Below are 111,582 nucleotides of genomic sequence, written 5' to 3'. Positions count from 1 at the left end.
CTTTTTTTTTTTCAAAATTAATTAAAAATAGCTCCTAAATGTTTTTTCACTCCATTTTTTTTTCTAAAATTTCAACAAAATATTTTATACCACATATATTTTTTTTTGGAATTTTAAAATTACTTTTAATATTTTTTCATTATTTTTCCTATATTTTTTAGTTCATTTTAAACAATTTATTTCTTCATCGTTTTCAAATATTTTGAGATCCAACTTTTGAGATCTTGTTTCTCATAGTTTTTCTGATTTTTATAATTTTCTTGATCATTTGATGTATGTTTTGAATTTTCCCTTTAATTTCATTTTTAATTCATTAAAAATATTTTAAAAATATTTTTAATCTTTTTCTTTTAATTTTAATTGATTATTTGGTTATTTCCTTTTGGTTGAATTGGTTAATTTTAGTTGATTGAAGTTTCATCTTGTTCAATTGGCTTGGGATTGATGCTTGATGAACTTTCATCATTTCAAATCTACCATTAAATGATCATTTGATCATTTAATCATTTTTAGTACTTTTAATTGATGATAAGTTTGTCTCAAGGTATCATGAAGAAAGTTGATTGAAGTAATGATCTCATCCCCTTTTCCTTAGTGTTTGATCAATTCTCCATCATATTCTCTTCTTCATCTCCTTCTTTTTTCTTTTGTTTTGACTTGTGCTACTTTATTGTAGCAGAATGATTTCTATTATTTCTCTAATAAGTATGGTACATAAATTGCTATTGACCGACCTCATATAGACGTTACTTCTACATAAGCACACTTACGATTGCTTAACTTGGCGTTAAATTATCCAGACAAGTTTGATTTAATATTAATGCTCATTATGACCTAATAATTGTACTAACTCCTAACATTTACTTTTATGAACTTTTACCGTGATGCCATTTACCTTCATGTAATTTTACATTTTTTGCCCTTTATTTCTTGCTCTTTACTTTTATGCCTTTCTCCTTTTTCCCCTTGGGATTTTGTTTTTCTTTTCATCAAAAGACCAAAAACATTAATAAAGGCAAAACCCTAGTACTATTGATTGCTATCCTATGCTTGTGGAGTTTGGAATTTGGATTTAGACTTAGGAGGCTTTCTTTTTGGTTGGAGTTTTCATCTGAGATCCTTTAATTCATCTGATACTTGGTTCATCTAATGCTTTGAACTTCACCTGACACTTGAGACTTCATATGATACTTAGTTCATCTGAGGCTTTGGGATTCATCTGATCACTTTTCTTCGCTTGCTTGCTTGTTGCTTCTTGTGGCTTAATCCAAAGGGAAAGGAATGCTTATTTTGATAAATGTCAAATGCTTGCTCCATCTTGTGGTTAGTTCACTTGCATACACAAAGGCTTTTTCTTGGGCTACCTTACAATGAGACCTTTTATTTTATGTCAATTTTTTTTGAATAAATTCAAAATTTGATTAATTCAAAAAATAGTTCAAATACAATGTGACCTCAACGGTCCATCACTCAAACTCAACTTGTGTTACTCATCAAGAGCCTCTACATTATCATCAATTATCCTATATGCTCTTTGAGTTTTTTACTATTCCACCCCCTGTACACTATTTTGTCTATAATTTATTTTCCTATGTTCTTTCTATCAACAATATTCTCAATAATCTTGTCATTTCTGTATTTCCACAGGCCATACACAACTTATATAGCTGCCAACATCAACAGTGCTGATCTCCACATTTTCCCCTACTACCTTGAACTATACAACTTAGTTCTTCGTGCCACTCCTTAGGTTGATGCTCGATTTGTATCCAATCCAGAACTGAGCACCATATACTCCTAATCTCTGCACACTCAAAGAAAAGGCGATTCAAGCTTTCCTCTTTACCATAAAACAACAACAATTGTCACCAATCATCCCAAATTTGTGGAGTCTCTCTTTCGTAGCCAATTTTCCATGGCAAGCAAGTCACATTGTAATGATCGTCCGAGGTCTCGCAACATTGCCATACATCAAACTCCGCCGGCTAACCTTTGGTACTTCTTTAGTTAGTTCTTCATACAACACATGGATACGAATGTTTTTCTCTTTTTTCATCTTGTCCCACATGCCCTATATTTGCCCAACAGTTTCTCTTTGCTGCATTATATTTATCATCATTTAAGAGATACTCTTCTTGATTTGTACCTCCATTATATATGCTTTTTTGAAATAGAAAGATTGAATCCACTTAATCCAAAGACTATCTGTCTTTTGGCTTAAGTTCCACAACAACTTCAGCATAGCCGCCTTATTCCATGTAAGCAAGTCTACTATGTGTAATCCTCCCTGCTTTCTTGGTTTGCATACATTTCTCCATGAGACAGGGCTTTTCCTGATTATTACTTCCCCTCTAGTCCATAAAAAGGAACAACAAATAGCTTCAATTTTTTTGATAACAGATTTAGGCATTGGGAAACACATCAGCCAATAGTTAGACATAACAAATGATATACTTTTAACCAGTAGAAGCCTCCATGCATATCTTAACAGCTTTGTGCTCCAATGATTTACTTTCCCTGCAATGATCTCTACTAGATTCATATAATGGAAAGCTATAAGTTTCCTACTTGTAAGAGGAACCTCAAGTATCTAAAAGGTAAAGTCCCTTCCTAGAAGGATGTCAACCTCTGGATGTCACTCCTGGTTTCCTCATCTACCCCTCCAAAATACATTCTGCATTTTGAGGGGTTAATATTTAAACCTATAGAGTGGGTAAACTTGTCAAAAGCTTGAATCATAATTTCAACTGATCTAGAATCTCATATTGCAAAGAGGAGTAGATCATATGCAAATGTCAAATGAGTAATCTTCATCTGCTCACACTTGGCATGGTGATTAAAATATGGAGTTTTCTGCATCTTCTTCATAAGCATGGTCAGATACTCCATAACTATGACAAACAAGTCAGGGGATATGGGATCACCATGTCTAATCCCCCTTTCCGTTGGAATCAGTCTAGTATGGCTTCCATTGGTACAAAATCTATATGACACAGAGGTAATAGTTGCCATGATCCACTTGGAAAACTGATATGGTATACCAATTTCCACTAGAATGGTGTGCAATGCAAACCAACCCACCATATCATAGGCCTTTTGTATGTCAATCTACATCATACACCTTGGTGTGCCAGTTTTCCTGTTATAACCTTTGATCAGTTCATAGACCAATAAAATATGGTTGTGTATTTGCTGTCCTGGCACAAAGGCAGACTGTCAATTGTCTATAATGCAACTAAGTACCTTACTTAATCTGGCAGTTAATAGAGATAATCTTATAGGCTGTAGTGCAAACTGAAGTTGGTTTTATTTTATGTCATTTATCCTTATGTTTTAGGATAGTCACTTCATCTCCTTCCCACTCTTCAATTTTCAAAACTTCTCCCTTTTGCAAAACCTCACTGCTTTTAAACTTCAACCTTTCATAATAAACCTTGACTTTGTCAAGTGACGTCAAATATTTTTATAAATGATAAGATACTTAAGCATATTCAAAATACTTTCAAAAAACCTAAAAAAAAGGACAAATATCATCAAACTTTCTTTTTGTGCCTTTGTGCACTTTTTCTTTTAAAACCCTTTTTCAGAAAGGAAGAACATTAGTCTAATTCTCTCAGTGATGCAAACCCTAAGCCCCTAAGAGTTGAGGTTTTAGTTGTTTATATTTTCTACTTGAATGTAAGACATGCTTGTTGATTAAATCCAAGTAAAGCTCTTTGATGGTTCTGTGTTAGCAGCAATTTTGGTAAAACATTTTGTTCAGAATATGTTGTGAAGAATGCTTTGACATGTTAGAAAAACATTCTAGCATATTTTTTAAATAACGTCAAAGCAGATGTCTTAACATTATGTGCTAAATCTGAACTGGATGTTAGTTTTTGTTTTAGGGTTAATTTTATATCAGGTGTCTATTTGTATGTTATTTCTGCGTAAACTCAGGAGGAGTTTTCACGTTGCTATTCCAATAACTTTGGAGTAATCCCATCTTGATTTCATGGAGATTGTAACACCCCAAATCTACCCCGCAATCAACAGGAATATCAGAGTACAAAATTTCAAGCAAATAGAACATAACGATTCAGAGCGTTACATTTTAAACAACAAAATCACATACGTATATCATGCTCAATTACTTAGATACATAACACACATGTGGGAGAATAATATCGAATTCATTAATCATTGTCAGCTGTAACACCCGTATAATTTTAATATTAATTTAATTGGAATATTGAATTAATAGTTAGAATTATTAAGGATTTTGTGAAAATAATGGATAAATAATGGTTTATGGCATTTGGGCCATGTGAGGAAATAATAAAAGAAGGGGGGTGATTTAATAAACCTTTTACTAATTTTATTATTATTTTCATAAAACAATTGGGACTTGGGAAACAAAGAAAGAACGTGAAAGAACAGAAGTTTTGGGAACGAGGAACGTGAAGGAGAACTGTAGAGGGAGAGACCAAGGATCAAGAACTCTTGTCTAAGGTAAGGGGGGACTCTCCATTTAATCTCTATTATCGTGTTATGGATAATGATGTTGATTAGGAGTATTGTTTGGATCAATGGATTCTATATTCTGAATTTTTCTGTTTGTGTTCATCAATTGGATTGAAAATTGTGACTGTTAATCCCTAATAACTGAGTAGATTTAGGTTGTGATGAGTAAATCGATTGTAGATTCATATACTATTGATGTTGGGTGAATTCTATGCTGTTTAGAATGTGAAATTTCTGGTTTTGAGACCCAAATCGCAGGCTGTACAGATGAATTCGCGAGGAAGACGAATGGGTAAGTTGCAGATTTTGGGAAGACGCTGTTGATACGCGTATGATACGTGTATGATACGTGCGATACGTGTATGATACGTGCGATACGTGTATGATACGTGCGATACGTGTATGATACGCGTATGAGGGGGGTGATACGTGTATGATACGCGTATGATGTTGTTTTGTGTGGAAATATGGTTCTGTCCATACGCGTATGATACGCGTATGGTGTGTGTTTTGTGAATTTTTGGGCCTGTTGGTACGCGTATGGCCAGCGTGACCTGCAAATTTTGCTGTTTTGTGAAGTTTGAAAGTCTGATGACGTGTGACTTTAAACTGATGAATCTGTATGAAATATTGTTGTCTGATTTATTGAATGATGCAATTATATGTATATTGAACATACTTGTTAATGATGACGATGATGATGAATGATGATGAATGAGTATAAGATGATGCTACTCATAGTATGATGATGATGATGATAGTATGTTGTATATATGTTGCATGCATTCATAATCATTTGATGAGGGTTGTATCCTAACGATGAGAGGATACAGTGAAGGGCAAGATTCCCATTGTGTGGAATCTGTGCTGGCAGGTCCGTATCTTGATGATGATAGATCGGTCGGTGGATTCTCCCACTGGTGATGTTTGGTACCACATGCATAGTGTCAGTTTCATACATATGCATGATTTTTCTTATAACATGATTAATATATGTTATGGGATGACTTGATTGTTGTAGATGTGTGACAATGATGTGTCTGAATATGAAACGATTGGGTGAATGATATAACTATGATATATTGTTATTTATGATGCAATAACATTGGTTAACTGTGATGAGACTCACCCTTACTTGTTGTCATTTTCAGATTGAGGATAGCTGCGTGACTTGGTGAGGATTAGCTCATAAGTCGGTTTTTAGTTATAGTGTCGGTGTCATGCTCTGGTAGATGTAACACTGGGAACGCGTTATTTTGGAGTTTTGATTATAACTCTATTGGTTTATGTTGTTTGAAGTCTGATACATTAATGATGAATGTTGGCTTGATAATTCAATTCCGCTGTGTAAACATGATTTTAATTAATGAGTTATAATTTCAGATGTTTCACTGAATGCATGACATGTGCCGAACGTGTGTATTCTTTATTTTATGCATTGTGACACCTCTTGCATGTTTACTCTGATTAATATTTGTTTAATTGCCGCGGGTTATTATAGGGGTGTTACATCAGCCAATCAAGTACTTGCATCGCAGCGGAAAATCATATGTCAACAATAATACAACTCATAATATCATGGCCAAACACGGCACGATACATCTAACAAGTCTCAGCATAACATAAGGATAAAGTTTGACAAGGATAAACACAAGAAACAAAACGTAAACAAGTAATCCAACGTTCCCCGAGTGCTACGTATCAGAGCATCGACACACGCCGACTCGAGCTATAGGTACACGACTACTCCGCGTCATTACCTGCACGTTACCAACGGAGAGTAACATTTAAACAGAAGGGGTGATATATCATTCATTAAAAAGAAATGTATGATAATATTCAAAGCGGAAAAATAATCATACATTGGTCACCACTTCTCAACGTATATCACTTACTACTATTCGCATCATTCAACAACTTACCAACAATAATATCAATCTCAATTAAGGCATACATAGTCAATTATCACATATGATCAACGAAACAACCATCAACTCGACACAAGATAACATTCATGTTACGCACACTCAAATATTCAATTATGACTCATCATACGACTTTACTTATTCAACTCGAACAATGCAAATGCATGTGGTACCATTGGAGTAAAACTCCCGTCTCAAACAATTGCCATTGGGCCGTCTCAAACATTTGCCACAAGGGCCGTCTCAAACAATGCAATGAATGTGACTCAATAATGCACATTCACAATCACACTTAACGACATAACCGACTTGAACAACATATTCCACGTAAACGACATGATCAACTTAAACGAAATAGTCAATTTCGAATTCCAATGTCAACAAAATCCAATTCAAGAAACTGTCTTTTGGCTTAAGTTCCACAACAACTTCAGCATAGCCGCCTTATTCCATGTAAGCAAGTCTACTATGTGTAATCCTCCCTGCTTTCTTGGTTTGCATACATTTCTCCATGAGACAGGGCTTTTCCTGATTATTACTTCCCCTCTAGTCCATAAAAAGGAACAACAAATAGCTTCAATTTTTTTGATAACAGATTTAGGCATTGGGAAACACATCAGCCAATAGTTAGACATAACAAATGATATACTTTTAACCAGTAGAAGCCTCCATGCATATCTTAACAGCTTTGTGCTCCAATGATTTACTTTCCCTGCAATGATCTCTACTAGATTCATATAATGGAAAGCTATAAGTTTCCTACTTGTAAGAGGAACCTCAAGTATCTAAAAGGTAAAGTCCCTTCCTAGAAGGATGTCAACCTCTGGATGTCACTCCTGGTTTCCTCATCTACCCCTCCAAAATACATTCTGCATTTTGAGGGGTTAATATTTAAACCTATAGAGTAGGTAAACTTGTCAAAAGCTTGAATCATAATTTCAACTGATCTAGAATCTCATATTGCAAAGAGGAGTAGATCATATGCAAATGTCAAATGAGTAATCTTCATCTGCTCACACTTGGCATGGTGATTAAAATATGGAGTTTTCTGCATCTTCTTCATAAGCATGGTCAGATACTCCATAACTATGACAAACAAGTCAGGGGATATGGGATCACCATGTCTAATCCCCCTTTCCGTTGGAATCAGTCTAGTATGGCTTCCATTGGTACAAAATCTATATGACACAGAGGTAATAGTTGCCATGATCCACTTGGAAAACTGATATGGTATACCAATTTCCACTAGAATGGTGTGCAATACAAACCAACCCACCATATCATAGGCCTTTTGTATGTCAATCTACATCATACACCTTGGTGTGCCAGTTTTCCTGTTATAACCTTTGATCAGTTCATAGACCAATAAAATATGGTTGTGTATTTGCTGTCCTGGCACAAAGGCAGACTGTCAATTGTCTATAATGCAACTAAGTACCTTACTTAATCTGGCAGTTAATAGAGATAATCTTATAGGCTGTAGTGCAAACTGAAGTTGGTTTTATTTTATGTCATTTATCCTTATGTTTTAGGATAGTCACTTCATCTCCTTCCCACTCTTCAATTTTCAAAACTTCTCCCTTTTGCAAAACCTCACTGCTTTTAAACTTCAACCTTTCATAATAAACCTTGACTTTGTCAAGTGACGTCAAATATTTTTATAAATGATAAGATACTTAAGCATATTCAAAATACTTTCAAAAAACCTAAAAAAAAGGACAAATATCATCAAACTTTCTTTTTGTGCCTTTGTGCACTTTTTCTTTTAAAACCCTTTTTCAGAAAGGAAGAACATTAGTCTAATTCTCTCAGTGATGCAAACCCTAAGCCCCTAAGAGTTGAGGTTTTAGTTGTTTATATTTTCTACTTGAATGTAAGACATGCTTGTTGATTAAATCCAAGTAAAGCTCTTTGATGGTTCTGTGTTAGCAGCAATTTTGGTAAAACATTTTGTTCAGAATATGTTGTGAAGAATGCTTTGACATGTTAGAAAAACATTCTAGCATATTTTTTAAATAACGTCAAAGCAGATGTCTTAACATTATGTGCTAAATCTGAACTGGATGTTAGTTTTTGTTTTAGGGTTAATTTTATATCAGGTGTCTATTTGTATGTTATTTCTGCGTAAACTCAGGAGGAGTTTTCACGTTGCTATTCCAATAACTTTGGAGTAATCCCATCTTGATTTCATGGAGATTGTAACACCCCAAATCTACCCCGCAATCAACAGGAATATCAGAGTACAAAATTTCAAGCAAATAGAACATAACGATTCAGAGCGTTACATTTTAAACAACAAAATCACATACGTATATCATGCTCAATTACTTAGATACATAACACACATGTGGGAGAATAATATCGAATTCATTAATCATTGTCAGCTGTAACACCCGTATAATTTTAATATTAATTTAATTGGAATATTGAATTAATAGTTAGAATTATTAAGGATTTTGTGAAAATAATGGATAAATAATGGTTTATGGCATTTGGGCCATGTGAGGAAATAATAAAAGAAGGGGGGTGATTTAATAAACCTTTTACTAATTTTATTATTATTTTCATAAAACAATTGGGACTTGGGAAACAAAGAAAGAACGTGAAAGAACAGAAGTTTTGGGAACGAGGAACGTGAAGGAGAACTGTAGAGGGAGAGACCAAGGATCAAGAACTCTTGTCTAAGGTAAGAGGGGACTCTCCATTTAATCTCTATTATCGTGTTATGGATAATGATGTTGATTAGGAGTATTGTTTGGATCAATGGATTCTATATTCTGAATTTTTCTGTTTGTGTTCATCAATTGGATTGAAAATTGTGACTGTTAATCCCTAATAACTGAGTAGATTTAGGTTGTGATGAGTAAATCGATTGTAGATTCATATACTATTGATGTTGGGTGAATTCTATGCTGTTTAGAATGTGAAATTTCTGGTTTTGAGACCCAAATCGCAGGCTGTACAGATGAATTCGCGAGGAAGACGAATGGGTAAGTTGCAGATTTTGGGAAGACGCTGTTGATACGCGTATGATACGTGTATGATACGTGCGATACGTGTATGATACGTGCGATACGTGTATGATACGCGTATGAGGGGGGTGATACGTGTATGATACGCGTATGATGTTGTTTTGTGTGGAAATATGGTTCTGTCCATACGCGTATGATACGCGTATGGTGTGTGTTTTGTGAATTTTTGGGCCTGTTGGTACGTGTATGGCCAGCGTGACCTGCAAATTTTGCTGTTTTGTGAAGTTTGAAAGTCTGATGACGTGTGACTTTAAACTGATGAATCTGTATGAAATATTGTTGTCTGATTTATTGAATGATGCAATTATATGTATATTGAACATACTTGTTAATGATGACGATGATGATGAATGATGATGAATGAGTATAAGATGATGCTACTCATAGTATGATGATGATGATGATAGTATGTTGTATATATGTTGCATGCATTCATAATCATTTGATGAGGGCTGTATCCTAACGATGAGAGGATACAGTGAAGGGCAAGATTCCCATTGTGTGGAATCTGTGCTGGCAGGTCCGTATCTGGATGATGATAGATCGGTCGGTGGATTCTCCCACTGGTGATGTTTGGTACCACATGCATAGTGTCAGTTTCATACATATGCATGTTTTTTCTTATAACATGATTAATATATGTTATGGGATGACTTGATTGTTGTAGATGTGTGACAATGATGTGTCTGAATATGAAACGATTGGGTGAATGATATAACTATGATATATTGTTATTTATGATGCAATAACATTGGTTAACTGTGATGAGACTCACCCTTACTTGTTGTCATTTTCAGATTGAGGATAGCGGCGTGACTTGGTGAGGATTAACTCATAAGTCGGTTTTTAGTTATAGTGTCGGTGTCATGCTCTGGTAGATGTAACACTGGGAACGCGTTATTTTGGAGTTTTGATTATAACTCTATTGGTTTATGTTGTTTGAAGTCTGATACATTAATGATGAATGTTGGCTTGATAATTCAATTCCGCTGTGTAAACATGATTTTAATTAATGAGTTATAATTTCAGATGTTTCACTGAATGCATGACATGTGCCGAACGTGTGTATTCTTTATTTTATGCATTGTGACACCTCTTGCATGTTTACTCTGATTAATATTTGTTTAATTGCCGCGGGTTATTATAGGGGTGTTACATCAGCCAATCAAGTACTTGCATCGCAGCGGAAAATCATATGTCAACAATAATACAACTCATAATATCATGGCCAAACACGGCACGATACATCTAACAAGTCTCAGCATAACATAAGGATAAAGTTTGACAAGGATAAACACAAGAAACAAAACGTAAACAAGTAATCCAACGTTCCCCGAGTGCTACGTATCAGAGCATCGACACACGCCGACTCGAGCTATAGGTACACGACTACTCCGCGTCATTACCTGCACGTTACCAACGGAGGGTAACATTTAAACAGAAGGGGTGATATATCATTCATTAAAAAGAAATGTATGATAATATTCAAAGCGGAAAAATAATCATACATTGGTCACCACTTCTCAACGTATATCACTTACTACTATTCGCATCATTCAACAACTTACCAACAATAATATCAATCTCAATTAAGGCATACATAGTCAATTATCACATATGATCAACGAAACAACCATCAACTCGACACAAGATAACATTCATGTTACGCACACTCAAATATTCAATTATGACTCATCATACGACTTTACTTATTCAACTCGAACAATGCAAATGCATGTGGTACCATTGGAGTAAAACTCCCGTCTCAAACAATTGCCATTGGGCCGTCTCAAACATTTGCCACAAGGGCCGTCTCAAACAATGCAATGAATGTGACTCAGTAATGCACATTCACAATCACACTTAACGACATAACCGACTTGAACAACATATTCCACGTAAACGACATGATCAACTTAAACGAAATAGTCAATTTCGAATTCCAATGTCAACAAAATCCAATTCAAGAAAGATTCCAAGAGTATTCAAAGTTATACTAAGCATATTCAATGGAAAAACATCAATTAAGGCTTCACATAGGTCCAAACGGCACTGGAAAAGGAGTTACGGTTCAAAAGTTACATCATTTCAAAGTTGGAACCATTTTTATAAAACAGGGTCCGCTTAGCGAAGGGGTCCAGAAGCGAAATACACAAAAGGTCCGCTTAGCGGAGTACTAGCGACTCGCAATAGAAGCGAAGAGCAAAACAAGGTCCGCTTAGCGGACTAGCTCCGCTTAGCGGAGGCGCGATTTTGCAGAAATTCAGTAACAATATCAGACTTGCATAATCCCCCTCCCTTCACCCATAACTCATTCCAAACATCAATTAACCAGGCATAAGCACGAAATTTATCATTAGTCATCACTACATATCAAATAAACACATTCCAAATCATAGATTCATGCATTTTGTTCATAAACCCTAACATCTCTGCCCACAACTTCCATGGATACAACATACAATCAAATCCCACCCAAAACATCATCATACATCCCTTTAGCATGAAAGAATCCCACCCTTACCTTAGGTTTGGATTGAAGACAACTCTAGCTTCAATATTGAGATTCCCCTTTTTCTCTTCACTCTTCTCTTCTCTTCTTTCACAACTTTGTCAAAATGAGCTTCTAAGTCTAAAACTCCTAAAACCCTTGTTTTGTTTAACTTACTATCTTTCTCATTACTAATGGGCCTTAAATCACACCCCACACTTACTAATGCTACCTTAAGCCCAATAACTCTCCTAATTTATTAACTTATATTATTTACGATAAAACCCCATAAATAACGCCAATATCGCATAAGCACTCAATTAACACATAATTAGTAAAACAAAACACATATCATAACACGACATAATTAAATAAAACACGCAAACTAAAAACGGGCGTTATAGAGATAATTGTTGGAAGCCCTAAAATGTTTTTGCACTTGGCCCAAGCCCATGGAGGATGCGCTGTTGTTGTTGCCTTATAAAGACTAGTTAATCCTACTTGTGTTGAGCATGGAATACGGAATTTGTGTGCTTATCGTACAACTGTGTTTAGGGTTTCTGAGTCCTTTGTTATTTGTAATCCGCTCTTATGTTGTTTTGATATTAGAGTTGGAGTATTTTTAGTTGAGTTTTAATTTGTCAATCATCCATAAGTTTCTAAGCAAGAAATTGTGGTGTGTTTTTGAAGAGTGCCTTCTACATTAGATTAAGTCTGTTGTTTATCACTGGTTGTGATTGGAGGGATTTGAGGAGGGCCTCATACCTAGGTGAGTCTTAGGTAGAAGTATAGCACGGATAGTGATTAAGTGAGTAGATCATAAACTGGCTGTTTGCTGAGGGTCTATGAATTGATACTACCTAGTGGACTTATTCTTGGCTTGGTAGCCCCCAGAGTAGGAGAGTTTCTCCGATTTGGGTTAACACTTTCTTGTGTCTCTTACTTTCTGCTATTGTTTATTTATGATGATTATCTTATTCCATAGTTTTTAGTTCTCAGATATTTGTGTCTTGACATCTCCTTCGACATCACATATCTGATACCAGAATTTCAATCTTCATATCAAGATGATGCAAATACACACTCTCTCATACTTGTGGATGGCAAATGTTTTTTTTCATTTAAAATGGACATAATGTCTTTTCCATTAAAAATAGACAAACAAACCTTCGTGTTTTCTTTTTTATACGAACTACAAATTCTCTAACTTCCCTATTGCGTAGAAGAGGTATGCAGGCACAAGATGCGATGTCTTGCCGAGCACAGAAAAAATAAAAACAATTCTCTTATCATCTCATCAATCTTTTGCAAACTGTAACCCTTTAGCCAAAAAGTACATATTTTCAAAAGGTTTATGTGGAGTACCACATATGTGAGGGGTGCTAATACCTTCCCATTGCATAACCAACCCCCGTATGCAGATCTTTTCTTAGGTTGATTTTTATTGATATTTTCTCTTTTATTTGGAAACAATAAAGTTCGATGGAGACTCTTGCTTTACGAGTTAAGTTAATCATTAAATTAATCTAAATTTTTCTGCCGCGATAGATAGTATCTTCATCTCCTACCCACTTCTTCAATTTTCAAAACTTATCCCTATTTTCAAAAACTTCTTTCTTCAAATTCTTTTCTTAATAAACCTTGACTTTGTTAAGTGATTCCAAAAACGTTTTTCTTAATAAATGCTAAGACACTTAAGCATATTCAAACTCTTTTCAAAAACCTTTAAAAAAAAAACTCATCAAATTTCTTTTGTGCCTTTGTGGACTTTTCTTTTAAAACCTCTTTCAAAGGAAGGATATTAGTCTATTCTAGTAGTGATGCAAATCACTATTCTTCTACAATATGTTGTGAAGTGATTAACATTTTCCACTTGAATGTTAAGATGTACTTGTGAGAAAGTCCAAGTAAAGGTTCTCCATATCAAGATAGTGTAAATGCTCTCTTTCTCATACTGGTGGATAGTAAGTTGTGTTTTCCACTCGAACACGACAAAATGTCTTTCAATTTAAAATCAATTAACAAACTTTCGTGGTTATTTTTACCATGAACTATGAGGCTTTGACTTCTTCATTGCTCATGAAGGATACGTAGGCACGAGACTCTTGATGTCTTGGCGAGCACAAAAATAATAAAATATTTTGTTTCTAATCACCCCAATCTTTTTTGCAAACAATCTAGTTTTATTAGAACACGTATTTTCAGGAGGTTCCTTTGGAGTACCTTAGATGTGATGAGTGCTAATACCTCCTCCTTGCATAACCGATCCCCGTATCCAAATCTCTCTTTTGTTTTATTTTTTCGTTGGATTATATCAATAAAATTCAGTGGTGACTCTTGTTTTTTAGTTAAGTTAATCAATAGCTTAATCTCAATTTTTTTTCGCCGCGATAATCACTGACTCCTCATAAAATTTGGTTAAAAATTGATAAATAGTCCTAAAGTTACTTTTGATCTTAAAAAAATTTCACAAGCCATAATATTTCTTGGGCATAGAAATCAAGTCTCAAGAAAATGGTTTCATTTTTCTTACTCATTCCAAATACATAAAAACTTAATGTCTAGAGAAAATATATGTAATACAAATGATGTACCTACTCTTATGTTAAGTCACTACAAGCTAAGCATATATGGCTCTAGTTCATCCTTAGGCCCTTAGTTGTACATATTCATGGTAGGTGTTCTCCAATATGTCACTTTGATTAGGTCAAACATATCATTAAGTGTTAACAATGTGTGCTAGTTCATGTCTGCTCTCTTGGACTCTCATTGATCTATTGTGAAAAAAAATATTGATTGTTATCTCCATCTCGCTCATCCCACAAGTTTTCTCTAAGAGTTTATAGTGACTCCAACTGAGTTAGTGATCATGATGATTGAAGATCCACTTTTTGCTCATGCATATATTTTGGAACAAACCATGTATCATGGAGCTATCTAAAGAACACTCTTGTTACTAGGTCCAGTACAGAGGTCGAATATTAAATCTTAGCTCCTCTGAGTTATTATGGCTAGAATCTTTGTTGATTAAGTTGTGTTTTTTTTTCACCTACATTTCTATATGACAACTTAAGCGGAATAATCCTTTCTCACATACGATCTTCAATGTCGCATCATACACATTGGATTTAGGGTTAAATATACAATACCCTTCCTGTAATATAGGCGAGATTCAGTTTATCCCTTGTAATTTTTTTTTTTGGATCACCCCTTGAAACGATAAAATTCTATGTCCTTTGTCCCCCTAAATGTACAATTTACCCCTGTAATATATATTTTTCTTTGTAGCCCCTCAAATTCAATGTTCAAATTGTACGTTTAGCGGAAGAATTAAAAAAAAATTACAGAAGAAAATTAAAAAAAAAATTATAGAGTAAACTGAAACTCACCTCGCCTATATTGCAGGAGATATCGTATATTTAACCCTAAAATTTAATATTCACTTCATAAGACAAAAATTTATTTCAAAAAATTGTTCATTCAAGATATCTCTTAACACTACTCAAATTGCTCTTGCTCATACTCTAACTAAACCACTTGCCAGTGATGTATTTTAAGAACTTAGAACCAAATTCAAGATCATGACTTGATAGCAGCCTGTAACATCAGTAGAAAAGCTAGCACACTATATATTTGTTGTAAGTGATCAATCATAATAAAATTTAAAGAGAAATGCTATTCTTACACTCAAAATTTACACCAATACCTACACCAAACACTGTTCACCGTATAAATACGGTGAACAGTGTTTTTTAAAATAAAATAATAATATTTATAAAAAATATTTTATATTTTTAAAATTACGGACGACACTGTTCATGTACGGAAGTGCATTAACCAACTTCATTACTGCATTAACCAAGTTTTTACACTGTATTAACCAAGTTTGATGACTCCTAAAAATTAATTTTAATATATGGATGTTGCATTAACCAACTTCATTACTACATTAACCAAGTTTTTACACTGCATTAACCAAGTTTGGTGACTACTAAAAATTATTTTTAATACCTGGATGTTGCATTAACTAACTTCATTACTATATTAACCAAGTTTTTACACAACATTAACCAAGTTTGGGTAATGCTATTCTTACACCCATGAACAATACTTTGCAGTAGTCATCAAACTTGGTTAATGTAGTGTAAAAACTTGGTTAATGCAGTAATGAAGTTGGTTAATGCAACATCCAGGTATTAAAAATAATTTTTAGCAGTCATCAAACTTGGTTAATGCAGTGTAAAAACTTGGTTAATGCAGTAATGAAGTTGGTTAATTCACTTCCGTACATGAACAGTGTCGTCCGTAATTTTAAAAATAAAAAATATTTTTTATAAATATTATTATTTTATTTTAAAAAACACTGTTCACCGTATTTATACGGTAAACAGTATTTGGTGTAAGTATTGGTGTAAGTTTTAGGTGTAAGAATAGCATTACTCAAATTTAAAGTGAAGCAGAGATGATTATATATTTAGATACAAAAGTAGTAATTATTTTTAAAACAAAATCGTTTTACAAATGCAACTATTATTATAGGATAAAAAGGAGCATATGTTAACTTGCTAGTATATTAATTTCTCTAATCGTGTGCGAAGGTATAATTAATTTACCAATAAATTAAGAAAAAAATTGAATTAAATTCAGAATAGAAATTTAATGAAATGAAGAGCATAAATGTGTTGCATGTGGGTAAGTAAATTAGGAGTGATAGGGATCTAACCCTAAATAATCAGAACAGAATTTCTCTATACATCCATGTACTTACTTAAGAATTTTTGTTAATATTTTTTTTTGTCTTCAGAATTCGAAGATGTATTTTCGAAAACACTAATTACATAATTTTTTTGTGATTTCGAAAATACATTTTCGAAATAACTTAACATTTATAAAAAAATTAAAATCAAGATGAATCAATTATATTAATAATACAATTAATTTATTAATTAAAATATATAATTAAATATATACCATTATAATTAAAACATAACAATAATGGTGAATTCTTATCTAACCAACTCAAAAAGTTGGGTAAAGTTACCTCCAATGTAAAATGTCTTGGAAACATCAAATAATTGTATTACTTTATAATTAATTAAATATGTTAAAATTAAATGGGATCTTTTGATTAGTTGAAGGTACACTACCCAACTTTTTGAGATGGGTAGAGAAGTTGTCCCCAACAATAATATAAATCTATTAAATATTTAAGTCAACACATCATATAAAATTAATTAAAGTAAAAAACTAATATAAATTAAAAATTATAATGCTAATAAGAGGATTTTTTTTAACATTACATGATAATTTCATTAATTATAATGTATAATGTTGTAGTCATTTAAAAAATAATTACTTTTATAATTTAACAAAAATCTGTGACAAATAAATTATTACAAAATTAAAATTTTATTTAATCTCTTTATATTTTATTTATAACAATATTTATTTAAGTTATTCTTTATTAATAATAACTCATTTTAATTATATTATAAATATAATTATAAATAAATATTTTTTTAAAATAAAATAAAAAAATTGAGATTCTAAATTTCTTTTGGGTGCAATCGAACATACATATATGAAAGACATTTTGAGATTTTCAGAAATGTTTTTCACCTTATATGGATGTACTGAAAAAATTCTCTAATTTGAATGCGACGGCATGGTGTAAACTAGAGCTTTTAAAATGGGCTAGCCCATATGGGCCGGCCCGCTGGGCCTGAAAAATCATAGGACTTGAGCCTTAACCATATTTTTCAGGGCCTTTTTAGCCCAACCCTAAAAAGTCTGCTACCCATTAGGGCTAGCCCATATGGGCCGTGGGTAGCCCATCAGGCCCGCATAATTATACATTTAAAAAAAATATTAATATTTATATTATCTTACTCCAAAATAGCATATTGATTTTCTCACTTCACTAAATTTTATGTCTATTTTATTCAGTCTTTCTATTTTAAATATAATACATTAATATAATCAATATTTTTTCATCGTATTATATTAGTTTTTCTTTTATAATAAATATTCAAGTATTATTTTATACAATTTAGACATATATTGTATTTAGAAACACATTATAGTATTAGTATCTAGAAGAGATAATATAGTACTTAAAAATATATTATGATTAAAATAACATAATTTTAATTTTATTTATAATAAATATCATGGAGTTTTTATTTTAATTTTTTAAAATAAAAAACCCATTTAGGGTCGAGTAGCCCGAAGCCCATCTAAGGTCGGGCTCGGGTAGTAAATCTCGAACCTATATTATACATGACCTTTTTGGCCCAACCCTAAAAATTCCAAGGTCTGTTAGGACCGACCCGTTTAAGTCCGGGTAGTCCATATTGACATCTCTAGTGTCAACATCAATGAGTATAAAGTCTATTGTCTATTATAGAATAGAAGCCCAACCCCACTCAAAAAATAGGTCATCCATCTTCACCTAACACACAGCACAAAGAAAATGAACAATGTGTTTGGCGGACACATGCAAAGTTTGCAAGGAATTGAATAAAATGGTCCAATGGAGCTGATCCCAACATTTGCGCCAATAACTCGAAGTGCAAAGGAACTTATTATTATGACATCGTTTACTTGTTGAACGAGACTAGCACACATTTGCGCCAAGTTTAGGTAGTTGTATAACTATACATACTAGTAGTTATATAAATGTTTAATCAAAGCTTATGTAAATATATATTTTAGGTATAACTTATAAGGCTCTTGGTTGGGGCTGACCCTAGAACTGCTTCTTACATTTATACTTCCACAGCTCTACAATATGACTAGGGCCATTATGTCCCCCCTTCCCTCCCGGAATATGTCCCCCACCCACGGGAAAGGATTAGTTTCAACCCTATTAATATAGTATTTGATTTTGTAAACTATTGCTCTGTCCCTTTGCTTGAATGCTACATATTGATAGTCTTTCGTATTAGAAGTAGTAGTGTACTGTTTACTCTATCCATTTCACATTGTTTTTCAAGTATTGAAATTAGAGTTTTGACACATGGGTGCCTTTGATTTACTAGTAAACAGATGCCTTGGTAACACAATTTTAGTCGTAGTTAATGGCGAAATTTGAGGGAAAGTTTTGGGATTAAAAATATATATTTTAATGAAAAAAATTAGACACATGAAACCAATGAAAATATTATATTTCATTTGCAAAAAAACTAAAATAATGGTCACAATAATTTAAGGAAAATTAAACAGTAAGATTATAATTAAAAAACAATTCATATTGATCTTTTTCTTTACACAATGATTAAAATTCATTATAAAATTAATTATTAACTTAGATATAACTCGGTTAAGAAATAATTTTATCAAACTCAAAAAAGTGAGGGGAGTTTCATCAAATTATTGTGACCTTTATTTTAGTTTTTCTTTTTCTTTTATTTTCTCATATAACCAAAAAATAATTATGACTTGATTTTTTATTAAATTAAAACATAAATTAATATTATTAACCATGCTAAAGTTTATGTTTTTATCCCCATAATCACATTTATTTAAGTAGCATTTTATGTAAATATATTTATTAAAATATATAATAGTTTAATAATAATATAAATATTGTTTAAATTGATATGTACGGATATATGGGGCAAGTTATTATACCAGCATTCATATTCATATACATTTATGTTTGTAGATAAGAAAATTTCTTTACCCACCTCCCTATGGGGGTCACCCACAGCGAAAATCCAAAACTACCCCTGCTTCGGAGATGAATCTCCGAAGTTATTTTTTTTTTGATTTTTTTTTACTTCGGAAATGCATCTCCGAAAACACCCAAAAATTGGATTTTTCGGAGTTACATTTCCGAAGTCAAAAAAATTCAAAATCCGTGCATATTTTCGGAAGTTCATTTCCGAAACTGTTGCTGCATATACAAATTTCCCTCCTTCACTATTTCATCATTTTTCTCCAAAACTTCTCAAAACCCTCTCTAAAACCCAATCAATCTCCATCAATTTTTCGCCCTAAAATCAAGTTTCAAACCGTTGATCACGTTAAAGGGAGCATAGAAAGCTACAATTTCAGGTAAACATCTCTCATTTCATCCCCTATTTCACTACATTGATTCAACAAATTTATGCTGAAAACTGATATGGCTCGGAAGTTCATTTCCGAAATATATTACCTAAAAAATTTCGGAAATGAACTTCCGAAATATGCCCTGGCAGTTAAAAAAAACAGTTTTGGCCAATTTTGCTAATTTATTCATTTGTTAGGTATGGTGCATCCGGACAACATTGTGCAAGACGATGGAGTATTAGTTCCGGAAATTGTCAACGTTAATAACGATCCAATTATTGACGTTACTCCTATGATCAATGCGGTCGATGTTCGGCAACATTTTACAAATGATCGGAGCTTCGGTAGTCGCGAACAATTGATTGATTGGGTTCGGAAGGAAGCTAACAAACATGGATTTAGAATTGTTATTTTAAGGTCGGACAACGGAAATAGTAGGCGGAAAGCTTTCGTTGTTTTGAATTGCGAACGGGGTGGTAGTTATGTACAATCAAACCGGGTGCTAAAACACGAGGACACGGGATCGAGAAAGTGCGGTTGTCCGTTTAAGTTGCGTGCTACTCGGAGGGTTGATGATTTGTGGCGGTTAACCGTAATTTGTGGAATTCATAATCATGCCTTGGATGTCAAGTTACACGGACATCCAATGGCGTGTCGTTTGTCCCGCGAAGAGAGGAAAGTGATATCGGACCTAACGATAGTCAAAGTGGCGCCTCGCAACATACTTGCCGATTTAAAGCGTAAGAATCCGGATAGCGTTTCAAATATCAAGCAAGTTTACAATGAACGGCACAATCTCAAGGTTTTGAATATGGGCCCTCGGTCGAAAATGAAACAACTTTTGAAACTACTAGGCGATAACAATTATGTTTCAAGCTTCCGAACCTCCGAGGACAAAGTTACGGTGCATGATATTTTTTGGACTCATCCCGAAAGTATCAAATTGTTCAACACATTTCCAACGGTTCTAGTCATGGATTCGACATACAAGACAAACAAGTATAGGCTTCCTCTTCTAGAGATCGTCGGTGTGACCTCGACGGACAAGACTTATTCGGTGGGGTTTTCTTTTTTGGAGTGTGTAAAAGAAGACAACTTTACGTGGGCCTTGGGAATTTGCAAGTCTTTGTTAGTTGATCAAGAGGTTATGCCAAACGTCATTGTCACCGATCGGGACAATGCTTTGATGAATGCGGTCGATACCGTCTTCCCGACATCTACCGCTTTACTTTGCCGGTATCACATAACTTGCAACGTGAGAAGCAAGTTGAAACCCGCGGTTGGGACAAAAGATAGGCCGGATGAAAATGGTAAAGTTGTCAAAGCCGGTGTTGTGGTTGATAGGATAATGGCGGCATGGAGGGAAATTTTGGATGCATACTTCGAAGAGGTGTATACCGAGAAATTGGTACACTTTAGGTCTTTGTGTGGTTCCATTAGGACTTTTTGTCATTACGTCGAATCCACCATTCTTGACAAAGTTAGAGAAAAAGTCGTGTGCGCTTGGACAAATCGGGTTAGACATCTTGGTTGCACCACGACTAACCGAGTTGAATCCGCACATGCGGTCTTCAAGAGGTGGTTGGGTGATAGCAAGGGAGATTTGTGTCGGGGATGGGACACCGTGAACCAAATGCTTGAAAATCAACACAATGAAATTCAAACATCGTTCGGTCGGAGCAAGACGGTTATGGAACATCGGTATAAGGGCCAAATTCTATTCTCCCAATTGATTTACAACATATCTCGAACGGGTTTGAATTTTTTGTTTCTTGAAGCTAAGCGGTCGGAGACCACGGGGACGGATAGTTCTTTATGTGGGTGCACCATTAGAACTACATACGACACAAGAGGTAGTGTGGTAAATTCACCAGGGGTGGGCAAGAAGGTTAGGAGGTGGGTGAAGAAATTTTCGTAGATAATTGTTCATTACCATTACCATTACCCATATCCTTTTATATTTGTAGATAATTGTTCATTACCATTACCATTATCCATATGCTTTTATATTTGTAGATAATTGTTCATTACTATACCCTTACCAATGATGCATGTATTTATTCTATATATTGGGAGTACTTTCTATAGGTACATGATGAGATCTCATAAGTTAATATATTTTACATTATCTTTTATTAATTTTAGTTAGTTGAATGGTAATACATTACTTTGTATTATTTTTCACTTATTAAGTCAATTCTTACCTTGTTTACAAAGAAGCAAAACTAGCAAGTAAATATCATAAAAAACCCAAAAATCAATATGACATAATTGCCAAATGAAGTTGGCACCCCAATGAGGTCATGCATTTTGATGTTACAAATTGCTATTTGTATCAACTTTCCTTTTCACTACAAGAGAATTTGCCACAATTATAGAGATGTAGATTTGATTAAGCATAATTTTGAAGTCTTTGATTTTTAAAAGTAAAATTAATTAAATTTTTTACTTGAAATTAAAATTTATAGTTTTTGTTTTTAAAATTGATTTTAAGTGATTTTACACTTAAATTTATTATTCAACTTATTTTTATATAAATATAAATCAATTCTATTAAACTCAATTATATTAAAATCAGATATGCCAAACTTAATTATGTTAGAATCTATTAGAGTTTGACCTAAAACCTAATACACCCTCTCACACCCAGCACTCCTCATGCCCATCACTCTTTTTTGGGCTTGGTACGTGGATATTAACGGTGGGCGGTTCATGGTCCGATTGATAGACACTAATACCATATTAGAGTTTGATCTAACTCATTATTACAAAACTGGTTGGTAAGGTGAGGAGTGTCCCTCTATATATACTCTTTCAATGCTCTATCTCCAACCAATATAAAACATTAGAATCTTCCTAATAGAATCAATTATGTCTGCATCAATCTAAATACATCTTTAGTTTTTTTTGAACAATAATACATCTTTAGTTTAATTAAGTTGGTTCAAATGTAAAAGTTTTATAGTTTAACTTGGTTCAAATGTAAAATTTTTATATACAAACGCATAAGTATGAATTAAACATTATTTCACTTATTTAATACTCCCTCCGTTTCACAATAGATGTCCTCTTTTCAATTTTTATTTATTTCAAATTATTTGTCCATTTAGAATATTAATGTAATATTTATTATTTCTTTCCACTAACTTATCCTTATTTATTGCATTTTAATTCATTTAAGTATTCCACTACCTGTTATTAATAAAGTTATTTTAGTAAAGGGAAATGCTAACGAGTGCCCCAGGGGCACTTGTTAAGAGTTTAAAAAGCTAATCAATATTTGTATTTAATGTGTTAGAAATGGAAATAAATGACTTTTTTAAAGAATAACATAGTTTGTTTTATTGAAATTACTTGTATTCAATGCATTAGAAATTGAAATAAATAATTTATTTAAGGAATATATTCTTTATATGGAATGCTTAAAGAGTGCCCCTGGGGCACTCGTTAGCATGACCCTTTAGTAAATGAGACTCAATTTATCATTGAAATCAATATAATTAATTATTTTTTTAAAAAGTGTGAAAATCTTAAAAAAAACACCTATTGTGACACAAAGGGGTATGTCTAAGAAACTTCATAAATAAAATGTGCAAAAAAAAAAAAAAAAGAGAGTTTAAATTTCCATAAAAAATAATGTAAAAGTTAATAAATACAACTTTTCAATAAAATAGATGTTTTTTTTTTTGTTTTTGTGTCTATAAAAAGATGTTTTAAAACCCACATAAATCAGTTACAACTATTTTCCATTAAAAAAAGCCACATTTTAAATTTTAACATAATTAAGTTAAAAAAATCTGATTCTAATGTTTATAAAGTATAGAATACGATATATACAATTATCGGCAATATAACGTAATTTAAAATTATACATTGACCATAAATAAATGAATCCCACCAAAATTAACTTTTGCCATAAAGCCAAAAGTGTCGCTTACGGTATGAGTCTACTAGTCTGCATTTTAAATAACAAAATAATAATAATAATAAAATAATAACAGTAATAATAATAATAACAAAAATATAATAATATTATAATTAACTATTATTCTGATTTAAATAGTTGTTTTGTATCCTTATAAGTCGCAAAATTTTTATTTTTCAGTTATCACTCTCTGACTCTTTCTTCTTCTTCTTCATCTGCATCTTCTTCATCATCTTCTTCTTCGTTGTTCAACAATGGGGAAAGGTGGATCTGTTAGCGATGGCGTAATGAAAAAGATCCTGTTATCCTACACCTACGTAGCGATATGGATCTTCTTATCCTTCACCGTCATCGTCTACAACAAATACATCCTCGACAAAAAGATGTACAACTGGCCCTTCCCCATCTCCCTAACCATGATCCACATGTCCTTCTGCGCAACCCTAGCTATCCTCCTCGTTCGCGTCTTCAAATTCGTCGAACCCGTTTCAATGTCGCGCGAAGTTTACCTCTCCTCCGTCGTCCCAATCGGAGCGCTGTATTCTTTGTCCCTATGGCTCTCCAATTCGGCGTATATCTATCTCTCTGTCTCGTTTATACAGATGCTGAAAGCGCTCATGCCGGTCGCTGTTTACTCGATTGGTGTTTGTTTGAAGAAAGAGAATTATAAGAATGATACCATGTTTAACATGCTTTCGATTTCTTTAGGTGTTGGTGTGGCGGCTTATGGTGAAGCGAGATTTGATACATGGGGTGTGATTCTTCAGCTTGGTGCGGTGGCTTTCGAGGCGACGAGATTGGTTATGATTCAAATCTTGTTGAATTCGAAAGGGATTTCGTTGAATCCGATAACGTCTTTGTACTATGTTGCTCCTTGTTGTTTAGTTTTCTTGTCTGTTCCTTGGATTCTCGTTGAGTTTCCTGTTTTGAGAGATACTTCGAGTTTTCATTTCGATTTTATAATTTTCGGGACTAATTCTCTTTGTGCATTTGCTTTGAATCTGGCTGTTTTTCTGTTGGTTGGGAAGACGTCTGCTTTGACGATGAATGTGGCTGGCGTGGTGAAGGACTGGCTTTTGATTGCGTTTTCGTGGAGTGTGATTAAGGATACTGTTACGCCGATTAATTTGTTTGGGTATGGGCTTGCTTTTCTTGGTGTGGCTTATTATAATCATTCGAAGCTGCAGGCGCTTAAGGCTAAGGAGACGCAGAAGAAAACTGCGCAGGCTGATGAGGAGAGTGGAAGGTTGCTTGAGGATAGGGAAGGTGATGGGTCTGGGAGGAGGAATGATCAGCAGAATTGATTTTGATTAGCTTAATTGAAGAATTGGAAAATAAGTAACCATGAGGAAGAGGATTTGATGGTAACAAACAAGGCACTTGCATTGCATCCTCTCAGCAAATGGGCAAGAGTTAGTAATTTTTTGAGTTTTTCATTTTGATGCTTTTAGAGCTAATAATGTGTTACTAGAGTGAAGTCTCTCAAATCCTTTGTGATTTTGTTATGCTTTTCATGTTATGTTGTTGTAGGGAATCTCAGTATTTTGAGTTTAAATGGTTATTTATTCACAGTACTATATATGCTTCTTTTAACCATGATTGAACAAATTGGCATTGATATCAAACCAGTTTTTGGTGTTATGAACATTATGAAATTGCATCTGGCCTGGTCTGCATTTGCTTATTCTATTTACTCCTAGTATGAAATAGTTGCCACATCACAAATAAAATCCATAGAGATATGACACGTCTACTAAACATTTTGTTCTGAAGCAACAACTGTAAGCTTTTTGGCTGCAAAGCAAATCTACTCAAAAGATTTTTCCCACAAACTGAAAAAAATAACTTTTCTTTGCTAACTGTTACATAGTAGTAAGAGTGTCTGTATTTATGCTGTGTGATCTAGCAGAGTTTGTTCTGTTTATTACTGTCAGTAAAATCTACTTCAGTTTGGAAAACAAACAATATCAATATTAGTAATTTGAAATGACACATGTTCTGTATGAATCAACAACCGGCAACGTTTAAAGATAGGGGTACCACTTGTTTTAGCCCGTTGATCAACACGTGTAATTCTAAATATTCATTATTTTTGTCCATATTGATTTGAGTTACAGCTGGTAGCAGGCATAGTTTCGTTTCTTTCGACTGGCGTGGACAAAATGATGGATAGGTTAAGTGAATGCTTTGTTGTGTTTTAACCTTTTACTGCTCTTTTCTCGTGTATCATTGTACTTTAACGTGGAAATAACAAAGCTAAAAATTGCCAGATTTTTTACCACAATATCAAAATTTCTCAACTCAATGGACAAATTATTCCTTTTTTCAAGATAAATCTTATATTATCATGGCATCGCAAATGCTATTAGTGCTCCCTTGCTTTAAGAGGAGATGCTCGTAGACCAAGACCTTCCTCCTTATTTTACTTTTATTTGTTTTTATTTAATTATTTATTTGTTAATTTATTTTTAAATTATTGTTTAATATAATATTCTTGTTTAATTATTGTCAATTATTATAATTATTTTATTTTTTATAACAAATTCTTAGATAAAAATAATTCGTAAAATAATTTAATTAGGAAAATTTATAAAGTATTACTTAAATATAATAAAAATTATATTACAATTTTTTTATATTAATGATACATTCTATCAAAGTGACCTTTATTTTAACATTGACGATGTGCTAATTGTCGTTGAGGTCTTAATTGAATATGCTGAGGTGGGTTAGAAAAAGTTCTCGCACCTTCATCAAGAAAAAAAAAAGTCTTTGAGTTTGTCTAAGAGGTTCAAATTGGTTGTCACGTTGTTGTAATTTAATTCATTACCCACGTATTGAAAGTCTGGTTGAGTTGTCGTTTGGGTTGATGTGGTAATGATTGGGCGATAGTATTTTTTATGGAGCGGTGAATTTGGTGTGAATGTTTGTGTGGGGTGAAAAAGAATTTGTTGTGGCGGTGTTTGGAAATTTATGTGCATGTCTGAGATGTTGTTTATGGTATTGGTATGAGTATGATGGGTTGGTGACTGATGTTTGTTGCCGGAAAGATTGATTAAAATCTTGGGGTTGCTGTTGGTAGAAAATGTTATACTTTTGGCTTTTTGATTGAATGTTTGACATGTATTGCTTTTGCGTTTTAATGAAAGGTTGTTGTGTGATTTGGTAATTTTGCTATGTTAAGATATGGATGCATGGCATGTATTAGTTTTTTGGTGTTAATGAAAAGTTATGGTTTGGTTTGGTAATTTTTTGTGAGTTGGGATATGGGTATATGTTTGTTGTTGGTTATGTTGGACGTTTGAAGATGGTGTTTGTTCATGTGTGTCAACTAACAATCTAGTTTAAGATAGATAGCCAATTGTAATCGATCTATATTATGCCATGAATTGAGGAATTGGTTTACATTCAGTTGGCATGACATAGTCATCCATGACAAAGTTACGGTGGTTCCTTCATTGATGATACTCTGCCTTGTTGAAGTTTTTCTAGTTTTCAAATTCCTATTAGTCTGACATTTTACTTTTATGTTTATCTTTGAAGCACCTCAGTAATAATATGATGTTCTGATGCATGTCATATTGTAGGTTAACTATATCACTATGGTCCATTTCTATAATAGTGAATTTAATAATTGGTGTTGTTGAAGTCCAGATGACTGCAACGTCTCCACCCCTTAGATAAACATCTTGTATGGTCATATATGGCCTTATGATAACCTGATGCATAAAATGTATTTGTTAGTTTACTAAAAATTAATATTAAAATTGATTAACTAATGCATTTGTCTTCATCCCTAGGAAGACTTCTTAGCATGCATAATGCTTTGTGGTCCTCAGGCTCAGGCGAGCAAGAAGCATGTGGAATGCTTTGTGGTCGTCAAACGAGCTAGGAGAGAATCAGAGTTGAGACAAGTCAATAGCTTTCCAGTGGCAAATAGAGGCTTGGCCGCCGGGCAATCTTAAAGCATGGAATTCGACGAGCGAGATTTTTGATCGTCGGGCGAAATTAGATATTTTTCCCAGGGGGTTTGATCATTTTGCGCTAGATGAGTGAGGCAAAAAGGACATTTTTTCGGGCGCAACTTTTTGGCGCAGAGCGAATTTGGCTTAGCAGAAAATGTGTAAATAAGGTAGAAAAATAATTTTGGGGGTTTCATTATTATTTTAGGGTTTAGAACCATTTTTGGAGGGAGAGAGGCTGAGAAAACAACAAGAGAGGGTGCAGCTTGAAGAATTGGAGTTGGGGTTTGCATCAATCGTCGGGAAATCACGGTGGATGCTTGTTCTTCTTCATTCTTCTCTTTGTATTTAGTTATCATGGGTAACTAAATCTCTTTCTTGTTGGGATTGGATGTATGTTTACTGTTTTAGTATGTATTTATTATAGACTGAAATTAATTATGTTTATAATGTAGGATATGCTTTAAACCAATCATCATTCAAACACTACTGCAATGAAACATGATTTCAAATGAACAACCTTTAAGGTGGATGGATAACATTCTTATGGAGAAATGGACAAGGGAATTTGCCGAGGGTTAGTGATGGAGTCACATGACAACAAATCTTGTTGAATTAATGAACTTTGTCTATATAGGCACTCTGAACCTACCCATAACAACATTGGTGAGAGCAACCTTCTATAGGCTGGGAGCACTACTTTCTAGTAAAGGTTCAAAATGAAGTTCAATGTTAGAATCAGGACAATTATTTACTAAAAATTGCATGAAGGTGATGAAGGAGGAAATTGGAAAATTAAACAAACACATCGTAACAAGATTTGACCCTCAAAACTTGTGTTTCAGTGTCGAAGAGACAATGAACCACAATGAGGGATGACCATTTGCGACATTATTATGTTAAAGGTTGGTGCGACTGCGGAAGGTTTTGAGCATTCCACGTGCCATGCTCACATGTTATTGTGGCATGTTCTAGTGGTCACTATAACATTTTCTTGCACATGTCTGATGTTTACAAGGTTGTTAACTTATTTGATGTTAACAATGAAAGCTTCCCACTGGTATCCAATAAAGAAACTTGCCATACATATCAAGGGGATATAATTTTCCACAGTGAAAATATGTGAAGGAAGAAAAAAGGTCATCTAAAAAACATACATATTAGAACTGAAACGGTCACCACTTATAAGTTGCAAACAAAATACAAATTGTATCATCTTATTGATCATACACAAAAGCGTTGTCCCACTGTTGAAACCATTTCTAATTAAAATTTCATTTTGTGATACATTACTTATAAATTTCATATTATATAAATAATAACTTCATGTTATAAAAAAGAAGAACAACACTAACATCATATTAAAATCATGACAATGCTTACATGACCTATTACAATGCAACAATCAAAACAATTTCATATCCATCATTTACAACGTTGTAAATCATAGCTTCCACATCTAAATCAAGTTTAACTGTTAGCCTGTAATATTGGATATAGTCATTATCATCCACAATTGATATGAGTGAAGTAAGTTTGTATAGTCTTCTAACATTTCTTTCCCCTCCATTCTGATGTTCCCTTAATCAATAGTTCATGCATTCTTCAAACCGCTGAAATTTCAATAAACCCTAAACTCGATCTTAAATGGAGGCTTGTTCCTTGTTAAAAAAAACATTTTCAATAACACCCATGTTGGAACAAATAAACAAAAAAGTTGAGAAGAAAATGACGGAATGTGTGCAAAAATGATTCACAAATTTATATAAAATTCGTCACACGTAGGCTCAAATATAATTGACGGCCCCTACTAAAATATATTATAAAATATATAATAATTAAGTATTATATAAATAAAATTAAAAAATAGAAAAATATATGTGATAAAGGCCTATTGGTGCGTCTTATTAAAATAAGGAAGGGGCACCAATATGCAATAGTATTGGAGTCTCCTTTGAACTTTATAAATGAGCGTCAATAGTAGTAAAGTGACATTTTAAAATAAAGAAGGTGTGTAAATAGCAATGGAAACTCCGTACAAGGTTTTTTTTTTTTATATATATATTTGAAATTGAGTTAGTTATGATTAATGAGAAAAAGTGGAGTAATTTGGGTATTGAGCTGAGAAATTGGGGTATTGTGATAAAAAAAAAAATCAAAAACTGCACTCTAACATACACATGCTTTGGAAAATAAGAAACTAGAAAATAGAGCATCACGAAAACATATGCTTTTTTATGCTTGTAAATTCATAAACAAACTTACACTTAAGTTTTTATACCTTACCTAACTATTTTTAACGTGAGTTTTAGAATTCTTTTCAATATGCACTAATTTTGACAACCATGCAATGTGTTTTGGGCTTGTAAACATAGTTTTACATTATTTAAAAATCGAATCTAAAATTAATTTATATAAACATTCGTATATTTCAATTTTCACATTGTTTAGAAGTTAAGTTTAAAATTAATTTATATATAACACACATTTCAATTCAATAAGACACATTTTTTAAAGGGTAAAATTGTGAGGATTCTCACATCCAAAATAGACAATATCTCGTAATCGTAGTGGCGCTGACTTGAAGTCAACCGAAACATTGATGTCATCCTATAATGCATGGTGAATTCTTATCTACCCAACACAAAAAGTTGGGTAGAATTACCTTTAATGTAAAATGCTTTGGAAACAATCAAAAAGTATATTATTTAGTAATTAATTAAATAAGACAAAATTAAATGATGCAATGTGATTGGTAGAATGTACACTACCCAACTTTTTATGATGGGTAGAGAAGATGTCCCCATAATGCATAGGTACGTATACGGTATCCCGTGCAGGTACTAATACTAGTATGTGATATAACATTTAGAAAAAAACTAAGGTATGAATACGTTAGTAAAATAATAAGAGTTTTTTATAAAATGTATGAATAGAGAACTAAATCGTTAAGTTTACGACAAAACATTACTAATAAAAGTTTAAAAAATAAAAAATGATGTTAAGATACAATGCCAAAGAAATTAAAATACATAAATATATTATATTGATATTTGAGAAAATTACAAATTTCATTTTAAATTGAATAATAAAAATAAAAAAGTACCACGAGTACAGTATGTGTACCAAGTATGGATGCGTATTTCGTACCGATATTTCACAATTTTAAAAAATTTCATGTTTCATAGATGCCATTTTTAAGAACTCAAAGTTAACAACGTGTCTGTTAAGAAGTGTGGTTGGGCGTAACTCAATCCTACAAAACCGGCTTATAGGGTGAGGATTGCCCCCACTTATAAGTAAGTGTTTAGGCCATATATTGTCTGATGTGGGACTTGTAGCACACCCCCTCACGCCCAGGACTAGACAATTGGAGCGTGGAAATAAATGGTGGATGACCCGATAGCGAAAACCATAGAAGGTGGTCCACTGGATTTTAAACCAGTCTCTAATACTATGTTAAGAAGTGTGGTTGAGCCTAACTCAACCCTACAAAACCGGCTTGTAAGGTGAAGATTGCCCCCACTTATAAGTACATGTTTAGGCCATATATTGTCTGATGTGAGACTCTTAACAGTATCTCTTAACCTTGATTAGTGAACAAATGTTTCAAACTAATTAAAATAATCTTACATTATTTAAAAATCAAAGTTAATTTTAATTTATATATTTCAACTTAACACTCAACAAGACATTTTTTCTTAAAAGACAATCTTAGCACGGACAATGCAACACGCTTGATTACTGTGAAATGTAACAAAGCTGGGTTTGGTAGCAGTTGAGTATTAACTATGTTGCCGAACAGGGAAGTACCTTGTAATGAAGAAAAACACAATTCTCACTGTAAATATGTCTATGAAGAGAAAGGCTCATCAATGAATTTGTTTCAGCCGTACCCATATATGATTGTCCTCATTCATCTTGCATGTTATGCTGTACACTCTGTTTGTAGCATGGTGTTGATTTTCTCAAAGTGTGAATAATGAATCGTGACCATGAGTAGAGGTGGTAGCTTTGCTAGGTACTAATATGATTACTTCATCAACTTAATCATTATGTAAATGCATATAGATGTTTACGTAAGCTGATGATGATGATGATGTTTAAGTTAATTTAACCCTATTAAATAATTTTTGTTTGTCAGCTAATCATAGTATCCAATATTTTTTATTTATCAACGTGCCTACAATGTGTGGAAGTGAGGTTATACACAAAATAATAATTTGGAGTCAATATCACAAAAAAAAAAATTTAAGCAAGAAATATATTAACTAGAATATTAGGAATACTCAACCTTGGTTATAGAAGGAGGAGAAATTACAAACCAATTGAAACTTAGGATAAAATTCAACCTTAACTATTTTTAGTAAAAATTATTTTAATAATAAAAATATAGAGAATAAATATAATATTTTATTAAAAATAGTAAGATATACCATTAAACAGGACCAAACTAAATTTTCTTTAATAAAAATATGCTTTGAGAGATTCTCAATACATCTAGTATATTTTTTAAGGATCCCATAAAAATCTAATTTTCCCCCTTTTTGAAAAGATCCCATAAAAAAATATTGTTCTATGTGATTGAACTCTTAAACTTTGACCAATAATCTACGCCTCAGTTTAATCTAATTAGTACATATCAACTACCTCATTCCTTAGCTAATCCTTACATATTTTGCCGTTGTTTGGTTACTTTTTAATAGTAAGAATGGCACATCTTGGCCCTTTGAAGAGTCAAATTCTGAATTTTTATATGGTATGAGGTTTATCCATTGTGCTTAAAATTGTGCACCTCTTGATAACTACCAACATACCACTATCTACATAATAAAGTTATTCTCAGTTGAGTTAAAATTAGATATAGATGAGTATGTAAACTAAGGTCGAAATTTTAGTTGAAAAATATATCCAATTTTTTAATATTTTTCACATTTTGAGTTAGATTATCTATGGCAGCCCTTCCAACTTGATTGCTTATGTAAAACAAACAAGTTGTTATAATAATTTGGCAGTCCTTCCAACTTGATTGCTTATATATGGCAGTTCTTCCAACTTGATGAGTTTCCAACCACTAATTCTCTTCGTGATATATATATATATATATATATATATATATATATATATATATATATATATATATATATATATATATATATATATATATATATATATATATATATATATATATATATATATATAAAAGGAGGGTTATATTTATTCCACGAGTAAGTTATTATAACTTACTCCAAATCTAGACCATTGATTCTTCTCAATCTAATGGTTAAAAATAATAAGTAATAATTTTCTCTGTCCAAATTTAATTACTTATTATTTTTAACCATTATATTGAAAAGAATCAATGGTCTAGATTTGGAGTAAGTAATAATAACTTACTCCTGGAGTAAATATAACCATCCTCATATATATATACATATATATATATATATATATATATATATATATATATATATATATATATATATATATATATATATATATATAATATTTTTAATCCAAGAATAAGTTATGAAGACTTACTCTACATCTTGACCATTAATTCTACCCAATCAAATTGTTTAAAATAATAATAATCTATCATATAAGAAAAGTCTACCATTTGGGACTTTCTTAGGCTATCCACATCAGCAACTCTTCTCTCAATTTTCCACGTCACTTTTCTCAATTTTATGCTCATGCTACGACTGTTACACTTCTCAAATTGCAGTTACTTAAGTATCCTCTTTCTCCTATTCATTTCACGTTACAAACTTTCTCCAAATTCTCTTCATCAATTCATTTCACGTTACAAACTTCCAGCGGTTACTACTCTCCACATTCATCTTCCCCAAATGCTAACCCTAATTCAAATACTCAGTACTTCACACAACCTTTCATCAACCCTTATCACAACCATTACCACAAATTCATCATTGGACCGCAACAGATTCACAACGTGCGGAGCACCGTCATCGGTAACAAATCTTCTTCTTCTACAGCGGTTTCGCAAAAACCGTTTCTCTTTCAAATGCTATTCTCTCCCTTTTCCCATTATCAATCGCATCGCTTCATAAACCCTAATCCATAATTTGTTTCTGTTTCTGTTTCTCACTCGATTCTTTTCTCTCCATATTCCATTCAATTGCATAAGGTGAAAAACAAACCATGGAGCACGGTTGCGACATCAGATTCACGAACAACAATTTGCGGATCCGTCAACAAGCTTCCATTCGCACACTGATTGAAAAACAAACCATGGAGCACGGTTGCGACATCAGATTCACGAACAACAATTTGCGGATCCGTCAACAAGCTTCCATTCGCACACTGATTGAAGCAATTATTGGGTTTTGTCTGAATTTTCAGATAAGGTTTGTTTTTTGATGCAGATTAGATAGATTCCTTTCATGTGCATTTTCTGATCGGTTTTGCTTGAATGGGAAAATAGAGGGAAACAATGTTGGAATTTTGAAGGTGAGATTAATTTAGGTATGAATTGGTTCGTTGATTTATTGTTTTTCTTATTTGATTGTGTTTGTGTTTTTGTTAATTATAGGACGGGAACGTGGAAATTGGAGATGAAACGGAGAAATTGAGAACATATAATGGTCCTGTGAAGGATAAGAAAGTGAAACAGCCAAGTGGTAAAGGTGTGAATGCAGGTTTGGTGAGAAAGAACAAAGTCGGGAAAGATGAAGAGGTGGCAGCAACAGTGGCTGTTTCGAATGGTACTTTGAGTTTAGACTCGAATCTGAGGCAGGCGGTTAAGAGCAGACTGTTGAATGACAAGCACACTCGATTGAACAAGGTAATGGTTTCCTTTGATTGTGATTTCTCGGTTTGTTCTTTAGCTTTTTCGATTTGTGCGGTGAAATTGTAGTGTTGGCGTTTACTGATATATTTTTTGCACTTTCTCTCAGCAAGCGGGAAAGTCTGATGCAGTGTCTTCTGAAGCACCAATGTATGAAATGCTTTTTATATTCGTTTTGAATTGTTTGTAATATTTTTTCTGAGAAAAGAATATGGTATGCATATTCTATCATCTTAATTATTTGATGTGTGGATTGTAATTTATTGGATACAGATTTAGCCATAGCATTGAATGCTACAAGCAACGGGTGAGTTGTTCCATCTAAAAGCATGTTTAAGATCTTATTGGCAGTTATAGATTGTTATTTGATGTTTGATGTTTGATGTTTGATGTTTGGTGAGTTATTGGCAGTTATAGCACTGAATGCTACAAGCAATGGGTGAGTTGTTCTATCTACTCCAGTTTTGATATTTGATGTTTTGTTAAACAATTTGTTACTTTATATTGTTCATAATTCAAAATGCATTCATCATAGAGGTCGCAAAGGTCGCAACTTTTAACCATTCATGAATTCTACTTTTCTATATTTCGAATTCTATCTTATTGTCTACTAATCTAAACTCAATTGACAGCAGATTGGGATATCTAAATAGTGGTCTTCCACACAGACAGCGGTAAGCGGGTTGCATATGATTGGAGTGTCGTGTTCACATCTAAGGGTAAATTTCTTTATTTGCTGTTAAATTTGATATGATATGATCTATGCTTTGACTTCGCGATATCAGAATAGCAATCTGTTGGATTTGATTGAAAACTTTCTCGAAGTTTTACATTGCTGTTTGGTTTAGATATCAATTATTGTCTGGAAAATGTATTTTATCTTGCTCTTTTCTTTCATTACTTTTCAGGTGCATGGGATACTCTCTCAAATGGATCCAACAGTGGTTGATTTTGTGATAAGATTGCAAGCCAGGGTGGCCCAGTTCAGATATTGGTTATGCTTTATATGACTGGTCATGCTTATGAGACTAATGGGGTTGTAATTTATGATGAGTAATTTATGATGATTTTGATTTTGTCTAGGTTTTACTGATTCATAGATCTGATTTTTTAAAATATGATTTTGTTTAGTTATGTGTGAATTTGCTGCTATTGACTGGTATTAAAAGAAGGCTTTAGTGTTATCGATTATTAGCAGTCTGCGATTGTCGACAGGAATAAGAGGTATGTTATCAAATAATGCATATTTGCTTGATTACTAATTAGTATATGATGTATTATTTCTGCTGTATTTCAATTCAAATGTACTCTTTTATTTCATGGTTTTGGAAACAAATTATGTAGATGGATCTGAATAGAGAGGATGAGAGAGCCAGAATAGAAGTTGCAGGAAGAAGAGTCATTCATCGATTCTCCTCCAATATAATTATCATTATTGTGAGTAAAAATGATTTTTTATGAATATTTTTTCATTTACTATTAGCAATTGTTATTTGAAATTGTGAAATTGTTCTGTTGTCTCGGATCTGCCTCTTTCAATTTGGGATTTTTTTGGATTAATTTACTTCAGCTAGGTTGCAATTTGAATCAATAATTTTTGCGGCCTTGATTTCTGAAAAAATCTGGTTTAGTTTGCGGTGATTTAATGTCGAACCTGTTGTTTTTTTGCTCTGATGCATATTGTTTGAGTTATTAGGCTGTTTGTTTTTCTTTGTTGCTGAGAGTTTAATGAGTTTAATGGCTGATTTCAGGTCAAGGAAGGTGTTCAGTCATTTACATTTTAGATACAATGTCGTCAAATTCGAAATACCCGATTCTGAATGATAAGCCCATTAATCAGTGGAAGGTTACAGAGTTGAGAGAGGAGTTGAAGAAAAGGAAGTTACCAACCAAAGGTTTAAAGGAGGATTTAATCAATTGTTTGGATGAAGCTATTCGTGAGGAAAGGGAGGTTGCTGAGGCTTCGCCCGAACAGGAAGAGGCTGCTCTTGAACAAGAGGCTGCTGAGGCTTCCCCTGAACAGGAGAAGGCTGCTATTTAAATATAAGGTAACTTTCTTGCATCTATAATATATATAATAAACCATTTTTCACTTCAGTTATCTTAGAGTGTCATTATATAACTTCCAGGACTCATACCACTTGAAGTTGTTGCACCACTCCTTTGTGCTGGTATCGCTGTCTATAAAGCAGAGCTTCATGTAGGTGTTGTTGGACTTGGTGGTTTTGGTCACATGGCTGTTGAGTTTGCCAAAGTTTTTGGTGTTAATGTCACTGTAATTAGTACATCGCCAAACACAAAAAAGGAAGCATTAAAACACTTGGCTGCTGATTCATTTCTGATATGCCGTGATCCGGATCGGATGAAGGTTGCAATGAATACTTTAGATGGTATTATCGACACAGTTTCGGTGGATCATCTTTTGCTACCTTTGTTTGGTTACAAAAAGTCAGCTATTTCATTTGTGAAGCATATTATTACCCAGAAATAAATTTAAGCTTCAAAAGATATTAAATATATCTACCATGGTCTTTAAATTATTTTCAATTTCTATACTTTAAATTTAAAGTAATTTGTCGGCAGACCAATGCAGTGATCATTTGGGATCAGTAAAAAAAAAACATACATAATTATTTTAAATTAATGGTTTGATTTTATGTTTTAATGATTTTTATTTGTGTTTTAAATATTCTAAATAAGTTATTTATTGAATTAAATTTTTTAATTTATTGATATTTAATGTCAAGTTTTTATTTTTTTATTAATGGAAGATAATGATAAACTAAATTGTTAGTAATTTAAAAAACAAATCTTGATGATGATACGTAGTGCACCAATAATGTTACATAAATATGTGTTAAATTCAATCATTAAACAGTTAGTAATTAGAAATAAATGGAGAGATAATATACTTTTTATTCTATGAAAGTAAATAAAATAAAATAAAAAGGATGCACTACAATTTTTATAAAATAAAATAAAATAAATGGAGATGATGATACTTTTTATAAAAATATTAAATTATGTGCTACAATTTGCAAATCTCATTGTCAATTAAAATACGAAAGTTGAAAAAAAATAGGACGCACATGTCTTTTTTTTCAAACCACGTTTAAATATATGTTGCATCCCGGTCAAAATTTTATAATTCAAGTAACAATTAGAATAATATTTTAAATTATGATTCTATTTTAAAAAATAATAAAATTTCTTGGTTAAATAACTTCTGGGTCAAATAAAATGTAATTTATTTATGATAAAAAATTGAATAATATTATTTTTTTAAAGAATCGTTTCAATTATTAAATGATCATTTATAACTATTAAATTACAATAATGTCATAGATTAAATATAATTTATGGTGCAATTTAATCTCTCCTCACAAAAGAATTAAACTAACAAAAAAAATATAAAATGTAATAAAATATTACAAATTAAAAACTAAGATATAGACCAAATATCTCTTATTTTATGTAGCCAATATACACAAAATATACGAAAAACCATCAAGCAATTTAATATCATCATTCCTCATTGCAATATTTGCTACGAGTTTTTTCAACAAATTTTTATAACATTAATATCAAAAGATCAATTTACATTAATATATAAAATAGAAATCAGTTACAATTAATTAATTTAATTATTATAAATATTACTCTACATTTTTGTTTATGTTTTTTAATATTCTTTAAGTACTTATTTAATTCTATATGATATATTAAGAGTCATAAATATTTATTAATTTAAATCTCCTACACTCTTTTCTTACCTGAAACCCACTATTAATTTAAACCGTGAATATAGTGATATTAATTTGAAAAATATTTGCTACTAATATATATGGTTGTATTAAAAAATAAAAATAAAAAATTAATATAATTCCGTATTAACTAAAATTATTAATATAAATATATAATACTAATATATAGTTATATTTAGGGGTGATCGTATCCGAACCAATCCAAAAGGAAAACCGCAAACCGAACCAATCCAAACCGAAAACCGCAAAAACCGCGTTTGGTTTGGATGGTTTTGGATGATTTTTTGGCCGAACCGCACGGTTCGGTTCGGTTTGCGGTTTTCATTTCACAAAACCGAACCAAACCGAACTGAACCGCATATTTAACTAAACTTTTGAATTTCCAATCCAATTACAATATTGCACACTCACGTCACGTGACTCACTATTCCTTCATTCTTCCTTCCTATTCAACATTTCAACTTCATTCTCTGATTTCTCTCTCACTCATTCTAGAGAAGCATTTGGTGTATATGTAGTACTGATAATATTTAGTCCTGAAGTTGTAATGTTGTATTAATATTTATAACTGAAGTTATCTGATACTTGTATATGTAGTATGTAGTTTATTAGTTAGTATGTAGTTTATTAGTATGAAAAACTGTATATAGTATGTAGTATGAATAACTGAAGTTATACTAGTAATTTAGTATGTAGTATATGTAAAATACATAGTATGGTACTGTAAAATACATGATACACTTATATGGTAGTAATTTTGGTGTAAAATACATGTATGGAAGAATGAATTATTTTGGTGTAATTAGTATGAAAAACTTTTTTTTAATGGTACTGTAATATATGTAATAAATGTATGGAAGAATGAATTATTTTTCTTTTTTTATTTCAGTACATTTTTATTTTATGGTGTAAACCGCAGCCCACCGAACCGATCCTAACCGCATTGGTTTGGTTTGGTTTGGTTTGGATGACTTTTTAAAAATTAACCGAACCAAACCGAACCGCATGCATTTTTATCTCGCGGTTAGGATGACTTTTATGCTCAAAACCGAACCAAACCGCACCGCGAACACCCCTAGTTATATTAAGGATTGTGACTATTATATAGTTATATTAAATTTTTTATTATTATATAATTATAATAAAAATCATAATTTATATAAAAATATATCATTTTTTATTTTTTGAATACAAGAAGATATAGTGGTAGAAAATATTTTTTCAATAAATATAGAGTCATGTTATTAATTTTATTGAAGGTGTTAATTATTTACAATAATAACAAATAATTATATTATAAAAAAGCATTTATAAAATAGTTTATGATAAAAAATATATAATAATAATAATATAATAGAAAAAATATTTGTTTCATTTTAAAGATAATAACCATGAGTATATATTATTTAACTATTAATATAGTTATTTAGTGATTCGAAAAATATTTTTATAGGCTTTAATTTGTATATTAATAATTAATTAAAAAATACAAAACACTAGCAATAAAATTATTTTATGTTAAAAAACTCTATTAAAATTATTTAATTGGTAATCAAAATTCATTAGGTCGAAAATTAATCTTATCCATTAATTGAATCATAAAATAAAATAAATATAAATTAGTTACAATTAATTAAATTAATCATCATAAATATTAATTTAATTTTTTTTATGTCTTTTAATATTTTTAAGTATTTATTTAATTGTATATGTTATATTAAGAGTCACAAATATTCTTTATGTTATATTAAGAGTCACAAATATTTTGAAGTTAGTAATCAAAATATTGAATATTAACGTGAGTATTAAATTACAGAGTAAAGTATAAAATATTAACGTGAACATGGAGTTACTGCTAAAAATATTGAATAATAACGGAAACATGGCGTTATTAATCAAACTATTGAATATTAACAGGAACAAATTTGGAATATTAACGGAAACATGAAGTTAGAGATCAAAATAATGAATATTAGCGATAACATGAAGTTACTGATCAAAATATTGAATTTTAACAGGAACATGAAGTTACTGAACAAAATATTGAATATCAACGAGAACACGAAGTTACTGATCAAAACATTAAATATCAAGGGGAACATGAAGTTACTATTGAATATTAACAGGAACAAATTTGGAATATTAACGGAAACACGAAGTTAGTGATCAAAATAATGAATATTAGCGATAACATGAAGTTACTGATCAAAATATTGATTTTTAACGGGAACATGAAGTTAGTGAACAAAATATTGAATATCAACGAGAACACGAAGTTACTGATCAAAATATTAAATATCAAGGGGAACATGAAGTTACTGGTCAAAATATTGAATATTAACGGGAAATGAAGTTTATTGATCAAAATATTGAATATTACTGGGAACACGGAGTTACTGATCAAAATATTAAATATTAACGGGAGCACGGAGTTATATATTAAAATATTAAATATTAACGGGAGCACAAAGTTAATGATCAAAATTGTGAATATTATCGAAAACATTCAGTTAATGATCCAAAATTTAAAAATTAACGGGAACACGAAGTTACTGATCAAAATAATAAAGGATGACGGGAACACGGAGTTATTGACAAAATATTGAATATTAACAGGAACACGAAGTTACTGATAAATTTTTGAATATTAACATAAACAATAAGTTACTGATAAATTTTTTGAATATGAACAGAAACGAATTTGGAATATTAAGGGGAACACGAACTTATTGATCAAAATAATGAATATTAACGGGAGCAAGGAGTTACTGATCAAAATAATGAATATTAACAAGAACATGAAGTTACTGATCAAAATATTGAAAATTAACGGGAAGAAATTTGAAATATTGACGGAAATACGAAGTTACTTATCAAAATAACGAATATTAATGGGAAAATGAAGTAATTGGTCAAAGTATTTTTCTATTAATTATGTATTTTGAATGAATCATTATTATAAATGGAGTTTGTAGTGGTTTCTCATTGGCCTACAAGAGAGAGCTGATCGTTTGAGATTGGGCTGATAGTTTGTAGTTATAATTAAGCCAAAATAACTAATTTTCTCCTTAGCTAGCCAAAAATAATCGATTCTCCTTAGCTGATAGTTTGAGATTGGGCTAATAGTTTGTAGTTTAATCAATTATATTAAATAGTTATCACTAATTGAATTATATAATTTGATTGAATATTTCTTTGTTATAATTTGTGAATTTGCGATTTTAAAACTTTTCCATTATAATTTGTCAAATAAAATATTATTATTTTTATAACTTTTTCAATTTTACCCAAAACTTAATCTTTTACTAATATCTTTTATTTTTCTCACTCACAATGCGCGAAAACGACGGGTACCCGTGCGAACGCACGGGTAAGACACTAGTTAAATGTAGAAAGAGAAAACTAATATTCCCTCCGTTCCTTTTTAAGTGTCGTTTTAGCATAAAGCTTTTGAACGAAGATAGTGGTTTATTAGAGTTATTTTTTCTATTATACCCTCATTTATTTTCTCTTTTCAAATAAATTTAATCATACATTCTCTCTCCTTTTCCAATAACTAATTGAAAAAATAATTAATTTTATGAAAAATGTGAAGTGGAGTTATTGTTAAAATAAGGGTATAATTGACTAATTATAACATTAAAATATAAAAACGACACTTCAATAGAAACAAAAAAAAATTTAAAACGACACTTAAAAAGGAACGGAAGGAGTACTCATTAATTTTAACTTACTATTGAAGTAAGAATATTATATGGTCTAGATGTGGAGTAAGGTTTCATAACTTATTCTTAAAATAAGAATATTCTTTCTTTTATATATAGGACGTATCATATGAGAATGTCTTTTTATATGAGAATATCAGAATAAATCCGAATTATTAGATTTTAAAATAAATAATAAATAAGAGAATTATCTGTAAATCTTTTGGATATACTGTTTATGATTGCTAATGATCAACTTAAATTAGTGGTGGATATGTAATGTATTCATTATCCATAGAGAATAATATAATATTGAATATTAAAGTGAAGTTTGCAACGACACGTTTATATTTAAGTAATTAATTTCAACTCATCAGCCATCATTGCAGAATTATAATTGTTCCAAACCTTTCTAAAACTGGGAGTTCACATTAGTGCAAAACTTTAATAAGCATTATCGTGGATGCGCTGATCGGTCACATGTTAATTCATGGTCAAAATTCATTATTTTTTTAATAAGACAACTTATATATTAAAAAAAATTATAAAAAAAAGTTGGGGGCAAGGATGTAACTCAACAACAAAAAATTAAATAAGTATAATCTATTTCCTTAAAAAGTCATCATAATCATGACCGAGTTTTCCTGCAGTCAATCAATCAAGCATTCACAATTTTGAAATGCTAGAGACCTTTTTATCAAGATAAGACTGTAAAGAATTAAGTTTGATATTTAAAATAATAAAACAAAAAATAAATATGTTTTATTGATCCATCAGATTTTGATCGGACTGTCAAAAATAATTTGAATATGTGTATGCGGGCATTTTTCTAACTGCAATAGAAAATATATAATGTTAATCGTTTTGGCTGAAATATCTATAAAAAGAATATAAAAATTAATCGCTAAATTCGTCATTAAGGAAAAAAAATGACTAACTTAATCTGTTTTGAACCGTTAAAGAATAAGGACCCGTTTATTTTGCTCTTTTTAAAAATGACTTTTTAGTGTTGTATAGGGTCTGTTTGTTTTATCTTAAAAAAATTAATTTTTTCTTTGTATTATTGAAAATAGATTTTACAAAACCGTTTTTTTAAAATATTACAAGTTTTTTTATATTTGTTTTTTATAAATTGAAACATTACTTTTGATATCCTAAAACATAAACAAATATTATTGAAAATCAAAATTTAGTCAAAATCACATTTTTTTTCAAAAAAAGAAATTTCAAATATCCACATTTTTTTAAAGCTAAAATTAACATACAAGTCCAAAAATAATATAAAACTTTAGTTTTTTTTTTTTTGTTATCTACGCATGAATTGCTATCTTGAATTTGAATAGTCTAAAAATATGAATATTCTAAAAGAGAACACTTTCAATCCACAAATTCCTCCAACCTCTTGTATTAGCATGATCAATAGCCTTCATCATATCATAGATATTAGTTTGACGAAGCACCTAAGTAATTATCAATAACATTTCTAACAATTGACAAGCTCGGGTTACCTCTAGATAATCCATCCATATAGGATTCCACCCCATTAGTCCTAAGGGGGTTTACGATCGTTAGATCGTTAGAAAAGGTTTTGAGGATGATGAACTCATGAATAGAGGAATACACATCTCCATGGAAAAATACTTGCATGAGCACAAACATAACAGGTGGTTATACAAACAACCAATCACAATTTTTTATTAATTAAAAAATAAAAAATATTTGTTTCTCTCTCCTAGTCAATCACAACCACCTCATGAATCCAATTAAAAAAGAAATTAAATTTTAAATAAATTTAAAATTTTCTCTTTTCTTATTGGTTGTTTCTAACACTCGTGATTTATGTTCGTATCCATGCAGGTTTTTCTCATACACATGTCCCTTAAATAGAGTAGCAGTCGTTTCCACTAACTGCTTAATACGCATTTACTCGTGATCAAAGCAAATCTAACCTTGCTGAAATTTTATGTTGTTCTTTGTGTTTCAAATCTTCCATATAATCATCATAATGATGATATTCAATATAAAAAAAATTTCGCTGAGAGTTTCATTTTTGATCAAGAATAAAAAAGGATTCAAAATTAGCCCATGTCTAGCCTTATATATGCCGACTAGATCCTTCATCCATCTCTAAAACTTTATGGTTTGCATGAAATTTAAAATTAAATGCTACGATGTTTCACTTTTTTTTTTTTTTACTAATACTTCGTCAAACTCAGTTTTGGTTACTAGAGGTAGACTTTATGTGAAGTTAAATCACTTCAAAAATTTTTACATGCTGAAAATTAAGTTGAAACTTTATGGTGCAACTTTCATGTTGATAGGAAGTTCTTCAACCATCAAAATAATCTCACAACACACTTTGCATCAATGCTATGTGTTAATCCGCTAGCAATAACACAACATTTCCCATGACAGCGGAAATGTCATGAGGACACGCTTCTCAATTTTTAGAGAAGGTCATCCTCTCTCACCACGAGAGAGACATTGCTAACATTTGACTCAGAGCCCTTCTCTGACGCAGCCCCATCAAAACATTTATATTCTATATGTCCAATCTTTCCACATTTCCAACATCTCACTCATTTCATTGTTTTTCTTCACATAAGGCCTTCTTCTAGCAACTAAAATTGAGTTTGATGAAGTATTATCCTTACTCTTTAATCTTCTTTTTTTCATAAATAATTTTACTAGCAACTTCTTCAAAACTCAAAGTTTTCTTTCCATTTATCAAAACAGGTTTAATATCCTTACATGAAGATGGAAGAAACCATATGAGTCTCAAAGCTTTATCTTTATCATCAATCTTGACTCCAATAGTTTCTATTTCAGAAACAATATCATTTAGAACACTTAGATGATCAGATACTTTTGTATGTTCATCCATACGCAAGTTATGAAATTGTTCCTTTTGACTGATACATTTTATAAAGAAAAATTTGAATCCTATATATAGTCTTGGATTTTCTCTTCCATCACAAAACTTAGCGACGTGAGACTTAGAAGAATTTCACTCATATACATAGTCTTAGACTTCCTCTTCATTCACAAACTAAACGATGTGAAACTTCTTCTATATATATTTTTAACCAACCTTAACAATTACAAAAGAAACACATAAAAACCACGCTGACTCCTCTTTTTGAAAAGTTTTCACTTGTTGCCAGCCCCTTATGCATAAACCTCAACTGACAAGAGACATAAAAATGTGTGGTATAGAAGTATGTCATAAAGCCTTTTCCCACCTAACCTCGGCATTGTTTCCACTAATGTGTATGTAAGCTCCTTTGAAACTTAGCTCACCCTCGCATTTGTCAGTTCAATCTTAATTTTTTGAAATTCAGGACAAATAATAAAATGGAGTTCTAACAACAAACTGACCAATTAATAAAAAATTTAGTTATAAATAATAATACTATTGTTAATTTTTTTAATTATTATAAATAGCCCGGCTCTGCCCAAGTGCATGATGGATTACAACACGGTCCTCAAATTTTAAGGGGTCCATTTTTTTATAATTAGATAAAAAATATTATAAACAAATAAAAATATTAAAAACATAAAATTTATATAAAAAATTATAATTTAAATAATATTTTGAATTTTTTAGTGTTTTGTTTGGTTAATATACAATTGCATTTTTTATGTGTTATTTTTAACTATTAAAATTAATTTTGTTTTAAAAAAAATTTAGGCCTATTTCTTAAATTAAAGCAAGGCCCCTGAATTGATTGGGTCGGCCTTGATTATAAAATAAAATCTTCTAATATATCTTTTTTTTATACCTGATAATTTTAATTAAGTTTGTGTACCGCTTTCTCTTTTTTTTGATGTTAGGAGAGTGAAAGTTGTAAGTAGTAATTGCATATTTTTTATTTGAGAAAAAAATTATTTATTTATCGAACTCTTTTTTTTTTTTTATATGAGGAACAAATGCATACAAAAGTCATAAAAGTTATCTGGTACCCAGCATTTGATCTATCTGAAATTCAACGATTCCAAGATCTAAAATTAGATTTTTAGGGAAATTATTTTTTTTAAACATTTTTGGTAAGTAATGTAATATTCTAGATAATGTAGTTTGTAAACAAATTAATTTATTAATATTATGTGTAAACAATGTAATATGAATTTTAATATTTTGAAAATAATAAAAATGCATTTGCGAGGGTTCAAACCCATATGCATATAACTTAAATCTTCAGTTTTATTATTTATGGAGGGGTAAAATGGCAATTTTTCATGACACTCTATGTTACCTCACTTCTTTTGCCGAAGTTAAATGTATTTTCATCCAAGATAAAATATATTTTTTATAATAGTGTACATTGATTAAAAAAAGTGGAAACTTGAGAAAAAACATTAATCAATTTGCTACTTCTTAGAATATGTGGATCATGAGAAATGCTATAAATTTTAAAGGAGAAAAAGCAAACATTCAAAACATTATATATTGCATAAAATCTATATCGTGTATTTATTCAATTCCCATATACTTGTGTTACACATTACTCTTCTTAATTTACACTAATTTCTGCAACATTTAAGCTATAGTCTCAGTCGAATTTCCTATATCCATCATATCCTGTATGAACAACAATATTTTAATAAGATAAAGAGGTAAAATATATTATAAAAAATATATGAATTAATAATAAAATGTACAAACTTACTGAATATATTCAATATTGATATTCGCATTTTGAAAACGTGAGATTGCTGAAAAAGCTTCAGTTGACATGTGAAAAGTGTGGGGGCATGAAGACTTTGTACAAGAAGTAATAGAATCAACAACTTTAACATCAATACTACCACCTTTGCATGGCTTGTTGATTCCACTCACACATCTCACTCTATATCTTCTTCCACATGCTGCACCATTATCCCATAACCCTTCATTCACTGCCACAAATATGTTACCTGGTGGAAACTGCTCTCTCCTACTTCCATCACAAGAAGTAGCTGCATAATATCAACCAACAAGTACGTAAAATTATCATCATGCAAACTAAATATAACACTGTGAACTCAGTTGATAGCTGTGTAAAAATTTTGAACTGCAAAGACCAGGGTCCGAACCGGTGAGTAATAAAAAAAATGTAAATTGTTGACTTACGTATATATGGAGGTCCATAAGAAGCAGCAGTACCAACATCTGCAAGAATTAAGGTCACTTGTTTGAACAATATGCTTGAAATTATTACAAGGGTAAATAGCTTCGTCATTATTGTTTTTTTCAAACCGAGATATGTTACTACCTAGTATGTTTTTGCTTGATGCTGCATGTGCACTCTCAATTTATAAGCATCATAAGGATTAATTTTCATGTTTATCACGACTCTAAATGTTGTTTTTTAAGTTAATCGTTGCTTTTAGAAAGTTGTAGATGAGGTTTAAGAGATTAAATAAAAATAAACAAAAGAAACGACCCACCAAGATGTTAATGGAGTATGAGAAAGCAAGAACCTATTTGTGCGTGATCGAGTTCCATTAATGACGGCTATTAGTGCAGTGTAGTGTAGTGGTATTCTTTATAAACAATTCAAACATTCAGTGTATTCTCAAGTTTTCAATCAAGGATTTCATCTCGTGGCAATTTTATGCATCATTAGTTTCATTTTTGACATGCGTGTGTGATAATGTTTTAATATGTGATTGGTGTAAGTGATGGATTGATTTGCATTAAATAAAAGAAGGTTTCATGTGATATTTTTTTATTTGGTTAAAAGAAGGGTAGAGATATCGGAGAGTGCATGTCATTCCAATTAGGTTGATACCACAAAACCAAACTAACAAATCAAGGGGAGTCATCGATCTCAACTAGGTTGCCAATTGCCATCACTCATTCAATCCAAAACCACTAGTCGAATTTTATTCAATAAACAAGATAATATAAAATTTGAAAGACATGACCAAAACTCATGCAATTTTATTTTAAAGTTTGAACGACATGAACCAAAATCCAATCCAAAATCACTAGCTGAATTTTCTTTTAGTAGAGTTTTTTCTTAGATGTTCTTTTTTAAATTTCTTTTTTTCTAAGTTTATTCACAAAGTTGTTTTAATGTTGTGTGATGAATAAAATGGTTAAAAGTTGAGTATCTATTTTTTTTTTTTTTTTGGTTGATGGCGGGATAGTCATGATCTTTTGATAAAGTAGCCGTTGTGATTTCTATACTACTTCATATCCTTTGAAATATTAGTAGCTCTTGTTGCACATATTATTGTATTTTTTTGCACGTAAAACTTGTACCATGTGTACTATTGTTGAGTTGTTTCTCGAATTTGAATATTGAGACGAAAAACAATTAAGTTATCTATCATTTAAGAAAGATAGATGTTCTACTAATTACTTATATGTTCTTTTTGCAAATACTCATCTATAACACTATCCACGTGGACATCGTCTGCTTTCTTTTCTCAGCTAAGCTTCCTTCCCTCAGATTTATTTCTCAACTTTTCATTTGCTTTTTCATGTACCTTTTGCCAGAGTATTATTATACTGATTTTTCTCTGCTTTGCTTCCATCCTTTCCCATCACTCTCTTCTCTTTTTCTCACCGTCTGGATTCATCTCTCTCTTCTCTTTCTTCATCTCTCTTTCTACTACAAACCCTAATTTCCATAATCACAAAATTTGACCTCATTTTTCTCTCCTCATCCATCCTATCGTTCTACTTCTTCTCCAAATTGTTTCAGCAATTTTGATGTGATGGTTTCTACTTTCAAACGAGGCAGATTTCGATGGTATTTGTTCTTCGTCGTCAACCTCTGTTATTACTCACAAATATTTGATTTTACATGACAAATCTTCTTCTTTTGCATACCCATAAATTGGTATTACAGTTTATTTTGATGATTTTGATTTGGTGATTTAGATTTAGATTTAATTTTTGTTGTTTCAGGTTTAATGGTGTTGATTCAAGCGAAAAAGGGGGAGATTCGCGGTGGTTTTGTAAGAAAAACTTCACTTTAATATTTTAGATCTAGGTCTAATTGTTTTAAACTGTTTGGAGATTTTATCTCAGGGACGATTAAGCATCTGAAGGAGTTTTGGTTCAACTTTCTCTTTTTTTTTTCTTGTGATGTTGTTTATATGTGTAGGTTTTTACAAACTTTATATATATGTGCATATTTTAGGATTTCTTACTGTGGAATTATAGTTTAGGGTTTCTTCCTCTTCATGTAAGTATTTTGTTGTTTAACAGTGTTTAATGGTGTATATGTATAATGGAATTTGTGGTAAAGATTTATGTTCATGTTTGGGAATGGTTTGTTTTAGTATTATGGCATATTCAAGTTTAAACACGTTGCCCGCAAAGTGTTCGATGAAAGTTTCAAACCAATCACTTTCTTAGCTTTTCTGTTTTAGATTCGCCAAATGAAGTTTTATTTTCATTTCCACTCTGTTATTGTTTTGAACTTCACCAAAATTTTCTGGTTTTGTAGTGGCGAGCCCGAATTAATCAACTACAAATTATTCATGGAGGCTGGTGATATCGTTCGGTATCTAAATTTCAACTTTTTGTTTTTTAGACCTCAAATTGTTTTTGAATACAAGTTTTAAACCTCGTGGTAGCATTTTAAACCTCTCGTCTTTTCTCTTTCTCATCCTTCATATAATGTTGTAATCAAATATCTCTCGTCAGTGACCAATCATGTTTTGATACATTGGCGGTTTGGACTCAATTATGCTATAGACATGAGGCTGAGCAAGTAACATTCAACTATGCATTGGTTTATTTATAATGAAATAGGTTTCTGATTTTTGTTACAACATAATTATGCAGGGCCATGGATGTTGGCGATGCTTAGTAAGAACTACAATTTTATCGGTGTTGCGAGGAAAGGTGATTCATATGGCAGTGAAGATAATCTTTTCATTCCACATTTGGGGTTCTATTCTTTTATACTAGATTGTTTTAGTTGTTTTGGATTAATTATTTATGCAGTGATGGTTACGAATTCAATACTCCGCACCATTAATTTCTAAATGTGACTAATAGTTCTCCTTAAACATGCAAACACTCATTAGAAGTTATGTTCATTGCTTATTTTCTTCAGTTGAATGAAGATAAAACATATTATAAGTATTTGGTTAAGTTATATGCTTGATGAGTTGGAAAAAAATAACTTGATTTTAGTCCATAAATACCTTATATGCTCATTGAAAGTTATACTCACTGTTTATTTTCTCTTATAACAAATTTCATGGACCTGCAAACTTACGGGATAAATGGTTTGAAAGGTTCAAGAGACATAACACAATCATGTAGATGTTAGATACTTTGATTTGAAGTAGTAAGTTGATTTCATTGCATTACGAATAGAATGTTAAAGCCATATTTATATTAAAAAATATGATTGATCTAAATGTTTTACGGGTATCAGACATTTTCCTATACATTCAATTATTATTTTTTAACGGGTATCAGACATTTTTCTATACATTCAATTATTATTTTTTCACAGGTACCGGACATTTTCCTTGAATTTATTTAAAAAAATTCTACACAAATAACACCACTAGAGAATAAAATTATTCTCTTACATTGTGTTATCATTATAATTAAATTAAAGAGCATTATCTTTAAGTCATTCATAGTTCAACAAAAATTACTCACTCTAGAAATATGAGTACACGAAAAAAAACCTTTGAGAAGAAAATTCCATCCACATAGATCATCTATTATTAAGTTTTCAAAGAACAATCACTAATACAAATAAGTAATCTTACCTTGAACGCGAAATGACTTTTACCTCGGTTACACATGCGATGTAACGAAGGGCGTCATAATAAGTGTGCCACTTAACCTCTCAGTTAATGCTAAACTGACGGGTAATGTATAAAGTGGTCACTATTGTGATCCCCAACGAGCTCAATTTTTTAATTTGTCAATGACAAAATTTTATCCCCTCGCTTTTGAAAATAACTGACGGTATAAGTAGTTTTTTCCCTCGGTTTTGACATATAATCGGTGGGTTAAACATGATTGAGTTTATTATATCAATGTGAATTGCTTGTTTCACCAAACTCTAACTGAAAATATAACCTTGAAAATTGATTTAGAAAGTGATAATACGAAAAACTAAGTTATGTTTGAAAAACAACTTACACTAATCAAAAGTTTTTTGACATCTTTTAACTCATTACCATTCTCTCTCTTTCTTTTATAGCTAAAATATCTCTATATTTTTCAAGTTTTTCAATTAACACTTCCTCGTCTACTATTTCATTCTTTAAAACATAAAATTTAATGCTTTGCAAAATGAAAAAGAAGAAGGACTTAAACGAAAACTAGATGCATACAAAGAAATTCTAACAATAAAAAAAAGAGGAAAAATGAGTTGAAAGATTCCAAAAAACTTTTATTAATATAACTTGTGAAATTCTGGTGTTTAGATCTCAGATGTCCTATGAGATGTCGAGACAATGATCTTTAAACAACACAAAATGACAAGGTATACAATAAAATAGTGAAGAAACTTAAAGAACGCAAGTAATTGTTCACCTAGTTTGGTATATAACATTAACTACTCTAGGGGCTACCAAGTAAGGGATAAGTCCACTATGATAGTATTAGTTTGAAGTGTTGTGTAAATAACCTCCGCTTCACACGTAAACAACCTTTGATTTATTGCCTTCTCGCCTAACCACTACATGTGCTATACTTCTACCTAAGACTCGCCTAGGTATGACCCTTTTCTCAATCCTCCTCAATCACAATCGTGATAATCAATTCAGGGTATAGATCCTTATAAATTTCTTCTTTTAAGTCACCATTTAAAAACGGCTTTAACATCCATTTTGTGTAATATTAAGTTACAAGCCACAATTAAAATGATTACCCTAAGGGATGTAATTCTAGTAACTTGAGAAAAAATATCGGAGAAATATATTCTTTCTCTTTGCCTAAAACCTTTAACCACAAGGCAAGCCTTGTATTTATCAATTGTACCATCGGGTTTTATTTTCTTTTTCAAAACCTATTGAAAGCCAATTGGTTTGTAACTAGAAGGCAAATATACTAAGTATCGAGTCTTATTAGATTATAGAGAATCCATCTCATAGTTAATAACTTCTTGCCACAAATTTGCATCCAAATATGACTATGCTTCTTGAATATTTGTTGGATCTTCTTCTACTTCTTATGCAGCATAATCAAGCATATAGTATTTACCAATTATTAATCTTATAACTCTTTGAAATTTTGTTTCTCCTTCATTGTTGCTTTCAGAGTTTGTTATTAAAGGAATGTGGTTCTGTTGAGTGACCCCACTATTTTTTTATTTTAAAGGAAATTTATTTTCATAGAATTCAACATCATTTGATTTTATGATCAATTTAACATTTAGGTTATAAAAATTATATTTCTTATTGTTTACTGCATACCTAACTACACATTCATAGGCTCCGCTATCGAGTTTTATTCACTTTGAATATAAAATGCTAACTTAAGCCAGACATCCCCGAGGTCTAAAATAAGATAAGTTTGTTTGTATTTTATTCATTATCTCATAATGAGATATCTTATTTTTTATATTTCGGAGCTCTATTCAAGACATAGCAAACAGCCAATAAAATGTCCCTCCATCAGTGATATGAAGCACTAGAATTTAACATAATAGTAATGACTAATTCACTAAGATATATATCCTTTCTTTCAAATTTACCATTAATTTCAAGAGAATATGGTGCAATAGTTTCATGTATAATTTCATGTTATCTATATAATTCTTTAAATAAACTAGAATCATACCTAGTTACTTTATCACAACCAAATCTCTAAATTATTGTGAGAATTGGATCGAACTCTATTAGGTCGAAGGTAGCTTCTGGTTCGATAGAAAATATTCATGAGGTCGAAGCTTGTTCGCATGCTGCAATCAAAGACCTACATACTGTAGCGGAAGTGTGTTCTAGTATGTGGGGGTTGAAATGCTAGGGTTGTTAGTTTTCGATTTTGGCCTGTTTGTTATGTCCAATTGTTTAAGTTAGCTTGTACCCTGAGCTAGCTTCTAATGGGTATTTGTGAAAAAGTCCATTAGTCTAGTATGTTACGTTTATTATAAATAGCATACCAGTCTCTCATAATTGCGTACTGCAAATCCTGATTTAGGGTGAGAGGATTATTTGTTATTCTTGTAACACTTGTAATCTTTATTGGTGCTGTGAGCGTGGAGAAGATGCTTTCAAAAAGTATGAGATTGAAAAGTTCACCGGAGAGAACGATTTTGGTATATGGCGCTTGATGATGAAATCCCTACTGGTCCAGCAGGGTTGTTTGGAAGCGTTGAAGGGAGCGACAGCTATGAATGCTGCGTTAACGGGAAAAAAAAAAGACGACCATGATCGAGAAAGCCCACAATGCAATTATGTTGAGCCTTGGTGATAAGGCTCTTCGATAGGTATCAAAGGAGACGACAGTGTCATACCCCAAATTTGCCCGCCCCATTGCGAAGGAAATTCAAATGATTTTCAAATTGGGTTTTATAAATTTCTTTGGTTTATTACACTAACATTTTGGGTTTTATAAATATTCGTTTTCAAGTCTATTTAAAAATATAATAGTTTACTTTAAAATTATTTATATTTTTTAAAAATAACAAATGCTTGCTCACCCTTATATTTTTTCAATTGGTTTTTTATTTCGAATAAACAACATTAGCATAATATATAAAGAATAAAACTTACAAGTAAGAGCTAATTGTATTTTTTGGTGCGAGCATTTTTCTTATTTGACATTTTGACATAATTTTTACTCGTAACAATATCCACTATTTTTACAATTTTCCACAAACTCTCTTGTTTTCAAACCCTCGTTTCAAACTTTCTACGTTTTTCAACTAGAGGATATTTTTTTATATGAAGCCTCCCTAATTTTAATTTATTTATTTTCCAACTAGAGGATGATTTTTTTTTTATGATTGTGTTTATATAAAAAAAAATTATTTTTGTCTTGAACAGACACTAACATTCCCATTTCAGAAAATCTCACTCATTCACAATTAAAACACTTTTTCTACTCAAAACCTTTTTAGTCTTTATTTCCCATATGATGAGAAATTCTCGGATGGTTATCTCTTCAAATTTTTTATTATACTCCAGTTTATTTTGTTCATATATGACACAGATCAATTAGAACACATGATACATATTTTTTACTAACCATTTACGATTTTTAATGTTATATATATGATGTATTTTTATTATGTATTTCATATTTTTTTAATTAAACTTATATTTTTTTCTTTTACATTTAAAATTATATTTTTAATTCACTATTTTCTTCACTAACCTGCTTCATCCCCGTGTTTCCACCATAGTAAAACCAAGCATCAATGAACATGGCATCAGAAAAACAAACAATCACACCAATACACCATCATCTTCCAAATTTTCAAAAAAAACATAGCCAAAATCAAAACATTCAAACAAAGACAAAAACAACATTTTGAATAAAAAAATTCAAAACATCTTCCACCATTAAAGTGATTAAACCATAACAAACTTATAACTAATTCATGAGCTCTAACTCTTTTATTTTGGTTTCAGCTTTGCTCACTAAACAAGAAATAATCGAAAACAAAAGAACCATTGAAACTGCAAGCAACTTCAGGCGCCACTGACCATCGCGTCGATATGTGCCTCGGCTCTGGTACCAACATGAAAGGATCGACCAACGTGTCTTGATATGGGCTGACACAATCTCCTCGACAATGGAATAGGATAAAGTAAATTTAGAATGAAAGGGTTATTTTTTATTCTTGTAACACTTGTAATTTTGATTGAAAGAGAAAGTAAAGAATAACAGTTATAATCAATCCTTGTTGTTCTTCTTGCTTTCCATTGTGTTCCCTATTATACTCTGTTCTTGGCATCGTTTTCACAATAATTATCTTACTAAGTTGATTTTCAATTTCATTTACCAAAGTCTTCAAAATGTTTAGGGTTTCACTTTAATCTCTGTTATGTATACAATAATATAATCAAAGCAATCGTCAATAAAAGAGATGAAATAGCGTTTACTATTTCTGGTTAAAGTTGTTAGAACATGAAATGTTCTGATCAATATTTCTAGTTTTGATGATAACATTATATATGAATTTTGTGTAAGACAACATGGTACTCTAATTATTCATGTTTTCCATTTCAGGAAAAGTCTAAAAGAGTATGCACTAAATCATCATTCAGAAGCTCTGACCCATAAGATCTGGATGACTTCATCAGAACATGGTATGGATGACATCAGAAGATGGTCTTAAGGAAATCAGAACATGGTCTTGAAGGCATCAGAAGATGACAGTCAGAAGCAAGGCTCTGAAGATCTGATGGTATCACGCTACAAAGAACTTCCAAAGTCTGATGACTGAAGTTGCATCTGCATCAACGTTGAAGACTCTGATATTCAAACGTCATTCTATTAGTCTGAGTCTAGAAGAAACTACAAGATGAAAAGGCTACAACGTCAAATCTGTCTGACTGACAAAAGGAACGTTAGAATCTACAAAAGGCAAAGTCAGCAAAAGCAGTTGAAGCATGGCTCGAGGTAGTTGACAAAAGACTGAAACATTAAATGCAGCAGTGTACTATTCACGCAAAGCAAATGCTACTCAACGGTCACATTTCTCACTGCCTATAAAAGAGAAGTTCTGATGCTGAAGCAGCTAACATTTCTCGCTCTAAGTAACATTACGCTGCCAAAACGTTGTCACTCAAAAACAGCAAAGAAAACTTCATCTTCAACCTCACAACTTGTAATATCTTAGTGAGTGTTAGAACTTAATCTTGAAAGAAAAATCACTTGGTGATTATAGCTTATTAAGAAGCACATTATACTCTTGTATTATTGTTTACATTTGTAAAAGGAATTTCCTAGAGTGATAAAGTTGTGATCTGTATACTCTAGAAGACTTAGAAGTTGTCTAAGTGGAGAGCCATTGTAATCAAGTTTGATTGGTGGATTAAATCCTCAGTTGAGGTAAATCATTTTGTAAGGGGTGGACTAGAGTAGTTTGGTTAACAACAAACCAGGATAAAAATATCTTAGTGATTATTTTTTATCTGCCATTTTAGAAACAACCCTTATTCAATCCCCCCTTTCTAAGTGTTTTTCACTCCTTCAAAAGTTCTATCAAATTCACATATATCATATTGCATTAGATTTAAAGGTTTAAATTCTTTTATTACTTATTTATGTGAAGTTTTAATTATTTTAGCTTGACTACAATATTCACATGTTTCTAAGTTATTGACATTTAACTTTAGAATTAAGTCTAAATTACTTAAATTAGAAATAATGAGCTTTTATTAAAATTACCAAACATTAAAATTACACAAAGAATAGACAAAAAGATATTGTTTATTCATTTCAACGTTCAACTTTAAAATGTCATAAACAACATAGCATTTCCCAACAAAAATAGCATTTCTTAGTGATGGTGTTCAAATATGCCTCAATACACTAACCAAATTCGTCCTTATTCATTAGAAAATCATAAGCAAGATTCTTTCTAATCTCAGAAGCATGCATGGCATCCTTCAAGATTAAAGTATTTTTGAAGGTGAACTCCAGTTTCATGTCTCCAATACTAGCAACATTAGTGGTGTGGATATCTCTCAACAATGTTTTATTATCTTCAACATTCGTGTATGTTTTGAATATTTCACGATCATACAAACATGACAAGAGGAGCTAGTGTTTATCCACCAACCATTAGATCCACCAACCATATTAATTTCGGTGGTCATAGTAATAAATTGTTCGTTAGTTAGGTTAGCCTAGACATTAGGGGCAACACCAGGTTTAGGTCTGCTTATACATATTTTAGCCATATGACCTGGTTTTCCACTCTTGAAACAAGAGAAAGCACCGATGTCAATTCTTTGAGATGGTGGTTGTTACCTAGCGATTGGGGCAATATGGGGCCCTTGAAGGGTTCCTATTCTTAGCTTAGTTCATCGCATTGGGATTTTAATTTTTTAATGGCTTTTGAATTGCACCGTTTTTTTATATAACTAGGACTTCATCTTTTTTATCTTCTCTCCAAGATTCTTCTTCAATTCAGATGCGACCAATCAGACTCTCAATTAAAAGTTCTTTTGTTTTGTGACAAAGCAATTTTTTAAAAATTTTCCAACCATGGGACAGTTTTTCAGTTGCTCATCTAAAGGCATTCCTTCAATGATGATACCATGAGTAATCTTTTGGAGTTCATGATATTGAACCTCCACAAACTTTTCATCTATCATTTGATACTTCATGTAGTAGCTAACAATATACTTCTTTACTCTACTCTCTTTTATTATCATACTTATTTTTTAGAGCTTCTCAAACATATTTTACAGTATCGCAACTATTCTTATAATCATATAGGTCATCTACAAGCACATTGAGAATATAATTTTTACAGAAATAGTCTTCTATTAAAAAGAATCCTAGTTATAAATCTATAATATGCGCAATAGTATAAACACTAGTATACATCTCTCAATTTTACAAGATGCCAACATTAGGCGTGGCAACAAAACCACTATTCATAGGTACCCATCTAAATCCGTCTCGAAGTTGACGGGGAAAACTCACTTTGACTGAGTTTGGGTTCGGTTTTTTCCCAATTATAAAATATGGGGATGAGTCAGGTAATGGGGACATTAGTATCCACCCCGAATCCGCCCCATTTATTTCATTGTGTATATTATTATTTAGAATATTAAATACGTGGCCAAAGTTTTGATATTTTGATTTGTATTTATTATTTGAAATGTATCTATGAATTTTTTTAAATTATTTCATTTTATTATTTATAAAATAATTTAATTTTGAAAAAAAATAAGTATTTTTATTTTAAAAATTGATTTCACTAAATGGATGGTGGCGAGACGGGGATACCCGAACCCGTTTGGATCGGATTTGGATTTTAATTTTTCATCTCTATTTGAGTTTGGGGGGAAACATAAATTATTTAAAAATTCAAATTTGAGTTTGAGGAGGTAATAATCGTCCTCAACCTGCCTCGTTGTTATCCCTAGCCAACATATTCACTGTATAAACACTAGTAGAAAAGTGTGACATCCTAATGTGGACTTTAAACTACTTTTTTTCAAATTCACACTTAACCATATGATTATATTTTACCAATTTCAAGCCAACTACACCTTCAATCTTCAACAATTATAAAATGTAAAATAATTTTAAAAAGTAAAAATTATATGAATTAAATCATTTTTTATTAATAAGGGATAAATACAATATAAGTAATAAAAAAAAATGAAAAAGATGTTATGGATTCGGTGGTAGCAGTAGCACATCATCAACGCTAACTCACTCCTCCGCACTTTGAAGAGACAGCCGCAGCAAACAAAACAAAAACCAAACATACCTCGAATCCATATTTCTTGTGATAACTAATTAACGTAAAATTCCTCACCAATCATTTCCAAATACACAACTAACCATTCAATTCAATATGAACACTCTACACTTCAACCCATGAATCTCACACTCTAACTACTCCCTTCAACGAACAACACCATAAAGCTTCAAAATTTATCACACCCAACACTTTAAAACGTGTTTTTAGTTCATGGGTAGGAACAAAATCCAACTTTCTCATAGTAAAACAGATGGGTTTTTCTCACTTTCTCATGAAGACTACTCTTATCCTGGAGGTTTGTTTGCTAGTGTTGGCCAAATGGGTATAGGGTTTGGTGTTCCACAACCCAATCCTTCTGATTCAAATCAAACTGGTGATGACCCTAAACTTCCTTTCAATGAGTTATATGTAAAGTATATTCAATCACTATGGAAATTTGAGGCTAATGGAGTTAAGGTGAAGGGTGAAGAAGGTGTTAAGGCCAAGAATAAAAATGGTGGGTTTAAGCTCAAGATTAAGATTAGGAATCCTTCAATTAGAAGGCTGTGTAGTGGAGCAATTGCGGGGGCAATCTCTCGAACAACTGTGGCGCCATTGGAGACTATTAGGACTCATTTGATGGTTGGGAGTAGTGGTCATTCTAGCACTGAGGTTTTCAATGATATTATGAAAACAGATGGATGGAAGGGTTTGTTTAGGGGTAATCTAGTTAATGTCATTCGTGTTGCGCCTAGCAAGGCCATTGAGGTAATGCGACGTAGTTCATACCACACTGATTCTGTTTTTGTTTATCTCTAAATGATAGTTCTTGATACTTGATTGTTTATTAAAAAAAAAGTGTTTTTTTTTTTTTTGTAATTGGATTGCTTGTTATACCAAAGTTGAGTATAGTTTCTGGAATGATTGTGAATTAAGCAGGTTTAGGACTTGAATTTCTTTGATTTATATTGCCAGAAAACCTTCATATGATGGTTCTTTGTTCTTGTTTCTTGTATTTTAGGTGAGGTCTTGAATATATAAATGGCTCATCAGGTAAGTCAATGAGCAAGTACCTATCTTTTAGTCTGTACTTCACAATTTTCTATGTGTTAACTTGTTTATTAAGTTTCTAACAGGTCAACAAAATCCCTGTTAGCAAACGAACATGATAAATGAATCTGTAGTCTACATTGTAGTTCCTCTTTATCTCAATTTGTTTTCTATGTTTCTGCAGCTATTTGCTTATGATACGGTAAACAAGAACCTATCCACAAAGCCCGGGGAGCAGTCCAAACACCCGGTTCCTGCATCGTTGATTGCAGGTGCCTGTGCTGGAGTGAGTTCAACTATATGCACATATCCGCTTGAACTACTCAAGACTAGACTAACTATTCAGGTATGCACATATAATATTAGTTTGACTTATTTGAGTTTATCTATTGACATAACTTAGTGTATGTTTCATGTTTGGTTGAGTCTAAACGTGATTTTCACACTTAAATTTTCTGTTCAACTTACTGTAGCAAGAATTTTCATCCAAACGTAAGTCACTTTACCTTCAACTCACTTTTAGGCAGAATCAATTCACTCATAATCAATTTTTTTACCGTAGAACCAAACACACGCTTTTAAGTACTAAGTTGTTTATAGAAGCAGGTCCATAAGTTGTTTTCACCTTATTTCCATAAGCTATCCAGGATAGTTTGTATGGAAATAGTCTGACTTTATGTTATCTTTTGTTAAAGAAATAATTTCTACAAAAATACTTTTATGATAAGTGCTTATGCTATAAACGCTGAATTTATGTGATTATCCAAACAGATATACGTAAGTTTGATTTTCCGTATTAATGTTTTAGCATTGAATTTGAAAATAGAAGGGGGAAACTTAAGCTTGATTAGTGATATTGCAGAGAGGTGTTTATAATGGTCTCCTTGACGCATTCGTGAAAATAATTAAAGAAGAAGGTCCTGGAGAACTATACAGAGGCCTTACTCCTAGTCTAATCGGTGTTATTCCATATTCGGCTACCAATTACTTTGCCTACGACACACTACGCAAAGCATACCGAAAATTCTTCAAACAAGAGAAGATTGGCAACATTGAAACCCTTTTGATTGGCTCAGCAGCAGGTGCTATTTCAAGTACCGCGACTTTTCCACTCGAGGTGGCTCGCAAGCAAATGCAAGTTGGAGCACTTAATGGAAGACAGGTTTACAAGGATGTGCTTCATGCACTTGTTAGCATACTAGAAAAAGAAGGGATTCAGGGTCTATATAGAGGGCTTGGACCTAGTTGCATGAAGTTAGTGCCAGCCGCGGGAATCTCTTTCATGTGTTACGAAGCATGCAAGAAGATACTTATAGATGATGACCAGGAGGAATAGAATGAATCAAGTGTTTTTGTTTCCACTGAAGCCAAGTTGTGGAATTGCTGCATACCTTTTTTAAGCATTCGGTTTTCATGTATTGTTGGATTTTCCTGTCCCCCGAAAAAATCACATTTATAAGTATCTTAGGATGAAATGATGATTTTTTCTTTTTTTTTGTTTATTTATGTTGCAGCCAGGTTTTTCAGTGTGTCTTGGCTGCAAGCAAGTCTTCAAAGTCAAAAGCTTCTTTGTAATCTTATTTACTGTATACAACTCACCAGTCCTAATTTTGAAGTTAATTTTTGTTGAGAGTTTCTCATATCTTGGTCTACTTAGGATTAACCTTTGATGTATGAGAGTCTTACATGCCTTGGTCTACTTAGGATAAACCTTTGATGTATGAGAGTTTCTCATGATTTGGTCTACTTATGATTAACCTTTGACGTATGAGTTTATAAATTCTAGTAAGTTAATGTTTCTTACTTGCAAAAAGGAGTTTAGAAGGTTATAGATATCTGTGGTGAACCTAAATGTTAATTGTGATGTCAAGAATGACAGGTATTTAGAAATAAGACAAGTTAGTTTGCTTCGGTTAGCTTTAGTTGATAACTAACATAATAGTTCACAACTAATTATGTAGTTAGTTACAAAAGATGTTATCAGATTTGTAAAACTAAATTTACAAAAACCAATTAAACTTGTAAAATTTGATATTAAAAACTAATTGAGTTAGCAAAATTAGATAATAATTGGTAAAAGAATTATGAGGAACTAATTGAGTTAGCAAAATTTGATAATAATTAGTAAAAGAATTATGAGTCTATCCTATACTATATAAGTTTGAATCAATACTTTGTAATCTCTCAGATTTGTGAAATAAGAAGTTCAGATTCAATGTTATCATCTCTTTCCATGGAGTCAAATACATAGCTTTTTACATGCTTAGTTCATAGCTTTAATATGGTATCATTGACTTGTGATTCACCGTTACCGTTGCATTTTATTGATTTTTTCTGACAAATCTCAACAACTCTTCTTCTATGAAGTAACTTTCTTTTTCTTACACCCTAACATGTCGATTGCAAGCTCTGCGGGTAGTGTCAATGGCATATCTTCCTCCACGCTAACAAATGTTGTCAATATGATATCTTGAAATTTTAGCTTGGGTTCTTGTTACTCCTTTGTTAACCAATAAAACTTATCACTCTTGGGCTTAGTGTGTGATGAGTGTTTCAAAGGAGTAACAAGCTAGAAGTAATGAGTGTTTCCTTTGTTAACCAATAACACTTATCACTCTTGTTAACCATTAAAGCGTGCAAGCAGACAACGGAACTCTAAACTCAATGAAACACTCATTACTTATAGCTATGTCCAAGGCCGTTTTTTAGGGCGTCCAAGACGGACTACTGCACAGGGTCTCAAATTTTTTACGGTTAAACCATAATTAAATATGGCCCCATAAATCTTTGTCACGGTTAAAATGAGATTAAATATGACCTTTAATTATTTTGCCATGGTTTAACCATGACTAATCTATACAGGGCCTCCAAATAATTGAAACGGCCTTAGATAATGTTCAATCAAAAGTCAATTATTCTTTGTTCGCCAAGAAAACTTCTACAAGTTTCACAATCATTATGTTCTACATTGATGATTCGGTCTTATGGAGAACTGGCATTGATGAAATAACAAAGATCAAGACCTTATTAAATGACAGGTTCACATCTAAGACTTGGGAATTCTCAAATTCTTCCTAGGATTTGAAATAGCCAAAACAAAAGCTGAAACTTCATAATGTTAAAGATAATATGCTCTAAATTTACTTCAAGATGATGGCTTATTTGGAGTCTGCAACCACATCTGTAACTCCATAAGTCCTTTGGTCAACCTCTATCTGAACCTACAACATCCAGAAGATTGATTGGAAGACTACTATACCTGACTCATTCTAGACACAAGATTTCTTACGTTGTAAGTAAACTATGTCAATTCCTTGATGCAACTAGTGATGAACATATGTTGGCAGGGTTACATGTCTTGATATACCTCAAGAATAATCATGGAAAATGTTTATACTCCAACTCATCCTCTACAGTTAGCCTCGATGGTTTCTCAATCATTTGTATCAAGTCAGTTGTGAAAGACAGTGACTCTTGTTACATGATTTCGATATACCACATTTATCTCCTATCATCATTTATTGTGACAATAAATCAGTCATGCACATAGTAGTCAATCCTATCTTCCAGAAAAGGACAAAGCATACTGAACTGAATTGCCATGTAGTTAGAGACCAAGTGCATGAAAGAGTTGAATACTTGTTTCCTTTGTGACTTCTAAAGAATAAGTTGCAGACATTTGAACCAAATATCTGCATTCTGCTTCTTTCAATAGCTTACAAGAAAAGTTATGAATTTTAACTTGATATGCTAATTGTAATGTCCTGACAGGTTAGTTAGCTTCATAAGTGTGAATCAATACTTTCTAGTCTCTCAGATTTGTGAAACAAGAATTCAGTTAGTAATAATTTATGCAGTCTTTTTCTTTTTCTTCATTTTTACAGCAATTTGCTTGGATATTTCAGAACCATTTTTATTTAGGACAAGATTCACCTACAATACTGCAAGTGTTTTTTCAACTAAACACAAAATTCATATTTTTCAAAGACAACAATGGAATCCATGGATCATGGCAGCCATTAGAAAGTGAGCTGAAGAAAGGACATTCATGCAAATCATTAAAAAAAACACAAATCTTGGTCTTGGTCACTCACACAAAACCCAGACCATCAAAATATTATATCCAATGTTCATCACATGTAAGACACCATTGTAAAGCACACTAGACGACCACTAAACAGTACATTACACATTGTTTGCTTTAACTATATTACTGTCATAAACAAATTTTATACTATGTGGACAAAAAATACAACATTTGACATGCATCTCAACATGACTATCCTTGTACGGACCCCAAAGAGGAAACATGTGAATAAATAAACAAAAGAAACAAGAATGCTGCTGCTATGCTGGTTTATAACTTTATCTCCCATCCCATTTTTCATGCATAAATAGGACTAACTCCAAGCTGAATTCTTGTTTATATACACTTCTGCAATCTTGAATGTCTCTCCAAATCAAAAGGGGTGTGGTAAAAATACAAAATGAATCTTCAACATAAACACTAACAGTTGATACCACATTGACCATTGGCTGATGCTTTGTTGGGATCAGTGATGAAGGGGTCAATCCTGACCCATAGTAAGGAGAATATAGAAGCAAGGAGAATAGACCAGACGATAACGATCGTTGGAGTACGATTTTGTCTCCCCAATAGACCCTTCAAGAAAGGGTATAAATGGGCAATGACCCATATAGCAAAGAAGAGTTTTCCAAATAGTGGACCCCAAGATTGGTAACCACTGTTTATGGCAAAAGATACACCAGCCACTATACCTACCAAGTTCACAATAAGCACTGTTGTGGGAGGGATGAGAAGTGATGTCCATTTGAATACGTATAGTTCAGCGAAGTCCCCGTCTTCGTCTGATGCCTTTGATGTGACAGTAAAGTTTGTGTCAATCCCTGCAAGCACTTTGAGAAGCCCTTGGAACACAGCGAAAAGATGTGCGGATGTTCCACCGATGACCCAAAACTGTTCGTTTCTCCACCAGTCTTCTATACCGACACCACTCCACCTAAGCTCGAGAATGGAAGTAGTAAAAATGGATATGAAGAGAAGGATAAACCACATGCTTGCAAAGTTACTTATCTGCATAAGATTAACCAAATGTCAGGAACCAGAATCAGTAGCTATAGGTTTAACAGCCAGAAATAAGATAAAAGAATTTGTTTACCTCGGGAATGATAAATTTATTCGTGAGAAGACAAAATGCAGGAAGTGTACAGTACGCAATAAGCGGGAGTGAGGTAAAGGGGTAGACAATTGTGTTAATATAAGCAAGTCTCATGAGAGGCCTCATCCTTCCGTTGTAGCCATACCATAACGGACAATGCCTGCTAAGGAAGATCTCGATTGAACCCAAGGCCCACCGAAGCACTTGATTGAGACGATCAGAAAGATTGATGGGGGCAGAACCCTTAAATGCTGGACGAGGTGGCATGCAATAGACGGAAATCCAACCACGTGCGTGCATCTTAAACCCAGTCAAGATATCTTCAGTCACAGAACCATAGATCCATCCAATCTGGTGAAGTCAGAAAATGATTAGTAATAGCTAAATAAACAACCTGCTCATCAATCAGACATATTTCTTAAGATTAAATTCATATACACTGCCAACACAATATAAACAGACATGCTCACCTCTTTGCCCCATTCTGTCTTGTCTTCATAACCGCAGCTGATAACGTGTATAGCTTCCTTAAGAAGAGTTGCAGGATTAGTTGTAGGTGGAATGCCACCCTGCTCCATGAAGGTAGCAGAAATAAAAACTGGTGACTGTCCGAAACGCTTCTCCAAGCTCTTCTGAGACATTAGTAGTGACCTCTCATCATCATAACCTGCAAAAAGACATGTAAAATCGTTTTTTAGACAATCTAAGTACACCTGACAAACAAGTTACATCAAACATTTTTCTTACATGAAAATTAAATTTTAAGTTCTAAAAGAGCAAGAACTTCTTATATACCTTCAACTCCCTCCTCTATATCCTCCATATTAAATATGGGAATGGTGGATTCAGTTCTTTTGACACCCCTCTTCTTGTCACCGTACTTCTTATTGCCACCTCTTCCCTTCTTTCTAGAACCACAACAGCTCTTCACAATAATGTTAGGTTCAAGATCTTCCTCGGTCAAAACAGGATCATAACCATACAAAGCTTGCCTATTGAAACAGCAACCAGTTCCCACATAGACTGGGCCCTGAATACCATCATGACCTTTCATGTTGATCTGACGGATGACAAAAAATGAGGTTCAGCCAAATCAGCGGAGAGTAATGCAAGGAGAAAAAATTTCAGTTACAAAATTGGAAAAATTACAAAAGAATAAAGACATACATCGAAGAAGACAATATTGCGATTGGCATATCGATCGTGCAAATCAATGCCGTCAAATCTCTGAGGAAATTGCACATAACATGTCTTTTTTGCATAAGTGGGATCCATCATGAAACACATTGCTTCTTTAAGAGCTTTGCTATTATTGAAATAGTGATCACAATCAACATTCAAAAGATATGCACCGTTGGTCAAAACAGCAGAAACTCGAATCTACATTACACGAAAGAAACCAAGGTTAGATACGTTCAAAACCTATCTTTATAATATTGCCAAATCAAGGACATAGACTCAATAGGAACAAAAACAAGACACAGGACAAGACCAGGACACAACCAAAATAAAGCAGACAACACCATCGAAAACATAAAATAAAAGTTTCAGTATGACAAACCAAAGCATTCATAGCTCCAGCCTTCTTGTGATGTTGGAAGCCAGGTCGCTTTTCACGAGAAACATAGACAAGCCTAGGTAGCTCATTACCATCAGTGTCAAGCCCACCGCTATGTCCTAAAAACACCTGCATACCATAAAATAATATAACTAAACTGAAAATATCAATAACAGCGGAGGTTGTGTGCGTTGTAGAGAAACTTGTAATACCTGAATCATTCCAGGATGATCCCTAGAATTATTTCCAGGCCAAGGAGTTCCATCCTGCATTGTCCAACCTTCCTCTGGCGTCTTCTGAGCTTTGGCAACATAGGCATTGATCCCTACTTTGAATTCTTCATATTCTCTCTGTTAAGCACAAATATCCATATTTAATTTTCTACACGCGTACTCTCTCTTGGTATGCCAAACATGTCTAGATATAAATATTGAACTGGAAATGAAAACATGAATGATGGCTCAAAACAAACCTTCATTGCTCGTCGCTCCTTAACAAAGGAAGGTTGAATCTTGTCCTTTAGGTAATCAATCTTCTGAGCAAAATAAAACTCAGGGGCTCTAGGCTCAATATTGTGTTTTTTGCAAAAGGGCACCCACTTCTTTGCAAACTCAGCTGTTTCTGATAAGGCTTCAAAAGTCAACATAGCTGAACCATCATCAGATACATAGCAGGAAACCTTGTCGACAGGGTAATCAACAGAGAGTATAGACAAAACAGTATTTGCAGTGACAAGAGGCGGCTCTTTGAGAGGGTCCACTGTACTGACAAAAACGTCAACAGGAGCCAACTGTGATGGTTCTCCGTCACGATCGTATCTACACAAGACAAACAAAGATTAGCGGAATAGAAAATGTCGCATCAAAGTTAAGCCAAGGCAAGTCCAAAATAGCAGGGAAGTCGATCAATCCAAACCTTATAGCAAGTCTGTCAAGATAAGTCTCACGATTAATGGGCGACCACTTTGGAAACTGATCCAAAATCCAGGATAAGGCAAACCAAATCTCACAGATAACTGATGTCAACCACAGTGGATATGCATCGTTTACAGGGTGAGTTACACGATATTGCAAAAAGAAGCCAAGAATTATCAGCCGGAGTACGATGACAACACGATAAGGGGTCAGCTGAGATGAAGAAATAGGTACAATACGACTCATAGGTTGTCGAGCATCATCAACCCTGTCAAAAACAAAATCAATGGACCATATAACTTGAAATGAAATTCAATCCGGGTAAATACTTAAAGCAAACTCAACTAAAATTTCATAAGCCTAACATCCAAAACAAGTCATAATTAGTAACATACATACCCTCAAGCTTTAAAGAGGTGGCAAGATTGATACAATCATAAGATTAAGATTGAAATCTTGACAAGACTAAGAAGGAGAATGGAAATCGCTTCGAAAGCTTTTTCACAGAAAATAAACTAATCCTCTGGCATAAATCAGCAAAGATTGCTCTATGATACATCCCAAATATGACTAGCTAATCGTTTAACATCTAATAGAACAGCATAAGTGGCTTACATTTGAAGTTCTTCTCCATTAGAACCAGTCCCTTCAATATCTCCTCCTCCTCCTTTCCCCTCAGCATATCTACCAGTCATTTGTACCATATTTTTCTCGTGCTTCAACTTCCAACCTTCAACCCTTTCCTTCCAGTCGACGTTTCCCAAACCATAAGAATTTAAGTCCTTCGATGGATCCACAATTCTCACCGGAACTATAATAACAAGGTTACAATCAATTGAAAAATCACAATAATACAATAACTATAAAATATAGCACAGCTACAATTTAACACTATACCTGGTTGCCTTGGATCGATATAGGAAAGTGCGTGACCTTTCTCAGATGGGCCCAAAGGACCCGAAGTAGTTCGGATAGATTGAGTATCGGGCGTAGCACACGGCATCTCACCGGATATCTGTCAATTTTAAACACATTGAGTACAGAAAAGCCTGCCTTAACTTAACATCTTATGATCGTTGATATTAACTTGTTCATTACAGCACAAAAATAAAGACTAAATAAAGTGAGATCCAATAATGGAAACCATATATAATCCTAAAACAGTTCGATAGATTACCGTTTGACCATTAGTAAGAAGGGGAATCGGTTGCTGATAATCACGTCTAGAAGATGAAGAAAGCTCGGCATCATCTTCCCATTGCCTCCTTGACTTCGTATTCCCTTGTCCATAATTGAACTCATTTTCTATATCATCACCATCATCTTCATCATCATCTCCATCCACTCTTGGACTTCCTAATACATCCAGATTCATCATTTCAAATCAAAATCAAGATCAGACCCAAAACAAAAACCAACAGCACAATTGGACATACAAACTAACTAACCAACCTTTGTGCCTTTTGTATCTAGTTTTGCACTGAGGACAAGATTGATTCCCATCTTTACGCTCATATTCATAACAAGGTCGACAAACCGGGAAACCACACTCGTTACAAGCAACAAATACATCACTAGTAGCTGTCAACCCAACATTTTCACCACAAATTTGACAGATTTGTCCATTCAAATTCTTCAATGGTTTCGGCTGTATAGTATATAATAAACAATTTCCATATTAATAATCTAATTAACTTAATTAACTTAATCAATCAAATTAACACTATATTACACCAAAGTTAGAATTTAAAAAATGAATCAATTGAGTCCACCACCAACCAGATCGGATCTGAACTTAAGATGATGCAGAAAAGCATAACAACAACATTGTAATTAACGTTCAGATTACTAACCCCGCTATCGGAAGAATCGTGACGAATCCGAACAAGCTCGTTACGTTTATGGGACCCAGCAACCATTCCAGAAGAAGCTTCCATGTTGTTATTGTGACAGAGATTGATGCAGATCAATGAAGTTGAGTTCACGATCTGCGTTTAGATTCAGTGGCAAAGCATGAAAATCTTCGCCCACTTAACACGCCATTTTTTCTCACTTGTACTTTGCTTATTGCAACACACTGCAATACAACTAGTGTTGTGTTGTGTTCTTTTTTCTCTGTCTGTTTTATTGTTATTGTTGTTTTACCGGCTGAACCGGTTTATCCGGTTTTGTGAGCGAGCCGTTTATGTTCTAATTTCTACAGTTCGGCTTGTTGTCTTATGGGGAGAGCCAATAGGATGTGTACACGTGTCACGGCTTGTGATTATTAAAGTGCCGAATATTTGATTAGATGGCGCCAGCTGTGTGATATGACACCGGTTGCTTCCGGTTTTCGTTTCTGTGGCTGTCGGTGCCTATCGGTTTTGTTGAAATTAATCTATCATTGACCTGAAATTACTTATTTGGCCTTTTATTACACGCTTAATCCAAACATACAGAATAGTCTTGCTGTCTAAATCATTTTAACAGAAATAATATATTTAGTTTCCTTTTTCTTTTTTTAAAGTTCACACTGTCTTATTTTTTTATTTTTTTTATAAGCTAAATATAAATAAAATTAAAAAGAAATTACAAAAAGACTGTCTTTTTTTTAAGTTCACACTATCTTATTTTGGATAGAGACTGTGTTTATTTTTCGTTATAATTATTATTATTATCATAATTCATAATAATTAGTTTTCATTTGAACCAAAAATAAAAAAGGAGATGTGAAAGCTTTCCTTATTTGTTTTGTCAGTATAAGTCCTAACAACTCCAGTACATTTTATTTTAAAAAAATTTAGTCACATTTTATTATTAATAAAGTTAAAAGGATAACTAATATAATTGCTATTTGCTACGCCTACTACAACAATTGATGCTTATAAATTGAGAACAAATTTTTCTAAATCTAGATCTTGTCTTTTTTGGACAATAAATAAAAAGGAATGGTTGGATTTAAAGTATTTTATTGAACCGACGGTGAGATTTCCGCCAAGCAACACAACTTTTTTGGATGGAATGGAAACAACTTTTGCCAGTTTGCAACATTGTATAAATATTAATAATAAATGGAAGAAAAAAGATGTATACAAACATTGATTAATTTAATTCCTAATGTATTTGACACTTCAGCAGACTCTTATTTGAAGAATTTGATTGTCGGTGTTATAACCAAACAAATAAAATAATCACCATTATCAGCATTCCTTATATAACTCATTCCCTAAGGCTGGTGAAAAAAAATTTTCCATACAGTTATAAGATTTTTCATTTTTCACATTGCTTGCATAAGTCAAAACAACTCAAAGAAAATATAATCTTCAATCAGTTTCATTAGTTGAGAGCTGGTAAGGAAGGCGCTGTTTTGGAACTCCGTCCTCGGCGCGTTTGTCTTCAAACCACTTGATTACTGTTTTCCGCGGAAGATTTGTAACTTGCACAATATTACTAATCATTGCATTCTGCATTGTAATTCAAGGCAGACAGATAAGGATGTTGAAGTTAAGAAACTATGCATTAAGGAGAATTGAGAAATGATTATATTAACTACCAAGACAAGGCTCTTGTTTGTCACTATTAATGCATAATATGCAGTGATGAATACATCTAGTCTTTAAAGCTGTAACTTTCAATAGAATTTATGCACAAAGAAACATACTCCTATAAGGTAACAGTTGACATCATGAGAGGAGTTAATCCCAATTAAGTAACTATTAATCTAAAATTGACCAATTATGTACGGTTATAAATCAAGATTAAGACCTCCTAATCCTATACACCCTATTTAATTCAGGTCAAGCACTTGATTAACCTTCTTTCTTGGATTGTTCAACATAAAGCAATGAAGCACTGACACCATACATATATAAAATTTAAAATATACACTGGTTAAATTAATAGTTAAAAGAATATTAAATTGGTTTATCACAAATTACATGGGAAAGATGAGAGGTAATTAAAGTTTACATGGGAATAATTAAATAGGAGAAAGTTTGATTCTTACTATAAAAAAGTGAATAGTCAAGAGGTAATTAAAGAGAGGAAAGTTTGAAGAACATCAACAGTCATAAGATAAACTACCCTTATCTCTAACGTATCGGCAACGTATCGGGGCCTATGGCCGCCGTATCGGAACGTATAGGAATTTTTTTGTTTTTCTTTTTAAATAATAAAATTTGGTGACTCCTTCGATACGAATCGGAGCGTATCGATATGTATCGGATATGATTCGGCAACGATTTTGAAATAAATGTGTTTCATATACATAAGGTATAAGTACCGCACAAAATCATGTCATATAGCATGAGACATGAGTACAGAGAATAATCATGAAACACAGTGAAAAGCATACATTATGATACAATTAAGCATCTTAATTGTTTTGCATAAAACTAGAATACTAAGTAATACAAGCGTCGATTTATTTGAAATCATATTTTTTTATTCTAGAGGGAATTGCTCCCTAGCGAGAAAAATGGAGTACATCAAATCAGAACTAGTTAAGCTAATGAAAATTTTACTCGTAGCATATGGGTGATTTCACATCATAAAACTTATGATATTGAAGTATGGCAAGTTTTACTTACAGTGGGCCGTTTTGATCTCATGTAAACTCTCTCCAGAGTGTCAAGGTGGGCCTTTTTCAATCTCTTTCGAGAAGACCAATTCTCTTGCATGGTATGAATAGGTATGTTAGACTTGGGTTCAGATTCTGCATTATCTGCACTTGTTTCTTGATAAAAATTCTCTCCTGGCGTAGATATTGCTGATGGTGTGGGTTCATCAGGTATCGATAAGCTCATCATCAGAAGATTTGGAGGAGGATTACGCAGCAAATTAAGAACTAGAGCTCTATCAAGACAAAGCTCAGCAGCAAGAGTTTTTATCTGCAACAAATTGGAAAGATAAATTTGAGAAATGAAACCCAAATCAACATCATGGATTGACCTAGCAACTAGCACGGGTCTTTCATGTTGAGTATGTGTGACAATACAAAGATCCCTCCCTTTCCTTCTTTAGTTGTCATATGAACGCATAATAACTGCCTTCAAACTTGTACCTCTTTCAAAGAAAATCCATCTTAGATTCTTAATATAAACATTTTAAAAATATATTCAAGCTAAAGATATGGTGTTTGGAAACTAGTATATTTTCCTTCAATCAGAACCCCATGTCATTCAAGAAGCAACAAAACTAAACCTGGCTGATCTATCAAGTTTACTTTTTCCATCTTCATATCAATGAATCATGACAAGAGAAGCTTCATTCTATCAACTACGGCGAAAAGGTCGGGTTGAGGAGCATATCAGAACATTATTCATATTACTAACACTATTTTGAATAAAAGAATTTTAAACAAACAATTGACCGTTTTCCATCAACATTCTGGATTCTGAACACATTTATTGTGTGGCATCACTCAAATGCAGATGATACCCGTATAGAGGTATTTCGGGAAGAAACTATAGCACCTAACCTTTACTATAACCAAATCATTCCATCATCTGATACATTTTAGATATGGTACAGAGTAATCAGATATTTCTACAACAACAAGCAAGCAAGCCTTATCTCACTAAGTGGATTCGGCTGCATGGATCAACTTTCACCATAATATTCTATATCAGACTTATTTTAATGCACTCTAAATATTTTTTAAACTATCACTTGGATTATAACTACTTCTAATCTAAAGTCATGTATAAGATTGATTATGATTAGTAGACAGTGTAAAACTTGTTAAACAGACAACATATCAAAATCAAACTCAAAACCCTTACACTCAGTTTTCGGCGTCCAGTTTTTAAGGCTCTAGCCAACTTATTCAATTGCCAAGTTCTAAGGTTCAACAAGTCATCATTTCCAAGCTTGCTGGTTTTTTCAGCCTCATTAGCAGCCGGTGTTTCCGCAGTATCCGAGTTCAACAATTCACCATCAAAATCACCTAACACACCTTCCAACTCACGTTCCAACAAAGCCATATCCTCTTCCGATATTTCATCGCCGAAATCATCCATTGATGAATCGTCCTTTTTGAGATCTTCTTCAAGTTGCTTGAAGAGCAGTTCAAATGCATCCTCCTCCTCTTCGTTCTCCTCGGTAACAGGAGTCAATTTCTTCTGCAAAATACAAAGCATACATATATTTAGACATTTATAAACTACGAATTGTTTGGAATTTTGAATTGGAATGATATTGTTGAAATTGAAATAACCTTGTTTTTCTTTTTGGGAGTGGCGGTGACGATTGAGGAGTGGAGGTTTCGAGAGCGAGGAGAGAGAGGGACGGAGAAGAGAAATGGTTTTCGTTGCGAGGGAAAGGAGCGGGTTGCTCCGATAGTGAGGAAATGAGCACTTGATAAACAGTGATTCGACATGGCTTTCTTCTCCGAATTATCTTTACCAGTTACCGCCGTGGGGCTGGGGGTTGAAGGTTTAGATATTTTATCATCAAGCGTTATAAACAAATTTAAATATTAACATGTTTCAATTTTTATTTTGTACCAATGCTATCGGATAATTACTTAATTCAACAGAAAACTAACATAAGTTATGACATTAAAAAATAAAATAAAAAATAAAAGTGATGTAAAATTAATATGTATTGTGAGTACATCTTCTTTTTTCTCTAAAAAAAGTTAATTTATAATTTCTTCAAAAAAAATTAAAAACTAAAAATGAGACCTTTTTATTTTGGCGCGGTAAAACCCTATAGGTGCATTGCAACTTTACAAGTGTTGGGAAGATTTTGTTGGATGTATGTAAATTGATTTTTTTTGGAACCTTTGAAATTATTGGTGGTAATAGTTCAAATCAACTAGTATTTGCCAAAATATTAATATTAATGTTTTTATAAATTCTCTGATCAGACAATATCATTCTATTCTTTATGGAAATGAAGCTTTGTGAGTTTTCCAAAAAGTTGGAAGATTATTTCGAGATCTTTGAACATATTTGAGAGTTTAGGTAAAAATCGAACTAAAATCGATGAAACTTGATATTAATTGGTTCGGGCAACAAATTTCCAAAATTCTACCTACGAACTTGTTTATCCGAACTAACTATAATAATTCAAATTTATATCATCAATATCATGAAAACTTTATATAAAATAATCAACTTCTAGATGAAGAAAAAAATGAAACACCATTTATGGCATTAACAACCTATAAACAAACAAAAAATTTAAGAATTTTATATTATTATGAAAAATTAGTTGATGTAAATTAGATATTTTCTTAAAATATTTTTTCACATTTGTGTATAATGTATCCGATCAATCCAACCTAAACTAACCTGTTATTTATCAGTTTGGATTTTATCGAAAAAATATGAATATTCAATCCAAACCAATCCATATATTTTTGATCGGTTTGGGTATCAAATTCTCTTAAAATAAACAATCATTTTAGCTTTCCAATAATCATAGTTGGTACCATCCAAGAGAGGTGGTCTATTGATTGACCCTCCTTCCTTAGCATTGTCCATTTGAACATAAAATAATTTCCCTAGAGCTCACCCAAACAGAACAAGGTGCTTGCTCTGATGCCAAAAGAAATTCTGTTCAACACATGACAAATGTTGGATACAATGTCTTAGACATTGTGTGCCACAAAAAATAGTTTCAACACAAATTATCACAGTATAAGGAAATTAATGCATAAAGCAACAAAGAACACAATAGAATTGTTAACCCAATTTTGTGCAATGTCACCTACGTCTTGGGAGCTTCCAATCCAAGAAAGGAAATTCACTCTCAATAGTATTAGAACAATTAGTCTTAGATGAACAAACCTTTCCAATGCCTACTTCCTAATACTACTTGTATCTTTCTATTTAGGGTTCCCCTTAAATATGAGATCCCTATCATTTTCTCTTAATCACTACCCTAATGATCTATGCTTTCAAAAGATTAATGATATTGAATTACAACTCAACTAGACAATACACCTTTATGCCTTGAATGTTCAGTTTAGGCTTCTTTGGAGGTTTACAACAAACAACAAGAATACAAGGACTAAAAAACAAAACGCTAGCACACTAGATCTTTAATGCTCGTGTGTCTTTAAAGGTATGAATGAATTTACTTAAATAGTAAACCATCTTCTGGGCTTTTCGTCAATGGGCGTTAGATTTGGTACATAATTAATTCTGATGCACATATGATTTGCTTAAATATGAAGAGATTTGATTTGATTTGATATTCATTCAATTTAAATCTTCATTTAATTGGCTTTGATCATGTTCCAGACTGGTCCAATGACTATACATGGCCCAATCCACTTCTACATCCAGAACGGCTCAATGGCCTTGGCCCAACCATCTAAGGGCAGGGGAATGCCTTTTTCCTCTGCTCCTCTATCGAGGACACATCTTCGTCTGGCCCGAGGATAGTAGATCGTCGCTATCTCCTGCCAGACCTCCATTTAAGCCAGCGACAAGACACCTGCTCTGCCCGTCAGTCGGGGACAAGCGGCCCTCTGCTTGCTGGACACATCTACTGCCCAAAATAACATCTCTGCCAGATCAACGGCTAATTTTGGGCAGCCTCCCAGGATTTATAAATATTGTCCTAGAATTATGGCAGTCATGCGTTTGGCCTAAATCCACGATCCAGCCCATAACGTGGACCAATGGCCAAGCGCTATGTGTAATATAAGAAGTTGCCCAATAATGTGGCAATATGTCTTCCAACTGGGTTCGATCTGTATAAGGTGACACATTCACTCACCTTATGTGGCTGGTGAGGTGTCTAATCACTAGATAACTTTAAGAATGAGTCATAAAGGGAAACTCGATTCCCATTAACCGAGGAAGAGTAAGGTCTTCCCACGTTCCTACGTTGTTGACAAAAAAGATAGAGAAATCAACCTTTTGACCGTTTAACCTATATCCAAGAAGCCATCTATATATACATCATTTTTTGAATATGAAAGGGATGGATCTCCAATCTCTAGGTAAACTCGGAGACATAATTTCTCAAAACCTTACACGAGTTAGTTCTAAAACACTATCAAACAGCCTAAACATCACACATAACTTGACACAACAAAGAGTTGTCTTTTATTATACTTTTTAACAAGTACATCAATAAATACGTATTTTTATTGAAATTATATTATAAAGACCATATCTGATTATATTTTTTTATGCTTATAACTGTATTATTTCCAATATAAAATAATTATTTTTATAACGTATTTTAAATATTACATAAAGTATCAATTTTAATTTTTTTAATTTTTTTTAAAAAGGTTGAAGAATACTCTATATCCATGCATATGGATAATATTTTGATTTAGGGAAATGCTAACGAGCACCTCATGGGCACTTGTTAAGAGTTTAAAAAGGTAAGTAATACTTGTATTTAATTTTTTAGAAATAGAAATATTTGTTTTTTTAAAGAAGGCAAAATACCCTTTTTGGTCCCTTAACTATACCCCAAGGTCCATTCTTGTCCCTTTTCTCTAAAAAGTGTCAAAGTGGTCCTTTAATTGTTCAAAAAGGACCACGTTTGTCTTTTCTGTTAGCTCCGTTAGTCAAAGTCAATGGAATGGTGTATGTGGCATACATGTGGCAGACACGTGTTTATTTAAGTTGCCATGTGGGTTATTTTAATTGCCATGTGGATTATTTTGTCCGAGGAATAAAATAGAAAAGAGAATTGAAATAGAAACTTCATTGTCATTCCATATTATTGAAATAGAAACCTTACAATCTATAAACACCTCACAATATATAAGTACAGTCTTCTAATCGTCATGAATTGAAATAGAAACCTCACAATCTTCATCCAACCTTCATAAACACCTACATAAACCTTCAATAGCCACTGAGCAAACTACAAACCTGGAAATCCAAACAAATCCTTCAAACCAACTTATATCTGTAAAAACACTTTCCAGCTCAAAACCCACCATATCAATTCTCTGACATTCACCACAACAACATACACATAACTAATTCTCAGCACTGCATATCAAGAAATACAACTCGCATTTTCGTCAATCGCTCAACACCATCATTCATCAGCAGCATCAGCAAATCGATCCTCCACGCACCCGCAACGAACGACACTTTCATCAGCATCCTTCACACTTTCATACATCACCACCTTTAAATCGCAGAACTCACCCCATCAGTCTTCGCAACAGATTTCACGCAACAACAACAAGTATGAGCAGCTTCATCCTTTCATAACATCAGCCAACAACATCACAACAGCATCACACGCACAATTCCAAACGCAATTTCGAGTCAGAAGAAGAGGGGGGGTCAATTTCGTACGAACCTGATATTTCTTTATTTCGCCGGATTTGCTTCACCTGTGTAAGCTTTCTTTGCCTTCTTCCTTATTTTCTTTATATAGCGAAACGAGTTCCTAAGCTAATTGCTTGAGATTATCCTTCATTGTTGTTTAATTTAATTGTTCTAAAGCTAGGTTTTCGATCCATAGAGAAAAGATGTGTTTTTGGATTATTGGTTTTGATGTTGTTTGTGTCTTCCTTTTTTCTGGTAAATTTAAATGGTGATTTGTTGTTGTTTGTCGCAAAAATAGAAGAAGATAGTTTAGCGGATGGAATCGCAGAGAGAGTGAGAGAGCGATTGAATTGAGAGATGAACAGGGGAAATGCAAAGAGTTTATCAAGAAGGAGAGTGAGGGAGCCGTTTGAAAATAAGAGAGAGAGCTCAGAAAAAGGGGAAACAAACTGACAAGGAATTGAAAAATGGTAACCCTAGAATTTGGGGGAAACAAACTTGAAGAAATCTGAAGGAAACAATGGAGAAGACAAGGTTGAAGAAGGAGTATATAACATTCCATATCACCTGCCATGTAGACAAACCTAACGTACGTTTGTGCCATTAGGACAGAAAGGACAAACGTGGTCCTTTTTGAACAAATAAAGGACCACTTTGACACTTTTTAGAGATAAGGGACCAGAATGGACCTTGGGGTATTGTTACGGGACCAAAAAGAGTATTTTGCCTTTAAAGAAATAACAAAGTTTGTTTGATTGAAATTACTTGTATTCAATGCATAGAAAATTAAAATAAATAATTTATTTAAAGAATTTTTCTTAAATATTTAAAGAATGTCCCTGTGACAATAGTTAGCATTACCCTTTAATTTATTATTAGATAAAAAACAAAGGATAGACAAATATAATTAAATATATATAGGTGACTCATTATATAGTAATTATTATGACAAGTGACAACTCAACTTGTATTGATTGAGAAAAAACAAATAAAATGAATCTTATTATCATAAAACCTAATTAATATCCATCAGATTTAAATTAAAAATTTATTTTAAAATAAAGTTACATATAAAAATAAGAGAATTTTTCAACATACCCAATGTTCTTCTTATGCACCACCAAATTGACTAATTTGTCCTCGTGCTTTCATAAATGCATCTACGGAAGCACCTTTTTTTAAAAAATTTGGTTCCTTCCGTAGATGCATCTACGGAACCCCTTAAAACATAGTGAAATGTGGCATTTTTTAAATTAATTGGGAAAATTAGAATGTTCAGTAGATACATCTACGGAAGAGCTATGTTTTAACGATTACGTAGATGTAATCAAACATGATTAATTTGGGATTTTCCCAATTAATTGGGAAAATCTCCAATTAAATTATAAATTAATTGAAAAAAATCTCAAATTTTCAATTAATTGGGAAAAATCTTCGGTAGTTACATCTACGGAAAGATTTCTCAATTAATTGAGAAAAATCTTTCGTAGTTACATCTACGGAAATGTTTGATGGGTTTTGCTAATAGAGTGTTCTGTAGATGCATTGTACCGTTTCACTATGTTTTTCTATGCTTTTTGTGATACTTAACTCTTGTTAATAAAACACGATAACTCTTTAGGGAGGATGATGAACATAATACCAAGAACCTCAAATGGTATGCTTTTGAATAAAACCATGTTGATGATGTACAGACATTGTTTCAAATCCCCAAACACCAGAGATATAAGGGAGAGAGACCCTCGTTAACCCATTTGAGCCTTGAAGTAGGAGTTTCTTTTCTATACGAAAAAACCCTCACGTTTAACCCAGAGGCAGGGTAGTGTTCAGCTAACCTGGTCGAGCGTTCGTAACTCATTAGGAGTACGCATCTAAGGACATAACAATGGTTGTCTTTCAAAAGGTTGGGGAAAGTCAAATCCACAACGGTTATCCCTCATCTCAGGAGGTAGAGACATCAAGATTATCCCTCACATCAGGAGGTCAAAAGATGATAATACCACAATGGTAATTCTTCATAAATCAAGGACTTAGGCAGTCACAATCACTTCAAATAAATCAGAGACAATGCGAGATCACACGATTTGTTAAAAAAAAGGAATGAAAAAAAGATTAAAAAAAGAAAAGAAAAGGAAAGAAAAGAAAGAAAAGAAAAAAAAGAAAATGATAATGAAATTGTTGAGCAGGGACAAAGTCGTGTGATGTTAAATCAGAGGATCAAGAAAGTGAGTGGCTGCCGCGCCTAGAAAATCTCATCGATTCCTCAATCATCTCAAACTCCTCTTGAAAGATGAATGCTCGTGTCAAGTTAACTGAACTTAGGACTGGAGAACATCACGAAGGGGGTGGGCACCAATAAATATTTTGAGCCTAAAAAATCCTTTTTTCTCAAACCGTGAACCTGGCCACGTTACAACCCTGAAAAGTTCTAACTGAAGCATGGGTTAATTCGAAGGCATACTGTAATAAGAATACGATAAACTGACTCCTAGGAGATTTACTAAACGCTTGAGTTGGTATCACACCATCTTTCTTTCACAAGAAAATCGATGTCACGACATCCTTTCATAAAGTTTCTTTTAACTTCAAGACAAACATACTCTTTGCATTAGAATTATATTTCTCATAATAAACATTCTTTGCATATGAACAAGTGCTTGACATCAAGAAAATTTACATCATGAACTTCAGATGAAAAAGTTTTATCCTCCCGAAGGACTAGTTGTCTTCAGAACTCCGTTGAGTTAAGGGAAGCAATATCTCAAAGTTTGATCATCCTAAGGGGCACATAAGCCTTTGAATACTTTGTCGAACAAATTTTCAGTCAATCTGAGGCAATCAGGTCAAGATTCGAAGAATCTCTCAAAGTGCTAAGCAATCAGGAGCATTCACCCAAGCGTAGTTGAAGCTATCTTCAATACAGGTCAGGCAGGGGCATTGTTCTAAAGTCATGATATTGGGACAAGTTGGCTATGATAGCACGGATATCAGAAAGTCCTTATGAGGCAGATTTTTTCAAAGTCCCTACAGGTTGGGGCAAAGCACTATGCAGTGGCATTTTCTCCTCATCAGGATGTGATCAGTTTAAGTTCAGGTGTGAGCTAAACAACTTGTGAAATCGAAGACCGTCGAGAAGTCAGGGTCGTTATCCTCAGCAGCCAGAAGCTGAAAGTCCAATCTTTAGTGGCATCTCTTTGCATTTCCTTGCGATTTTCAAATCCCTTCCAGAGGTTGCAATGCTGGTTATTGGTATCCCTCAACCAGAGTCCTATCATGTGGACATTGAATTCCTTTTGATTCATTTCCGACCCTCGAGTCGTGAGTTTCCAACCTTCGTGTTGTGAATCCTTTGCTTTCCGATCCTCGAGTCGTGAGTTTCCGACCCTCGAGTCGTGAGTTTGTTTCTTCATTTCCGATCCTCGAGTCGTGAGTCTACAACATATCATTTGCTTTCCGACCCTCGATTCGTGAGTTTACAACCATTCATTGTCTTTCCGACCCTCATGTCGTGGATTTCCAATCCTCAAGTTGTAGATAGTTGTCATATACACTCCAATGTGCCTGAAAGCCCATTACCTATTGGCATCTTTATAATCAATACGAATCTGCCGAACCCTTTGAAAACCAATGCCTGTTTCGTCCCTTTGAAGTCAATACTTGCTTGACCCATTAAGCCCATTTCCCGGTGATATTCTCGGAGAACCAATGCCTGTTTGGTACTCCAGCCAATGCATGTTTGGCGTTCTAATCACTACTTGCCTGTCAACTCATTGAATCCTTTGCCTATTTGGAAAGTTTCAAAGCCCAGATGTCTAACAATCTGTTTGCTCTTGCATTTTCCTATTGTGGGTGAGCATTACCATCCTCTGCCATGTGAGGAAATCCCGTGGAGATGTCATGTCTCCTGGGGCATCTACGAAAGGAATCAAATTTTTTCAAAGAATAGAATGCTTCTGGATGTGCATCTACGAAAGCAGGGGGCAAAAATAGAAATTTACGTAGTGTATAAGAGACCTATCAGATCTATTGAGAAACTTTCAAAAAATAATACAACATTGAATTATTGAATGATATATATAAAAATAATACAACATTGAATTATTGAATGATATATATAAAAGTTACATTGATACAAAGATATAAAAATAAATAATAAAATTAGTTGTATACAAAAAGGTAATAAAAAATAATAGAGTGAATCCAAAATAAAGTAGAGAAAAACAGAGGGGAACACCCTGTTTGTAGAGGGAAGAGGTTGGTTCCATCACCAAGAAGCACCAGATCTTCCTTCTCCATGGCAACACCGGTGGTAGCATCCAAATCATCACCATCTTCATCCAAAAGATGGATCAACAATATTTCCTCAATTGCAGCTCGCATCTACTTTCTCCTCATCATCTTCCAAATTCCCCTTTTCAGGTACTCCCAATTTTCATACCTATTCAGCACGATTCTTAGTGTATTTAGTAGTTGAAATTATACTAGGGTTATATCAAAATTGAACACATTTGAATTGAATTGAATTGAATTGAAAATTGATCACTTTTGATGTTATTTTTCTAGGGTTACTTGTAGATCTGGTGTGTGTACAACCCCTTTACATGTTACATCATCACAGTTAGTTGCAAGTGAGATATTTCCAGTTCCAATTGTGAAGGGTCTTTTGTACCCAGGTGCTGCTTTAAATGGACTTATTCACAACATGACTGTTCCCCGTTGGGATGATTTGTTTAGCTTGTATAACTTGACATCTATCAAGGATGCTTCTGCTGTCACTGATCTCCAACGCTTGGAGGTTAGAATCATTTGAATCGCTAAAAGCTTTTTGATTATTGAACTATCTTATATTGAAATTGAAACCTCCTTCTTTTCCTGAGTAACTGAACCCCAAAACTTAGTAGGGTAAGCCTTTGTTGTTGTTGTTGTTGCTGCTGCCAAAGTTAACCCTTCTAGATAGATTCATAAGTTGTTTTTAGCTCATTTTCATTAGCTCTTTATAGGGATGTGAATATGCCAGGCCGGCCTACAGATAACCTATAGTCTGGCCTGACACGATCTTTTTAATAAAAACGACATACTTAGGATTTTTAAAAAACCTATTAGATTAAATAGGTCAGACTTATGGTATTAAAAAAATATATGCATATCTATTAGAAAATAGGCCAAATAATATATAAAAGAAGGTAGTCTATTTAAAAATAGGTAAAATGGACTATTTGAAAGTCTTAATGTAAAACAATAGGCTCTAAGGTCAAACCAAACTTTTAAAAAGGGCAGGCTAGATAAAAAATAAGCCTATAATAAGTCAGGTTCAAGCCTTAAAAATTTATCATAGGTCAGATTCAGGCCTTCTAAAGTCAAGAGTGGCCTAGCTTCAAGCCTTCTAAAGTCAAGAGTGGCCTGGCCTCCATAATAGCTCCATAAATAGCTTACAAAAACAACATACAGCTCATATAAAAACATTTTGACTTTATTTTAATATTTTGATATAAAAATAACTTATACACAATCACTTATATGATGAGAACTTATAAGTGTTCAATTAAACTGTTTTGTAGACACAACCTTAGGTTTGTTTGTTTGTTTGTTGGAATATTTCCCTTAGGAATGACAGATAACTATGCTAAGTTGAACAACTACATAGCAATTGATTATTGGATTTCAAGTGTTACTTGTTGAGGCAAATCTTTTAAACCAATATATAAACCTCAAATTTATGAGAATATTCAATCGATAAATTAAAGAGGATTGAATTCCCAAAAACTTTGCTAATTGCATTTTGATACACCTTCATTTGTCTTATAAGTTATAACTGGTCCCTGTGGATATTTCAGCTATTTTCATTGTAGCACATAATTCTCTTTTCCGTTAGGTTTCTGTTGGTATTTTTAAGTCTAATTTGAGTATATAAAATGAACTGTTTATCAGGTCCTTGCGGGAAGCTACTTCTCCGTGGCAGGAGCACTTGTTGGTATTCTGAAACCAGGTAGAATGAGCATATTTGGGTCACTTCTTGTAATATGGGGACTCGTCAAAGAAGGGATTTTAGGAAAGCCAGTAAACAATGATCCTTCATCAGCTGTCTATGTCTACCCAACAATGGTGCTTGCCATGATATGTGCCTTCTCGTCTGTAAAGTATGATATTAAGAAGGTTTCTGCTAGGTCAGCAGCGTCTGTTCGGTCCACTGCTAAACCTCTTAAGAGCTCAACAAAGTCTAAGCTGAAATGAGTGGTTCTCATGTTGACACGTTCAACTCGTGTACTTGTTTCTCACCAATTCATTTTGAAACACCTAGACTTAGTTCAGTTTTTTTCTTTTTACCAGAATTGTTAAATTTTCATTTTACTCACATTTCTGTTAATTGGTTGAGCTTGTTGATCAGTAAGTAGAAGGTAGAGAAAAGACTGCATAGAAATTTTTACACACGGGTTTCAAGTACTGCTCTGCAAACTGCTCTTGAAGTTTTAAATTGCAGTTTTTTTTTTTTTGAATACACATTTTCTTAAATCTCAAGCAACAATATATATTCATTACACCCTTTGTCATACTTCAAAATACAAATTCTAGACAAGTTTTGATTCCAGTATTCTTGGTAAAAAAATAACCACAAACCGTAGAACTGTAGAAGTATGGTTACATAGCATTTCACACAGAAATTCTGTTTCATTAGATAAAAAATGTTATACACAATGTTAGAAACAACGTGTAAGATAAAATGATCTGAATTAATTGATTAACAAAAGAATGAGTAAAAATAGAAAACACGTAATTGAGGGCCTATGAACAATAGAGCATAGAAGACACATAATTGAGGGCTGTAGTCCACAAAATAGAAACTTCACTTATTACTAGTTAATAGTACACGACGGTCTAATCTAAATTATCTCACGACCGTCTCATCTAAATTATCTCAGTTTAGGTTCAGTGTCATTTTCTTAATACTATTTACGAATTTCAATTTAGATTTTTCTGAATTTGAAATCATCTTACTTTCGTTCAAACGTTCTTCCAATTCTTATTTTCACTCAAACACTCTTCTAAGTCTTTGTAAGAACCACTTATTTGAGATATCTCTCTTAAATATGAAAGACTAACACAAGAACTACACAAAATATTTCTGTAGTAAGTTGTTTGTATTGAAATTATGAGAATAATTTAGTGTTGAAAGATCACTATAATTGCTGGGGTGATAGGCAATTCGTCCCATGAGTTTGATGAGGTTAGGGATTTGATTCCCCTTTGCATGTGGTAAGCAATTCGTCCCTTCAGTTTGAGGTTTTGCATTTTATTGATACTTTAAGAAAATTTCAAGCCACAACACAAAGAACTGCTATGTAGTTAGTATAAATGCTTGAAAATTTCTCTCAATAAACATAAACTTGAACTTTCATTGTATCATAACTTCATTTTCTTGCCAATTCTTTTTCTCCAGATAACAGTCAATCATGAACCACCACGACATGATGGTGAATGATATCAATGCCATGCTTGACAAGGCAGAACCACCTTTTAGTGCCGCCGACTATTGCATCTACAAGGTCCCCAATAGAGTTCGCAGACTCAACGACGACGCATACACTCCCAAAGTCATTTCCATCGGCCCTTTCCACCACCGTCACCACCACCACCCCCACCTCCAAAACATGGAACGACACAAACTCATTTACTTCAAAGCATTTCTCAAACGTGCTGAAACAACTACACAACCCTTGATTGAGTGCATAGAATCTATCATACCTAAGTTTCGTCGTTGTTATTCCGAAACCCTAGACTTCACCGATCAGGAACTCGTTAAATTAATCCTAATCGATTCTGGTTTCATAATTGAACTTTTCTATGGATACTATTATGAACAAGATGATTTTTATCTCTTAAAACCTTGGTTACGTTGTAATATAAGATTAGATTTATTATTATTTGAAAATCAATTGCCCTTCTTTGTTGTTGAAAAAATCTTCAACATTTCTTTTCATGCTAAGCGTTATATCCGTTCTTTTCGTCAGCTTACTTTTTATTATTTTAAAGAATACAATAAATCAAATTTGGTTTATGATGATCGTAATATTAGCATAAGTCATTTCACTGACCTAATTCGAATTTTCCACTTGCAACCATTTGGAAAACGACCGCCTAGAAGTGAACAACTGGTGAAACATCTTCATAGTGTAACTGATTTGTTTGAAGCAGGTGTTAGGTTCAAAGTGAACACTCAAAGTGAGTCTTTCCTCGACTTGAGGTTTTCGAGTGGAGTTCTTGAAATTCCTCAATTAATAGTCGATGATTGGACTGAGATTTTGTTTCGGAATATGGTTGCTTTGGAGCAATGTGATTACCCTGATGAGTCCTACATTACTGATTATGTTGCTCTTTTGGATTTTCTTATTAATACCGGAAGGGATGTGGATATACTTGTTCAGAATGAAATATTGGTTGATTGGCTTGGGGATAGTGGTTCTGTGGCTAACATGTTTAATAATCTTTGCAAAAATGTTACATTTTCTAGTTCCAGTTCTGATTACTTTGTTCTTTCTGAAGATTTGGATGGTTTTTATAGTGATCCTTTGCATAAATTGAAGGCTACTCTCAGACGCGATTATTGTAGCAATCCTTGGCAAACTGCTGCTACCGTTGCTGGTTCTGTGGCTAACATCAGTTTGTTCTGTCATGCAAGTTGTACAACAGTAGAATGACTCCTAATAAGTTTAATCATTGTTGGATTCATAAATATTGTAATTCTTCTTACTTCCAATTTATGTTGTTTCGCTTGTTTGGTTATTGTGTGTGTTGTATTAGACCATCATTGTAATTTCATATTAAAAAAATTTCTGCTATTTGATCTCATGTTATGAAATTATTGAACACATTTTTCAACATAAAAGTTACACAACTATTCAAATCAAGGCAATAAAGCATATGCACAGAGTTGAGTAGCAAAAACAACAATAGACTTGTTTTTCTGTTATGCAAGTTAGTTGTCACTTCTGGTGATGCATTAAAAGAAACAATAACAAAGTCTAAAACAAACATTCCTAAACTAAACTAAAAGACACACATGAAACACTTCAAATTTCAAAATTCAAGCTTAAAAGATCTAAATAACTCTTGTTTTTTACAAAAGCGGTAAACAAGTCTATTTTCACTTTTGAAGTCAATATTCTTTAAGATTTTATGAGTTCTAAAAACTATAAAAACTAACATTTACTAGCTTCAAGTTTCAGTACTTCAGTGTTGACAAATGATAGTTTGTTTCTTAGTGTCAAAAATACAGTACTCCAAATTTAGAGATCTGTTGCTACTTTTTTTTTTGGAATAAAAGACTTTATTAACCAAAAAAACAGAATGATACAAAGCGATCCGCAGATCCAGCTAGCTAGCAAAACAAAAGGACAACAGAAAGTAGCCTAATCTAGCATAAGACTAACAAGATTTGGCTTGAGGGATCTATAAAACCACCCCCGATACACAATCTTGTTTTTAATCTCTTGAATGATAAGATTACGATCCGCTTTACCTCCAAAAGATATGATATTTCTATAGGCCCATATGCCATAAACCGTTTATGCAAAAGCTAACCGTAACAGAATAGCTCTCCAACCTTTCTTAGTGCCGTGAATAATACACCAACTGAGTTCATGCTGCCCGTTAGTTGGAATATGAACTATAATAATCCAGATCAGAATAGTAGCCCAAACAAAATTCAGCTCAACACACTCATATAGCACATGAGATATAGTTTCTTCCTGTCTGCAGAAAATGCACTCAGCATTAGCAATCATTTCAAACTTAAGCAATCTGTTTTTTATGGCATGCTAGCCATAAGATGAACAGAGCCCGCGGCCTAACAGGGTTCCTCAAGAACAGATTATGCCATTTGACTCTGGGGGATTGACTTAAAGAGTAATAGACCTCATGCATCTTTAATCTCCCTTTGGCATTCATATCCTCCCGTAAGCTGTTATGAGATTCTATGTAGTCCCTCTGCTCCAGGATTTTCCTAAGGATCCAAGTACTATCAGTTTTGACCTTGGCATCCTTAATGTGTCTATCCTTCAAGTAGTAAGAATTAACCCACTTGATCCAAAAACTATCATGCTTATAATTACACAGGTTCCAGAGGAGTTTAATCAAGGCACACTTATTCCAAACCTCTAAATCCACGAGAACGAGACTACCTTGATTAGCAGGCTTACACACATTAACCCAAGCCACAGGACTTCTTCTGCTCCTAGCATCCGAAAATAAATGAATGAAAATGAATAAGAAAATAAATGAATGAAAATTAATTTGAAGTTGGGCTATGGGTGCAAAACTATTTTTTCAGAGGGTGCAAAATCAAATAAAATAGAGATATTGGTGGAAATTTTAAAATCCAGGGGTTCATTATACTCTCCCTCCGCCACTGGATGCAGATGAGCATTTCAGAACTGGATACTCGCTGAAGGACTACGCCGACAACATTTGATACCCAACATCTTCATGATTACTCCCTTCTTCCTAGGTTGAGCAATTAATATGAACCCATGGCATTCATATTTCCTATACTTCTTCTCCTCAATCTTCATCCCATCCAGAATATCATCTTGTCCAGATAATTTCATTTGTGGATGTTCATGTCAACATCCAAATCTATTTAATTCATTTAAAAGTCAAAACAACAATATTTGATTTCTATTTTTAATATCTTTTTAATTGATTTAATTTAATTTAATCAACATTAATGTGTCATTCTATATATTTAATATTTGGTTAATCCATTCTATTCTTAAGTCACAGATTTGTGCAGTAACCCATCAGTAGAGGGCATGAGAAACTAATCTAAGGTCACATGTTCGAGTCTATAACCTTTTTTAATAGAGATAAAATAGGTATTAACTATAATTTAGTGTTGATATATAACTTAACTATATACAATTATATTTATTTAAATATATCCAAATTATGAGAATAATTTAGTGTTGAAAGATCACTATAATTGCTGGGGTGATAAGCAATTCGTCCCTTGAGTTTGAGGTTAGGGATTTGATTCCCCTTTGTATGTGGTAAGCAAGCAATTCATCCCTTCAGTTTGAGGTTAGGGATTTGATTGATACTTAACAACATTTCAAGCTACACCACAAAGAATTGCTATGTAGTTAGTATAAATGCTTGAAAATTTCCCTCAATAAACATAAACTTGAACTTTCATTGGGTCAAAACTTGCCAAGTCTTTTTCACCCAATAGCAGTCAATCATGAACCACCGCGACATGATGGCGAATGATATCAATGCCATGCTCGACAATGCACAACCGCAGTTAACCGACGATTGTTGCATTTACAAGGTCCCCTTTGATATTCGCAGACTCAATGACGACGCATACACCCCCAAAGTCATTTCCATAGGCCCTTTTCACCACCGTCACCACCAACATCCCCGCCTCCAAAACATGGAACGACACAAACTTATTTACTTCAAAGCATTTCTCCATCGTGCTGAGGCAACTATACAACCTTTGATTCACTATGTAGATTCTATCATACCTAATTTTCGTCATTGTTATTCCGAAACCTTAGACTTTACCGATCAGGAACTCGTTGAATTAATCTTAATCGATTCTGCTTTCATAATTGAACTTTTTTGTCGATCCTATAACAATGTTGCTTGGTCTCAAGTTGATGCTCTTCTCTTAAAACCTTGCATAGCTAATAATATAAGACTAGATTTGTTATTACTTGAAAATCAATTACCCTTTTTTGTTGTTGAAAAAATCTTCAATATTTCTTTTAGTGCTAAGACTAATTTCCCTTCTTTTCTTGAGCTCACTTATTATTATTTTTCTTATTACAACAAATCAAATTTGGCTTCTAATAATAATGATATTAGCATAAGGCATTTCACTGATCTAATTAGAATTTTCTACTTGCAACATCCATTTGACAAACGACCGCGTAGAATTGATGAATCGATGAATCTTCTTCATAGTGTAACTGAATTGTTAGAAGCAGGTGTTAGGTTTAAAGTGAACACAAAAAGTAATTGTTTACTTGACTTGAGGTTTTCGGGTGGAGTTCTTGAAATTCCTCAATTAAGAGTCGAGGATATGACTGAGATTTTGTTACGGAATATGGTTGCTTTGGAGCAATGTCATTACCCTTATGAATCCTACATTACCGATTACATTGGAATTTTGGATTTTCTTATTAATACCGGAAGGGATGCGGATATACTTGTTAAGAAGGGGATATTGGTTAATTGGCTTGGGGATAGTGATTCTGTGGCTAACTTGTTTAATAGTATTGGTAAAAATGTTGCACTTACTAATTCCAATTTTGATTACTATGTTCTTTGTAAGGACTTGAACGATTTTTTTAGTGATCCTTTGCATAAATTGAAGGCTACTCTCAGGCGCGACTATTGTAGCAATCCTTGGCAAACTGCTGCTACCGTTGCTGGAATTTTACTACTCATTCTCTCTTTACTTCAATCAGTTTGTTCTGTCTTGCAAGTTGTATAGCATTAGAATGACTCCTAGTAAGTTCAATCATTCTTGGATTCTTAGTTATTGTAATTCTTATTACTTCCAATTTATGTTGTTTTGCTTGTTAGGTTATTTTGTGTGTTGTATTAGATCATGATTGTAATTTCATATTGATGGATTTTGCATGAAAATAATATTAAAGTGAGTGTTCACATCCATTACAATTATTCTGCCAAAACATTGTAATATCCAAGATTTTTAAAGAAACCATAAAGCAATCTTTCTTTTAAGAGCATCCAGATTATTCATTTTGAGTTTTTTTTAAATGACTCAATTTTTTATATTATATATTTTTAAATATTTAAACAACTCAATTATATTTTTCAAATATTGAGATAATTCATCAGAAATTTTAAAATTGATCCAACCAAACCCTCTGGTATGAAAAAAAACGTTCTTAAACTAGAGAATGTATCTACACCAATCCCATCACCTACAAGCCAAAGGATAAGACCATCATTGGTAGAAGAAGATCATTGAATGAGAAGGATTTAACTCCCAACAAAGAACAAATAGAGATTTTTTTTTGTTGCTTAGATTGTCTCCAGTTACTCCTGCTTTTTTCTTCTCAAATTGTCTCAAGTTCGTCTCATATTAAATTAGCCAGATGCAAATCAACCAAATTACTTGTAGTTTTTTCTTCAAACTCTGGTCTTTAAAAGTAAACCGCAATATTGAATAGTATGCACGTAAGGATCAATTGTTAAGGCCCAAGAAATTCTTAACCAAACAAGAACAACACTTCAAGTGTTAGAACATAAAACTTGAATTGGTGAATCATCAGAGGTTTTGGTGTTTGTGTAGAAGATGAAGTGAGAGAATAAGAGAATTAGAGTAAGAGAGAATTATTGAGGGTGAGAAATCAAACTTACATTACTTTTCATATTATACCTCAAAGGGTATTTATACAAACAAGTTACAATGATTGGGAGCTAAGACAAGTAACTAAACAACCTAGAAAAACAAAAATTCGGGATGGTAACTGGTTACCACATTTGGTATAACCGGTTACCACTGAAGTTGATTAAAAAATAAAACTAAATGTCGCGACTATAACCGGTTACCACTTCTAGCGTAACAGGTTACCACTGAATTGAAACAACTTATTTGCTTTCCAAAAGTGTTTATTTGACCCTGTAACCTATTAGCAACTTCCTGTAACCTGTTACGTCTCTTGAATTATTTATTTTCAACTAACACAACGCATTAATTCAAGTGCTCCAAATTCTTCATGCCCATGCTCATCTTCAACCTTTTGAACTCATAATTTGTGACTCCCTTTGTCAACAAATAAGCAACATGGTCTTCACTTCTACAATATCCCAATCTTAACTTGTCTTCACTCACAAGATCTCTCAAGTAGTGAAACCTCATCTCAAAATGCTTGCTCCTCTTCATGTGCAATTGAGTTCTTAGCAAGATTAATGGCTGAAACATTATCGACCAAGAGTGTGACGACTTCACCCCATTGATGCCCAGCTCCTGCAGTTAGGGGTGGAAATAGGTCAGGCCGATAACACGGGCCTACAGGCTAGCCTACACAGGCTCAGGCCAGACTATACATTTTTTTAAAATAGAAAGAGCCTATATTTTTTTTATAAATCTATTTTTTTTTAAAAAGACTAGGCCTCAGGTCTAAAAAAAAACCTTTTAAGCCTATCAGGCCGACATATTTAAATAAATATGAGTAATTTTTTATTATCATTATGTTATGTTTTGTACTTTGAATTAAAATACATAAATAAAACTTGATTATCTTGAAGAACTTGTGAAAATAAAATGAAAACACCTGATGAACATTGTTTTCATAAGTTCTCTCAAACAAATAGTCTCACATAACTTATGCTAATAGGTTAGTTAAAATAAGTCAATGCAAACAAATTTTTAGTCTTTTGGTCTCTCTTGGTCTTTTAGTTAGTTAGTCTATTTAAACATTATTTTAATTCCTTATTTACATATGTCTAAAACAAATAGGCTTTTATGTAGGCTAATAGGCTAACCAAGCCTTCGAAAAGGCCAAGCTCAAGCCTAAAAATAAGCCTACGACAGGCTACAAACCAGGCTTAAGCTTCAATTTTTTGACATGCCGCCAGGCTTAGGCTTGGCAAAGCCTAACTCGGCCCAACCTATTTTCACCCCTACATGCAGTAAATTCATTAGTCACACGGTTTGGCACACACATAATGACACGACAATATACTCGGCCTCATAAGACGAGAATGCAACTATCGACTCCTTCTTAGAACACCATGAGATTGGTGTTCCTCCGAACATAAAAATGTATCTGACTGTATACTTACTATCATCTTTATCTCCGCACCAGTTGGAATCAGGAAAATCAAGAAAATTTCATTTTTTACCCGTATCCGATGCGATAAAGAGAATTTCATAGCCAATAGACTCTTTGAGGTATCTTAGGATTCTTTTGATTGCTGCCAAGTGAGACACATTCGGTCTCTCCATGAATCTACTCACAATACCGATACTAAACACCAAATTTAGCCGCGTATTGCGTAATCAACGTAATGATCCAATCAATCACTATGCCAAAATTGATATTTTGTTTCGCCTAATTTAATATCATTTTTAAAGAAAGTGCTATTAAAATGGAAAAAACATATCTATAATAGCACTTTATGTTCGGGCGTTACTATAAAATACATACAATGTGATTTTGATAGCACTTTGTCGAAAAACACAATTAATAAACTTCAGTAAGATAACGCTTTTCTCAAAATGCTATTAATATTATACACTAAGATAGCACTTTTGGCAAAATCTATTAGTTTTATTCACTAAGATATCACTTTTCTTAAATGCTAATATTAAACTATCACATGTTAGCCTTTATACGAAAAACACTATTGTTTTTATAATATGTAATTAATAAAAAACACGTTTTTATGTTAGAGTCTTGAAGAAATCTCTATTGTTTATATAATATATGATTAATAAAAAAAATTAATAAAATAAAATAAAACCAAAACAAGTGTTTTGGCGGATACTTTTTATTATGGCGCACAATTTTAGTCATTCACCACCAAAAACTCCTAATCTTCTTCATTCCAAAAACGATCCGATTCTTCTTCATCTTCGCCTTTATATATGTTTCAATAACCCCACCATCGGTTCACCACCTTCAACCATCGATACACCACCTTCTTCATTTGTGCCAGCGATTCACTACCATTGATTTATCACCTTCTTCGTTTGTGCCATCAATTTACTAGGGGTGCTCGCGGTGCGGTTTGGGCGGTTTTGACGAAAAAAATCATCCGAACCGCAAGAGAAAAAATAGTGCGGTTTGGTTTGGTTCGGTTGGCTTTTAAAAAAATCCGAACCAAACCAAACCAAACTAATGCGGTTTGGTTCGGTTCGGTTGGTTCGGTTTTTTAAAAATATTTTATTGAGCCATACATACACATATAGATCACAACATAATTCTGTATTTAGACATTCATACACTATCAAATAACAACAAAACTCGTCATATATTGACAACAATTTTCCATTTAATATGTAAAAATTAAATTAGACAAAAGTGGAATATTAAACATAAAATGATAGCATAAAATAATATAAAAGTTATTATAATGAAACAAACACTAGTGTAGATAAGGGATTCAACACCAATTTTTTAGAGATTTAATACCTGATTTTTTCCGGTGTTGTTGCTATCGGTATTGTAAGTATGTTTTTGACACCGATTTTAAAAAAGGTATGGTAAGTAGATTTAACACCGATAATAAACTGGTGTTATAAATGTTACATATGGGTGTTAAAACTAACATTCGACACCTTTTTTCTCTTTTAAAGAGGTGTAAACATTTATAAATTGTACCTACTTTTTTCACAAACCGGTGTTAAAGTTTAATAGAGAGTAGTTTGATTGGAAACCTACTTATGACACCTATTTTACCAAAAAAATAATATAAAATAAACATATTGTACCATTTTTCTTCAAAATTGGGTGATAAAAGTTTGATGGAGTTATCTGGTTAAAACCCAACCTTTCACACCTACTTTTTTTTTCTTAAATTGTTTGTATGGCGTATATATCACACCTATTTTTTTTATTAAAATTAGTGTTATAAATGACATCGAGTGTTATTTGATTTTAAGTGAACCATAAACAAATAGTATTTTCTAAAATGGATGAAAAAACTGCATAACATAATTGTTTAATCTTAAAGAGTTAAGGACACATATGTAACCTGTAAACTTTTTATTATTGTTCCAACTGAACAAAATTAAACTCACCATTTTGGTTTAAATTTAACAAATTATACTATAGACGGTAAATCCAAACTCAAAAAAAATTATATTAACAAATAAAGTTAATTAATAATTTAATATAAATTCTTATAAAACACCGTCTTTTATCAAACTCCTTGTTTCTTTCTCTTCAAGTTGATGTTGTTCTTCAACTATTTGTAAAAAGAATTGAGCTCAAAGTTGTTTGATTTTATCACCAACATCTGGATCATCATATATCTACAAATGTAAACAATAAAATAAATTAAACGAGAACATGTTAAAACATGAAGTGATGTGATTTTCATGTTAAACATTTTGTTATACCCGTCTAAATAATGTCCAACATATTTTTCATTACATAATAACCACAAGCCCAACTATTTTTTTGTTGATGTGCCTACAAATTTAATGAAATAATATATATATATATATATATATATATATATATATATATATATATATATATATATATATATATATATATATATATATATATATATATAATTATATATAAATGAAATATCAATAAATTTAAAATAATTTACTTACCTTGATAGTTATAAATTTAAAACATACAGGCTCTGTTTGGTAAGTCATGTTTTCGAGCTTATAACTTATGTCTTATGTCTTATAAGCTCATATGATAATTTAGACCCGTTTGGTAACGGTCTTTTCACCACGAGCTTATAGCTTATTTTACTAGCTTATAGCTTATTTTCCATACGCTATTTCAAATAGCGTTTTAGCTTATGTCTTATAGCTTATCATTTTTTCTTCCTTTTTTATCCTTATTATTTTAATTAAAATCCATTTTTAACCCTTATAATTTATTTTAATTTAAAATAAAATAAATATATATTAAATATCTTTTATGTCATTTTACATTTATAAGTTAATTGAACCGCTAATTTTACCAAACACTTCAATTAGCTTATAAGCTATCAGTCTCAACCATCCGCTATAAGCTATAAGTCATCAGTCATCAGTCATCAGTCATCAGTCATCAGTCATCAGTCATCAGTCATCAGTCATCAGTCATCAGTCATAAGCTATAAGCTATAAGCTATAAGCTATCTTATCAGTCAACTGCTATTTTTACCAAACAGAGCCACAATCTTTGTATATATCTTGTTTTCAACTCATATAACTTGTTTTCAACTCAGTATACGAAAATAACTCATATATTTTGTTTTCAAATATCTTTATTATAGCTTAACTAATTATTTTGTGTTTATTACTTTGAATATATTTTTTAAAATATGACAACTTAGTATACGGATACAATCTTAAGGTGTTATATAATTGGATAGAGCCAATTTTCTACATGAGAAATAGAGTAGCCTAGAAACCTAAATATTTTGCATAATTAGATCTAAAACTCCATACCTCACGTGTTGGTTTAAATTGGCAGTCTGTTTCTTCTGTTTCCTTTGAATGCTAAGAACATTGGATATATGACTAACGAAATCAAGCTGCATTATAGAAACAAATCAAAATAAAATAATTATCACAAGCAATGATTAATGGATTTCAAATTAATAAAGCACCTTATGATGAAAATCAAACTGTGTGCTTAAGAACTAATTCTCAACAATATAACTAATTGTTTTTATTTTATTTCTCAAACTAAAGTTCCTAAAAAGTTAGTCACACAAATATACAATTATCAATAACAATGACCAATGGACTTATACATTTATTCAGAAACTATAAAGACAGAAGAATTTCTGGACTTCTTGGGATGGAGAAATTTAAGTACATTGAATCGATGCCATAATCACTGTAAAGATATAAGGATTTCAGGACAATTGATTATAAATGTTACTGTTGGAATGCATATAGAGGAATAATTTCAATTATAAAACATCACAACAAACAATACCTAGATATCAAGTATCAAATTACATAATCAATATCAGATAACAGTTATAACCTTGAATCAAAGTGATATGAATTTTTTTTAATCAAAGGAAGATTGTATTAAATCAAAAAGCATAGTGACATGAAATTTCATCTTCAAAGAAAACACAAATTAAAAAAAAAAACTAAATTAGAGTGAGGGTTTAAGAAAATAATAATAAATAAAAGGACATACCAAGAGGATCTCGACACAACGGCGTGTGGCAAGCGGGAGGGAACACCAATTCTCTGCAAATAAATCAACAAATCGAGATATATTCTAATTCGATCGTAAAATTGATCAGCAATTCCAATTTAAAGAAAATTGAAACCTGAATTAGAGGGATTATATTTGGGATTATTAAAAACTGGTTTTGAGAAAGTTTTTTGTTCTGAACATGTTTTGAGGGGACTTTTCAAATTTGATTGATTAAGAGAGAAGCTGCAATTGTAAATCAGTGGCTATGGAATCCAAAAATGAGAGCATAAGGGTTTCACAAGCGTAGGTTTTTCAAAAGAGAAAGTTTTCTGAAGCGCGGATATAAAGCGAACTTTTCTGAATTTTAGCACCTATTTTAATTATTATTTATTGTCTATAATTTTTCCAAATCAATTCAGGTACAGACTTTAATTTTGGTATCCCATCTAATATTTCTAGAAACAGGTATGATTTTATATATGTGTGTTTTATCATTATATTATTTTATACTTATTTTTCATAAATCAGGTCTCTTACATTAAATAAATTTATTTGTAACAAACGTAACATACATTAGACATTAGGTTTCCTAAAAATTGGGTATTAATGATTAACATTAAAATAAGAATTTTTATTTTAATTACAAAATTGCCATTCTATATAAATTTAATATCTTTTTTTAATTAAATAGGTATTACATCAATAATTCTAATGTTGTTTGTGTACTAGTGAAAAAATAAAAGAGACGAAAGATTAGTGAAGGTGAAAAAGAAAAAAAATGTTGAGAGATTAGAGAAGAAGATGTGCGATAAAAACGAAACTCAAATACGGAACATTTACATAACAAAGAGAAAGTGAAAAAGAAAGAATATAAGAGAGTAGAGATTATAGAAGAGGAGGGAAGATGTATGTGGCAAAGAAGGTGCGATAATGTTATTAGAGATTTGAGAAGATCGAGACTGAAATTATATGTGTAAGGATGAAAAAATTGTTCGTAATCATAAGGCTAATGTATAATAGGTTTAAGTTTGCGTTGGATGTGAGTTAAGTAAAATTTAGGTTGTAACATGATGCGGTTTGATTCGGTTTGGTTCGATTTACAAAATACAAACCGCAAACCGAACCGAACCGTGCGGTTTTGTTAAAAAATGACCCAAGCTAATCCGAACCAAATGCGGTTTTTTGCGGTTTCGGTTTGGTTTGGTTTGGTTTGCGGTTTTCTATTGGGTTGGTTTGGTTTTGATCACCCCTACAATTTACCACTTACTTCTTTTAGTTTCAGATATAATAATCTATAAAAAAATATCACACTTTTTAAAGAAAATTTAAAATGAATAAAATGTACAGTGAGGCATCCGGAATTATATAATAAGCCAAGTTGCAAAAAATAAATCATGCATAGTTTCTTTATTTTATATATTTTTATCCAACATGCATAGTTGAAATTTCCACTCACCCTCTCTATTTGCCATGCATTCTTATATTTTTCTTATTGGTATTGGGGTTTCCTTTCATTACTACAAGTTTTGCAAAATTGCTTTGATTGCCAAATCTAAGGAGTTGTTGATTTGGAAACTGCCTACGAAATTCTGTAAAAAAATAAGTATTTCTCTGCATCTGCATGTCCGCTATATTCTTTGTCAATTGCACGTGTCTTGGTATTTTAACAGTGTGACATCATCTTGCATCGTGACATAAATTTTATAAAAAAAAACTTTGTTTAGTTGTTTTTAATATTATGTGCTTTGTGAAGCAATTAGATCTTAGTTTGGAAGAATTAATGCTATTCGTTAATTACAAAAGGCATATAGAAAGTATCCTATTGAAACTAGAAAGTTTATAGAAATTCATATATTTCCTGGTCCTGACATTAAAACAAATTGAAACTTTTCAATTGTTGGCTGGATATACTAATATAACTCCCAACTTATGCTCCGCACTTAAAAATTAGAAAATGAGTTCAATTTTATTAACTCGTGTACAATGTGGGATTGTGAGTAGAGAGAAACTTGCATGGAAACGAACATAAATCATGAATGTTAGGAACAACCAACAAGAAAATAGTTTAAAATTTAATTTATTTTTTAATTGGATTCATGAGTGATTGTTATTGACTAGGAGAGAGAAACAAATATTTTTATTTTTTAATTAATAAAAAATCGTGATTGGTTGTTTGTATAGCCACCTGTTATGTTTGTGCTCATGCAAATATTTTTCTTGTGAGTATGGGTGAGTTTGTGAGTACATGTTATATGCCATCAAAGTTATAGTACATACTAAGGTATTCGTGTAGCTTAAAAGTTACAGTTGAAATTCGATTACCGTTAAACATGCACTATAATAATCTGGAAAATGTCAATCCTTTTCAGTAATGTTGCGCTTAAAAAATATGTTCTATAACTCTCAAAGTACTCCACTTGTAGACTCGATTTTCTCTATCGCCTCACTTTCTAATGCTAGGTTGGTTCACTAGTCAGAACCCAAATTTGTATATATATATATATATATATATATATATATATATATATATATGTATGACTAAGACTCTAAAATTGGACATATGATTTGGAGATAGAACTCAATTTGGTTGTCAGAACCAATTGTTAACTAGTTATATATGTTACTTGTTAGAAAATATGAATCAGAAGTGGATGTTTGCCAATCGAGCGTCAAAAGAATACGAAGATGAAGTTCAAGAGTTTGTTAGGTTTGTTATTGCTCATGCCGATGACACTAGTAAAATCATATGCCATTGCTTAGAATGTTGTTATACGGATGCTAGTGCAAATGTTTTAGAATATCACTTAATATGTAATGGAATTGGTAAAAGCTATACATGGTGGATAATGTACGGTGAAAAAAAACAAGTCCATAAAGAGGAGCAATGGGGGAGATACATCAAATGATTTTAAAAAAGATCAAAATTATGAGTTTGATCGAGTTGAAGAATTTGTGAATGTTGTGAGGGCAAGGTTGTGTTTTAAGTGATGTCAAAACTTGCAAATTCAAGTATGGATGAATCAAACCAACACGACAAAGTAGGAAGCATTGAGAATCTCAAAAATGGTATTTTTGGATGTTCAAGAGGTACAGGTCGACCTACAAAGGACTCAGGTCGACTCACTTGCTCAAGAACTGACAATTTTGGTGTTTTGAGGTCTTCAGGTCGACCTACATGGTGCTCAGGTCAACGCATGGAAACTTGGGAAAGTCACGGGTTTGCACAGGTCGACTCATTCTGGTATCTGTGTTGGGACAGCAAGCGTAGATGCATGGCTCTGGTTAGGTCGACCCAAGGACTTTTGAGAAAACCTCGGGTTTGCTCAGTCGACCCGTAGGTCGACGCATGAAAGCTTTAGGTCGACGCATAACCAGTTTTTCTCTATCTGCTGAAGCCACTGGTTTGCTCAGGTCGACCCTCTGAGCTGCTCAGGTCGACATATCACTGTGAAAAGTTGTATTTTCAGGTTTCTAATTGCTTTGGCTCCACATGACATATAAATGATTCATTTTGGTTATTTCAAAAACAACAAGAAAATTGAAAATAGACACAAAGCTCTCATTATCTTCAACCTTTCACTCATCGATTGTTAATCACACATAATAATCTGTGTCGAACAAGGTGAGGAACATGCGTTGATAAGGTTCAACGGTAGATTCGGTTCTTGTTCGAGTTGAGAGTACGTGGGTTTTTCTTGAATAAAACCTTAGGGTTTTGTCCTCCAAGATCAAGTGTGATTTGGGGGGTTTTGACGATTGCTTCGCTTCACAAATATTCAGTCAAGCTTAAGGGTTTGAGGGATCGGAGATTCGCTCAACAAACTAGCTACAACCAGAGGATAGGGAAGGAATAATCGGGGTCAAAGTCTTGAGATTGAATCAGCAGAGCAGAGGGTTTGAGAATCGATTTGGATTTTCAACAAGGTAGCTACAACTGAAGGTTCAACAAAGATCATCGTCAATCACTTGATTCATCTCGAATCAAGGGGAGAGAAGATTTTAATTTCAATTTTACTGCATAATTGTAGTTGGTGATTGATAATTTCTTCTCTTGTCAACAATTTGAATTCAATATAATTTATCCTAATTCTATTTGGAATTAGGGGCAGACGTACCCTACGCGAGGACGACAAGGGGAACTGCCTAAACAAACTCCGTGTTCTTTTTTGTTATTGCAATTTTCTTTCGTTTTTGTGTGTGGCAAAGTTTGTGTTTTGTGAAGAGTTGAAAGTTGGTGAAATTTTGCTCACCAAGTGTTTGACAACATACCAAACACAACATTTGCCACAATTTCTAACAAATAGTATATTGTGAGTAATAACGACTAGTGTGCAGTTTCAATAATTGATAATTTCGTCAAATTGCAAAATTCTAATTCATTGATTTTTCATTGGTTTATGCATATCCGGCTTCCGATAACTAAGATCATTCTAGACGATACTTTTCTTTCCGGGGTAACAAAGTTTTAAAACTCAAAATTTGTTAAATTTGAAAACCGGGGATCTATTCACCCCCTCTAGATCTACCTTATCGTCTAACAAATGTAATTGAAGAAGATCTTCGTGATTGTCCTCAAATGTTTGTGAGGCTAGTAAGTGATGCAGAGACTTCATTGTACGAAGGATGTACTAAATTTACAAGATTGTCTAATGTCTTAAAATTATATAAGTTAAAAGCATGCCATGGATGGTCTGATAGGAGCTTCACATACTTGCTGACTCTGTTAAAGGATATTTTTGTTAGAACAAGATTTGGTTCTACATTCTGAAGGTTGAGAAGCGCAAGAAAGGGGAATTTTAACTGGGTTTCACTTTTGTCCCCATTTGCGAAATTTCAAAACACAATGTTAACAAGTAAATAAAAATAAATTGACACAATTATTTTTATCCTGGTTCACTGTTAACGAAGCTACTCTAGTCCACATACCCGGTAATTTTCCTTAGAGAAGGACTGAATCCATTCATCATCATGATTAAAACCTCTAAGCAACCTGTTTAGCCCTCTCAAGCATCCAGGATATTCACTCTAGCCGCTTGAGGAAATACCACCTTTAGAAAAAGGATTTTCATGTGTACAATAAATGCTTCTTTACAAGATGTTTACACAAATTAAATTAGATAAGCACCTAAGTGTTTTTAGTAAGATTTGAGCAATAACTCCTTGTTTTTTATACAAAACTAACCTTCAGATAGGTCTTCTTGAGACTTGCATCGTATTAGCTCCAATTTTGAATTGCTTAGAAGCTTTCTTATGTGAGCACTACGACTTCTCATCATTCAGCTTCTAGCTTATTCCCTGAGCTCATTTCTTGAGCTTTAATGCTTCTTCCAGTTTGATCAACAAGTTCAACTAAGCTACTGTGCTTCATTTATAGATATTTCACTTGACTAGCTTCACTTGGCTTTAACATGTTGCATCGTTGTACACACACATAGTAGTTTTGACTTCAACTTCTTCTTCTTTGAGCCAAAACTTTTCTTCAAACTATATTTGGATATTTCAATTTAACTTTTGTTTGCATCATCATTTCATCAGCGCTTTGGTTTTTGACAATAGCACCCAACTAGCGGCACACTCACTAACAATTATTCAAGCTTTTGGATCTTCAATTTATAGAGCTTGAGAGAATAAATCCGTTAAAGGGGAGTCTTGGAAACATATTCCAACAGTAAAGTCCCAACGGTCACTTTGAAGGAATGGTCAACATCACAGTATAGAAAAGTTGACGTTGCACCACCTTATCGAGGTAGAGGTCACATAGTTCTTGTACTTTTATATCCAGCTCAAAACTATTATGACCTTCAGTCTTTCTAATGTATTCAAAGGCTCCAAATATAACGTATAGATCTTGAGAGAATAGATCCGTTAAAGGGCAGTCTTAGAAACATATTCCAACAACAAAGTCCCAACGCTCACTTTGAAGGAATGATCAACATCATAGTATAGAAAAGTTCTCCTTGCGCCACCTTATCGAGGTAGAGGTCACAAAGTTCTTTTACTTTTATATTCTGCTCAAAACCATTACGATATTCAGTCTTTCTAATGTCTTCAGAGACTTCAAATATAACATTGATGAAGCTTGTTGTAGAAGAGTCAATCTTTTGCAACTTCATAATCCACTCTTCAGAATTCCAAGATCTTCGTTCAACAAAATCTTATCTTGAGAATCTTCAACACTTGTTCTATTTGAAGTAATATCTTCAGAGTCTTTAGAACCCGTTCCATCAAAACCTTGTCTTTAGAGTCTTCATAATTCATTAAGCTCATTCTTGTCTTTAGAGTCTTCAACACTACGTTCACTTGAACCTTGTCTTCAGAAACTCTTCCGAACTTGACCTTCAGATATTGTGTCTTCAAAATCTTCAGAACCATGTAACATTAGAAACGCATCACATTAGAAAGCCTTATAGGTTTTTCTTATAAAGTCTCAATTAGAAGCTTCAGAACTAACGTTCATTAGAACTGTTGTATTAGAAGTATTCCTGAATCTTAACTTTATCTTGTACACATCATATGTTTTCTTCCAAAGTATTAATATCAGAGTCTGATGACGTCACACGCCTTCCTGTCAGAGGCAGAATCATATTGATAACAACCACACACTAGACAAAAACCATATCGTACATAATTGTTCTCTTAGATAAGATGTGCAGTTATCATCAAAACTCAAAGGCCAGATGTAGAACCAAATATTGTTCTTACACATTCAATCTTTAAGTTTTGATGAAAACAATACACATATTTGTTATGCAATAATTTTTGTACTCTAATAGTTTCTTAAGTGTGCAGATTCACTATTTTGGTTGATTAGTACATTTGTCCAGAAAAATCATCAAAATCACCGTCATCACACAATAGAAGAACTATTAATCTCAATTCTGAAGTGACATCAACACTTTTCAAGAATGTTGAATGACTCATCAGAAAAAGGATTCACATATGTTCTGAAGCGAAGCTACTTTTCAAGATCATATTTCAGCTCATATATGCTTCAAGATCCGAATTCAAAATATGTCGTTCAGATAGGTTGTTGCTTCCGACTATGAAGACTTCTTTCTAGATCTGAAGAATATTTTCTCTTGGAACGACTACGTTACATGATCTTTTCATTGCTCTCTATTTCATAAAAGAAGTACATCTCAAAAAGGAAGAATGATTGCAATAGAAGATATATGGTACAACAATACATCACCTTTTCCACTATTGCAGGATGTAATTGTACGATTCTGTCTTAGGTGTTGTTGCACCCCAAAATTTACCCTCTTCTTCGTGCTATAAGTTATGAATAGCGTTTATTTCATGATTCTAAAACAGAAGGAAAATAATAAAGAATCTATTTTGTTTTAAGACAGTTCAACTGAGGATTATTGAATTAAAGGTTGATTGTGGTACGAGAGCTTTGCCAAGTGTGTTGGAGTACGATTGGTTTTCATGGCCACATTGATCATCTTTTCTTGGTTTCCATTTGAGGACTTCCGTGAGACTCGTAAATCAAACCATATTTTGTTAGAATTGATCAAGATGTTTTATCTAGTATTTCATCAAGTCAAGAGAGTTCATAAAAGATATAAATGTGGTTTACAAAAGGATTTCGGACTCGGTTGTCCTCTTGGGATTATAGAATCATGTTGAGACATTCACCTGTGATTTAGCTTGGTGTACGAGATTTAACTGTCCTGTGTGATCATTAAGACAAGCCCATTGGTTCAACATTCATTTTGAAGGCACTTTTGCGTAAAAGTTTAAGGTGAACTTGACATTTGAAAATTGAAGAAAAACATAGAAGGTTCCCATTAAAAGCATTTGCGCGAGACAAAAAAAAATATTCATTCAAGTATTAATGCAAATTCCATTCAATTTTATTCAATCATTTTTTCAAGAACTACACATCATTATGGTTATCATCATTCAAATCCATTCAAGTTCATTACAAAGTGTCCATGTTCAATACAAAAAATATCAATCGTCTATAACAAAACTATATCACCAATTGCAACTTTGTGCACCAGCTATACACGGACCCATAAAACCGCACCAGCTTGCTGCAAAGTAACCCACTCCTGCATAATCAAAGCCAAAACCGAAGCTTGCAGTTTCTGAAATAAACTCGGCAATAACACAAGAAGAAAAACCGATTCAGAATTTGCATAAGAGGAAAAGTGGAGCTCATAACAGAGAGGGGGAGAATTGATAACAAATCCATAACAGAACAATGTAGGGAAGATATTAGAAAAAAGAAAGGAAAATTCGTAACGGAAAAATGATAACAAACCTTGAACAAAAATTGTAAAAGAGTTTTTCTCTTCCTTCACTCTCGATTCCTCTCATTTCTTCTATCTTGTTTCAATATTACAACCATCATCATCTTCTCACGACTGGTTCACCTCTGCATCTTCATCATCTTCATCAATCGTCATCTTCAATCCACGCAAAAATCACAAAAAATTGCAAGAACCTCTCTCTTCAATCTCTGCAGCGCATCCTCAAAGTTTTATTCCATTCAAACACAACACCAACAATCATCAATAATCTTCAACCTGCAACAATTTGGTCGTCATCCAAATCTGCAAAAGGAGAGAACATAGGATTTCATATAAGAGAAAAATCAGCGATAACAGGCTGGTAACAAACTTCTTCTTGACTCTACTCTCTTTCGATTCAATCGCCATCTCCATAACTACCGATAACCTTCAATTTGCAAGGACGACAATCATCAACGATCATCTTCGGCTCAATTATATCGTCGTCATCGCATCAATGATTATCATCATCTTCATCAATTCCTCTATGCGATTCTTCATCAGTAATCCTTGATCTTTCTAAGTTCACTTCTCAGAATATCCCCAATCGTTGCATCGCAAGAATCACATAAACAACACGAAGCAATGTCCTCATCTTCATCGCCTCATCCATCATCAATTTGCCCCGTCAAACTGAACTGCAATAGTGACATCGATGATCATCTTCACAATGATACCTCATGAAAGACGTCTCTGCAAGAACAAGATAATGAGAAGAGGAAATCGGAGAGGTGAGAGCGAGATGAAATCGATGAGAAGAGGACGATGAGGGGCCTGTTTTAGCGACGACGGTTTGATTTTTGATCGGAGAAGAAGGTGAGCATGGAGGCCGCCGTTGCGAAAGAGAGAGGACGAAGGTTGAGTTCTTCAGGAGTCCAAGGTTCACATATAACCCTAATCTCTCGTTCAATTTTCCTTTTTCTGATTGCTGATCTTAATTAGGCATTAATTGATTGATAAACTGTATAGTTGTATTTGTTAATTGAATAAAAAATATGTTAACGGATAGTTGGATTAAAATTTGAATCATGAGAATCTAATGGATCACCATATAGTTAGGCCTAGCACGAATTGTTTTTGGAGAATTATTTTATTGACCTCCTTATGGGGTGACTCCAGCGAAATTTCTAAGTTGTCTCTGCTTTGGAGATGTATCTCCGAAGTATTTTTTTTTAGATTTTTCCAAACTTTGGAAATGCACTTCCGAAAACGCCAAATGGGGGGTGTTTTCGGAGATGCACTTACGAAAAACACCTTTTTCACATTTTTGGGGTTTTCGGAAGTACACTTCCGAATTATGCAGAAATTATGTTTTTTTTATGTTTTTCTTAACAGTCCCGTATTTTTAATTAAACAAAAACGCCGAATAAAATAAACGACATATCAACTTAAAATACTAATATAATAAATACAGGCCGAATAATATATACAAGCCTAATAAAATAGTAATAGTGTGCGAAAATGTATGTGAGTTTCAAGAAATACAACCCGAATACAATAAAATCCAAGAAAAATTATGCGGAACCCCTACTGTGTATGCCTAACCCTAAATCCCTGGGACCTCCTCTGCCTCCTATATGCCGCCGCACCACCCGCATCACCGACCATCCTTTCCACCACGACAACTGCCTCTGTGTCTCTCTCCCTTGTCTAATTCTAGTTGGGTTGCCTGCCATTTTCCTGAAACAATTGAAATCCATAAGCGAACAGGTTAGAAGGCTAAACAATCAACAAAATTAAAAAAAACATTTGGTTCAACTTCGGAAGTGCATTTTCGAAACTGGTCAGAGAGGTGTTTTCAGAAATGCACTTCCGAAAACACCTGCGACACCATTTTTGCAGAAAACCCAAAAGCTTGCCCTAAGTGCATCAAAACCTCAATTTCCTATCTAAACAACACCAGTGACATGTAATAACTTAAATGAACTACTCCCTCCATTCCTTATTATAAGCAAAATTCTACCTTTTAAATACATTGAATCATTAATGTATTAGGACTATATGTAGTCTAGATACATTAATTATTCAATGTATCTATAAAGTGAAATTTTGCTTATAATAAGGAATGAAGGGAGTACACTATAACACCCCTAATATCAATTTCAATCCTAAATTGAAAGTTTAGCAAACTTACAGATTTGAGATGTTGTTGGAGGTGCTTTAGAAGTAGTTTAAGATCCTTTGGAGTAGCCTTTGATGGTCTTTGAATTTTCTTTTGGCGGTTATGCAACTGGTTCAGACGAATTTTTGGATTTTTGAATGATTTAGGGTAAATGATTGGGGGGCTGTTTTTTTTAAACATCAAAAACGCGCATTATTTGGGAAATGCATTTCCGAAATGTTGCTTTTGGAAATGTATTTTCGAAATATTTCTTTTACGTAAAAAAAAGGTGATTTCGGAAATGCATTTCCAAAATCAGTCTTTTTTTCAACTTCGGAAATGCATTTCCGAAATAAAGGGGCAATTACGAAATTTCGCTGAGGGTCACCAAGAAGATAGAGTGCTGGATAAAGAAATTCTCTTGTTTCTGTGTACCCCATATCAGGCCCGTACCACCCTTATTCAACATGAACAAAAAACAGGCTGCAACAAAAAAAAGATTCATTGGGCCATCAACCTTGGGCCCCTGTGCCTTGTATCTCTTTACACCATTGATTTCAGTATGAACCCCCTGACTTGTTTAGTTTCACATGTTAGAATTAGACTTTCACTTAGATTTTTTTTTCCTATTCTTTTAGGTGATAAAAGCATGTAATAAGAATCATTTTTTTTGTGGTTTTTTAGATTGAAAATGCTATAAAAAATAATACTTTTTTTTGTTAGAATTTCCATGATATGACATACAAAAACAATTACATTTATTAGGAATTTGCATGATAAAAAGAATATAAAAAAATTAATCTTGTTAGATTTTGTTTTAGAATTTACTTAGAACTTAATTGCTATTATTTTCTATGGCGGATGCGCGCTTCCTTGTTATTACTGATTTGGTTCTTAAGATGTGTGAGGTACGTTGAGATAGCCTTTGATTGCGATTCGATTGCTTCGTATTCCACTTTATTTGTGAGACACAAATTCATTTACGGTGCCACTTGTCTTATGACTCAATTTGTGTCGTGTTCCACTTTACTTATGGGACACAAACTTAGTCCTGATGCGATTCATCTGATCTCTCATTCATTGAGATGTATATTCTTGTATTGTCTGGTCTGTGTTTCTCTTGCAGGTTATTTGTATGGTTATGCTCGACGCGTACCACATGTCGTTCGTGGTTTATTTTCACGACGATGCTTGTTGACTTTGCTTGATGCTGGCTTATGCGAAGTATTCCGGACTTATTTGCTTACGCTTGCTAGCTCATTGCGGATTTGCTATCCGTTCGGTATTGTTTCCTTGTCCCTTTTACTCTTTCATGCACCATATGATGCCATGAGAAGTAGAGAGGCATGCATCATCATCTTTGCCATGAGAAGTAGGGTAGGCATTCATCTGGCCAAGCCTTCGAAAGAGGCTCTGTTTTTGTTGGTGTGTTTATGTTTATGCTTGCAGGAAGTCCTAACCAAGGTCATTGTAAGTCCTCGAGAAGGCAAGCAGGGAGGGTTAGTAATCAACCCCTGCAACTTTCAGTCCCCAGGTCGTCCCTATGCTCACTTTTTGCAAGTTCAGAGCTCTGGACAAGTCCCCAAGATCGTCGAGTCGAAGACCCAATGGGTAAAGTGAAGTGGGTTCATGCAATCGAACCCCCACGTTTCTTAGCTCACGTTGACCGACGTTGATGCTCGGTGCACGCACGCACCATTCCCCCCAGATCTTTTCTTGTCCCTGTGACATGATACCGCGGTAAGGGACCCCTATTTCCCATAGTGTGACGACTTGATTGCTGAGAGGGATTCGCTCCTCTTGTCTATGGCCCGATCTCCTTATTGCGCTTGGTCTAATGCTTGGTTGACTCGGGTGATCGGCTCCCCTTGGCTATGGCGGGACCACTTTTCTACTACTTGGCCTGCGCCCGTAAGTATTTGCTTTACGAGCAGAGCTCGTTTGTGTGCCATTATTATGCATTTGCTTTGATTACTACTTCGGTAGTTTGTTTGATTATCGAGCGGAGCTCGATCATATGCCATATGGTTGTGATGCTTGTTCACTATCTTTGTATTTGCTATGCTTGTTAGTATGATATCTTTGTGATGCTTGTTCACTATCTTCTTATCTGTGATGCCTGTTCGTACGATATTCACCTTGTGATGCCTGTTCACACACTCACATTCGTGTATGCCTGTTACATGTCTGTTTTCTATTTGCGATGCCTGTTCGCATTTACTTATTTGTGATGCCTGTTCACATGCCATGTTTGCTATGATCTTTATGATGCTCCTTATTTCCATGCTCCCTTAGCATGCTCGGTTCCGTTTCTCCAGGAGACGTGAATTGAGATAGAAACTGAAACTTTTGGGCCGAACTACGGCGCTCTGATTTCTCCATTGCACGTTGGAGGTATATAGGCACAGGGTACGAACGCCTTATCGAGCGAACTTTTCTTTTTTGTTGTTTTGTTCGATTTTTCCTTTATCTTTTTTGCCTACTATTTGCATGTTTCATGTTATCTGTTTATCCTTCCATTGCATGTTTCCCTTAGCACATAACACGATACACACACACACCCTTAGATTAGAAAACTAGCAAAAGTGGATACTGTGGAGTACCACAGGCGTGAGGGGTGATAATACCTTCCTCTTTCGCAACCGACTCCCTTACCCGTTCTTTGAGACCTGTGTTTGTTTGTTTGGTTTTCTTCGATATTTTCTATTCCGTAGCGTAGGATAATTATATATTCAATGGCGACTTCATTGTTTTGTTTTGATGAGTTTTCTAGTTACTTCAGGTGTGTTCACCTGTTTCCCATAACATTTTGGAGTCGTTACGTCAAAGAAAGCTACTTCTTGTTCTGACCATCTTGACATTGAGACTATATATATAAGACACTATCATTTAAAGATGCTACCAATTTTACGAAGAACAAATACACTGTAAATAGAAATCTATTTAATTCATTCAAAACGACAAAATTTAATATATATTTCATTGATTTAATTAAATTAACATTAATGTGTCATTCTATATATATATTTAATATTTGGTTAATCTATTATATTCTTAAGTCAAAGATTTGTGCAGTAACCCATTAGTAGAGGGTGTAAGAAATTAATTTAAGGTCACTACAAGAAAGTTTGTTTAGTCGGGGTTTAAACATGAAGCTCAAAAATCCCTCACAAAACAGAAATTTGCGAGGGGACAGGGCTCCTAACTAAATAGGGGTTTAAACATTAAGTGATTTGTCAGGAGCCTATCACCTAACTATTTTGCTCGGGTCTTCCTCCTCACAAAATGCAGTTATTAACTTTTATCCTGCATCCACATAGGTGTAGGCACAAACTAGTGGTGAAGTGTGAAGCATGATTATGTCAGTATTTAGCTTGGGGTTAAATCCCTGCTAAATTGCAAGATTTTTTTTGACGTTTTAAGTTAGCTTAAGGTTTAACCTCTAGCGAATTTGTATAAAAAATATAATAATATATTATTATAAATATACTAATATATTATAATTAAAAATTATGTCTTGTTTTTCTAAAATATTACTCACTTAAATGTTATATATATATATATATATATATATGGCAGAAGAATATATATGAACAAGGAGCATGGATCCTCTCCTTCCCTCCTTTTCTCTCCTTCACAAAAACAAGTGTAATAGAATTAATGAAATTAAGAAAAATTGATAAAAGAAAGAAGAGAGAGAAACTATTAGTGAGAGATAGAGATAAAATAGTGAAGGAGATAGTTGGAGAGAATAAAATGATGGAGATGATCCAAGTCCATGAACAAGGGTTGTCCTGGGCAAATGCATATTGACTGTGCGTTGTGTTACCACTCGCAAAGTGCATATTTAAAATTTGAAAAATTCCTCCTTAATATTTGCTAGGGGCATCGCCAAACAATGTAGTTTTTAATTTTGTTTTTTATTTTATGTTTTGCGAGAATTTTATCCTCAAGTAATATATATTTTTAGTCAGGGGTATTTCACCAGGCAAATTTCCCACTTTTCTTGTAATGGTCACATCACATGTTGGAGTCAAAAACAATTTTGTAGAGTGTTTGAAATATCTTAAAATATCAAAAATATATATATATATATATATATATATATATATATATACATATATATATATATATATATATATATACTACATTCGAAAACCCTCCAATCTCTTTAATCGGTAAGCATTTCGAGTTTTAGATCTATGATTAAAATTCATATTAGGGTGTTTAGAAATAGCAAAAATTGTATTAGGTTAGGTTGGTACTGATATTTAGGTTGTTTAGAATGATTAAACATGGTTTTGAAGTTTGTTTTTGGGGTCTGCCATGGAAGTTGCAGAAAACTTCCTCGCAGGGGTGTTTCGGAAGTTCATTTCCAAAAACACCTCCATTCCCAGTTTCGGAAATGAAATTCCGAATTGTATCAGAAGTGCAATTTTTTTTAGTTTTTTCTGTTGTCTCGCATATTAATCGATTTCAATTGTTTTCAGGAACATGTCAGGTAACCAAGCACGCATCAGACAGGGTAGAGAGACCCAGACTGCGTCGGCTAGACGCGAACGGGCGGCGCAGCTGGCGTCGACTCAGGGACGGGGGCAGGGCCGGGGACGACGTGTGCGAGTTCCCGTGGAGATGGACGAGGGTACCTCTACATCTGGATCGAGGAGTCGTCTGGCTCGGGTATCTTCTTCCCGCCAGCGAGAGGAGGAGGAGGCAGTGCCATACCACGAGACGGAGGAGGTACCGGATGTTGACCCTCCACACGGGAAGGAGGATGAGCAGGAGGAGGGCTACCTGGGAGGGCCCAGTGACACTTCCGTGCTGCTTACCTACCACGAGCAC

General features: G+C 33.0%; 9 protein-coding genes across 9 annotated transcripts; 6 read left to right on the top strand and 3 right to left on the bottom strand.

The window, feature by feature from the left end:
- Nucleotides 1–24,093: 24,093 nt before the first annotated feature.
- Nucleotides 24,094–25,502, top strand: LOC131655110 (probable sugar phosphate/phosphate translocator At5g25400). Its single transcript, XM_058925017.1, has one exon. It carries the CDS (start codon nt 24,183–24,185, stop codon nt 25,230–25,232), a length of 1,050 nt encoding a protein of 349 aa, XP_058781000.1. The 5' UTR covers nt 24,094–24,182; the 3' UTR covers nt 25,233–25,502.
- Nucleotides 25,503–34,055: 8,553 nt separating this feature from the next.
- On the top strand, nt 34,056–35,420 carry LOC131657698 (uncharacterized). Its single transcript, XM_058927066.1, has 7 exons — nt 34,056–34,237; nt 34,280–34,364; nt 34,447–34,698; nt 34,811–34,851; nt 34,975–35,008; nt 35,103–35,140; nt 35,334–35,420. The coding sequence occupies exons 1-7, from the start codon at nt 34,056–34,058 to the stop codon at nt 35,377–35,379; spliced, it is 678 nt and encodes a 225-aa protein (XP_058783049.1). The 3' UTR covers nt 35,380–35,420.
- Nucleotides 35,421–46,508: 11,088 nt separating this feature from the next.
- LOC131655109 (EG45-like domain containing protein 2) lies at nt 46,509–47,444 on the bottom strand. Its single transcript, XM_058925016.1, has 3 exons — nt 47,283–47,444; nt 46,840–47,128; nt 46,509–46,751 (listed from the first exon to the last, which is right to left on the bottom strand). Exons 1-3 carry the CDS (start codon nt 47,389–47,391, stop codon nt 46,745–46,747), a joined length of 405 nt encoding a protein of 134 aa, XP_058780999.1. The 5' UTR covers nt 47,392–47,444; the 3' UTR covers nt 46,509–46,744.
- Nucleotides 47,445–58,458: 11,014 nt separating this feature from the next.
- Nucleotides 58,459–61,398, top strand: LOC131655108 (adenine nucleotide transporter BT1, chloroplastic/mitochondrial-like). Its single transcript, XM_058925015.1, has 3 exons — nt 58,459–59,289; nt 59,756–59,917; nt 60,434–61,398. The coding sequence occupies exons 1-3, from the start codon at nt 58,753–58,755 to the stop codon at nt 60,905–60,907; spliced, it is 1,173 nt and encodes a 390-aa protein (XP_058780998.1). The 5' UTR covers nt 58,459–58,752; the 3' UTR covers nt 60,908–61,398.
- A 2,231-nt stretch (nt 61,399–63,629) lies between these two features.
- Nucleotides 63,630–69,331, bottom strand: LOC131660610 (cellulose synthase A catalytic subunit 1 [UDP-forming]). The gene is made up of 14 exons (XM_058929886.1): nt 69,077–69,331; nt 68,676–68,871; nt 68,401–68,579; nt 68,121–68,238; nt 67,839–68,034; nt 67,225–67,491; nt 66,782–67,127; nt 66,522–66,659; nt 66,313–66,438; nt 65,919–66,131; nt 65,547–65,811; nt 65,222–65,418; nt 64,752–65,102; nt 63,630–64,666 (listed from the first exon to the last, which is right to left on the bottom strand). The coding sequence occupies exons 1-14, from the start codon at nt 69,158–69,160 to the stop codon at nt 64,079–64,081; spliced, it is 3,264 nt and encodes a 1,087-aa protein (XP_058785869.1). The 5' UTR covers nt 69,161–69,331; the 3' UTR covers nt 63,630–64,078.
- An 823-nt stretch (nt 69,332–70,154) lies between these two features.
- On the bottom strand, nt 70,155–73,668 carry LOC131660611 (protein OVEREXPRESSOR OF CATIONIC PEROXIDASE 3-like). The gene is made up of 4 exons (XM_058929887.1): nt 73,420–73,668; nt 72,986–73,324; nt 71,792–72,091; nt 70,155–70,666 (listed from the first exon to the last, which is right to left on the bottom strand). The coding sequence occupies exons 1-4, from the start codon at nt 73,579–73,581 to the stop codon at nt 70,526–70,528; spliced, it is 942 nt and encodes a 313-aa protein (XP_058785870.1). The 5' UTR covers nt 73,582–73,668; the 3' UTR covers nt 70,155–70,525.
- Nucleotides 73,669–81,655: 7,987 nt separating this feature from the next.
- On the top strand, nt 81,656–83,890 carry LOC131660609 (uncharacterized). Its single transcript, XM_058929885.1, has 3 exons — nt 81,656–81,883; nt 82,028–82,259; nt 83,393–83,890. Exons 1-3 carry the CDS (start codon nt 81,759–81,761, stop codon nt 83,693–83,695), a joined length of 660 nt encoding a protein of 219 aa, XP_058785868.1. The 5' UTR covers nt 81,656–81,758; the 3' UTR covers nt 83,696–83,890.
- Nucleotides 83,891–84,032: 142 nt separating this feature from the next.
- Nucleotides 84,033–86,394, top strand: LOC131660608 (UPF0481 protein At3g47200-like). Its single transcript, XM_058929884.1, has 2 exons — nt 84,033–84,715; nt 84,900–86,394. Exon 2 carries the CDS (start codon nt 84,913–84,915, stop codon nt 86,155–86,157), a length of 1,245 nt encoding a protein of 414 aa, XP_058785867.1. The 5' UTR covers nt 84,033–84,715; nt 84,900–84,912; the 3' UTR covers nt 86,158–86,394.
- Nucleotides 86,395–88,666: 2,272 nt separating this feature from the next.
- LOC131655107 (UPF0481 protein At3g47200-like) lies at nt 88,667–90,058 on the top strand. The gene has a single exon (XM_058925014.1). It carries the CDS (start codon nt 88,698–88,700, stop codon nt 89,958–89,960), a length of 1,263 nt encoding a protein of 420 aa, XP_058780997.1. The 5' UTR covers nt 88,667–88,697; the 3' UTR covers nt 89,961–90,058.
- Nucleotides 90,059–111,582: the final 21,524 nt, after the last annotated feature.

The sequence above is a fragment of the Vicia villosa genome, linkage group LG3 (assembly GCF_029867415.1).
Source record: "Vicia villosa cultivar HV-30 ecotype Madison, WI linkage group LG3, Vvil1.0, whole genome shotgun sequence".
Classification (NCBI taxonomy): Eukaryota; Viridiplantae; Streptophyta; class Magnoliopsida; order Fabales; family Fabaceae; genus Vicia; species Vicia villosa.
Note: the sequence above shows the minus strand (reverse complement) of the source record. Positions and strands in the feature narration are given on the sequence as shown.

Coding starts and splice junctions, on each gene's coding strand:
- LOC131660608 (XM_058929884.1), top strand. CDS start 84,913: ATGAACCACCACGACATGATGGTGAATGATATCAATGCCATGCTTGAC.
- LOC131655109 (XM_058925016.1), bottom strand. CDS start 47,391: ATGACGAAGCTATTTACCCTTGTAATAATTTCAAGCATATTGTTCAAA. Junction 47,129..47,282: donor TTATGGACCTCCATATATAC/GTAAGTCAACAA, acceptor GATATTATGCAG/CTACTTCTTGTGATGGAAGT.
- LOC131660610 (XM_058929886.1), bottom strand. CDS start 69,160: ATGGAAGCTTCTTCTGGAATGGTTGCTGGGTCCCATAAACGTAACGAG. Junction 68,580..68,675: donor TAGATACAAAAGGCACAAAG/GTTGGTTAGTTA, acceptor TGGATGTATTAG/GAAGTCCAAGAGTGGATGGA. Junction 65,103..65,221: donor AGACAGAATGGGGCAAAGAG/GTGAGCATGTCT, acceptor TGACTTCACCAG/ATTGGATGGATCTATGGTTC.
- LOC131655107 (XM_058925014.1), top strand. CDS start 88,698: ATGAACCACCGCGACATGATGGCGAATGATATCAATGCCATGCTCGAC.
- LOC131655108 (XM_058925015.1), top strand. CDS start 58,753: ATGGGTAGGAACAAAATCCAACTTTCTCATAGTAAAACAGATGGGTTT. Junction 59,290..59,755: donor CGCCTAGCAAGGCCATTGAG/GTAATGCGACGT, acceptor ATGTTTCTGCAG/CTATTTGCTTATGATACGGT. Junction 59,918..60,433: donor AGACTAGACTAACTATTCAG/GTATGCACATAT, acceptor GTGATATTGCAG/AGAGGTGTTTATAATGGTCT.
- LOC131660609 (XM_058929885.1), top strand. CDS start 81,759: ATGGCAACACCGGTGGTAGCATCCAAATCATCACCATCTTCATCCAAA. Junction 81,884..82,027: donor TTCCAAATTCCCCTTTTCAG/GTACTCCCAATT, acceptor TTATTTTTCTAG/GGTTACTTGTAGATCTGGTG. Junction 82,260..83,392: donor CTGATCTCCAACGCTTGGAG/GTTAGAATCATT, acceptor ACTGTTTATCAG/GTCCTTGCGGGAAGCTACTT.
- LOC131660611 (XM_058929887.1), bottom strand. CDS start 73,581: ATGTCGAATCACTGTTTATCAAGTGCTCATTTCCTCACTATCGGAGCA. Junction 72,092..72,985: donor CTGGACGCCGAAAACTGAGT/GTAAGGGTTTTG, acceptor AATTTGTTGCAG/ATAAAAACTCTTGCTGCTGA. Junction 70,667..71,791: donor TGAGATCAAAACGGCCCACT/GTAAGTAAAACT, acceptor ATTACAATGCAG/AATGCAATGATTAGTAATAT.
- LOC131655110 (XM_058925017.1), top strand. CDS start 24,183: ATGGGGAAAGGTGGATCTGTTAGCGATGGCGTAATGAAAAAGATCCTG.
- LOC131657698 (XM_058927066.1), top strand. CDS start 34,056: ATGGAGCACGGTTGCGACATCAGATTCACGAACAACAATTTGCGGATC. Junction 34,365..34,446: donor ACAATGTTGGAATTTTGAAG/GTGAGATTAATT, acceptor TGTTAATTATAG/GACGGGAACGTGGAAATTGG. Junction 35,141..35,333: donor CTGAATGCTACAAGCAATGG/GTGAGTTGTTCT, acceptor CTCAATTGACAG/CAGATTGGGATATCTAAATA.